At 44.3% G+C, this 144,179-nt stretch overlaps 1 protein-coding gene and 1 long non-coding RNA gene across 4 annotated transcripts; both read right to left on the bottom strand.

The window, feature by feature from the left end:
• Nucleotides 1-19,374: 19,374 nt before the first annotated feature.
• Nucleotides 19,375-74,609, bottom strand: LOC110529912 (forkhead box protein O3). Its single transcript, XM_021612572.2, has 3 exons — nucleotides 72,967-74,609; nucleotides 21,143-22,615; nucleotides 19,375-20,219 (listed from the first exon to the last, which is right to left on the bottom strand). Exons 1-2 carry the CDS (start codon nucleotides 73,492-73,494, stop codon nucleotides 21,176-21,178), a joined length of 1,968 nt encoding a protein of 655 aa, XP_021468247.1. The 5' UTR covers nucleotides 73,495-74,609; the 3' UTR covers nucleotides 19,375-20,219; nucleotides 21,143-21,175.
• Nucleotides 74,610-74,828: 219 nt separating this feature from the next.
• LOC118965517 lies at nucleotides 74,829-95,015 on the bottom strand. 3 transcript variants are annotated; one of them, XR_005052876.1, is made up of 4 exons: nucleotides 94,744-95,015; nucleotides 81,904-82,420; nucleotides 77,839-77,963; nucleotides 74,829-76,158 (listed from the first exon to the last, which is right to left on the bottom strand). It is a non-coding gene; the product is annotated as an uncharacterized LOC118965517 (long non-coding RNA). The 3 variants fall into 3 exon arrangements; XR_005052877.1 differs by having other exon boundaries at nucleotides 74,829-76,163; XR_005052878.1 differs by having other exon boundaries at nucleotides 81,849-82,420.
• Between the last annotated feature and the right edge of the window lie 49,164 nt (nucleotides 95,016-144,179).

Consider the following 144,179-nt stretch of genomic DNA (forward strand, 5'->3'; position numbering starts at 1 on the left):
ATGGCCAGATAGCTACCAACAATGACAACCTGTCATGAGGGGAAACTTAAGTGACTCGTTTCAGCTAGATTCATCTTGTTTGATTGCATGTCAACACTAATATGGCTCAAATTTGCACGCTAACTGTAACGATGTATTTGAGAGACAAGAAGTACTCATTGTGCAAATGTGCATGTGTCTGCTCAAACGGTCAGAAACAGACTCTATGAGGGTGGTATGAGGGCCCGACGTCCACAGGTCGGGGTTGTGCTTTACAGCCCAACACTGTGCAGGACGTTTGGCATGTGCCAGAGAACACCAAGATTGACAAATTCGCCACTGGCGCCTTGTGCTCTTCACACATGAATGCAGGTTCACACTGAACACATGTGACAGACGTGACAGTCTGGAGACGCCGTGGAGAACGTTCTGCTGCCTGCAACATCCTCCAGCATGACCGGTTTGGCGGTGGGTCAGTCATGGTGTGGGGTGGCATTTCTTTGGGGGGCCGCACAGCCCTCCATGTGCTCGCCAGAGGTAGCCAGACTGCCATTAGGTACCGAGATGAGATCCTCAGACCCCTTGTGAGACCATATGCTGGTGCGGTTGGCCCTGGGTTCCTCATAATGCAAGACAATGCTAGAACTCATGTGGCTGAAGTGTGTCAGCAGTTCCTGCAAGAGGAAGGCATTGATGCTATGGACTGGCCCGCCCGTTCCCCAGACCTGAATCCAATTGAGCACATCTGGGACATCATGTCTCGCTCCATCCACCAACGCCACATTGCACCACAGACTGTCCAGGAGTTGGCGGATGCTTTAGTCCAGGTCTGGGAGGAGATCCCTCAGGAGAACATCCGCCACCTCATCAGGAGCATGCCCAGGCGTTGTAGGGAGGTCATACAGGCACGTGGAGGCCACACCCACTACTGAGCCTCATTTTGACTTGTTTTAAGGACATTACATCAAAGTTGGATCAGCCTGTAGTGTGGTTTTCCACTTAAATTTTGTGTGTGACTCCAAATCCAGATCTCCATGGGTTGACAAATTTGATTTCCATTGATCCTTTTTGAGTGATTTTGTTGTCAGCACATTCAACTATGTAAAGAAAAAAGTATTTAATAAGAATATTTCATTCATTCAGATCTAGGATGTGTTATTTTAGTGTTTCCTTTATTTTTTTTGAGCAGTGTATATAAGGGAATTCACTAGGGAGTTACGACAAGCAGTGAACTGTTTTATATGGAAGCTTAAACCCGCCACCCCCAGAAAATTATTCAATGAAATGCCTCATGATTAGTCAAATCGTGCACATTTAATCTGCGCTTCAGTTTTATCTACTGCAGCCTATAACAACCACAGCTGCCTGGTCAGGAGAAACTAAGAGGTAATTTAATGTATTTATAGCCTTAGCTATGTATGTATTTATAGCCTAATATAGGCCCATTTATTTGTGTTCTGAGAAAATGTGAATAAGATCAAATTTGGTTTATATTCAAACTTCAGGTGGCTAACTTGATCTTTTTTATCCAAATAATTATTAACTGGAATTTATCAATCAACACAGTAGTGATGACATACTCTCTGAATATCCGTACTTATGTCCTAAATAGTAGTATATTTGAGTATGTGGGAAAAAAAGAAAGTTTAATAGTATGTGAAATTTTGTAAATCAATTATACTCCAAATGCCCGGATGTCATACGCATTTTGACTTTGTTAACAGCTGATGTCGGGACGTGCTACCGAAATCAACGAATAGCGGGAAACAATGCAATCACGCGTGACACATTCTCAGTATGCAAAAAATCTATATGCTTTAAATGCCAATATGTTATACTAATTTTGGCTTTTCATTCATTAGAATTCGCTGCACACTTTTCGGGAATTTCACAGCCGCAATGCATTGGAAGGGGGGGGACTGCGAATTGTGATAGATCTCTTCAATGAAACAACTTTGAAGATGGCGAATAGCGAAGATTCTGCGGTGGTGTTCAAATGTAAGTCATTTTTCTTCTCCTTAAAATTATCACTACCATTTATTCATAACGTTACAGCTTTGAAAACAGATCTACAGCCTGCTGCCTTTAGCTAGTTATGTGCTTTAGAAGGACTAAAAGTTAGAACTGTTTGAACAGTAATGTTAGATACAAAGTGACTTGCACGCTGTTGAGCGACAACTTCATGTACTGAACAAAAATATAAACGCAACATGTAAAGTGCTGGTGCTGTGTTTCATGAGCTGAAATAAAAGATCCCAGAAATATTCCGTAAGCACAAAAGCTTATTGCTCTCCAATTGTGTGCACACATTTGTGTGCAAGATAATCCATCCACCTGACTGGTGTGGCATATCAAAAAGCTGATTATGCAGCATGATCATTACACAGGTGCACCTTGTGTTGGGGACAATAAAAGGACACACAACACATTGCCACAGATGTCTCAAGTTTTGAGGGAGCCTGCTATTGGCATGCTGACTGCAGGAATATCCACCAGAGCTGTTGCCAGATAATTTTATGTTAATTACTCTACCATAAGCCGTTTTAGAGAATTTGGCAGTACGTCCAACTGGCCTCAAATCCGCAGACCTCGGGTAACCACGCCAGCCCAGGACCTCCACACCTCCACCTATGGGATTGTCTGAGACCAGCCACTCGAACAGCTGATGAAACGGAGGAGTATTTCTGTCTGTAATAAAAAAAAACGTGTTCTGCTTGGCTGAGCCTGGCTCCCCAGTGGGTGGGCTTGAATTCCAAATGGGTGGGCCTGTTCCCTACCCTCTGTGCCCCTGCTCAGTCATGTGAAATCCATAGATTCGGGCATTATTTATTTCAATTGACTGATTTCCTTAAATGAACTGTAACCCAGTAAAATTGTTTAAATTGCTGCAAGTTGCGTTTTATATTTTTGTCAGTATAGTTAATCTTACAGACGTGGTTCCTGCACAGGAACACCTCAGCGGAAATTTCAGAGCGCCACCTATAGTACTATAGTATAGTACTCGATAAATCTCAAACTTTCATTAAAACACACACGCAAGACACTCAATTAAAGCTACACTCGTTGTGAATCTAGCCAACATGTCAGATTTGTAAAATGCTTTTCGGCGAAAGCATGAGAAGCTATTATCTGATAGCATGCACCCCCCCAAAATACCTGAACGAGACCTAAACAAAAGATTTTGCGGTAGCCGGCGCTACACAAAACGCAGAAATAAAATATAAAACATTCATTACCTTTGACGAGCTTCTTTGTTGGCACTCCTATATGTCCCATAAACATCACAATTGGGTCTTTTTCCCGATTAAATCCGTCAAAGTATGCCAAAAATGTCAATTTATGAAGGCCGTCTGATCCAAGGAAAATGCACCTTTACACGACGCAACGTCACTTTTTAAAATTAACAAAGTTGCCTATAAACTTTTACAAATCACTCCAAACTACTTTTGTAAACCAACTTTAGGTATTAATAAACGTTAATAATCGATAAAATTGATCACGGGGCGATCTGTATTCGATAGCAGCAAGTCTTGAAATCATCGTCCATTTTTTTCACTTTCATAATTTCCTGGGTGCACCCCAAGACAGGAAGTGCCTATACGTCATCCCACCAAGGATAAACGTGCAAAGAAATGCCAGTATTGGCGACATCGTGTGGAAGCTGTGGGCGTTGTAAACGGAACCTCATCTATTTTCTATCGCCTTAGACAATTCAAAGACTGGCAGGTGAATTTCTTTTTTGTGTTTTTGGTGAACAGTTTTCCCTGGGATTTTTACTCCTGAACACGTTCTATAGCCACAGACATGATTGAACCAGTTTTAGAAACGTCAGAGTGTTTTCTATACACACATAGTTATTATATGCATATACTATATTCCTGGCATGAGTAGCAGGACGTTGAAATGTTGCGCGATTTGTAAAAAAAAGCTGCGAAAATTCGCAGCATCCTTAAGGTAACATTAGCCTAGTTAGCAAGCTAGCTAGCTACTTGTAAATACTAGAGCTGTCACACCCTGATCTGTTTCACCTGTCCTGTGCTTGTCTCAACCCCCCTTCAGGTGTCACCCATTTTCCCCATTTTCCCCTGTGCATTTATACCTGTGTTGTCTGTTTGTCTGTGGCCAGTTTGTCTTGTCTCGTCAAGCCTACCAACGTGTTTTTCCGTACGCCTGTTCGCTTTAGTCCCTGTTTTCTAGTTATTCTGGTTTTGACCATTCCGCCTGCCCTGACCCTGAGCCTGCCTGCCGTTCTGTACTTTACGGACACTGCCCTGGATTACGGACCTCTGCCTGCCCTTGACCTGTCGTTTGCCTGCCCCATGTTTTCTAAATAAAACTCATGTGATTCGAACTGTCTCCCCAGGCCTCCCCGGCTTCCCGAGAACCCCGCTTACCTCCTCCGGAATGCTTCGCTGGAGAGTCAGGAACCTGTCGAGCATTTCTCTCCTAGTGTTCCCTGATCTTCGAGCTGCAGCCCTTGTCCTTTTCCTCACACCATCTGTAAATAGTCCACCCAACTACCTCATCCCCATATTGTTATTTATGTTTTGCTCTTTTGCACCCCAGTATCTCTACTTGCACATGCATCTTCTGCACATCAATCACTCCAGTGTTTAATTGCTAAATTGTAATTATTTTGCAACTATGGCCTATTTATTGCCTTTACCTCCCTAATGTTACTAGATTTGCACACACAGTATATAGACTTTTCTATTTTCTTATTGACTGTATGTTTGTTTATCCCATGTGTAACTCAGTGTTGTTTGTGTTGCACTGCTTTGCTTTTGTGTTGCACTGCTCGCAGTTGTAATTGAGAACTTGTTCTCAACTGGCCTACCTGGTTAAATATAGGTTAAATAAAAACATTATAAAAAGACCAGGTTCATCAGTAGGTACGAGTACTCTGGTGGGCCATATGGATAATTTTCCTTCTCCCTTTCTCCGCTATCCCGCTCCATGCCATCCTGCGGTGGAACGACCAGTCAAACTCTTTCCGTGTAGTCATTGACTCTGGGGCCGATGAGAGTTTCATGGACACTCTCCTGGTGTCAAAGCCGGGAATCCCCACTCACTCCCTCTCCATTCCCATGGACATTAGAGCGCTGGATGGGCACTCTATAGGCAGAGTCACCCAAGATACAACTCCTATTAACCTTTGAGTGTCAGGGAACCAAAGTGAGACTATGCAGTTCATGCTCATCAAGTCTCCTCAGTTACCCGTGGTATTGGGGTTTTCATGGCTCCATCATCACAATCCCCTCATCGACTGGACTGCTGGTGCTATCATGGACTGGAGCCCGTTCTGCCATGCTCATTGCGTGAAGTCCGCAGCCTGCCCCGGGACGTCTTCCTGTGGGCTCAGAAGAAGCCTTGAACCTCTCCACCATTCCTATGGAGTACCAGGACCTCCGAGAGGTTTTCAGCAAGGCCCGGGCCACTTCGCTTCCTCCACATCGACCCTATGACTGCGTGATCGACCTTCTCCCGGGCACCACACCACCCCGGGGAAGGCTGTATTCACTGTCGCGTCCAGAGACCAAGGCTATGGAAATTAAATGTACATTGAGGACTCCCTGGCTGCAGGGTGTATCCATCCTTCTGCCTCCCCTGCTGGGTTCTTCTTTGTGGAGAAGAGAGACAAAAGCCTCCGCCTGTGCATCGACTACTGGGGCCTCAATGACATCACTGTTAAGAACCGCTACCCGCTACCACTCCTCGCCTTGGCTTTCGAGCCACTCCAGGGGGCCACCATTTTCTTTAAGTTGGACCTCCGGATTGCCTACCCTCTGGTGCGGATACGGGAAGGTGACGAATGGAAGACAGCCCTCAACACGGCTAGCGGACACAACGAATACCTGATGATGCCATTCGGTCTGTTCAACGCTCCTGCTGCGTTCCAGGCTCTGGTTAACTTGTTATGGCTGGGGGCAGTATTGAGTAGTTGGATGAATAAGGTGCCCAGAGTAAACGGTCTGCTACTCAGGTCCAGTTGCTAATATATGGATATTATTAGTAGATTTGGATAGAAAACACTCTGAAGTTTCTAAAACTGTTTGAATGAGTATAACATAACTCATATGGCAGGCAAAAACCTGGGAAAAAATCCAACCAGGAAGTGGGAAATCTAAGGTTGTGGTTTTTCAACTCTTTGCAGTGTCTATGGGGTCAAATTGCACTTCCTAAGGCTTCCACTAGATGTCAACAGTCTTTAGAACCTTGTTTTATGCTTCTACTGTGAAGTGGGGGCGAATGAGAGGGGAATGAGTCAGAGGTCTTCTAGAGAGGCATGAGCTGACCACGCGCGTTCACGTGATAGTTAGCTTGCGTTTCATTGCAATTCCTCAGAAAAAGGAATTCTCCTGTTGGAACATTATTGAAGATTTATGTTAAAAACATCCTAAAGATTGATTCTATACATTGTTTGACATGTTTCTACGGACTGTAACGGATCTTTTTTTACTTTTTGTCTGCACCTAGTGATCGCGCGTCATGAATTTGGATTACTGGGCAAAACGAGTGAACAAAAAGGAGGTATTTGGACATAAATGATGGACTTAACCGAACAAATTAAACATTTATTGTCGAACTGGGATTCCTGGGAGTGCATTCTGATGAAGAACATCAAAGGTAAGTTAATATTTATAATGCTATTTCTGACTTCTGTTGACTACACAACATGGTTGATATCTGTTTGGGTTTTTTTGGTCTCTGAGCGCTGTACTCCAATTATTGCATGGTGTGCAGTTTCGGTAAAGCTTTTTTGAAATCTGACACAGCGGTTGCATTAAGGAGAAGTTTATCTAAAGTACCACGCATAACACTTTATCTTTTATCAATGTTTATTATGAGTATATCTGTAAATTGATGTGGCTCTTTGCAAAATCACCGGATGTTTTGGAACTACTGAACATAATGCGCCAATGTATACTGAGATTTTTTTATATAAATATTAACTTTATCGAACAAAACCTATTGTGTAACATGAATTCCTATGAGTGTCATCTGATGAAGATCATCAAAGGTTAGTGATTCATTTATCTCTTTCTGCTTTTTGTGACTTGGCTGGAAAAATGGCTGTGTTTTTCTGTGACTAGGCACTCACCTAACATAATCGTTTGGTGTGCTTTGGTCGTTAAGCCTTTTTAAAATCGGACACTGTGATGGAATTAACAAGAAGTGTATCTTTAATATGGTGTAAAATACTTGTATGTTTGAGGAATTTTAATTATGAGATTTCTGTTTTGAATTTGGCACCCTGTACTTTCACTGGCTGTTGGTCCCAACACTTCTCTTTTCTTCTAGTACTCCTGATTTGTCAATTTGGTTTATCTGTGTTGTAATGTTCATGCTATGCAATATTAGTTTCTATCTCAACGGTTACAGCCTGACTGGGTCTAGGCTAGCTAGCTACAGTGTACATAAACTGTTGGTGAAAGTAATGGTAAGCTCCACCCGTTACTGTTTCACCTTGGCACTCCAAGGTGAAATAAAGGATGTGGCAGTCTAGCTCTCTAGAGAAAGTTTGCACAACTCTACTTTGCTCATGTTTTGGTGAATGCTCATGTAATGTTGAATTTCTTATGTTTTTTCAGGGTCTACTTGATGGAGTGTGAGCTGGAGGGGCAGCTATCACCTGCATGGGTGGAAAATAAGTGGGAGAACCATAAGCAAAAATAGTATGTTATCTTGACATTTGTTAGCCAAGTATAGCACAGCAATAAAGTTACTCTTTTCTCTGAGAGCAACAATACTTTCCCATCTATTTCCTATGCTTCATTGGCACATTCAAGTGTGAAGATATACATGTTAGAACGGTGCAAGTATTCCAGAGAAATATACTGCAATTGGCATAATACCTTTTACAGGCCTTTACATGTAGCTAGTATGTTTGATGCTGAAAGCTATCCTTTTCCATATTTTTCAGGAGTTGAAAGCTACCCCCACCGGAGTCAGCACGGAGGGAGGGGAGGCCACAGCCACTCCACCACCCCACCGGTCATCTCCTCCCTCCCAGAAGGGTCCAGATGTGGAGGCGGGAGAAGAGGTGATTGCCAGGGAGACACGCCTTATGTCCATTTTAGAGGCCCTGATTAAGAAGTAGTACTATGCATTTTGTATGTAGCTATTGATTTATTTTTATACTGTTTTCAATTAAGTCCTTTTTTTTATTAAGTGGATTTCTGTTTTCTCATTGAAAAGTGTTTGTTTGTAATAAACATTTATTGTTGGTGTGTTTTACTTTCAACATTTCAACATTCAAAAATGTACTCGCAAATCTGAGCTATGTTGTTGCAGGTGCATGGTAACAATGAGATAAGTTGAAAGAAAAAATGAACCTGCACACTGCTCTTGCTAGTATCACTTTTTTATTGAAGCTTAAAGTGCCGGCTTCTTGGCCTTCGTCAGAGCTTTTTGCTCTACTAATATAAATAAACCATCTTTTTATAATAATAATTGATTACATTTCCATAGCGCTTTTGATAACAATCTCAAAGCGCATCAAAAGCAAAAAACAAACAAGCAATACATCATCAGTAGCCTAGTTGACTAGGGCAACCAAGAGAGGCCAGGTCTTTTGAGTGGATGCACTCTCCATAGATGCGTGGCTCCCGAGTGGCACAGCGGTCTAAGGCACTGCATCTCTGAGCAAGAGAAGTCACTACAGACCCCGGTTTGATACCGGGCTGTATCACAACCGGCCGTGATCGGGAGTCCCATAGGGCGGCGCACAATTGTCCCAGCGTTGTCCGGGTTAGGGGAGGGTTTGGCCGGGGTAGGCCGTCATTGTAAATAAGAATTTGATCTTAACTGACTTGCCTAATTAAATGAAGGCAATAAAAAGATGGAGAGGGACAGTTCATGGCTTGATCAGAGGAAGGTGGTTGGGGAAATGGTTGATGAAGATAAAGTCTGGTGACCTTGTAGAGGGAGAGCTACTCTGGGGACCAGCCCGAATCATGTAGCCACTTGACTTTTCAGCTGTGTAGTGGCTGATTCAAATAATCTGAAAAAACATGCTCCAACTCGGAATTACAAGTCAAGAAACTTGGGCATCATCCTAGACCTCCTATTTATTTGACCTGAAGATTACAGACATTAAGATTTTTCCCAATCTGAGCTCATTTTGTTTCCAAATTCCCAGTTTAATGTTAAAAACATTTGTTTCGTATGATCTACTATCAACATTGTACATTTTGGTGGTGGGGATGGGCTTTCATAGTTTTACTTGGCTCAGTGCAGCCGTTAATTTCAGAATGTAACAGGCTGTTACTGCAACTTCAGGTAAAAACTCAATAAAACAAGTCTCAAATATTAGGAAAATGTCTGCACAAAATCTTATCTCTGCTATTACCATACTGTCGGAGAGTTGGGCCTAATGAGACAATTCTGTTCTCACTGCCCTGCTCGGAGGGGGGCAACTGTCGGAAGCGCTACTTCTGGAGGTAGCGGGAGAGCCGTAACAAGTTCGCAAGTTCACATTATTAAAAAAGGTGTAGCTGAGGGTATGCTCTCGAAACTTCTAGAGAATCTGACATAGTGTGAAAAAGGTCATAGTTCCTGACAAATAGGAGTCAGACAGAAAAAAAGTGAGAGAGAGACAGAAAAAAAGACAAACAGTGAAACCTGGAGAGAGGTAGATATAAGTTAAGTCAAACCCCATGACTTCCAGTGAGTATGCAGCAGACTGGTCAAATTGGCTGAATCAGTTGTCTAGGTCACATTTTGTTTTTTGCCCAAGCACTACACAGCTGATTCAAATAATCGAAGCTTGATGATGAGTTGGTTATTTTAATCAGCTGTGTTGTGCTTGGACAAAAAAAAAAAACATGCACCTGGGGAATGCCACACAGAAGAAACATCAGCACGTGCAGAGAAGCATGAGATTGAACTTCACTCAACTTTATTGCTTTTCCCCCATTAGTTAACACTATCAATGTTTCCCTTTACTGTGGGAATTGTGATCGAATCAACACAATATTAGCCACTTTCAAGACAACATACTGAAACAAAATGAACTATGCAAGACTTAGTATTCAAAACAAATTATATAAGAGATTTTGTTGTAGGCAGAACGCATTGGAGTAGGATTCTATTGCATTGACAGGCACGACTCAAGCACCTACTCTACAAAGACCGGTGCACCATAACCAATCAGTGCTACAGTAGGCCTATACGCAAATAGACCATTGTATGGAAATGCCATTCACTTTGAATTGGACTGTTTTTACAGCATCAGCGGTCGTGAGTAGATGCGCTTGTTTTGAGATCAAAGCGAGAGCTACATGTAGTAACATGTGCACATTTGTACATTTGTTCATATCCTTTGCTAGTTAGTGAGTTATTAGCCCAGTTATACACAATTTGTAGTCAGCAATGTGGGAGTGATTGATTCCTACAAGAGAACAAAACGTGTGCATTTCTAGACAGCAAGTCAGGTAAAGAGCTTTTTTTTTTTGTCTTAAAAGGGAAGTGTTGTATTTTGAGACCGGCTTGAATAAGCTTAAGTAGCCAGCATGCAGAGGGTAGTATGCTCTGTCTGATTCTCTGTAATAATGGTATGGGAATTATAATGCATTTTATTTTGTAAAGTATTTATTTTGCATCAAACAACACAACATTTTCAGTCACCTCGTTGTCTGAAGGACAGGTGGATAAACAGGTTAATGTCAAGCCCTGCATGCTTTTGGAATGTAGGCCTACATTGAACATGAAACATTAGCTGCTACTGTAGGCTGAAAAATGGAACAGCTATTTCCATGTTAAAATGTTATTGGATGCATTTTCTCCATTGTTTTTGATGGAAGGCCACTCTGTTAGGCCTACATTACAATAAAATTGCCACAGTAGCCTACTTGACCACTGTTAAAACTAACTTAAAGCAGGTACAGCCTCAGTGTTCACAGTGAACAGTTTGCACTCAGCAGGCCTGAAATTTGCTCAGTGATGAAAACAATTACAGGGAACATAGTTTAGTTCAATATAAATGCCCTGAAGCTAACTCACCTCTGGCCTCATAGCTGAAAATACTGGCCTTTCTTAGTTAGCCAGCTGGAAACTTGACACCATAGAGATAAAAGTTTCTATCCGACCGAAACCTTACCTTGAGGAGGTGGCAGGCATTGTGTGAGGGGTGGTCGGGGGGCTGCGTGATGGAGATTTGGGCTGACAAAGTGTTTATGAGCAACATTACTACACTAAATATGTTCTCTACATCCTCTTCTCCCCGTGATGCAATAATTATGGGAAAGTACCCATCCCAAGTCTCAGATGTCCGAGTGTACTTAAGGTTTTATTAATAGTAACTATTAATAACCAATATATTACCTATTCGTTCTGCTTTTCTAATTTCGAATAACCAAAAAATGGCACATTCATGTATAGTTGTACATTTGAATACATTTTATAATCCTATGTGCATTTTCAGTAAACCCAAAACATGTCATAAAGAAAATGAGCACTTCTGGAAACAGTAGAGTGTGGAGCTTCACCAAGGTTTATTTACATGCGCACCATTTGTTATACAAACTAGATTACAATTCAAAATGGAATACACAGGAAAAATACCCACTAACATCAACATCGTCGAGAATAAGCGAGTGTACTCCAGGGGTCAAAGAGCAGAGATCACAACTTGCAGACTTGTTTTTGATTTGCTGTGCGTTTTGTTGCCAACCTGTTTTGCTACCTGACAAATTTACGGTTTTTACTTTTTAATTACCATTTATATTTTTGTTTTTTCCTCCTCAACTTTTTCACGCCGGACGCTTTATCTGGACACGATTCGTCAGGACCTCCAACAGCCGAAGCTAAGTAGTAACATTAACATGATGCCTTCTAATCTCACTAGGATAAAGACCACCTCCATTCCTGTCATTATTGAAAGAGATCATGATACCTCACATCTCAAAATAGGGCTACTTAATGTTAGATCCCTTACTTCAAAGGCAATTATAGTCAATGAACTAATCACTGATCATAATCTTGATGTGATTGGCCTGACTGAAACATGGCTTAAGCCTGATGAATTTACTGTGCTAAATGAGGCCTCACCTCCTGGCTACACTAGCGACCATATCCCCCGTGCATCCCGCAAAGGCGGAGGTGTTGCTAACATTTACGATAGCAAATTTCAATTTACAAAAAAAAAAATGACTTTTTCGTCTTTTGAGCTTCTAGTCATGAAATCTATGCAGCCTACTCAATCACTTTTTATAGCTACTGTTTACAGGCCTCCTGGGCAATATACAGCGTTCCTCACTGAGTTCCCTGAATTCCTATCGGACCTTGTAGTCATAGCGGATAATATTCTAATCTTTGGTGACTTTAATATTCACATGGAAAAGTCCACAGACCCACTCCAAAAGGCTTTCGGAGCCATCATCGACTCAGTGGGTTTTGTCCAACATGTCTCTGGACCCACTCACTGTCACAGTCATACGCTGGACCTAGTTTTGTCCCATGGAATAAATGTTGTGGATCTTAATGTTTTTCATCATAATCCTGGACTATCGGACCACCATTTTATTACGTTTGCAATTGCAACAAATAATCTGCTCAGACCCCAACCAAGGATCATCAAAAGTCATGCTATAAATTCACAGACAACACAAGGATTCCTTGATGTCCTTCCAGATTCCCTCTGTCTACCCAAGGACGCCAGAGGACAAGAATCAGTTAACCACCTAACTGAGGAACTCAATTTAACCTTGCGCAATACCCTAGATGCAGTTGCACCCCTAAAAACTAAAAACATTTCTCATAAGAAACTAGCTCCCTGGTACACAGAAAAGACCCGAGCTCTGAAGCAAGCTTCCAGAAAATTGGAACGGAAATGGCGCCACACCAAACTGGAAGTCTTCCGACTAGCTTGGAAAGACAGTACTGTGCAGTACCGAAGAGCCCTTACTGCTGCTCGATCATCCTATTTTTCTAACTTAATTGAGGAAAATAAGAACAATCCGAAATTCCTTTTTGATACTGTCGCAAAGCTAACTAAAAAGCAGCATTCCCCAAGAGAGGATGACTTTCACTTTAGCAGTGATAAATTCATGAACTTCTTTGAGGAAAAGATTATGATTATTAGAAAGCAAATTACGGACTCCTCCTTAAATCTGCGTATTCCTTCAAAGCTCAGTTGTCCTGAGTCTGCACAACTCTGCCAAGACCTAGGATCAAGAGAGACGCTCAAGTGTTTTAGTACTATATCTCTTGACACAATGATGAAAATAATCATGGCCTCTAAACCTTCAAGCTGCATACTGGACCCTATTCCAACTAAACTACTGAAAGAGCTGCTTCCTGTGCTTGGCCCTCCTATGTTGAACATAATAAACGGCTCTCTATCCACCGGATGTGTACCAAACTCACTAAAAGTGGCAGTAATAAAGCCTCTCTTGAAAAAGCCAAACCTTGACCCAGAAAATATAAAAAAACTATCGGACAATATCGAATCTTCCATTCCTCTCAACATTTTTTGAAAAGGCTGTTGCGCAACAACTCACTGCCTTCCTGAAGACAAACAATGTATACGAAATGCTTCAGTCTGGTTTTAGACCCCATCATAGCACTGAGACGGCACTTGTGAAGGTGGTAAATTATATTTTAATGGCATCGGACCGAGGCTCTGCACCTGTCCTCGTGCTCCTAGACCTTAGTGCTGCTTTTGATACCATCGATCACCACATTCTTTTGGAGAGATTGGAAACCCAAATTGGTCTACACGGAAAAGTTCTGGCCTGGTTTAGATCTTATCTATCGGAAAGATATCAGTTTGTCTCTGTGAATGGTTTGTCCTCTGACAAATCAACTGTAAATGTTGGTGTTCCTCAAGGTTCCGTTTTAGGACCGTTTTAGGACCACTATTGTTTTCACTATATATTTTACCTCTTGGGGATGTTATTCGAAAACATAATGTTAACTTTCACTGCTATGCGGATGACACACAGCTGTACATTTCAATGAAACATGGTGAAGCCCCAAAATTGCCCTTGCTAGAAGAATGTGTTTCAGACATAAGGAAGTGGATGGCTGCAAACTTTCTACTTTTAAACTCGGACAAAACAGAGATGCTTGTTCTAGGTCCCAAGAAACAAAGAGATCTTCTGTTGAAACTGACAATTAATCTTAATGGTTGTACAGTCGTCTCAAATAAAACTGTGAAGGACCTCGGCGTTACTCTGGACCCTGATCTCTCTTTTGAAGAACATTTCAAGACCATTTCAAGGACAGCTTTTTTCCATCTACGTAACATTGCAAAAATCTGAAACTTTCTGTCCAAAAATGATGCAGAAAAATTAATCCATGCTTTTGTCACTTCTAGGTTAGACTACTGCAATGCTCTACTTTCCGGCTACCCGGATAAAGCACTAAATAAACTTCAGTTAGTGCTAAATACGGCTGCTAGAATCCTGACTAGAACCAAAAAAAATGATCATATTACTCCAGTGCTAGCCTCTCTACACTGGCTTCCTGTCAAAGCAAGGGCTGATTTCAAGGTTTTACTGCTAACCTACAAAGCATTACATGGGCTTGCTCCTACCTATCTCTCTGATTTGGTCCTGCCGTACATACCTACACGTACGGTACGGTCACAAGACGCAGGCCTCCTAATTGTCCCTAGAATTTCTAAGCAAACAGCTGGAGGCAGGGCTTTCTCCTACAGAGCTCCATTTTTATGGAACGGTCTGCCTACCCATGTCAGAGACGCAAACTCGGTCTCAACCTTTAAGTCTCTACTGAAGACTCATCTCTTCAGTGGGTCATATGATTGAGTGTAGTCTGGCCCAGGAGTGGGAGGGTGAACGGAAAGGCTCTGGAGCAACGAACCGCCCTTGCTGTCTCTGCCTGGCCGGTTCCCCTCTTTCCACTGGGATTCTCTGCCTCTAACCCTATTACAGGGGCTGACTCACTGGCTTACTGGGGCTCTCTCATGCCGTCCCTGGAGGGGGTGCGTCACCTGAGTGGGTTGATTCACTGATGTGGTCATCCTGTCTGAGTACTTCTCCTGTCCTATTCGGTGTCCTGTGTGAATCTAAGTGTGCGTTCTCTAATTCTCTCCTTCTCTCTTTCTCTCTCTCGGAGGACCTGAGCCCTAGGACCATGCCCCAGGACTACCTGACATGATGACTCCTTGCTGTGCCCAGTCCACCTGGCCATGCTGCTGCTCCAGTTTAAACTGACCTGAGCCCTAGGACCATGCCCCAGGAATACCTGACATGATGACTCCTTGCTGTCCCCAGTCCACCTGACTGTGCTGCTGCTCCAGTTTCAACTGTTCTGCCTTATTATTATTCGACCATGCTGGTCATTTATGAACATTTGAACATCTTGACCATGTTCTGTTATAATCTCCACCCGCCACAGCCAGAAGAGGACTGGCCACCCCACATAGCCTGGTTCCTCTCTAGGTTTCTTCCTAGGTTTTGGCCTTTCTAGGGAGTTTTTCCTAGCCACCGTGCTTCTACACCTGCATTGCTTTCGTGTTTGGGGTTTTAGGCTGGGTTTCTGTACAGCACTTTGAGATATCAGCTGATGTACGAAGGGCTATATAAATAAAGTTGATTTGATTTGAGATCATAGGTGACAGCATGAAAGGTGAGGGGCGCGGTAAACAATGTTCACAAGGTTCTAGGATCAAGAAGAGCTTTGAAGAACGGGGGGCTCGTGTCAAGACTAAAAGAGTAACTAGTGGCACTTCTGTCTTTTTATTCTGGACATGGGGGTAATTATTATTATTATTATTATTATATTGAACCTTTATTTAACTAGGCAAGTCAGTTAAGAACAAATTCTTATTTACAATGATGGCCTACCCCGGCCAAACGCGGACGACGCGGTGCTAATTGTGCGCCTTTCCATGCGACTCCCAATCACGGCCAGATGTGATACAGCCTGGTAATACTGTGTGTGGATGGCATGCGCCATCATTATGGGGCTAAACGCAGTAGCAAAGAATGCATTTCTTTGCATGCCCTTCTCTGTCTGTCTGTACACTATAATACAGGGGCATTTCTAAAAGGGTTAAGGTGCAGTGAAGAGTCAGAAGTTCTAGGTTTGTTGGAAGTCACAGATTCCAGAAAACAATGGGGTTAGAAGATTTCAAGTTTAGGGGAGTCTACTGGGACTCAAGTCTACTGGGACTCATAGAGATTCTCCCCATACTGAGAGAGCTGAGAGAGCTGAGTGCACCACTGGTGTAGAACTTCAGTGAAGGGGTGCGGGCTGTAAAGAAGCAGTTAGGGGTCATGCACTACATTTCGGGTAGCACTGCTACAGTAGATCACCTACCCAGCCATACACAAACACTCCTCTGCCTCAGCCTCCGGGTGACGGATATACATACACATGTTTGTTTGTACACTATTTTACAGGACAGCCAGGCCAGGACAACCCTCTGAGTAACTACCCCAGACACAGAAGGGGTACCTGCGGCCCAGATGCTGCTACAATGATGGTTTCCTGGTTCTCTATCCGGTTCAACAAAAGCATTGCTAATACTAGCGTAGTGTCTTCCCTCCCACCCGGCAAGTAATGTAAAGTTCTTTCTTCAACTCTACCTTTCCGAGGCATCACAAAAAAACAAGGGTCAAGTACTACATGAGTATATAAGGACATAGACTGAGTATATATATATATGCATTTCACATAATTCATTATGCATAAATACAGTACATACATACAGAGGGGGTGCTGTATGCGCCATGAAGGATAAGGAAGGATAACATATCCTTGTGAGATAAAAATCAATAATTGAGATAAAAGTCCCCAGTCACACACACTTGAACACACACTCGGGAGATACAGGAGAGACCTGTAGGAGCACCAGGTGTGTCTGTGAGGGGTGTGGGTGTGCGCGCATCATGAATTCCACATGAGAAGAAAAAACTACGATGACAAAAAAATGAAACGACAGGACCAAGTGAAGATTTTCCTCTTGAAAGGTCATAGTTCACAGGTTACAGGTTCACGACACAAGTATTACTTTTTTGCCAACAAAGGACATGTTGTTGCGTGTCCTACCATGGAGATGTGACCTAGGGTAATGTTAGGTATGGGCTAGCTCCCTCTTCCCCCTGAGTGATGGTATATGCAGATACTAACATGCCCCTCAAGCCCACAGCGAAACAACAAGCAGAGCTAAAACACATATCCCTGCTCTTATTTTTTATTTTTCAATGTGTGTGTGTTGTGAATTTGGCTGCCAGCATCACCTACATGTACATGTTTCAAGTAATTTGGCAATATACACAGATAGCTTATGGTTTTGCTCAAGAAAAACAAAATGGCTGCCAGAGGGGGTGGAGCCTGACTGTACAACCTCCTGGCCTCTCAGCGCCACCCTGCTGTTGCTACTTCTATGGCTACGGCTCAGCAGGCCGCGTAGGTAAAACGCACGGATCGCTAGAGCCTGGACTCAAACACTGTTTACATCATAGCACCTGTTATGGTGTGTAAATGTACACAACGCAAGAACATAGGTATTCATTTTGGCTACATATGCTGTACTACAAGTCCTGGATGCAACCTTCCAATTAGCTAAGAAATAACGGCTAAACTCCCCCCTCCTCCTCGGCTCTTCCTTTAACTTAAAGCTTCCACTGCAGTGTACTTTACATAGATCCATGACAGATTATTTATTTATTTTTCCTTTTTTTACAGTTACAAAGTCGGAAGTTTACATACACTTAGGTTGGAGTCATTAAAACTTGTTTTTCAACTACTACACAAATGTCTTGTTAACAAACTATAGCTTTGGCAAGTCGGTCAGGACATCTACTTTGTGCATGACACAAGTAATTTTTCTAACAGACAAATTATTCCACTTATAATTCACTGTTTCACAATACCAGTGGGTTAGAAGTTTACATACACTAAGTTGACTGTGCCTTAAACAGCTTGGAAAATTCCAGAAAATTATGTCATGGCTTTAGAAGCTTCTGATAGGCTAATTGACATAATTTACATCAATTGGAGGTGTACCTGTGGATGTATTGGAAGGTCTACCTTCAAACTCAGTGCCTCTTTGCTTGACATCATGGGAAAATCAAAAGAAATTAGCCAAGACCTCAGAAAAAAAATGGTAGACCTCCACATCTCTGGTTCATCCTTGGGAGTAATTTCCAAATGCCTAAAGGTACCACGCTCATCTGTACAAACAATAGTACGCAAGTATAAACACCATGGGACCATGCAGCCGTCATACCGCTCAGGAAGGAGATTATGTTCTGTCTCCTAGAGATGAACGTACTTTGGTGTGGAAAATGCAAATCAATCTCAGAACAACAGCAAACCTTGTGAAGATGCTGGAGGAAACGGGTACAAAAGTATCTATATCCACAGTAAAACAAGTCCTATATCGACTTAACCTGAAAGCCCGCTTAGAAAGGAAGAAGCCACTGCTCCAAAACCACCATAAAAAAGCCAGACTACGGTTTGCAACTGCACATGGGGACAAAGATCATACTTTTTGGAGAGATGTCCTCAGGTCTGATGAAACAAACAGAACTGTTTGGCCATAATGACCATCGTTATGTTTGGAGGAAAAAGGGGTAGGCTTGCAAGCCAAAGAACAACATCCCAACCGTGAACGACGGGGGTGGCAGCATCATGTTGTGGGGGTGCTTTGCTGCAGGAGGGACTGGGGCACTTCACAAAATGGATGGCATCATGAGGAAGTAAAATGATGTGGATATATTGAAGCAAAATCTCAAGACATCAGTCAGGAAGTTAAAGCTTGGTCGCAAATGGGTCTTCCAAATGGACAGTGACCCCAAGCATATTTCCACAGTTGTGGCAAAATGGCTTAAGGACAACAAGTCAAGGTATTGGAGTGGCCATCACAAAGCCCTGACCTCAATCCTATAGAACAGTTAAAAAACATGTATTTTTTAACCTTTATTTAACTAGGTAAGTCAGTTAATAACCTATTCTTATTTTCAATGACGGCCTAGGAACAGTTTGTGGGCAGAACTGAAAAAACGTGTGATAGCAAGGAGGCCTACAAACCTGACTCAGTTACACCAGATCTGTCAGGAGGAATGGGCCAAAATTCACCCAACTTATTGTGAGAAGCTTGTGGAAGGCTGCCTGAAACATTTGACCCAAGTTAAACAATTTAAAGGCAATGCTACCAAATACTAATTGAGTGTATGTAAATTTCTGACCCACTGGGACTGTGATGAAAGAAATAAAAGCTGAAATAAATAATTCTCTCTACTATTATTCTGACATTTCACATTCTTAAAATAAAGTGGTGATCCTAACTGATTAAATGTCAGGAATTGTGAAAAACTGAGTTTAAATGTATTTGCCTAAGGTGTATTTAAACTTCCGACTTCAACTGTAGATACACACAAATAATTACCAATCTCTCTGTATAGTATTTGGCTAAGGATAATTGTACATCATTATTATTTTTATTATAAGTAATTTTAAAAATGGAACTAATCAATCAAACTCATGTAAAACAACAAAACCTGAAGTGCATGGCGTTATGTTTATGTCATCATCGCTCCTAAGGGGCTATGGAGTCTTGTCATTTTGGGAGGTGTGTGGGTGTGTACCATGTGTGTGTTGTCGCTATTTTAAATGCAGATATTGTCTCCTTCCTTCAATTGAATCAATACTTTTTTTATACAAACAGGTGTGGTGCAGATACAGTGATGATGATAAAACAGGAATTTAAAACAAAAATTAAATATTTAAAATCACTGAGTGAAAACAGAAGGAAGATGTTCAAGGTAACTCACCCCAGAAACCACTGTATTAGATTTCACACAACATTACTTTTGTTTTTGTTCAACTTTTTTCATCTTTCAAACAGGAATTACTTCACTGTACATTACAACCTTTGCTTGCCACATTTCCTGTTGTCCCATCCCAAGATCCCTTCAAATAAACAAAAGAGTCTCTCTCTCTCTGAAATCTTTCCAATTAATTTTGTCCCGACTGGTATTTTCTCAAAGGAAGATTGCATAATTCTGAGATGAGCTTTTTGTGAAGATTTCACATAGTTTATTTTTTATTTGTTTGTTTTGCAGAAGGCTCTGAGTAACTGACAGTAGCGTCTTGTGAGTCTGTGTCTCTGAAATCATTCATGGTTGGTCAGAGTGGGAGCAAAGGTAGGTTTCTCTAGAGGAGGTCTTGTGTAAACAGAGGGTTTTTATTCCACGTTGTGCTGATGGCAGGTTTGGCAAAAAGGACATTTTGTGTCTGATCTTCTCATGCTTTACAGTTGGGACCTGGAGAGAGGGAGATATGGGAAATGACATCAGTTCTGAGTGAATGGGATGAATTTATAATCATAATTCAATATCAGATTATTACCCAGCAAAAATGTCCACATTGGCACTATGTGGGCCCAAATATTGTCCCCATGTAAATTTATTGTGGACAGACTATGTAAACATAAATGGTACCGTAGATAAAGGGTGGTGTAAAGAGAGAGAATGGAGCTTTTCGTTCCAGTTCCGATACTTGTTCTATCTCTTCTCTTAACACGTATGGACCCAGAACTTAATTCAGTGTCTGACCAATTACGCAAGACTTCCCAAATTGGGCCAATGCGCCTTTGCTCATGTTGGCCCCCAAAGGCATTTGCCCAGTGTGGCCCAGTGTGTATGGCCCATATCTGGTGAAGGCACCCCTCACTTTACCTGAAGTAAGCCCATCTGTTCCCAGAAAACATGTCTAAATTGGCATAACGTGGGCCCAATACAGGCATAAATATTGGGCTGCTGATGCACTTTTTCTATTTAAAAGGAATTTATTAAATTATAATTTATTTATTACAATTTAATAACTGTGTGGGCTAGCCTGTGTTGGGCTGGTGTAGGCTAGCCCATGTTGGGTTTGGTGAGGGCTGGACCGTGTTGGGCTGGTGTGGGCTAGCCTGTGTTGGGCTGGTGTAGGCTAGTCCGTTTTGGGCTGGTGTGGTCTAGCCTGTTCCCACCACCGAATACCCTGGGCCAATGGGGTGGTTTTTGCTGACTAACTGTAATCCAAGTGACACAGTCCAAAATTACTTTCAAGGAACATGACAAATTGATAAACATGCTTTCACTATTCTCTGCTAGACAGCTAGAAACAGACAGAAAATCTCTCTCTCTCTCTCTGGCACTAATGGCAATCCCAGATGTACACAGACAGTGACATGGACTCTGACCTGCTCCGCCACCTCCAGAGCGAGTCCTCCCTCTCAGCCAGGGACCCAGTTCTGAGGTCCCTGCTTGGTGCTGGTGAAGCTGCCAAGGTTGGCTCCGTTCAGGTTGGCCAGAGACTCAAAGTTAAAGTCCAGGCCATCTGCGTCCATCAGCTCATTTCTGATGATGGACTCCATGTCACACTCCAGGCTCCCGTTAAACATGTCCAAGTCCAGGTCAGTGGGAAAGCGGTCGGGGCCTAGCGAGCAGATTCCACCACTGCCACCAGCGCTCCCGTTCAGGAAGAGAGACGAATCAATCTGCATCATAGAAGATCCGTTGGATCCAAGTCTCAGTGGAGAGTGCAGGAGCTGCTGTTTGGCGTTGGCCTCGTTGTTCAGGCTCAGGCCCCCGTTCAGGGTCCTGAGGGAGCCCTGGTTGTGGTTGTGAGGGTGCAAGAGACCTCCCTGCCCTCCCTGTCCAGCAACCGTGGTCCCAAAGGACATCATGGGGTCGCTGCAGAGCATGAGGCCTCGCCGGGAGTTCTGGGAGATGACGGCGGCGGCGCTGGCCTGTGACATCAGCGGATCGGACTGGGTCATCATGACGTCGCTGTGGCTGTGGCCCTCTGAGTTGAGCAGGTCCTGCAAGGTCTGGCTGCCGAAGCGGGAGATGCAGGAGAAGGACGTCTGCTTATTCTCCTGGATGGTCTGCATGGGGGCGGGCCGCAGGGAGGAACCCGCTGCGAGGGGCCCGAAGATGGAATTATTGTAGCCACCGCTGCTTGCACCATTAGAGGGGGATGCAGCGGAGGGAGAGCTGGCTGAGGAGGTGGAGCCCAGCCCGGCAGGCTTGGAGCCAAAGCTGAACCCGGTGGATCCTCTCTGGGTAGTCGGTCCGGTTGGGTTGGGGGCCAGAGTAATGTTATCCATCAGGTCATCCGCCAGCCCGTCGTTCAGGTTCATGGTTCCTGCCAGGTCTGCCAAGCGAGGCAGCTCTGCGGGTACTGCCTTCCCATTGGGTGTGGGGGCGTTCCCGGGCGACAGCACCCTGCCAGGGCTGGAGTATAGCATGGGCGACAGCGGCGGTTCATCGTCCGGCACCTCGTCCAGCTCTGGGTTGGCCAGGATGGGCGAGAGGCGCCCGCTCAGCGTGCTGGCGTTGGAGTTGGTGCGTGAGCGGAAGTCTGTCCAGGCATCCAGATCCTCACTGCTCCGTGATGTGGGGCTGCCCGGCCACTTGGAAAGCCCTGAGGGGCTGTCTCCGCCCCCCTCGCCTGCCGCCACTGCCTGGAGGGCCGCCTTCTTCTTGGCTGCGCGGCCGCGGGCAGACTTGGTGTACTTGTTGCTGTTGTCCATGGAGACAGCACGGCGCCGGGGGGCCTTCCCACCTTTTCCTCCCTCCGGGTTTATCATCCACCAGGAACTCTTTCCCGTTCCCTCGTTCTGGACACGGATGAAACGACTGTGGAGGGAGAGGTTGTGCCGGATGGAGTTCTGTCAGAGAGATTGAAAAGAAAGAGCGAGACAGAGAGAGAGAGAGAGTTAGAGAGTCCACTACAGTGCTCAAACTCATTGAAAAGTAATTAAGCAAACAATGCATGTAATCAGTATTGAGTATTCATGTTATTTTTCATTTTCCCATCAATGATTGTATGAATCATGTTCATTAAGTCCAGGAACATTGATTTATAAACCACCCATTGAGTTTGTACTCAATGTTCTTTGAGACGAGCGCTGCTAGAAGAATAAAGCTTTGACTGTTCGTTCCCTGCTGAATGGAACGCCACAGCAACACATGAATAACATGCAGCAACAATTAGCGTTGATGTTCCTATTGTTCCCATTGTAGTGTGTGCATGTACACACACACACACACACACACACACACACACACACACACACACGGCACCCCCGCCACGACATTGCGTAACGGGCAGGTTTTGAAGTGTGTGTGTGTACTTGGCACGGGTATTGTGAGTCATCGCTGGTGTGTATTGATCTGAGACAAGCTCCTTCATGTTCAGAACAGAGTTGGGAGACACACAGCAGGTTGTGTTATTCATCATCAAATATTCAAACTGTTTGTTTTTATAGCAGGGATAAGCCTACATCAGGGATGGGCAACTGGCACCCTGTGGACCAATACCATTTTTTTTTAAACTCAGTCTCAACTGTTGAGAGTTAGAATAATATAATACACAAGGTGCAATTCAAATGTTGGTTGTGCATCAGCAGTCACTTAATTAGACCATATCAGCAAACATTTTTTAGATTGGTAAATTAGTCTAGCGGCAAGCTATCTAGACTTAGTAAGCATGGTTCGAATTACTGACCGGGGTGGGGCCCATTGATCATCAAGCTATCATATTAAAAACGGCAAACATTTTCCTCCACCCTATGGCAAAATACGTAGAATTGCAGGAAATTAGCTGTAAAACGGCAACATTTTCTCTCCACCCCATGGCAAAATGAGTAGAATTACATGAAATTAACTTTAAAAATGTAAATGTTCTTTGCTGTCATGAGGGGGGGCCGCTATAAAATGTTTTGCTCACAAGATTATGATTTCATAATGGTACCAGTAAAATTAAAGGCACCATAATACCATACCACTCACAGCATCCACATGTCCATCGCACCACACTCACACACAGAAGATAACACCCATCTATCCATGGCCACGTGGATGCTTCAGCTGACATTTTTTTATATATATTTTTTTTAATCTTTATTTAACTAGGCAAGTCAGTTAAGAACAAATTCTTATTTTCAATGATGGCCTAGGAACAGTGGGTTAACTGCCTGTTCAGGGGCAGAACAACAGATTTGTACCTTGTAAGCTCAGGGATATGAACTTGCAACCTTTCAGTTACTAGTCGAATGCTCTAACCACTAGGCTAGATGCTTTCATATACAGTACCATGGCCCATTTATGATGGAGTAATGAACACACACTCTCTAACCTCACATATCATCACCGGACAAGGGAAGACTGTGTAAGAACAAAGCTCCAGACTCTACTGGTCTATTGGTTACATCCTCTACACACAGGATGAATGGACATAACTACTTAATAATGTGTGTTATGTGTGGCTTACACATAGAGTGATGGCTGTGCATGGTTACTCCACAAACAGTACGTTTTATACCAAACATGTTTCAACACACAAACATCTTGGTAATTTTGCTGATTATAAATAGGGAGGCAACCCAAAAGAACTGACCACATTGAGGTACTGCAATGGATATTCATCCACGCCTCTTTCCAGTTTCTTTCCAAACATATGCTTCTCTATGGGCCCTGAGAGAGACTGGGCTTTTGATATGTGACCCGTTTCAGGAAACTAGGCGTATGTCGCAAGTCACGATTTTACAGGAGAGCCATTTGAACGTTTACATTTGATTTTCAAATCAAAATGCGTTTTTTGGCAGAAATGCCTTCTGGAACATGTGAACTTTCATGTGCCTTAATAACAAACGTGTATGCCATCTGTAAATACGAATACCATTTTTAAATTACGAGTGTAGTTAGTTTAGCCAGAGAAAAAGGAAGCAACCTTCCCGCTAGCCATGATTGGCTGAGATAATGAGTGGGCTGGACAAGTTCGGAGTTCGGATTGGTCTGAGTTCGGATTGGTCTGCCATATAGATGGCTTCTATTTATGTGAGCTCTCAGTCTGTGTTGGTGATCATGTCGAACAAGGCTTTTTAAAACATGTATAGTGTAGTGGAGCTGCATGAGTGTTGCTCTCCACTTTCTGGAGGGTTGAGTTTCGAAATCAGTGGAATTAGAGTTTGATAGCTAAAGAGATGGAGAAAACACCTGTCACCAGATTACATCTTCAAACTAAGGGCAACCGTGACATGGCATCCGTGACAGGGAGACGCGTCCATCACGCATGATGATGTATACGGGTAAGATAGCTAGCTACATTTTTAGATATTACACATTTCTAATTTTGACAGAAAGTGGTTTCATTTCAAGCTAAATTGAACTGTTAGGTAGCTAGCTAACGTTATGTTTATGATGTTATTATTCATATCCCAGAACCGTTTGCTAGTTAGAGCCTAATGTTAGCTAGCTACATGTCTTAACTTCTCTGGCCAAAAGCCAGGGAAAATGCAGAGCGCCAAATTAAAATAAATTACTATAAAAATCGAACTTTCATTAAATCACATATGCACACAACGCTACACTTGTTGTGAATCCAGCCAACATGTCAGATTTCCAAAATGCTTTTCGGTGAAAGCAAACAATGCTATTATCTGAGGATAGCACCTCAACAAAGAGAGAAACCATATTTCAACCCTGCAGGCGTGACACAAAACGCAGAAAAGTCCCATAAACATCACAAATGGTCCTTTTGTTTGATTAATTCCGTCGATATACAGTGGGGCAAAAAAGTATTTAGTCAGCCACCAATTGTGCAAGTTCTCCCACTTAAAAATATGTAATTTTCATCATAGGTACACTTCAACTCTGACAGAATAAATGACAACAAACAAAATCCAGAAAATCACATTGTAGGATTTTTAATACATTTATTTGCAAATTATGGTGGAAAATAAGTATTTGGTCACCTACAAACAAGCAAGATTTCTGGCTCTCATAGACCTGTAACTTCTTCTTTAAGAGGCTCCTCTGTCCTCCACTCGTTACCTGTATTAATGGCACCTGTTTGAACTTGTTATCAGTATAAAAGACACCTGTCCACAACCTCAAACAGTCACACTCCAAACTCCACTATGGCCAAGACCAAAGAGCTGTCAAAGGACACCAGAAACAAAATTGTAGACCTGCACCAGGCTGGGAAGAATCTGAATCTGCAATAGGTAAGCAGCTTGGTTTGAAGAAATCAACTGTGGGAGCAATTATTAGGAAATGGAAGACATACAAGACCACTGATAATCTCCCTCGATCTGGGGCTCCATGCAAGATCTCACCCCGTGGGGTCAAAATGATCACAAGAACGGTGAGCAAAAATCTCAGAACCACACGGGGGGACCTAGTGAATGACCTGCAGAGAGCTAGGACCAAAGTAACAAAGCCTACCATCAGTAACAAACTACGCTGCCAGGGACTCAAATCCTGCAGTGCCAGACGTGTCCCCCTGCTTAAGCCAGTACATGTCCAGGCCCGTCTGAAGTTTGCTAGAGAGCATTTGGATGATCCAAAAGAAGATTGGGAGAATGTCATATGGTCAGATGAAACCAAAATATAACTTTTTGGTAAAAACTCAACTCGTTGTGTTTAGAGGACAAAGAATGCTGAGTTGCATCCAAAGAACACCATACCTACTGTGAGGTATGGGGGTGGAAACATCATGCTTTGGGGCTGTTTTTCTGCAAAGGGACCAGGACGACTGATCCGTGTAAAAGAAAGAATGAATGGGGCCATGTATCGTGAGATTTTGAGTGAAAACCTCCTTCCATCAGCAAGGGCATTGAATATGAAATGTGGCTGGGTCTTTCAGCATGACAATGATGCCAAACACACTGCCCGGGCAACGAATGAGTGGCTTCGTAAGAAGCATTTCAAGGTCCTGGAGTGGCCTAGCCAGTCTCCCGATCTCAACCCCATAGAAAATCTTTGGAGGGAGTTGAAAGTCTGTGTTGCCCAGCAACAGCCCCAAAACATCACTGCTCTAGAGGAGATCTGCATGGAGGAATGGGTACAAATACAAGCAACAGTGTGTGAAAACCTTGTGTAGACTTACAGAAAACATTTAACCTCTGTCATTGCCAACAAAGGGTATATAACAAAGTATTGAGATAAACTTTTGTTATTGACCAAATACTTATTTTCCACCATATTTTGCAAATAAATTCATTAAAAATCCTACAATGTGATTTTCTGGATTTTGTTTCTCATTTTGTCTGTCATAGTTGAAGTGTACCTATGATGAAAATTACAGGCCTCTCTCATCTTTTTTTTTTTGCCCCACTGTATATCCAAAATGTCAATTTATTTGGCGCGTTTGATCCAGAAAAACACCAGTTCAAACTTGCTCAACATGACTACAAAATATCTCAAAAGTTACTTGTAAACTTTGCCAAAACATTTCAAACTACTTTTGTAATAGAACCTTCGGTATTTTTTTACGTAAATAATTGATACAATTGAAGACGGGATGATCTGTGTTCAATACAGGAAGAAAACAAACTGAAGCTAGCTTTCTGGTCACGCGCTTCTATCTAACAGTACACTTCAAGTGATCCTCGTTCAAGATGGCCGTACTTCTTCATTACACAAAGGAATAACCTCAACCAATTTCTAAAGACTGTTGACATTCAGTGGAAGCGATAGGAACTGCAAGAAGGTCCCTTAGAAATCTGGATTACCAATGAAAACCCATTGAAAAGAGAGTGACCTAAAAAAAAAAAAAAAAATCTGAATGATTTGTCCTCGGGGTTTCGCCTGCTAAATAAGTTATGTTATACTCACAGACATGATTCAAACGGTTTTAGAAACTTCAGAGTGTTTTCTATCCAAATCTACTAATAATATGCATATCTTATCTTCTGGGGATGAGTAGCAGGCAGTTGAATTTGGGCATGCATTTCATCCGGACGTGAAAATACTGCCCCGTCACCAAGAAGTTAAGCTAAAGTGTACAACACCCGTTGAATATGGCCGGTGTCAGTAAAAGTCAGCAAAAAAGCGTAATGAAATTGTTGCCAGCAGAGCTTGTTAGGCTGTTTTCATGTTATCCAGAGGTAAACAAATGTATTTTATTTTACCTTTATCTAACTAGGCAAGTCAGTTAAGAACAAATTCTTATTTTCAATGATGGCCTAGGAACAGTGGGTTAACTACCTGTTCAGAGGCAGAACGACAGATTTGTACCTTGTCAGCTCAGGGATTTGAACTTGCAACCTTTCGGTTACTTGTCCAACGCTCTAACCATCAGTCAGAACCATGCTGAATGGTTGTAGACAAAGAAGGGCTCTTCACTAGATACCAAAACATTCAAAGGCCATTTTCTCAAAAGTGAGTTTACAAGTTTATAAATTTCAAAGCAGAATTACTTTTCCATTGTTCCTCAAAAATGCAGTGCAAAATATACAATTTTGTAGCCGTGAGTCTCTACCTTTATCCAATGTAAAAAACACAATTTCAAATTTTGCTACATAAGACCAAATCCAGGTGGTGAGTCATATATCCATATAAACAACCTAAACACCATCCAAAACATCATTTTTTCTTTATATTATATCTTTGCATGTTTTTTCTCTGCCCCAAAACAGAACAGATTATTGGGTTTGAATCAGAGAGAGCCAAAGTAGTTTTTTTTTTGTGGGAATCCAAATATTGTTTTTCCCAACCAATCTCCTCTTTCCCTTCCTCTCTTACAGTACACTGACAACGTAGATTGGATTGTTATTCTGTTCGGAAAAATAGGAGAGTTGAGGGCAATAGCAGTACTGAGTATGCTTTAAATGCCAGGATGTCATATTAATTTAGGCTTTATTGCTCATTGCTTCATCTAGTAGAATACATTGCACACTATTGAGGAAGAGAATTGTCTTTTCACACCCACGTGTTTTTGACAAACGAACGAATAGCAGGGAACAAGCACGATTGCGCATTAGATGACGCCTTCTCAGTATGGATGAGTGGTAGGTTGACATTTGTTTCTTACTGCACACATTTTTACTAAACGGTAAGTTCTCAATAGTATGTACTATTAGTACACAGTATGTTGTTTTACTAAGTAGTAGGCAAGACTTCGGCCACGGTGTGTATATGTGTATGTGCGTGTAGGTCTGTCCTATGAAGTAAGATGAGGAGAGATACCAAGGAAACCAGTGTTTACAGCCAGGCAGCCAGCCAGCCAGCCAGCCAGGCAGCATCTCCAGAGGTTTGACGTTAGGCTGCTTTATTACAGCAGCTAAAAACAAACAGCCCCAGAACATACACACTCCCACACTAAGTGTTTACAGCTGCTATGAGCTAAATGAATGAAGGAAGAACGCTTAAAGAATTATTGAAATAACTAGATACATCAAATTATAAAGAGGGTGGGGGTGTGAGCAGAGAGGGGGATAACATCAATGGAGGGAGCGAGCGAGAGGAAGCAAGTGAGGGAGGAAAAGAGAGGGAACAGAGTGAATGGAATCTCTGAGGTTCTCTCCCCCTGTAAACATATATCTGCCAGCTCCTGACACTTAATACATTCTCACTCCTTCTCTCCCTTCTTCCCTCGCTTTCTCCACTCCTCCCTCTCTCTGCCAACACTGGAACTCTTTAATATTTCCTCTATCACCCACCCCTCTCTTTTCCGTACCACTAAAAAGTAATTGTTAAGAGAGGGTGTAATATGTGTATGTAAGTGCGTGGTTTGTGTGTGTGTCTGTGTGCTTGCGACACTGCAGTGAGAGTACAATATACGTACTACACTTGCTCCTCTGGGTTATTCCCAAAGCCCATTAAGAAAAACGAGACAGTAGCTCTGATTCATATCTCTCTCTCTCTAACTCTTTGTCTCTCTCTTTCTTTCTTATACACACGTACAAACACACACACCTAAACTAACTACACAAATACACCCTTTATCCCTACTACTGACACGACGCATAAATACAATGTATGACTGCACATGTATACACAATGCTAACAAACACTCATGGCCTTGAACACACACACAGCTCTCTACAACATCTCCTCAGTTGTCATCTCGTCCCAGTTGTCATCTCGTCCCCTTCCACACCTGTTCCGTAGCTAATGTTTAACTGACAGATTCTTATGCATGTATGTATGTATGTATCTATGTAGACACCAGCTGCAGCCAGAGCTCTGGAGCACAGAGGACTTTTTGTCCATCAGCAACATGTGGGAACAATTAATCACTGTCAGCAACCACGCTAGGAATCCACACACACACACACACACACGCACACACACACACACACACCATTTTTTAGAGGCTTGTATGAAATAGTAATATTATAGTAATACTGAGCTCTACAGTCTCTACCACCAGGAGTTGTTTAAGTTGGTTTCATCACCCAGCTACGCCTCATATATCACTGTAGACTGACAGGAGAGCCTGGGTCATTCTGGCCTCATATGTGACTTGGAAGAAAAGGATGAGCGGTTTGTCCTGTCCTAAATCTCTCTGCCGGCCTCCAATCTCCCTACACCTCCCCGCCTATCCAGTATTCTAACCCCCCCACCTTCCCTTCTCCTCCCCTGCTTTACTGGTTCAAAGCAAGCCTGAACCATGCCTTCAGCCACAGGGGGAAGTGCTATCTCTTTCCTAAAAGACCTGCCCTACCCTCCGAGGTTATGTAACACATGCACACACAGACTGAGAGCTCTTCACACCCTGTATAACAGGAAGTGTCCAGGTCGTGAGGTGAACATCAGGCTGGGAGGCTGGGCGGGGTCAAAGGTGAGAGTGCACTGAGGTCGTTGGCAACTCCTCTTACACCATTACTTCGCCTCCAGACCTGCTCTGTCAGCACTGATTGCTTGGGTTCAGTGACCTGAGCCTTACACCTCTGGGTGTACTTTACCTCCCTTGCGTCACCGGACGGACGGACGGACGCCGTCCGGGAGGCAGGTAAAGTACACCCAGTACGTCCTTCCGTCCGTCCGTCCTGCCTCAGTTTGTATGATGGTAATTTGCAAATACTCCAGAATGTTATGAAGAGTGATCAGAGGAATTGCAAATTTACTGAATCCCCAGAAAACATTTCCACTGCATTTCAGCCCTGCCAGAAAAAGGACCAGCTGATATCATGTCAGTGATTCTCTCATTTACACAGGTGTGAGTGTTGACGAGGACAAGGCTGGAGATCACTCCGTCATGCTGATTGAGTTTGAATAACATACTGGAAGCTTCAAAAGGAGGGTGGTGCTTAGAATCATTGTTCTTCCTCCGTCAACCAAGGTTACCTGCAAGGAAACATGTGCCGTCATCATTGCTTTGCACAAAAAGGGCTTCACAGGCAAGGATATTGCTGCCAGTAAGATTGCACCTAAATCAACCATTTATCGGATTATCAAGAACTTCAAGGAGAGCGGTTCAATTATTGTGAAGAAGGCTTCAGGGCGCCCAAGAAGGTTCAGCAAGCGCCAGGACTGTCTCCTAAAGTTGATTCAGCTGCGGGATCGGGGCACCACCAGTACAGAGCTTGCTCAGGAATGGCAGCAGGCAGGTGTGAGTGCATCTGCACGCACAGTGAGGCAAAGACTTTTGAAGGGTGGCCTGGTGTCAAGAAGGGCAGCAAAGAAGCCACTTCTCTCCAGGAAAACATCAGGGACAGACTGATATTCCACAAAAAGGTACAGGGACTCAGCATTGGACTGCTGAGGACTGGGGTGAAGTCATTTTCTCTGATGAATCCCCTTTCCGATTGTTTGGGGCATTCGGAAAAAAGCTTTTCATGTGTGGGGTTTCTTATCATCCAAAGGAGTGGGCTCACTCACAATTTTGCCTAAGAACACAGCCATGAATAAAGAATGGTACCAACACATCCTCCGAGAGCAACTTCTCCCAACCATCCAGGAACAGTTTGGTGACGAACAATGCCTTTTCCAGCATGATGGAGCACCTTGCCATTTGGCAAAAGTGATTACTAAGTGGCTTGGGGAACAAAACATCGATATTTTGGGTGCATGGCCAGGAAACTCCCCAGACCTTAATCCCATTGAGAACTTGTGGTCAATCCTCAAGAGGCGGGTGGACAAACAAAAACCCATGAATTCTGACAAACTCCAAGCATTGATTATGCAAGAATGGGCTGCCATCAGTCAGGATGTGGTCCAGAGGTTAATTGACAGCATGCCAGGGCGGATTGCAGAGGTCTTGAAAAGGAAGGGTCAACACTGCAAATATTGACTCTTTGCATCAACTTCATGTAATTGTCAATAAAAGCCTTTGACACGTATGAAATGCTGTAATTATACTTCAGTATTCCATTGTAACATCTGACAAAAATATCTAAAGACACTGAAGCAGCAAATTTTGTGGAAATTAATATCTGTGTCATTCTCAAAACTTTTGGCCACGACTGTATAAGGAGAGAGAGAGAAACAGGACTGGTCCTCTTAGGTCTGCAGGCTAACAACAAAAAGTGTCAACAACATACACACACACACACACACACACACACACACACACACTGATTCCTCACAAAGACCAGTCAAAAAAAAAAGCCCATGATCTGGGGGATTTTCACATGTAATCCATAGAATAGTCCTTTGGAGGAAGGGTTGTTGACATATATTTGACATTTGTATCTAAAAGAGTTGTGCAAAAGAGGGATTAAGGAAAATAATGGTTGTGTGAGAGAGGAGAGATACATGCTTTTTATGAGTGTTTATTGAATTTTCTGGTGTATGTCCTATGTGTAATTTGTGTAATAGTAAGATGCAGGGCTCCCTTGCAAATGAGACCTTGGTCTCAACGGGACTCACTGTTAATATAAAAGTAAATAATAATAACAAAGAAGATTATGCGAGAGAGAAGATGTGAGAGAGGATGCGAGAGAGACAGTAAGAGGGAGAGAGGGCTAACTGTACGTTCTTGAGAAGATGCGAGAGAGACAGAAAGAGGGAGAGAGGGCTAACTGTATGTTCTTGAGAAGATGCGAGAGAGACAGCAAGAGGGAGAGAGGGCTAACTGTACGTTCTTGAGAAGATGCCAGAGACAGAAAGAGGGAGAGAGGACTAACTGTACGTTCTTGATGAGATACGAGAGAGACAGAAAGAGGGAGAGAGGGCTAACTGTACGTTCTTGAGAAGATGCGAGAGAGACAGCAAGAGGGAGAGAGGGCTAACTGTACGTTCTTGAGAAGATGCGAGAGACAGAAAGAGGGAGAGAGGACTAACTGTACGTTCTTGATGAGATACGAGAGAGACAGAAAGAAGGAGAGAGGACTAACTGTATGTTTTTGACACGAGGTGGATTATAAATAAACTACAGGCCAGGCGCTGATACAGAGGACAGGAGAGTTAGTACAAAGTTATTTATATTGTAACCCTCCATGCACACACACACACACACACACACACACTACACACTATACACTACACACACTACTCCCAATTCCAGCTGCCCTGAGTTCTGGAGAGTGAAGAGAACATTCCATTCCATTCAACCAAACGTGCTCTTTCCCAGCCTGGGCTGGGCATCGCTCCACTTATTTGTGTGTGTTTAGGTTGTGTGTGTGTGTGTCTAAACTGTACATGGATCAAGAGATCAGGATTGTGAAAGTGGTCACACTCTATTCTGGCATTCTTCTTATTTTCTCTCTCTCCCTCTCGCTCGTTCTCTGTCTCTGCACATTGCATTTACATTTGACTAATATACTACTGTCATGACGTTGGCCTGGGGGTAGGTTTATGACAGTCATAAATACCTCTTCCCCCTTTTTTCTCTCTCTACCCTGCTGATGTGACATATGAAAATCCCTTGGTTAACAGAGATTCTGGCAACATCAGAAGGTGGGGTGAAATGAACTATATTCTGGTAATCCGACCAATTGAACATATGCGGGGGTACTTAATGAATATGATGTCAGTTCGGTTGTCATCTTAGACATTCTCATAGATGATAGGATGACAAACTCTACAGTAGAAAGTCTACACATCAGAGTTATCGGATTCACATGGAATTGTTGTTCAATTGAAATGTTTGAATATAAAATTATTGGTGAAAAGATTAAATGTAATTTTAGCTTCCAAATGAGAGATTTGGGCTTTCATAAGTTTAGGGCTCTGCTCAATCAGTGGTCCGCCCCTGTGAAGAGACATGGGTTATAAAACTTTTCAGACACACTCTTCTCGCTCTACTATATAAAGCCTTGGACGAAAATGTAACCTCCTGTTCCAAGTACGTGAGGTCTGCAGCCTCTGCGTTAAAAGGACTAACATGTCAACTACAGAACTAAGCCAACCTCAGCGTGAGCTTTGGTTGCGAATGGTATGAACTTTGAACTGTTATTCACAACAGAAGTGATACCTCCTAGACGTTGAGTTAGCAACAGCAGCTGCAAATGCGGGCTAGGAAAGAACAGAGTATCCCGTCTACCACACAACGATGTTACTATAGCATATCCAATTGACCACCAGAGACATTCTTCAAAGGAAAATGGACTTGGTTTGGCAACACGGCCTTCCATTTACCACCAACCTACTGAAGCGCAGCTCAGAGTAAATATTTATTGCATTTTTCTTTTCCAAATGGGCGGTAATTTAGAATGTATAAGATACTGTATTTACGATAGCACAGCTTCTCCCTTTGTCCCTTAGTCTTCCCGCTCTTTCACTCAAACCCAGCCCCCTTTCTTTTGTGTAACCAGCTGTCATATCTGTTCCGCCCGCCAGGGACGTTTTCCTTTATGACGTAATTTGTAATCAAGGTATGATTCATTCTTTGTATATGTAATTCTGTGTGATTAGTTAGGTATTTAGTAAATAAATAATTAAACCCAATTTTGTATTGCTGATTCAATTTGTTAGCCAGGGTCCGTGAAACTTTCAGATGAGACTGAATTAAGGTGACGATTAATATTGACTGCTATTGATGTAAAATATTACTAGGTCTTTAAGAGTTTATTCGGAAGATAACAGCTCTATAAATATTATTTTGTGGTGCCCCGACTCTCTTAATTAATTACATTTACATGATTAGCTCAATCAGGTAATATTCATTATGGAGAAAGGATTTTATAGAATAGCATGTCATATCACTTAATCCGGCATAGCCAAAGACACGACACTACATTCACACAACAATAGTCCAACCCACAAATAAGCCCACACGAAATAATGTACATATGAACAGGAAACTCTCAAATTGTCCACAGGTCTCTGTCACTCCAACAGGGTGGGCCCCTTTCTCTTTTCACAGTCCACAAGAATAAAGAATTAGGAATCATGGATCATTCTCCTGCCACTAAGAAGCCTAATGTGTGGGTCACACACAGTCATACATGCACACGCACACGCACACACCCACTCTTCCGCCATTCATCCCGTCCTGAGCTCAGTTTTGCATAAGGCCACATGCTCAAAGACCGTGTTTACCCTCCGTTTCCTCCAATCAGGAGAGAGGGGGTGTTGGCTGAGAGAGGGGGTGTTGCCCTGAGAGGGGGTGTTGGCTGATCAAGCCCACCTTATCTAACCAATCAGAGCCCTAAAAATCAGGCATGGTCTGTCACATTGTCCTGGTGGCCCTCCTGTAGGTCAGTGTGTTTCATGATCCCAGTCACCTCGTTGCTGAAAACGTGCTTGACTTATGCTGTCGTGAGTTACTGCATACACACACACATGCATAAACAGAAATATCTACAGTGTGTGAATGTGTTCACAACATACACAGCACAGTAAACATACACAGACCGTATGAAACAAAAAGCTCCCTTACTTTAGATCCGTTCTGTATAGATCCCTTCTGTATAGAGTCTCAAATCTACCCAAAGCTGAGAGAATCAGCTCCCCTCAGCAGTAGAGAACATAACGCACGGTATCCTGTGCGTTCATTCGTGTACGGCTCAGTATAGTTCACTATGGGATGTTACAGCTGGCCTTGCTGTGCTTTACCACCAGAGTTCCCGACAGAACGTCCCACAGCCAAGGCCCTACCACGCTTGCCAAGAACACACACAAGCAAGCATGCACGCAAGGATGGACGCACTCACTCACTCACTCACTCACACACACACACAAAGCCTGCAGATCATCTCCACAGATATAGAGAGAGAAAGAGAGAGGGGAGAGAGCGAGAGAGAGCAAAGCGAGAGGGGGGAGAGAAAGACAGACAAAGAGGCAGACCAACAGACACGTGCACCAAAACAAACAGATGGCTTGCTTCAGATGTAGAAAGACTCGAACAAATATATATTTATTCTGTCTCTGGAACAGTATGTCTCCATTATGAGGCTCATCCAACGGTTCTCTTAGCAAGATCTGCTCAGTGGCCATCCACAACTCCCACCGTGTTTAAAGTCAATATCGAGAGCGGTATTTAAAGCCTGTTAACGTCTGATGTGTGTAGGGTGTGCCACCTCCAGATCTAGCACCATGGTGTGAGCTGATGGTGTGAGTATATAGCCTGTCCTGTTTACTAACCATCACACCATCTATTTCAACATTTCACATCTAAAAATAGAGAGCTCGATCAGAGTGCAAGTCAGCCTGGGTAATGTGTCATGTGATGGCCCTGGCCTATGAGTGAACTAAGAACACACACGTACAGACTGAGACAGAGAACATACTGGTCTAGAGACAGAATGATAAACTACGTGAATAAATGCACTAACAAAAACAATAGGGAAGTCCATCAGAGGCACGCGGTCTCGGGAGTGTCGCACTGTAACCACACACACACACACACACACACACACACGTATGTGTAATTGGACTTTTCCACATGGATGGTTGATTAATGAGATCTGTGGAGCGTGTTTGTGTGTGTGTGTGTGCTCTGCAGATTCAGAGAAGCATGATGCCTACATGATTACTGTCCCATATGAGAGAGGGAGATGTAGATAGAGGGGAGAGAAGGAGAACATTTCATATTAGGAAAGAAAGGGGGTGAGGTTTCTGAAAGGAAAGAGGGGGGGAGGGGAAGGGGAGAGAGAGGAGGTCCTACAGCACATCTCAGGGGGAGAGGGAGAGAAAAGAAGAGTAGGAGAGAGTTTGTCTAGTCAGGAGAGAGGGCCTCTACCATTGAGGGAGAAAATTAAGGTTTAGAGGTTTACTACCACTATAAACACTGCTCTGCCCTGGCTGTTTCACATGTCTGTGTGCGCCCCCTCCCTAAATACCCTCCTTTCCCCATACCCCTGCAATGCTTCTGATTTCCTAACCGCTTCCCGAAAACGACAGCATTCCACCCCCCTCTGTGTCCTCTCATTTTTTCAACCATTCCCGGATGTTAGGCCTTGTTAATGCCATCTCCCCCATCCACACACACATACTAAAACTGTCATGTATTGTCATGTTGTGTCTTGTTCCTGTTCTTTCTCTTCACCCTGTCTCCCTCTGCTGGTCGTATTAGGTTACCTTTTCTTACCCTCCTTCCCCCAGCTGTTCCTTGTCTCCTCTAACTACCTCGTTCACCCCTTTTCCCACCTGTTCCCTTTTTCCCTCTGATTAGGTCTCTATATCTCTCTCTGTTCCTGCTTCTGTCTTTGTCGGATTCTCGTTTGTGTTTCTCATGCCTGAACCAGACTATCGTCGTGTTTGCTGCAACCTTGTCCTGTCCTGTCGGAATCTGCCAGTTCATCTAACCTTGTCCTGTCCTGTCGGAATCTGCCTGTCCATCTGAGCCTACATGTGTTTCGTCATTAAAGAAACTCTGTTTTGTTAATTCGCTTTTGGGTCCTCATTCACGCACCTGACAGAAGAATCCGACCAAAAATGGACCCAGCGACTTCGGATCCTCTCCACTCAGCCGTCGAGATCCAGGGAGCGATGCTAGGCAGACACGAGCAGGAATTGTCTGCTGCTCGACATGCCGTTGAGACCCTGGCCGCCCAAGTCTCCAACCTCACAGAACAGGTTCACCATCTCCGCCTCGATCCACCGGCCACTTCCAGGGCTTTCGAATCTCCGGAGCCCAGAATCAATAACCCTCTGGGGAGCCCACTGAATGCCGCTCGTTCCTCACCCAGTGTGATATTGTGTTTTCTCTCCAGCCCAACACTTACTCCAGGAGCACTGCTCGTATCGCCTACGTCATATCTCTCCTTACTGGACGGGCTCGTGAGTGGGGCACGGCAATCTGGGAGGCAAGGGCTGAGTGTACTAACCAGTATCAGGACTTTAAGGAGGAGATGATACGGGTTTTTGATCGATCTGTTTTTGGGGAGGAAGCTTCCAGGGTCCTGTCTTCCCTATGTCAAGGTAATCGATCCATAACAGACTACTCTATTGAGTTTCGCACTCTTGCTGCCTCCAGTGACTGGAACGAGCCGGCTTTGCTCGCTCGTTTTCTGGAGGGTCTCCGCGCGGAGGTAAAGGATGAGATTCTCTCCCGGGAGGTTCCTTCCAGCGTGGATTCCTTGATTGAACTCGCTATTCGCATAGAGCGACGGGTTGATCTTCGTCACCGAGCTCGTGGAAAGGAGCTCGCGTTCTCCGTTGCCCCCCTCTCCGCATCACTACCATCTTCCTCTGCCGGCTCGGGTGCTGAGCCTATGCAGCTGGGAGGTATCCGCATCTCGACTAAAGAGAGGGAACGGAGAATCACCAACCGCCTCTGTCTCTATTGCGGTTCCGCTGGTCATTTTGTCACTTCATGTCCAGTAAAAGCCAGAGCTCATCAGTAAGCGGAGGGCTACTGGTGAGCGCTACTACTCCTGTCTCTCCTTCAAGATCCTGCACTACCTTGTCGGTCCATCTACGCTGGACCGGTTCGTCAGCTTCCTGCAGTGCCTTGATAGACTCTGGGGCGGAGGGCTGTTTTATGGACGAGACCTGGGCTCGGGAACATGACATTCCTCTCAGACGGTTAAGGGAGCCCACGGCCTTGTTCGCTTTGGATGGTAGTCCTCTCCCCAGGATTCAGCGTGAGACGCTACCTTTAACCCTCACTGTCTCTGGTAATCATAGCGAAACCATTTCTTTTTTGATTTTTCGTTCACCTTTTACACCTGTTGTTTTGGGCCATCCCTGGCTAGTTTGTCATAATCCTTCTATTAATTGGTCTAGTAATTCTATCCTCTCCTGGAACGTCTCTTGTCATGTGAAATGTTTAATGTCTGCTATCCCTCCTGTTTCCTCTGTCTCTTCTTCACAGGAGGAGCCTGGTGATTTGACAGGGGTGCCGGAGGAATATCACGATCTGCGCACGGTGTTCAGTCGGTCCAGGGCCACCTCTCTTCCTCCACACCGGTCGTATGATTGTAGTATTGATCTCCTTCCGGGAACCACTCCCCCCCGGGGTAGACTATACTCTCTGTCGGCTCCCGAACGTAAGGCTCTCGAAGATTATTTGTCTGTAGCTCTTGACGCCGGTACCATAGTCCCCTCCTCCTCTCCCGCCGGAGCGGGGTTTTTTTTTGTCAAGAAGAAGGACGGGTCTCTGCGTCCCTGCATAGATTATCGAGGGCTGAATGACATAACAGTGAAGAATCGTTATCCGCTTCCTCTTATGTCTTCAGCCTTCGAGATCCTGCAGGGAGCCAGGTTTTTCACTAAGTTGGACCTTCTTAACGCTTACCATCTCGTGCGCATCAGGGAGGGGGACGAGTGGAAGACGGCATTTAACACTCCGTTAGGGCACTTTGAATACCGGGTTCTTCCTTTCGGCCTCGCTAACGCTCCAGCTGTCTTTCAGGCATTAGTCAATGACGTCCTGAGAGACATGCTGAACATCTTTGTTTTCGTTTACCTTGACGATATCCTGATTTTTTTCACCGTCACTCCAGATTCATGTTCAGCACGTTCGACGTGTCCTCCAGCGCCTTTTAGAGAATTGTCTTTTTGTGAAGGCTGAGAAGTGCACTTTTCATGCCTCCTCCGTCACATTTCTCGGTTCTGTTATTTCCGCTGAGGGCATTAAGATGGATCCCGCTAAGGTCCAAGCTGTCATTGATTGGCCCGTCCCTAAGTCACGCGTCGAGCTGCAGCGCTTTCTCGGCTTCGCGAACTTCTATCGTCGTTTCATCCGTAATTTCGGTCAGGTGGCAGCTCCTCTCACAGCCCTTACTTCTGTCAAGACGTGCTTTAAGTGGTCCGTTTCCGCCCAGGGAGCTTTCGATCTCCTCAAGAATCGTTTTACTTCCGCACCTATCCTTGTTACACCTGACGTCTCTAGACAGTTCGTTGTCGAGGTTGACGCGTCAGAGGTGGGCGTGGGAGCCATTCTTTCTCAGCGCTCCCTCTCTGACGACAAGGTCCACCCTTGCGCGTATTTTTCTCATCGCCTGTCGCCGTCGGAATGTAACTATGATGTGGGAAACCGCGAACTGCTCGCCATCCGCTTAGCCCTAGGCGAATGGCGACAGTGGTTGGAGGGGGCGACCGTTCCTTTTGTCGTTTGGACTGACCATAGGAACCTTGAGTACATCCGTTCTGCCAAACGACTTAATGCGCGTCAGGCTCGTTGGGCGCTGTTTTTCGCTCGTTTCGAGTTCGTGATTTCTTATCGTCCGGGCTCTAAGAACACCAAGCCTGATGCTTTATCTCGTCTCTTCAGTTCTTCAGTAGCCTCCACTGACCCCGAGGGGATTCTCCCTGAGGGGCGTGTTGTCGGGTTGACTGTCTGGGGAATTGAGAGGCAGGTAAAGCAAGCACTCACTCACACTCCGTCGCCGCGCGCTTGTCCTAGGAACCTTCTTTTCGTTCCCGTTCCTACTCGTCTCGCCGTACTTCAGTGGGCTCACTCTGCCAAGTTAGCCGGCCACCCTGGCGTTCGGGGTACGCTTGCTTCCATTCGCCAGCGTTTTTGGTGGCCCACCCGGGAGCATGACACGCGTCGTTTCGTGGCTGCTTGTTCGGTCTGCGCGCAGACTAAGTCCGGTAACTCCCCTCCTGCCGGCCGTCTCAGGCCGCTTCCCATTCCCTCTCGACCGTGGTCTCACATCGCCTTAGATTTTATCACCGGACTGCCTTCGTCAGCGGGGAAGACTGTTATTCTTACGGTTGTCGATAGGTTCTCTAAGGCGGCTCATTTTATTCCCCTTGCTAAGCTTCCTTCTGCTAAAGAGACGGCACAAATCATCATCGAGAATGTTTTCAGAATTCATGGCCTTCCGTCAGACGTCGTTTCGGACAGGGGTCCGCAATTCACGTCTCAATTTTGGAGGGAGTTTTGCCGTTTGATTGGGGCTTCCGTCAGTCTCTCTTCCGGCTTTCACCCCCAGTCTAACGGTCAAGCAGAACGGGCCAATCAGACTATTGGTCGCATCTTACGCAGTCTTTCTTTTCGTAACCCTGCGTCTTGGTCAGAACAGCTCCCCTGGGCAGAATACGCCCACAACTCGCTTCCTTCGTCTGCGACCGGGCTATCTCCTTTTCAGAGTAGCCTCGGGTACCAGCCTCCGCTGTTCTCGTCTCAGTTCGCCGAGTCCAGCGTCCCCTCCGCTCAGGCTTTTGTCCAACGTTGCGAGCGCACCTGGAAGAGGGTCAGGTCTGCACTTTGCCGTTATAGGGGGCAGACTGTGAGAGCCGCTAATAAGCGTAGAACTAAGAGTCCTAGATATTGTCGCGGTCAGAGAGTTTGGCTCTCCACTCAGAACCTTCCCCTTAAGACAGCTTCTCGCAAGCTGACCCCGCGGTTCATTGGTCCGTTCCGTATTTCTCAGATCATTAATCCTGTCGCAGTGCGACTTCTTCTTCCGCGATATCTTCGTCGCGTCCACCCGGTCTTCCATGTCTCCTGTGTTAAGCCCGTTCTTCGCGCTCCCGCTCGTCTTCCCCCCCCCCCCCCCCCCATCCTTGTCGAGGGCGCACCTATCTACAGGGTCCGTAAGATTTTGGACATGCGTCCTCGGGGCCGTGGTCATCAGTACCTAGTGGATTGGGAGGGGTACGGTCCTGAGGAAAGGAGTTGGGTTCCCTCTCGGGACGTGCTGGACCGTTCGCTGATCGATGATTTCCTCCGTTGCCGCCAGGTTTCCTCCTCGAGTGCGCCAGGAGGCGCTCGGTGAGTGGGGGGGTACTGTCATGTATTGTCATGTTGTGTCTTGTTCCTGTTCTTTCTCTTCACCCTGTCTCCCTCTGCTGGTCGTATTAGGTTACCTTTTCTTACCCTCCTTCCCCCAGCTGTTCCTTGTCTCCTCTAACTACCTCGTTCACCCCTTTTCCCACCTGTTCCCTTTTTCCCTCTGATTAGGTCTCTATATCTCTCTCTGTTCCTGCTTCTGTCTTTGTCGGATTCTCGTTTGTGTTTCTCATGCCTGAACCAGACTATCGTCGTGTTTGCTGCAACCTTGTCCTGTCCTGTCGGAATCTGCCAGTTCATCTAACCTTGTCCTGTCCTGTCGGAATCTGCCTGTCCATCTGAGCCTACATGTGTTTCGTCATTAAAGAAACTCTGTTTTGTTAATTCGCTTTTGGGTCCTCATTCACGCACCTGACAAAAACATACACAGCCACACACACAGTTAAAATATACAGCCTCAGTCACACACTCACACACACACACAGTTCCGCAACAGTGCCATTCTCTGACCCCCTCTCTGCGTTTCAGCACGTACTCTCCATTCATCTTCATTATGTCACCCTCCCTGATTATCCCTCCCTGTGTGTGTTTGTGGTCTTGTTCTTCTATCCTTGTGGGGACCTGAAATCCCCAAAAGTCCCAACAGAGATAGTAAAGCAAGGAAAATTCTATCCCGTAGGGCCATTCCCTTCCCCCACAAGGATAGAAAAACAAGTGTGTGTGACATTGAGGTGTACGGACTATTTGATCCTGTGTTTCTGTAACACTCTCCTCTCACCTACATCAAGTGCTTTCTTTGTCCAGGTCAGATGGAAGGGTAGCAACAGCTGAAGTAAGGTATGCTAATGTTGGGTGCAGTTCAGTTCAATGACCTATATAACCTCCAGTTAGCTAGTACTGGAGGCAGAAGGCCAGCACTCCTCAGTTTAGTTGTCTCAGTATTTAAAACATCTCTATGTACACCAGTATGTATTTCACTGGTGGTAAGTGTAGCTCCAGTGTGTAGGAGGATGCAGTCTTTGACATAACATGTAGTGTATGCGTTTGACTGGGAGCGGTGTAGTGTGTGTGTTTAGGGACTTGGGGTGCGTTCCTCTGATGCTTTAGCCATGCTGGAGGCTGGAGGACCAGCTCATCTGGTAGAGATTAGTCTGGGGGCCCCTAGCTAGCTATCCTCCTGGGGCTCCGCTCTACTGTTACTGGGCCTGGTTCAGTCTAAAAACATCCTGGATGTACAGAGTACACGAGCTACAGCAACACACACACAAACTGAGAGACGCGCACAGCTTTTTCAGGAACATGGTAAAGATATTATATGAATGAGAGGTTACCATAACTAAAAAAAAGTGCTGTCCTTGTTATCTGGTAGTTTTCATTCTTGCCCACACCTAATGGCTCATAGAAGAATTCTCTGTTGAATGAGTTTCATCATATCTCTTTGAAAGAGGGTTTATTTGATGCACACTCAGGTTTGACTGGTCTGAGGCTTACTCTGTACATGTGAAATGTCACAGCTGTAATGTTAAAGGGATACTGCTAGCAGATACCCATAGACTTCCAGTCATTTCACTAACGCATTGGCTAGCATTCACTAGCATTGGCTCACGAATCTACCTCTTTCTTCATACTAGACACAGAGACATAAACATGGTATCCACGAGTTCATCCGACTCTGGGGAAGAGTTGAACAAAGATATCGCCAAAGCAAGGGGAAAAAATCCCTTTAAGTGTCAGTAAGGGTCACTGATGGCTGACTGGTTCAGTTGATCTCAAACATGCCTGACCCTGACCTACATTCACCCCCTGCACAAGAACTTTCTGCTCCGTTTCAGTGTGTGTGTGTGTGTGTGTGTGTGTGTGTGTGTGCAAAGGCTCAATGTGTGCTGAGCTCAGCACTTTCAGGCCTGTCAGTTTCATTCCTCCCCCACACACACCAGCTGAGCAGCTGCAGGGGAGAGGGAAAACTTTGCAACAGCGAGCCTTTATCAGCAACACCCACGCACACATAAAGCATTGTACATCCACGGCATTGTACATGCATACACACACATATATCCCGTTACTGTCCCCGCAACAGTGGGCCTTTTCCTTAGTTCCTAGGCTACACCCTTCTGAGAGGGTCACATGATTTCCTGTTCTACTGTGACCGAGTGCAGCGAGGTGAGGTGACTGTGGCTACTCTATTCTTTTCCCAATTCCTCACCCCCTTTATCTCCATCTATCTTCATCCAACCCCCCTATTTTCTCCTCTCTCCCACCTATCTCCCTATCACTCACTTCCTTCACCCTCTGTTCCATTCATTCACTCTCCTGCGTCCTAACTCCTCTCTTCTCCTCCCTCCCTCTCTCCTGTGGCTATGTGACTGAATCAGTAGGAGATGAAGAACAAGCTTCTCTCTAAGAGACCAAGTCTTAGAAGCAAAGCTATTGTTCCACGACTCCATGACCTACTTCAGTACTACATACAGTGTGTATGCGTATGTGTGTAGGCTATAAGGATCCATTTGCGTGTGAGCATATGTCTGTGTGTGTGTGTGTGTGTGTGTGTGTGAGCATATGTCTGTGTGTGTGTGTGTGTGTGTGTGTGTGTGTGTGAGCATATGTCTGTGTGTGTGTGTGTGAGCATATGTCTGTGTGTGTGTGTGTGTGTGTGTGTGTGTGAGCATGTGTGTGTGTGTGTGTATGTGTGTGTGTGTGTGTGTGTGTGTGTGTGTGTGTGTGTGTGTGTGTGTGAGCATGTGTCTGTGTGTGTGTGAGAGAGAGTCTTAGCTAAGCTTATTAATCAATGCCACATGACGGCAGAGAAAGCCATGTATTCCTGTTGTCGCTCCACTCTGCTAAGTCAGCTTATATCTGCACGTCTCTCCCTTCATCTCTCCATCCCGCTCTCCTGTCCTCTCTCTTTTTATAATCACTCCACTTCTACAGCCTACACAGATGCTACTGGACTCCATATTTATTGTTACTGCACAATGTCTATTTATTTTTTCACTATCTATTGCACAATCCCCCGGCACATGTAAATATCCTATTTTTATTCATTGAGCTTTTATTGTTATTTCATTGCACTGTGTACTCCATGTACAGTGCCTTGCGAAAGTATTCGGCCCCCTTGAACTTTGCGACCTTTTGCCACATTTCAGGCTTCAAACATAAAGATATAAAACTATTTTTTTGTGAAGAATCAACAACAAGTGGGACACAATCATGAAGTGGAACGACATTTATTGGATATTTCAAACTTTTTTAACAAATCAAAAACAGAAAGATTGGGCGTGCAAAATTATTCATCCCCTTTACTTTCAGTGCAGCAAACTCTCTCCAGAAGTTGAGTGAGGATCTCTGAATGATCCAATGTTGACCTAAATGACTAATGATGATAAATACAATCCACCTGTGTGTAATCAAGTCTCCGTATAAATGCACCTGCACTGTGATAGTCTCAGAGGTCCGTTAAAAGCGCAGAGAGCATCATGAAGAACAAGGAACACACCGGGCAGGTCCGAGATACTGTTGTGAAGAAGTTTAAAGCCGGATTTGGATACAAAAAGATTTCCCAAGCTTTAAACATCCCAAGAAGCACTGTGCAAGCGATAATATTGAAATGGAAGGAGTATCAGACCACTGCAAATCTACCAAGACCTGGCCGTCCCTCTAAACTTTCAGCTCATACAAGGAGAAGACTGATCAGAGATGCAGCCAAGAGGCCCATGATCACTCTGGATGAACTGCAGAGATCTACAGCTGAGGTGGGAGACTCTGTCCATAGGACAACAATCAGTCGTATATTGCACAAATCTGGCCTTTATGGAAGAGTGGCAAGAAAGCCATTTCTTAAAGATATCCATAAAAAGTGTTGTTTAAAGTTTGCCACAAGCCACCTGGGAGACACACCAAACATGTGGAAGAAGGTGCTCTGGTCAGATGAAACCAAAATTGAACTTTTTGGCAACAATGCAAAACGTTATGTTTGGCGTAAAAGCAACACAGCTGAACACACCATCCCCACTGTCAAACATGGTGGTGGCAGCATCATGGTTTGGGCCTGCTTTTCTTCAGCAGGGACAGGGAAGATGGTTAAAATTGATGGGAAGATGGATGGAGCCAAATACAGGACCATTCTGGAAGAAAACCTGATGGAGTCTGCAAAAGACCTGAGACTGGGACGGAGATTTGTCTTCCAACAAGACAATGATCCAAAACATAAAGCAAAATCTACAATGGAATGGTTCAAAAATAAACATATCCAGGTGTTAGAATGGCCAAGTCAAAGTCCAGACCTGAATCCAATCGAGAATCTGTGGAAAGAACTGAAAACTGCTGTTCACAAATGCTCTCCATCCAACCTCACTGAGCTCGAGCTGTTTTGCAAGGAGGAATGGGAAAAATGTCAGTCTCTCGATGTGCAAAACTGATAGAGACATACCCCAAGCGACTTACAGCTGTAATCGCAGCAAAAGGTGGCGCTACAAAGTATTAACTTAAGGGGGCTGAATAATTTTGCACGCCCAATTTTTCAGTTTTTGATTTGTTAAAAAAGTTTGAAATATCCAATAAATGTCGTTCCACTTCATGATTGTGTCCCACTTGTTGTTGATTCTTCACAAAAAAATACAGTTTTATATCTTTATGTTTGAAGCCTGAAATGTGGCAAAAGGTCACAAAGTTCAAGGGGGCCGAATACTTTCGCAAGGCACTGTATATCATGTGTATATGACAAACAAACTTGAACTTGATGTGTGCGAGTTTGTTTGAGAAAGGGTGCGTGTATGTTAGTGTGTATCCCAAGGGAACTGTATTAGTCCCTCTTCACCCACACACTGAACTTAATAACCCCTGGGTAGAAGGGCTAAATGAGGGGTTATTCTGTCTCTCTATTCCCCAGGATTGAGAAGCTTAGCCGGGGACACGGGAGGCCCTCTCCTCCATCCCTCTCTTAGTCCCTGCTCTCTCAGGCACTCACAGCTTAGTGACACTCTGCGTCATACAAGACAAAACACACATGCAGATGCAGACACACAACACAGACACACACACTACTTACTGTTCATGGTTATTATGAAACCCCGGCACATACATACACACACCACATATGGCTACACATGCGTTCCTGAACACACAGGCCCACACACATAGGCAGGCCCACACACACTGCTGCCCCCTCCCTCCCTCTCTCCCTCCAGTAGAGCTCTTTTCCCCATACACAGCACTTTGTCTTTATATTGGCCCTCTATTAATAGACTGTATGGATCACACTGCCACTAGCAGCATCCCTACTACCCCTCCTTTCCTCTACTCCAATCTGCATCCATCGTCCAAGTTTTATTTTCTGTTAAATCAAAACATTTTTTTTATTAAAAATTGGCCCACACACACACAGAGAGAAAGGCAGAGTGAGTTAAGAGAAGGTAAGGACAGAGATTAAGGACACTAGTCTACAGTGAGAGACAAAGGGATGGATAAAGGAGTAGAGAAATCCAGAATGATTAAGTTTGATCCCTATTATTCTCATTGCCTGTACACACACACACACACACACACACACACACACACACACACACACACACACACACACACAGAGTTGACTCTGAAAAGCTTTGAGTCTCAAAGAGGTGTGTGTGAAGGCCTCGTAAACCGGAGACTGAAATCAAAGAGTGTAAAAAGAGAGAAAGAAAGCACCGACAAGCTTTTTGACTGAGAGAAGGCTTTACAGACAACAGCTTCTGATAGGTAGGAGCATGGGCCAGTAACCAAAAGGTTGCTGGATCGAATCCCCGATCTGACAAGGTAAAAATCTGTCCCTGAGCAGGGCGATGAGCAGGCATCCCCCCGCACCTCTGATTCAGAGGGGTTGGGTTAAATGCAGAAGACGCATTTCAGTTGAATGGATTCAGTTGTACAACTGACTAGGTATCCCCCTTTCCCTTTCAACATAGACTTTGTTGCTGGAATGGTAACCCCTGAGTAAAATGGTAACCCCTGAGTAAACTTTTGGTTGTCCAGACTGGGTTCTCTCTTTTGCTTTGTATTCCTACAGTCAGATAGATAGAGCCTCAGAGTAAAAGGTTGCCGTCTGGCCCGGTTGTATTTGACAGTAAACTGGGTCACTCTCTGGCTGACTAATAAACTGAGTGTGTAAAGTCAGGATAAAGTTACCCGGCGCTAAGTGTGTGTGTGCCTGCCAGCCTACTGAAAAATACAATGCCAGCCACACTGGGGGAGGGGTCTGTCTCTGTGTGTGTGTGTGTGTGTGTGTGTGTGTGTGTGTGTGTTAGTGCGAACGACTCAGACAGGCAGGAATGTACTGTACCACATTGGGAAGGGGGGGGGGGCATTTCATATGAAGTGAGTGTAATGTACGAGGCTAAATGAGGGTCTTTTTTTTTTAGACTACCATGGGTACTGCCTAGGGACCGGAGCTGAGTAGGGCAAGTGTGTGTGTGTGTGTGTGTGTGTGTGTGTGTGTGTCTGTGGTAGAAGGAGTAGAGGTAGCAAGGAGAATTTGGGTTAGTGTGAATAATTCAGCTCCCAAAGCTTAGCAGTACAGCAGGCAGCAGCCATGAACAGTCAGTCGACCAACTCCTTCTCAGGCACTTCACAAGAGGAGGGGACTGTGCCATAAGGGGGGCAGGGAGTAAAAACGCCATGAAGGCCATCTGGATGTTGCTGATTGGAGGAGGCAAAAGAGATCCCTGTGTACAGAATGTGGGAGAATGGATGTTTTTAAATGTTTTATTTAAACTTTATTTAACTAGGCAAGTCAGTTAAGAATTTTTTTTAATTTACAATGACAGCCTACCAAAAGGTAAAAGGCCTCCTGCGGGGCAGGCTGGGATTACAAAATAAAAAAAATATAAATATAGGACAAAACACACATCACGACAAGAGAGACAACACAACACTACATAAAGGCAGCAACACATGACAACAGCATGGTAGCAACACAACAAAACAACAACATGGCAGCAACACAAAACATGGTAGAAAGATTATTGGGCACAGACAACAGCACAAAGGGCAAGAAGGTAGAGACAACAATACATCACACAAAGCAGTCACACAACTGTCAGTAAGAGTGTACATGATTAAGTTTTGTATGAAAAGATTTGAGATAAAACTGTCCAGTTTGAGTGTTTGTTGCAGTTCGTTCCAGTCGCAAGCTGCAGCGAACTGAAAAAGGAGTGACCCAGGGATGTGTGTATTTTGGGATCTTTAACAGAATGTGACTGGCAGAACGGGTGTTGTATGTGGAGGATGAGGGCTGCAGTAGATATCTCAGATAGGGGGGAAGTGAGGCCTAAGAGGGTTTTATAAATAAGCATCAACCAGTGCATCTTGCAACGGGTATACAGAGATGACCAGTTTACAGAGGAGTATAGAGTGCAGTGATGTGTCCTATAAGGAGCATTGGTGGTAAATCTGATGGCCGAATGGTAGAGAACATCTAGCCGCTCGAGAGCACCCTTACCTGCTGATCTATAAATTATGTCTCCATAATCTAGCATGGGTAGGATGGTCATCTGAATCAGGGTTAGATTGGCAGCTAAGGTGAAAGAGGTACTTGTATGGTACAAGTACTTGTATGAGGTGACTACCTCAAGCTCTAAACCCTCGGAGGTAGTAATCACACCTGTTGGGAGGCGGCATTCTTCTTACCAAACCACATGACCTTTGTTGTGGAGGTGTTCAGTACAAGGTTATGGGTAGGGAAAGCTTGTTGGACACTAAGAACGCTTTGTTGTAGAGCATTTAACACAAAATTCAGCCAGCTGAGAATAAGACTGTATCATCTGCATATAAATGGATGAGAGAGCTTCCTACTGCCTGAGCTATGTAATTTGACAAGAGCGTGGGGCCTAGGATCGAGCCTTAGGGTACGCCCTTGGTGACAAGCAGTGGCTGAGACAGCAGATTTTTGGACTTTATACACTGCACTCTTCGACAGAGGTAGTTAGCAAACCAGGCCAAAGACCCCTCAGAGACACCGATACTCCTTAGCTGGCTCACAATAATGGGATGGTCTACAGTATCAAAAGCTTTGGCCAAGTCAATAAAAATAGCAGCACAACATTGCTTAGAATCAAGGGCAATGGTGACATCATTGAGGACCTTTAAGGTTGCAGTGACACATCCATAACCTGAGCGGAAACCAGATTGCATACGAGAGAGAATACTATAGAGATCACGAAACCAGTCAGTTGATTTTTCCAACACTTGATAAACAGGGCAAAATAGAAATAGGCCTATAACAGTTGGATCAGCTTGATCTTAAATAAAGGACGAACCGTGGCTGACTTCCAAGAAATGGGAACCTCCCCAGAAAGGAGAGAGAGGTTAAAAAGGTCAGAGATAGGCTTGGCGATGATAGGGGCAGCAACCATAAAGAAGAAAGGGTCTAAACCATCTGACCCAGTTTATGGAGCTCCTTTAGCACCTCGGACTCAGTGACTGCCTGCAGGGAGAAACTTTGTAGCAGGGCAGGGGAAAGAGAGGGAGAAGCATCGGGGATAGTCGCATTAGAAGGGGTGGGAGATGAGGAAATGTTGGAAGGGCAAGGAGGCATGGCTGAGTCAAATAGGAATCCTGACTTAAGGAAGTGGTGATTAAAGAGCTCAGCCAGGTGCTTCTTGTCAGTTACAACCACATCATCAACATTAAGGGACATGGGTAGCTGTGAGGAGGAGGGTTTATTCTCCAGGTCTTTAACCGTTTCCAGAAGTTCTTGGGATTAGACCCACAGAGAGAGAACTGATCCTTAAAGTAACTAACTTTGGCCTTCCGGATAGCCGGAGTGCACTTATTTCTCAATTGCCTGAACGAGGGCCAGTCAGCCTGAGTGTGTGTGCTGAGCCTTTTGACAAATGCAATTCTTGAGGTGGAGTAACTCTGCAAGATCACGGTCAAACCAGGGGCTAAACCTGTTTTTAATTCTAATTTTCTTGATGGGGGCGTGTTTAACAATAACACTGAAAATAGCAAAAAAGAATGTCCAAGCATCTTCGACAGAGCTGATTCTATACCAATTTACAGAGGCCAGGTCATGAAGGAAGACTTGCTCATTAATGTTTTTTAGCAAGCGTCTATGACAAATCAGGACAGGTCGTTTCACTGAGCAGCCATTACAATGGACCCAAAATATCAATGTTTTGTTCCCCAAGCCACTTAGTTATCACTTTTGCCAAATGGCAAGTTGCTCCATCATGCTGGAAAAGGCATTGTTCATCACCAAACTGTTCCTGGATGGTTGGGAGAAGTTTCTCTCGGAGGATGTGTTGGTACCATTCATTATTCATGGCTGTGTTCTTAGTCAAAATTGTGAGTGAGCCCACTCCCATGGATGAGAAGTAACCCCACACATGAATGGTCTCAGGATGCTTTACTGTTGGCATTGACACAGGACTGATGGTAGCGCTCACCTCGTCTTCCCCGGGCAAGCTTTTTTCCGGATGCCCCAAGATTTTCGGAAAGGGGATTCATCAGAGAAAATAAGTGTACCCCCGTCCTCAGCAGTCCAATGCTGAGTCCCTGTACCTTTTCAGAATATCAGTCTGTCCCTGATGTTTTTCCTGGAGAGACATGGCTTCTTTGCTGCCCTTCTTGACACCAGGCCATCCTTCAAAAGTCTTCACCTCACTGTGTGTGCAGATGCACTCACACTTGCCTGCTGCCATTCCTGAGCAAGCTCTGTACTGGTGGTGCCCCAATCTCGCATCTGAATAAACTTTAGGAGACGATCCTGGCGCTTGCTGAACCTTCTTGGGCGCCCTGAAGCCTTCTTCACAACAATTGAACCGCTCTCCTTGAAGTTCTTGATGATCCGATTAATGGTTGATTTAGGTGCAATCTTATTGGCAGCAATATCCTTGCCAGTCAAGCCCTTTTTGTGCAAAGCAATGATGACAGCACGTGTTTCCTTGCAGGTAACCATGATTGACAGAGGAAGAACAATGATTCCAAGCACCACCCTCCATTTGAAGCTTCCAGTCTGTTATTCGAACTCAATCAGCATGACAGAGTGATCTCCAGCCTTGTCCTCGTCAACACTCACACCTGTGTTTATGAGAGAATCACTGACATGATGTCAAATGGTCCTTTTTGTGGTAGGGCTGAAATGCAGTGAAAATGTTTTTGGGGGATTCAGTTCATTTGCATGGCAAAGAGGAACATTGCAATTAATTGCAATTCAACTGATCACTCTTCATAACATTCTGGAGTATATGCAAATTGCCATCATACAAACTGAGGCAGCAGACTTTGTGAAAATTAATATTGGTGTCATTCTCAAAACTTTTGGCCACGGCTGTACATCACATGGCAACAAGATCATATTGTACAGCAATTTCATCAGGTAAGATGAATACAAAGCCGGGGAGAGGTGGTTAGGATAGGAGGCCAAAAGTCTGTAGGATGTAGAGTTTTCAAGGAAAAATAACAAGCTGCTCTCCCTCTCTCTCTTCTTCTGCTCTCTCCATTCTCAAAGGTATCTCATTCTATGCCCCTCTGCTTTCCTCTTTCAAGGGCTGCCCTTCTCCTCTACCTCTCTCCCACTCTGACAGACAGAGAACGTCCACTGCAGTTCCTATAGTGTTAAACAGTCTATAGTTTTCTCCAGTGATGTTCAGATTGCTGTGTGTGTGACAGACTGACTGACACACTGTACTATTGCACCCAGCAGTGCAGCAGGGCACAGCACATTGTGTCATTCCCCTCCCCCTCCTTCCCTTTACTTCACTCTCCTCCTCCTTCCTCTCTTCACCCCCTTCTTCTTTCCCCTTTTCCTCCTTTTGCTCTCTTACCTCAGTTTAAAAAACGACGAAGCTGGAACGCAGCCAATTAACACAACAGGCCATTTCACAGAGCCGTGCAGAGGAATGAAGGAAGGGGAGAGAGAGGGGGAACGAGAGAGAAGCAGAGCTTACATAGCTACACACTGACCTACATACGTTTCCACCCAGCTGATTGAGTCTTACGCTGAAGCCTCCGGCCAATCATGGGCGGGGAGAGAGTGCCAGCCAGCCAATTGCGTGGGCCGTTCTCCACGGAGCTCTCACTGTCTCCAGAGTCTGTATAGTTTTCAGTAATCACACACGGAGAAAGAGTAAGAGAGTGCGAAGGAGAGCTCTACAGATGAAAGAGGCAGTAAAAAGAAAGAGAGTGAGGGGAGGGAGAGAGAGCAGTTGACAGAGAGGGGAAAAAAGAGACCTGGGAAGCTCAATGTGGCCCAGACAGACAAATATAAACGGACATTCCTCTCTCTTTCCCTCTCTCTCCTACGACACTAGTGAGACTGGCTGCAGACAGACAGATGAGGGCTAATTCGAGCTAATGCTAAAGAGTGGATTACCACCCTATATCTGTCCCTGTTCCTTTACCTGCCCACAGACTAAGCTAAGTCTAGCCTTTTCTGGCCTAGCACAGTCTGTGTCCTGACCTCCCTGGGTCTTAGAGCTTTAACATGGGCCTTGAAGATCTTTAAGACACACCAAAAATATCAACTATTAAAAGAATGAGCCAAGAATAGTTTGGGCTCTCATTAAAAACAGTTAGTTAACATGGGTTCATGTACAGTATGATGACAAAGTGGTTTGGTAGGTTCCAATCCGAACACCTACCATACATTGGTTTCTCCGCATCTATTCCTAGACCTTACTGAGTGTGCGTATGAGTGTTTGTGTATATCTGTGGACAGTCCATGGGTACAGTAAACAGGTTATGGCGTGTGCGTGCAGACTGTATTCATCCAGCTTTTTACATGACAAGGCTGTCTGTGTTTGGTGTTCAAAGTAAGCTGAGACTGACAACATAAACTTCTGACTCATCTCACTGTGCATACAGAGAGACAGAGACAGAGACAGATACACACAGACAGACAGACAGGCAGACACAGACAGACACAGACAGACAGACACAGACAGACAAACACAGACAGACAAACACAGACAGACAGACAGACAGAGAGAGAGAGAGAGAATTGCAGACAGACACTGTACACAGATCAGTCAGCATAGAGCACACATCAAACAGCATGCTGGCTTGTCTCTGGATGGCATGGCACACACTCTACACAGTACCCACACAAACTCCTGAATGTTGTGAAACCACCACAAGACAGACGGGTACGGATGGTACTCAAAAGTCATACTGGGGCCCATCAGAGGTGGCACTATCACCTAATAACATCACTTCATTCAGTTTGTCTCTCTTTGTCTAGGCTATTTCCCTCTTTCCTTTGCCATGCCATCCCTCTTTCTGCCATTGTACAAATGTTTCTCTCTTACATGCTCTCCATCTCTTTCCCAAACAAAATGTTTCATTGTTATTTACTAAAACCACGAATAACACTAAAACCAACCTCCCTTTAAGCAGAAGCATCCTGTAATAACACTAAAACCACCCTCTCTTTAAGCAGAGGCATCCTGTAATAACACTAAAACCAACCTCCCTTTAAGCAGAGGCATCCTGTAATAACACTAAAACCAACCTCTCTTTAAGCAGAAGAATCCTGTAATAACACTAAAACCAACCTCCCTTTAAGCAGAAGCATCCTGTAATAACACTAAAACCAACCTCCCTTTAAGCAGAGGCATCCTGTAATAACACTAAAACCAACCTCCCTTTAAGCAGAGGCATCCTGTAATACCACTAAAACCAACCTCCCTTTAAGCAGAGGCATCCTGTAATACCACTAAAACCAACCTCCCTTTAAGCAGAGGCATCCTGTAATAACACTAAAACCAACCTCCCTTTAAGCAGAGGCATCCTGTAATAACACTAAAACCAACCTCCCTTTAAGCAGAGGCATCCTGTAATAACACTAAAACCAACCTCCCTTTAAGCAGAGGCATCCTGTAATAACACTAAAACCAACCTCCCTTTAAGCAGAGGCATCATGTAATAACACTAAAACCAACCTCCCTTTACGCAGAGGCATCCTGTAATACCACTAAAACCAACCTCCCTTTAAGCAAAGGCATCCTGTAATTGAAGCTGAATGAGATTGCAGATAAATAAAGAGAACCATCACAATAATAGAGAGTGACGGACAGGACCAACAGTTTGTTGATGAAGCTAGTGTGCTGCTAGTTGAATAGGAGAGGTTTCATCTGACTAGGCAGGGCAGGGGCTCCTCTGGCACGATATCTTGTTCTGTTCCTCTTTCCATTTACAAAGAAAAAAACAGGCCTCTTTCTGCCGCGGCTACAAAAAAGGCACAGACGTCGTATAAGAAAAGGGTGAGAAAAACAAACAGAAGGAAGGGGAGAAAGTGAGGGAGGGAGGGAGAGAGCAAAAGGCCCACTAACCCATACTTAAAAAGAGACTACACTAACTGTTGCAGTAAGAGCTCTCCATCAGGACTAACAGCAATACACTATGCCACTGTGTATTGCCACTACCGTAGAAGTGCCACTTTGCAAGTGCCAGCTTCTGTATCATGGTAAAAAAAAAAAAACACATCACGGCCGACCGACCGACAGAGCTGGTCCCATCTGAGTCCATTAGAGAAGCCTTGGTATTACCGGGACAGTGGACAAGCTGGCCTAACAGGCTCCGTGTCTGGGTAGAACAACGTCCAATGTGATTTGGGGCTCTGGAGCAATTTCATGCCCCCATAAGCAATGCACACACACACACCCCTCTGTGTGTGTGTGTGCGCACTACTGCTCCATTGGTAGCACTGGTGCTCTCAACTTCAAAAAGTTAAGAGCACCACATGAAATTTAGGAGAGCCAGAAATAATTGTTTTAATTGATTGAGAAACAGCCTATATTGGGCCTATATGAATTCTATCTACTTTTGAAGCACATGTTGTGCCCTAGAAACTGTTTCTTTAAAAACATCAGGTTTGTGAGGAGGACATGCAAGATACCTGTCATTCATTCACTTCTATGATCATTGATTTCCTGAAGAAGCTATCCCTTTTTCCTTTATTTCTGTGCCCCCAAATGTTTAAAAATACTGGTAAAGTTATCAGGTTGTTAGCTAGTTAGCCAATGAGGTAACATGACTGAACAAAGTTGTCACGCCCTGGTCTTAGTATTTTGTGTTTTCTTTATTATTTTGGTCAGGCCAGGGTGTGACATGGGTTAATTATGTGGTGTGTTTTGTCTTGGGGTTTTGTAGGTATTGGGATTGTGGTATAGTGGTATAGTGGGGTTGTCTAGAAAAGTCTATGGTTGCCTGAAGTGGTTCTCAATCAGAGGCAGGTGTTTATCGTTGTCTCTGATTGGGAACCATATTTAGGCAGCCATATTCTTTGAGTGTTTCGTGGGTGATTGTTCCTGTCTCTGTGTTTGTTTGCACCAGATAACCTAAACAGCATTTCACGTTACGTTTATTGTTTGTATTGTTCGTGTTTATATTTTTATTAAACATGAATCGAAATAACCCTGCTGCATTTTGGTCCTCCTCTCTTTCGACGGAAGAAAACCGTAACAGAATCAACCACCACAACAGGACCAAGCGGCGTGGTGACAGGCAGCGGCAGCAGGAGCTGAGAAATCCAGATTTCTGGACATGGGAGGAGATATTGGATGGTAAAGGACCCTGGGCTCAGCCTGGAGAATATCGCCGCCCCAAAGAAGAACTGGAGGTGGCGAAAGCGGAGAGGCGCTGGTATGAGGAGGCAGCACGGTGACGCGGATGGAAGCCCGAGAGTCAGCCCCAAAAATGTATTGGGGGGAGGCACACAGGGAGTATGGCTAAGCCAGGTAAGAGACCTGCGCCAACTTCCTGTGCTTACCGGGGGGCTAGAGAGACCGGGCAGGCACCGTGTTATGCTGTGGTGTGCATAGCCCGGTGCGGTACATACCAGCTCCGCGTATCGGCCGGGCTACAGTAAGCATTGAGCCAAGTGTCATGAAGCCGGCTCTACAAATCTGGTCTCCAGTGCGTCTCCTTGGGCCGGCTTACATGGAACCAGCCTTGCGCTCGGTGTCCCCGGTTTGCCTGCATAGCCCAGTGCGGGCTATTCCACCTCGCCACACTGGCAGGGCGACCGGGAGCATTCAACCAGTTAAGGTTGGGCAGGCTCGGTGCTCAAGAGCTCCAGTGCGCCTGCACGGTCCGGTCTATCCAGTACCACCTCCACGCACCAGCCCTCCGGTGGCAGCTCCCCGCACCAGGCTTCCTGTGCGTGTTCTCGGCCCAGTACCACCAAGGCCAGCACCACGCACCAGGCCTTCAGTGCGCTTCGCCTGTCCAGCGCTGCCAGAGCCTTCCTCCTCTACAGCGCTGCCGGAGTCTCCCGCCTGTCTAGCACTGCCAGAGCCTTCCTCCTCTACAGCGCTGCCGGAGTCTCCCGCCTGTCTAGCACTGCCAGAGCCTTCCTCCTCTACAGCGCTGCCGGAGTCTCCCGCCTGTCCAGCACAGCCAGAGCTGCCAGTCTGCAAGGAGCTGCCAGTATGCAAGGAGCTGCCAGTCTGCAAGGAGCTGCCAGTATGCAAGGAGCCGCCAGAGCTGCCAGTATGCAAGGAGCCGTCAGAGCCGCCAGTCAGCATGGAGCAGCCAGAGCCGCCAGTCATCATGGAGCAGCCAGAGCCGCCAGTCAGCATGTATCAGCCAGAGCCTCCAGTCAGCATGGAGCAGCCAGAGCCGCCAGTCAGCATGGAGCAGCCAGAGCCGCCAGTCAGCATGGAGCAGCCAGAGCCGCCAGTCAGCATGGAGCAGCCAGAGCCGCCAGTCAGCATGGATCTGCCAGAACCACCAGCCAGCCAGGATCTGCCAGAGCCATCTACCTGTCTGAGCTTCCTCTCAGTCCCGAGCTACCCCTCAGTCCCGAGCTACCCCTCAGTTCCGAACTGTCCCTCAGTCCGGAGCTGCCCCTCAGTCCAGTGGGGCCCTTGGTTAGGGTTACTAAGCCAAGGTCGGTGGCGAGGGTTGCCAATCTAAGGACGAGATGCATGCGGACTAAGACTTTGTTGGAGTGGGGTCCACGTCCCGCGCCGGAGCCGCCACCGTGGACTGACGCCCACCCGGACCCTCCCCTATGGGTTTAGGTGTGCGGCCGGGAGTCCACACCTTGGGGGGAGGGGGTGCTCTGTCACGCCCTGGTCTTAGTATTTTGTGTTTTCTTTATTATTTTGGTCAGGCCAGGGTGTGACATGGGTTAATTATGTGGTGTGTTTTGTCTTGGGGTTTAGGTTTTCACGTTACGTTTATTGTTTGTATTGTTCGTGTTTATCTTTTTATTAAACATGAATCGAAATAACCCCGCTGCATTTTGGTCCTCCTCTCCTTCGATAGAAGAAAACCGTAACAAGTTTAAACAAATGGTTAATGACGTCGACGTGCGAGTGTTTTAGACCTGCCCACAGCATGGTTTATGCAGTAGTGGTGCGTGGGTCAAATCATTGGGGAAGCTAGGGAAAAAAAGCCAAATTATAACCTGTGTGTTGTAATAATTGCTTTGTAACCTGTTAGTTCATATGCCTTGCCACCGTGATATATATGCCTATGGCCGAGACAATAAGAAGACACAATGGCAGAAAAAATTCAAACACACCTTTGTTTCATCACAGAGCAACATCTGTCCAGTGGAGTCCATAAAGTATTGAACAACCAATTACATGGCCTCCCGGTCGCGAACCCAGAGTCTCTGGTGGCACAGCTAGCCCTGCAATGCAGTGCACTAGACCACTGCGGCACAATTGGCCAAGCTTCGTCCGGGTTAGGGAGAGTTTGTCCGGTAGGGTTATCCTTGTCTCATCGTGCACCAGCGACTCCTGTGGCAGGCCGGGCGCAGTGCACGCTAACCAGGTCGCCAGGTGCACAGTGTTTCCTCCGAGACATTGGTGCGGCTGGCTTCCGGGTTGGATGCACGCTATGTTAAAGAAGCAGTGCGGCTTGGTTTGGGTTGTGTTTTGGAGGACGCATGGCTTTCGACCTTCGTCTCTCCCGAGCCCGTATGGGAGTTGTAGCGATGAGACAAGATTGTAACTACTAACAATGCCCTCATCAGACCACACACAGCATTGTAACCCAATGCTGCTGTCAGAGAGAGAGAGAGGAGGGTGGAAGTGAGACAAAGCAATTATTTTCTGTGATTAGGATGGCAGCAAAGCCATGTCTCCTGTCATTAAAGTATATATTTCCCTCACACTCTCTCTCTCTCTCTCTCTCACACACACACTCTCCCTTCCCTTTCTCTCCCTTGGCTGGGTAATGGCAGCTAGGTGGAGTGGTGTACATCGTAGAGACAGGCTCGGAAGAAAACAAATAAACATTTTAAAACCCAGACTCATAGTGGCAAGACAAATTCTAAAATGGTAACTTAAATTGACTCAAGGACTAGGGATTGCTGGAACGTCGGCGTGTGAGTATGTGTCTGTGTGTGTGTACCAGGGGGCTATTTGGGGCCCACGCAGTAAGTGCCACTATTGGGTTAAACTCCAGATATTAAGCCCACCCTATACTAGTGTTAAGTTCGCCAACAAAAAAAGTTACGAAAATATTAATCAAACAACTATTTTTATTTGGCAATTCATGAGATGATAACTGACTAAATAGACCCAGGAAGAAAAAAAACATTTGGTTGATGGAAATGAGACCAGACAAAATGATCTCTGTGACTAGTAAGTGGACTGGACAAGATTTTTTGAGAGATTTTCAGTGTCATTCGTTTGGTCCAATCAAAAGCATACATGACATTAGCAGAATTGTAAGGCTTTCTCATTGCAATGTTGGTATTGGTGGAAAATAAATTCCATGCCCAGGTCATTCACAACTCACGAGTCACCTCTCTTCCCGGCAACCATTCTCCAATCTGGCGCCAACAAATCATTGATGCAAATAAGGCATACCACGGCTACACCACGGTACAGCTCCAGGTAAAAAAAAAAGGGCCTACGTGACGTTTGGAGCCACTTTACCTAAAGTGTCAATTCAAACAAGACTGAATGCAACGTTTCCACGGGAGATGACAGTGTTTGTACCCACAAGATGACGGGGAAAAATATTACCTACCTCAAGAGACATCTGAAAGCACATCATCCCAAAATACAGTGCATTCAGAAAGTATTCAGACTCCTTGACTCTTTCGAAATTTTGTTACGTTACAGCCTTATTCATCAATCTACACACAATACCCAATAATGAAAAAGCAAAAACAGGTTAAGACATTGTTGCAAATCTCTCTCAAAAAAAAAAAATTAAATATCATATTTACATAATTATTCAGACCCTTTACTTGGTTCAAAATCAAATAACATTTTACTGGTCACATACACATGGTTAGCAGATGTTAATGAGAGTGTAGCGAAATGCTTGTGCTTCTAGTTCCGACCATGCAGTAATATCTAACAAGTAATCTAACAAATTCACAACAACTACCTTATACTCACAAATGTAAAGGGACGAATAAGAATATAGAAATATATGAATGAGCGATGGTCGTGCGGTAGATGGTATAGCATACAGTATATACATGTGAGATGAGTAATGTAGGATATGTAAACATTATTAAAGTGCAATTTTTTAAAGTGACTAGTGATACCTTTATTAAATACATTTTTTAAAGTGGCCAGAGATTTGAGTCTGTATGTTGGCAGCAGCCACTCTGTGTTGGTGATTGGCTGTTGAACAGTCTGATGGCCTTTTGAGATAGAAGCTGTTTTTCAGTCTCTTGGGTCCCAGCTTTGATGCACCTGTACTGACCTTGCCTTCTGGATGATAGTGGGGTGAACAGGCAGTGGCTCGGGTGGTTGTTGTCCTTGATTATCTTTTTGGCCTTCCTGATGTAACGGGCCTAACGAGTGACTGCATCACAGTGTTGTGGCGTCACTACAGCCTGGGGTCCGACCGTAAGGCACTACAGAGGGCAGTGCGTACGGCCCAGTACATCACTGGGGCCAAGCTTCCTACCATCAAGGACCTATATACTAGGCAGTGTCAGAGGAAGGCCCAAAAAATTGTCAGGACTCCAGACACCCAAGTCATAGACGGTTCTCTCTGCTACCGCACGGCAAGCGGTACCGGAGAGCCAAGTCTAAGACCAAAAGTCTCCTTAACAACAGCCATAAGACTGATGAACAATGAATCAAATGGCCACCCGGACTATTTACATTGACACCCCCCCCCCCCCCCACTTTAGTTTATTTGGTCAATATTTTTTTAACTCTTTCTTGAACTGGATTGTTGGTTAAGGACTTGTAAGTAAGCATTTCATGGTAAGGTCTACAACCTGTTGTATTCGGCGCATGTGACAAATAAAGTTTGATTTGAATTGATCCCAGACTGTGTCAAAACTGTCTGTGACCAGGAGTCCCATAGGCTGGCACACAATTGGCCCAGCGTCGTCCGGGTTTGGCCCGGGGGCTTTACTTGGCTCATCGTGCCAGCAGGCTGACTTCGGTCGTCAGTAGAACGTTTTTTCATCCGACAAATTGGTGCAGCTGGCTTCCGGGTTAAGCGAGTGGGTGTTAAGAAGCGCGGCTTCACGGGTCATGTTTTGGAGCCTCTCGTGAGCCTGTTGGGGAGTTGCAAAGATGAGACAAAATCGTTATCACAAAATTTGGGGAGAAAAAGGGCGTAAAAATGACAACAACAAAAACAAAAAATGGTGAAGTGACTAAAATGTAAGGGCATTTAGTTGACTAAAATGGCTGACAGTTTTTGTCATTTTGACAATAATTAGACTAAATCCTAATACAAATGAAGACTTAATGATGTTTTAGTCAAAATGACTAAGACTAAATCTAAAAAGAGTTCAATAATTAACACTGCCCTATACCCATGCCAAACCATTCATTCTACCCCCCATATTTCCCCTCCTCCAAACCCCTTTTAAACACCAGCACCCACCAGTCTGTGTGTAATTAATCAAATATGAGAATATGCCTGTCTAAGTGAAGCACTGGGGTGAGGACCACAGGAGTGGACTAGGAAAGTAGAGGAGCGGAGCAGAGTCGACCTCAGCATTGCGTGACTTGTGCACATCACACTGCAGAGAGTTACTCCAGACCAGGGATTTAAAATGACACATTATTCAGACCATCACCATGGCGCCACAGACTCACATTACACAGACGCTACTTAGAGAACTGGGAGGGGGGGGGGGGTGGCGAAAGAGGGAGAGCGAGAGAGAGAGATCATGGCCAGAGCTTGCGTGAAAACACAAACACAGTGACAGGTTCAGAGGGGAAGGTAGTAATTTGAGGGTCATTAAAGGAGCCTGTGCTTCTCCTCACGGTAGGCCATGGTCTCTATCCTGCTCTTGCCCAGTAACACTTCCTGTTAAGCACTGCTTATTTCCGGTTTCATATAAACAAACCAGCTAGGGGTGGACTGTATAGTCTCCAAGACATATGTAAACGGGGTGAATTGGGTCTCACTTGGGTCTCACTTGTTGCAACTGTTTGAGATGCACCATTTTTACAATAGGGCCCTGTGCTGCCGTAACCAAAATTAAGATGCATTCCCAAAATACATCTGTGTGTGTGTGTGTGTCTCCAGTGATGTAAACCTGGCACACACACACACACACACACACAGTGTAAGATTTTCCACCTGCGCGTGCCAGTCTAACCACATCCCTGTCTTTAGTGTAATCAGTGTGTAAGGCATGATGGGAGTGATTGTTAGTGAGATCCTATCTGAAGCTTGGCTCCTCCACAGAGCACAGAGGGAACACACACACACACACTATTGCCATCCATTTTGGGAATGCATCTTAATTTTGGTCGAGAGCAACAAGATGGAATCGAGTCATGGAGATTAACAATGGGAGAGTAGTGCAAATACAGAGAGCTGTAGGAGATTTTTCTTCATTTATAGAGGCTACAGCAGACTTCAAGGGCTCTGCTTGTAGTGAGGAGAAGTGCTATGGGGGACAACTTGTTTTTGCTCACTTCACTGTTTTACATCCAGCCAAATGAGGGGGCTAGCAGTGTGTGAGAGAGAGAGAGAGAGAGAATGAGTGAGCAAATGAGAAAAGGGGAGAGACAGAGACAGAGAGCGAGAGCGGGTAAGCTTTCCCTTCAGCCAAGAACATGCTCTTAAAAATGTATACAGTGATCTGAATTAATCCAGAGAACATTAAATGATTGAGACGCAGCTTTGAACAGAGCAGATCAGAAGTGTGTGACATGGGTTAGAGTAGAGAGGATAGGGAACATTGGCCTGACGACTCACACAAATTTATTCATCTGTTCTGTCATTTGCTACATACTTTAGTCTGAGACTACCATCATTGAAATCATTTGTGGTGACGAGGGGTACGAGGGGCGTTGTACAAAACAAAACATTGCATTTCAATGCCTTTCAATAGAATAGACATTCATTGTTATTGCCTGTCTCTATGACTCCAGAATGAAATCCATCAGCCTGTCTTTTGTACACAAACACTGACAGCAAAGGGGTGATGTCAGCACCATAACAACCTCCAAAGCATACTCCCGTCCCATCTTCACAGAAAGACATCTGATAAAGGCCTAATGGCTTTTGTTCATCCCCTTCTTCCATTTTTCTCCCTCCCTCTATCCCTCCCTCCCCAAGTGGCATCCTCCCCCCTATCTTGATAGGAGCACTAATCATTTTGGTGCTGGAGAATCCACACATACACCATGGAGAGGGAAGGGAAGTCCACTAAAATGATAATCACCATCTATCTCTGCTGGTTTATTGGGGTACGTTTTCATATACTGTATGCCCCCTGACCAAATGGAGGTTGGAGGTGAGGTGGGATGCAGTCTATGACAGACATTACTGCAATAACACAGTAATAAATGACTGTGACAAATGAATGGATGAGTTATTGTTTAATTGTACTTCAAGAATGATGTTCCCTCCAGCTTAATACAGCACACACACACAAACTAATCCTAGAAAGTGGAAACTAGGTGAGTGTGTGCGTGGGGTGTTTTCAAGATAATTAACATGTGTCTGGAATGTACTACACAGTGCATATGTAAGAACTGGAACATTGGGGGGGATTTCCTTCAAATACATTTGTGTGTATATGTGAGTTTTTATGCATGTGTTTATTTAGCAACAGTGTATGTACAGTGGCTTGCTAAAGTATTCACCCCCTTTGCATTTTTCCTATTTTGTTGTCTTACAACCTGGAATTAGAAATAGATTTTTGGGGGGGTTGTAATCATTTGGATTTACACAACATGCTTACCACTTTGAAGACGCAAAATATGTTTACAGCTGCAAGTCTCTTGGGGTATGTTTCTATAAGCTTGGCACATGTAGCCACTGGGATTTTTGCCCATTCTTCAAGGCAAAACTGCTCCATTTCCTTCAAGTTTGATGTGTTTTGCTGGTGTACAGCAGTCTTTAAGTCATACCACAGATTCTCAATTGGATTGGGTGTGGACATTGACTAGGCCATTCCAAGACATTTAAATATTTCCCCTTAAACCACTCAAGTGTTGTTTCAGCAGTATGCTTATGGTCATTTTCCTGCTGGAAGGTGAACCTCCGTCCCAGTCTCAAATCTCTGGAAGACTGAAACAGGTTTCCCTCAAGAATTTCCCTGTATTTAGCATCATTCCTTCAATTCTGACCAGTTTCCCAGTCCCTGCCGATGAAAAATATCCCCAAAACATGATGTTGCCACCACCATGCTTCACTGTGGGGATGTTATGCTCGGGGTGATGAGAGGTGTTGGGTTTGTGCTAGACATAGCATTTTCCTTGATGGCCAAAAAGCAAAATGTTCTTCCATATGGTTGGGGAGTCTCCCACATGCCTTTTGGCGAACACCAAACATGTTTGAACTCCAATCTCCGCTGTGGAGCTTTGCAGCTCCTTCTGGGTTATCTTTGGTCTCTTTGTTGCCTCTTTGATTAATGCCCCCCTTGCCTGGTCCGTGAATTTTGGTGGGCGACCCTCTCTTGGCAGGTTTGTTGTGGTGCCATATTCTTTAAATGTTTTAATAATGGATTTAAAAATGGTGCTCCGTGGGATGTTCAAAGATTTGTGATATTTTTTTAGAACCCAATCCTGATCTGCACTTCTCCACAACTTTGTCCCTGACGTGTTTGGCAAGCTCCTTGGTCTTCATGGTGCCGCCTGCTTGGTGGTGCCCCTTGCTTAACCTCTCTAGGGTATGTGGGACGCTAGCGTTCCATCTAGCCAACATCCAGCGACACGTTAGGGTCCACTCATTCAGACTGGCCTTACTCCCTCATTTATAAGAATACAAGCCTGAAACAATTTCTAAAGACGGTTGACATCTAGTGGAAGGCATAGGAACTGCAAATGGAGTCCTAAGTCAATGGATACTGTAATGGCATTGAATAGAAAACTACAAAACCAACAACAAAAAAACTACTTCCTGAATGGATTTTTCTCAGGTTTTCGCCTGCTAAAGCAGTTGTTATACTCAGACACTTTTTTAACAGTTTTGGAAACTTTAGAGTGTTTTCTATCCAAATCTACCAGTTATATGCATATCATATCTTCTAGGCCCGAGTAGCAGGCCGTTTAAATTGGGCATGCTTTTCATCCAAAATTCTGAATGCTGCCCCCTACCCTACAAAGGTTAAAGGTATTGCAGACTAATAAAAATCCATTTAAATTACAGGTTGTAATGCAACAAAATAGGAAAAAAGCCAAGGGGGATGAAAACTTTTGCAAGGCACTGCATGCATGCATGCATGCGTGTGTATGTATGTATGTATATGTGTATCTCCCTGCTCCGCATCAGTGACATAACTGAGCCTGAGAATGGGCCTCTGCTCTGCAGCTGTTGAGGGGGTCTAGACTCTGAGCTGCCTGGCTGCTTGTTGCATCAGGCTTAAGTAACACAGGGGCCCAAAGTTCACTGGAGCAGCGCTAGGAACACAGACACACACACACACTTTAACCACACTCAGTCACATGTTCACACACACACAGAGAAAAAAGCACACACACACACTTACCTGTGCTTCAGGCATGTTTACAGGCCCTATTTTGGTCTCTCTCGCTCTCCCTTTGTTCTGCCATACCATAGCTACACTTAGCACACATTTCAACAGCAGCAAACTTTGTGAAGTACCTCAACTCCTCCATGGAGTTGAAAGGAGACTAGAGGTTTTGAAATTAAACTCCAACGTGCTATGCATGATACATCAAACATGGAAATTCTTAAACCTTTACTGTCCTCTATTGTTGCATGCCTTTCTTTGTTTGCTGAAATCCATACTTTATCAAATACAACCACCAACTGTTTCCTTGTTGAGATTCAATTGGCACATGCACATTCGTGCTGAGTTGACATCTTAGAGCAACAACAATGAAGAAACAGTCGGTGGTTGTATTTGATTTTTTTTAAATTAATTAAGTATGGATTTCAGCACAGCGACTTCAAGGAGTCAGAGGTTCATTTAAAAAAAACTATATTCTGTAATCAACTCCATGGAGGAGTTGAGGTATTTGGCAACTCCAAACTAGACCTCTCCCTCCAGACAGGAGTCAAGCTGTTATATTCCCTGTGGAGCAACCATAGTCTACCCTGGAATTGTTAGCAAGAAAGACTGACTTCAGTGGTGATTTTAGCAAGTAAATCTTGGTGGGGCAAACTTACCAAAAATATACGTGGGTAACAAGCCAGCAAAGCCACTACACAACACAAAACAATACATGAATTGCACCATAACGGTGACAAACAATGCCCACAAGTTGCTAGATCCTACATAAAACAGTCCCAACAGCAGAGCTTTCTTTTCAGCACCATGGAATGAATGCTTACCACCACTACACCTGGTTATCAGCAGAGCCTTACCTGGGAGCAAAACAGTTCATTCAGCCTCATTTACCACCATAGCTGATATGGCTGACTTGCTACCTCTTAAGGCTAGGCAGAATACTGCCCCCTTTGGAGGAATTGCGTGCCCATAGTAAACTGAAAAAAAATCTGTCAAAAATTGCTAATATATGCATATAATAGATATATTATTATATTATATATTATTATTGGATAGAACACACTCTAAAGCTTCTAAAACCGTTGGAATTATGTCTGTAAGTATAGCAGAACTCACAGGGCAGGCATTCTTCCAAACTAGTTTTGTGGTCATGAAAGTTGGGGCAACTTTGACGTGATCGCCCCCACCCTTCCCAACCAGCTATGGATCTGGGGATACTTTCTATGTCTTCCACTAGATGTCCTCATTCAGTAGAGCGTTTAATCGTTCAAATCCCGCGAGGGAGGGGTCGTTCCCAAAAGGGAACCCTAACCCGTCATCAGGTTAAAACTTATTCAGGGTTGGTGGGTCCCCTGCGGGACAGTTGCGCTAACATAGGCTAATGCGATTAGCATGAGTTTGTAAGTAACAAGAACATTTCCCAGGACATATGTGATATTGGCAGAAAGCTTAAATTCTTGTAAATCTAACCGCACTGTCCAATTTACATTAGCTATTACGGTGAATAACATGCTAATGTTTGAGGAGAGTGCACAGTTTTGAACATGAAAAGTTAAAAATAAACAAATTAGGCACGTTTGGGTAGTCTTGATACAACATTTTGAACAGAAATACAATGGTTCATTGGATCAGTCTAAAACTTTGCGCGTACACTACTGCCATCTACTGGATAAAATCAAAATTGCACCTGGCATGGAAAAATACATTATGGCCTTTCTCTCAAATTTCAAAGATGGTACAGTTTTTTTTCTCTGAATTATCTTATACCAGATCTAATGTGTACAAATGTGGTTTCTACTGACAATTGAGATGTACAAACTATGACATAAGGGAATGAGAGGATAAGAGGCAATCCTTAATTTTGATTAAGAGCAAGCTAAGGCTGACGTAGTCAATATAACTATTTGTTCAGCACTTTTGAAATGTACAGCAACAGAAATCAGAACAAGGGTCGTTCTTACAGTATTCTTCCTGTACACCAAGTCAGTACCGAAGGATAAGTAAAGGGAGCATATAAGCAGACAATGAAAGCTCTTACTATATTCAATGATGACATTTCTCTAAAACAGGCAATAGACTACATGTGCACCACCAAGTCAGAACAGTAGGCTGAATTATGAGGGGGAAAGGGACCAAATGGGCTACTAACAGCTTACTACTACATGACATACACTTAGTATTACTTTCTTAGCTACAGTATACACATCTCCCTGGCATATTACATAATTAATGCAGCAGTATACAATACATTTTTGGTGAGACAAAACCGCGACTCGTCGGTGAAAGTACTTTTTGCCAGTCCTGTCTGGTCCAGCAACTGTGGGTTTGTGCCCATGGGCGAAGTTGTTGCCGGTGATGTCTGGTGAGGACCTGCCTTACAACAGGCCTACAAGCCCTCCGTCCAGCCTCTCTCGGCATATTGCGGACAGTCTGAGCACTGGTGGAAGGATTGTATGTTCTTGGTGTAACTCTGGCAGTTGTTGTTGCCATCATGTACCTGTCCCGTAGGGGTGATGTTCGGATGTACCGATCCTGTGCAGATGTTGTTACACGTGGTCTGCCACAGCGAGTACGATCAGCTGTCCTTCCAGTAGCGCTGTCTTAGGCGTCTCACAGTATGGATATTGCAATTTATTGCCCTGGCCACATCTGCAGTCCTCATGCCTACTTGCAGCATGCCGAAGGCACATTCATGCAGATGAGCAGGGACCCTGGGGATCTTTCTTTTGGTGTTTTTCAGAGTCAGTAGAAAGGCCTCTTTAGAGTCCTAAGTGTACATAACTGTGACCTAATTGCCAACCGTCTGTAAGCTGTTAGAGTCTTAACGACCGTTTCACAGGTGCATGTTCATTAATTGTTTATGGTTCATTGAACAAGCATGGGAAGCAGTGTTTAAACTCTATACAATGAAGATCTGTGAAGTTATTTTGATTTTTACAAATTATCTTTGAAAGGCACGGTCCTGAAAAAGGGACGTTTCTTTTTTTGCAGAGTTTATATATTTTTTCTATTGTTTGCAAACTGATTTGTGACACGCATTGATTCTAAAATAACATGAAAAACAGGCAACAGGTGGGGCTCAAAACATGACCGACGGGTAATCACTGCTGAATTTTTACATTTCCCAACCTACTCATAACTGTGTTCAATGAAAGATGGATGATCTACATGACTGCACTAAATGTGATTGATTATCTACATCAGGGGTCTCCAACAGGTCAACCACGAGCTACCACCTATGAGTAGCTTGCTAAACAATTCCAAAAGTACATGCAATTTGTCATGTGTTCCATACCAAACTGTCATAAACAAATCTCACAAGTAAGCTCTCCACAATGAATTTCAATAGAAAACTTTTAAAAATAGACAAGATCCTGCAGAGGAAATACCTGTCTATTTATGGAAAAATTGCCCTGATTAACTCCTTAGTCATATATCAGTTTACTCACTTACTTATGGCACTGCCTACTCCTGATTATTCATTTTTCAAATCATATGAGCAAAACAATATTTTGCTTTATCTGGAACTCTAAACCAGGAAAAATCAAATGAGCCTATCTATATAATGAATATGAATTGGGTGGGTTGAGATTATTAATTATAAAAGCACTAAACCTCTCTGTAAAAGCTTCACTTAATCAAAAGTTTTACTTGAACCCTAAATGGTTCTCAGTAGATTACTAAGAAAAGATCATCCAGATTGCCATGTCTCATTTTCGATTAATTGAAAATTATACTTTTTTCAAAGTATCTGTATTTTTCAAACAAGCATTGCAGAGCTAGCTACAATTTCAATTTCATCCACCTGAAAGGATAGAACAAATATTACAACAAATATTATGGCTGAACTCAAATGTGCTGGTTGATAAAATACCTGTATTTATGGGAAAGATGTTTGAAAAGGGTATTTTGTTCATAAATTATATTGTAAATTAGAATGGTAGTTATCAGAATTGTAGGGGAAGGTCTGCTCAATCCAAGAGTAAACCCAGTTGATTAAAGCATTACCCCAAAAATGGAGGAGGCAGGTGGCAGCGGGAGGGGATGTAGGGAACTGGTCTGTCTGCCCAATATAAAGGATCTGGCGGAGGAATAAAAACAGCATAAATAGGAAAGTATTCCAGTTTCATTTGAGGACCAGGATGTTGACAATTGTGCCATAGAGATTGCAAAATAGTTGGGAAGAGATTTTTGATGTACCAATTCCATGGTACAGGGTGTATGAGTTGATATATAACACAACGCAAGATTCAAGACTTTGTGCTTGAAAAAATTATTATATTGAATTCGTGCCACCAACAAATGTTGAATATTTGGGGCATAAAATCATCGAAACTCTGCAGATTTTGTTATGAGGATACAGAATCAATAGACCATTTATTTTGGTATTGCCCTCAGGTAGCCTGTTTCTGGTCTCAGGTTCAAGAATGGCTGAAAATGCATAGCATTGATCTAAAATTGACCCTAGAAATTGTACTGCTAGGAGATCTGGAGAGACCGGGTCAGTCAATTACTAATACTCTTAGTAAAAATATTTATCTTCAACTCGCAATCTGTGGATTCTATTCGAATAGGATAGAAATTATACGTTAAACATCACAGCATAGTTGAAAGATATATGGTGCAGAGAAATCGAAGAGGGGGGCCAGCAGAGATAGGTGGGATGGGCAGAGGGAAGCTGAGGGTTGGGATGTGGAATTAGAGACAAGTGGGAGCGGAGTTGCTGTGCGGGAGATAGAATGATGGTCAAAGATATTAAAAAAATAAAGTCAAAATAAAACATAATAAAAAGTATGTTTGAATGACACTGAGGGGCAGTGTTTTTACAACTAATGCCGGTTTATTTCTATATATATATTTTCATGCATTGTTGTTTGCTGTTTTCTCCTGTCTTTTTCTTTTTTCTCTTTAGTTCATTTTCTTGGTTGTTGCTGCATTGGGGGTTCTTGGGGATGGGGAATGGAACTAATTGTATCTTATTTTTATTTTTCTTCTTGGGGGTGGGGGGGGCTGTGGGAGGGGTCTCGAATGGTTGAGGGACAGCTATTGGGGAACTGTGGGGGGGATCTTGGAGGGTTCATGTTCATGTTTTTTGGCCTGGTGGGAGATCTGTCAACGTGCCCTTGAGCAGGGCATTGACCCTGGATGCTTCTGTGTGTAGCTCTGAATGGGAGTCTATTGGATGACTGGTGTGATGTAGTTGTTGAGCGGCTTCACTGCAAGTATATCCAACACCGCATGCTTACAAACAACTGACATTATACCACCCCTGCTTAGCCACTATTGGCTTAAAAAAGCAAAACCTAACACAATATTTGCCAATAAATTTCCAGCAATATCACCCGTCTGTATGTGTGGTGTGCGCATTTGTCTATCACTCCGTGTTAACTGCAAAGTAGGTTTACCTGGCAGAGGTACTGTATTCATGAGTAAGTATATAATTTGTATCTATTATTTGCTATTAGCAAACTTTGTGACATGAGTAGCAGCAGTACAGAACCATCGCTAGACCAGCACATTCTTCACTCCCTAGACCCACAATTAAATGGCCAGATGCCTAATTAAAGGGGAATTACATTGAAAAATAAATGTTTGTTTTCTGTCAGACCAGCACATTCCTCAATAGATACAACCTAAAACAAAATATATTCTGATCTGATTTAACCATCGACATGGAATTTCATTTTTCCTCTATGAACAATTGTAATTTTGAGAGCGAAAAAAAATACAAACAAACAATCTAAAACCAGGAAAAATTAAACTGAGAAAACAGAATTTTGGAAAATATAAAACCAAAAAAAAAATCACAGATTTTAAATTGGCCCCCTTAGAGTTGTTTATTAACCATTATTTTTTACCGGGTATATTAACAGAAAACATAGTGCACTACTTTCTTTTGTACACAAAGAATCCAGGGAAGAGTTACAAGGGAGAGGAAGAGAAGAATGTGCCTACTTGAAAGCTAGAAAAAAAAAGTGACATACATTTTTTTTTTTTAAGTAGTGTGTGTAATGAGTGACGTCATTCAGTGAGAGGAGAGAAACCAACAGGGATTATTAGGATCTGCTGAGCAAATCTACTCAACAAAGCCAGCTCTCCCATCTGACCTGTATGAAACCTAAGACGACAAACTAACCACTCTGTCCTGGACCCCAACTGACAGTGAAATCACAAACTGAACGCGGGTGAAAACACCATGGTTGCCTTGTTGAACACCTGCCACTAAAGCTGGTCTTTAGTTTCATTGGATGTTTTCCTAATGCCAGTAGCCATTACATGTTGATACCTTAAAGCTGGTGTCGTTGGTTGTCTTATATTGAACTACATTGTCCTGGCCGGCAGATTGATCTGTGTGATTGAAAAGCGAAATTATGTAGTAACGACATCTGTCCATGCATCCTGCCTCTTCCAGTTTTTTTAATGTCCACTGAAACATGAGTACCCTAGCCGCCAGGCCCTCCAAGACCAATATTCCATGAGCGGCACGGCACATAGGCCTACTCCAGCTGCCCCCTTTGCCGCCTGAGCACAGATAACTCATCCCCTCGTGAGAATATATGGCCTTTTCGGTCAACGAGGCAAGTTCCACGGGCTCCCGACACAGTGAGTTTTGATCCATGACATCATGTGTCCCATCCCTCGGCACTTTGCGACCATAGCGTCCCCATTGAAGGTAGTCTTACCCCAGGCTGTTCACCCGAGCCCGCAGCATTCCAAGTCGTTATGTAATTCCCCAACGGCGTTTTAACAACATTGGCTGTAGTCCTACAGTAGCCTACCTGACCCAGAGGATCGCAGGCATTAGCCTAAGATGTACAAAACAAATATATAAATATCATTTTGAACTGACTGTCTGGCTGGAGCTGGTGCCATTGACGTTGATGGCCATGGAAGTGGCATGTTGTTCCTCTTCGTCGTCCTCTTCCTCTGGTATAATGTCAGTGTCATTGCTCTCTGGTTTCCCAGCATTGGACTCGGGTCAATGGTCAGGTGCACAATCATGTTTTGTTCTTTACTCTTAAATGTTGATTAATTGTAGGACTGTACAGTCTAATGATTTATGTAGCCTAATTGTATCAATCTCTGTGCGTCGTAAACTCATTTGATTAAAGTCTCTCTAAATAAGCTACAGACAGTCCGGACTCACTTGCTGATACAAAGTTTTGTGTTGTTTTTTGTGTTTCTCAATTCCAAATGCGGGAAATAGAGAGAGAGAGAATGACAGAGTGTGTGTATGTTTATAAACAAAGCCAGGGAACATCCAAAAGCACAAACTCTCTAGACATGTGTTTCTTGTTATTGTTTTTGTTTTGATGACAGGGGAAGGGAGGAAGGGGGAATGAATGAGGAGATGAGGAAAACGTGCTTACCTTCCACCCAGCTGAGCTGTTACTGTCACCTTTGTCTTTGAAGTACGGCACACATCTCACCATCCACTCATAAATCTGAGACAGAGTCAATCTCTTGTCTGGCGTGCTGCTTATGGCTTTGGTTATCAGGTCAGCATATGAGAGATTCCCCCACGCGTTTCTGCGCGACGAGGACTTCCGTGCAGTCTGCGCCCCCGGGCTGCTGGTGCTGACTGTGCCAGAAGTGGCCGTGGGGGACTGGGAGGGGAGCGGGGAGCCTCCATTTTCCTGTCTGGACAGCAGTCCTTCGGCCATAGGGCTGTTGCTGTTCTGGTCGTCTGCTCCCAGGCTGGAAGTGGCATGTTGTTCCTCTTCATCATCGTCTTCCTCAGGTATAATGTCAGTGTCGTTGCTCTCTGGTTTGCCAGAATTGGACTCGGGTCGGGGCAACGGCCATGTGCACGATCGTGGCCGTTTTTGTGGCTCGAAGTCTGGGTCTATGGCCACGTCCAACTCAGTGTGAATGCTGGGGGCTGGAACCTCGGCCATCTCTCCTTCAGTCACTTGCACGTCCCTGCTGCCCGCTGATAAGGTCAGTAGATAAGTAGTGGAGAGTTGTCAAATTCGCATTCCATGAATGCGCGCCCCCGCCTTTGTTGCTATTCCAGACCAGCAGTCCCCAAGGGTCACTATCAACTCCGCGTGAATTGAGAAAATCCTCTAGTAGCAAAAAAAAGCACCGCTATGCTGATCAGGATATATTTTAATCGTATTACTCGTGGACCATTATAAATGTCTTCGCACCATAACTATTAAACGATGACTATTCTCCCTGGCTCCATATGCAAGCCACAGCGACTTTACATTTGACAATCGCAACAGTTCAAAACGGGTTGCTGCATATTCGTCGTATTTCTCCTCGCCTGCATATTCGTCGTATTTCTCCTCGCCTGGAGCAATGTTGATAACAACAGTACAATGACTACAGTTCGTTCACGACTAATCTACTGTGTAGCGCGAGTTCGTTCATCAATGAGCGGATTGCACATTCCTACCTTGCGCGTTCAAGATCAAATCCCGCATTGATGCAAGGCAAGTGAATACACCAATTTGAACCTCCTCGTCAATAGCCACGGAGAACCTGGTAAAACGTCATCACACTGAAGCTGTCCGCCACGGATAAAAGCGTACAGTCACTGCGCGCTATGGTGATGGAAGCGATTAATTCCTGCATAGTCCTATCCCTCCTGTCATTGCTGCCATCTTGCCAAATTCCCTTTCACTCTCAAGTCCCTTTTAAAATGAGACTGGATACAATACTGCGTATTGTTGAAAAAACAATACGCAGCGAAAAGGAACGGGATTTCGAATGCTATCTCCGTTTCTCAAAAAGCCGCCTTTACTGACGAACGCAGCTCAGTTGGTATGGAAAACGAAACGCCACATCATACTCGCGGTTACAGTAGGCCCGATCTCTTCTGCTGCACACATATCTATCTACTTAGCACATTCCGTCATGTGACAGCCCTCAACAAGCTCAAAGTTATACAGCAACAGCAGCAATAGTGGTGGCTAGATAAGACTAACGTTACCACTGTAAAGGCCACCCCTTCCGCCTTTTAAAGAGACACCCTCCAAGATACAGTAGCCTATGTGCGCGCTGGCATATCCAGGCAAGCAGTTTGTGGAAGGGACACATGTCCTGGCATGTTGAGGGATCCAGAAATAGACAAACAGATCATACAAATATTATTGTACAATAATAAGAACACAAAGAAATTCAACGGTGGATAGAGGACATTTACTTTGAATTCCAAATAATTATATTGCTCCTTTTAGAAATATAATTCATAGACTAATGACAAAGGCTACATTATGGCAATTATTGTTAAAGGTATGGTTGACATATGTAGCATTATTTCCACTTCCGCTGTGGTGCACTGTTAGAATGTAACAACTGACATAGGCCTACACATATGTAACAATTTAGGTATATGCAAGTAGGTGTTTGTTTTCCTTGTGTTGGATATTAGCCTATACTTTATTCATAACTTAAATGACATGCATTCTACCAAATATTATAATGAAATAGTGAAGTCTTTAAGTCAAGTTAAGTCATTTTTCTTTTAATGACAGTATCTTTAAACCTTTAATCCGTGAGCATGGGTGTCAATCAATGTGGACAGCACGCGCAGAACACGCCCCCTTCAAACCAGATCGACCTCTTCAAACACATGACGTCATTCATAATGAAGAGATAAGGGAATAAATGCTATGGTTATCTGTCCTGTATGTGATACTTCGGAGTGGTTGCCCCTCCCCTCCCCTCCCACCTCCAAGACCGTACCAAAACCGTACCAAAACACCAGCATCAGTCAGCCTCCATACGTCTTTGTTCCAGAGAAGATGTTGTGTAAAGTGCGCGTCCACCTTGCAGGGGGGACACGCTCTCTCGATTTATGTACAGGAATGCGCGAATTCCACCTGTGCGCGGTATTCATCAATTCATTCTTGGAACGGATGGCATTGATTAGGAATGGATAACAATCCTATATACTAAATCAGACAAAACACACACATTCTGCAAGGCATTGGTTGTGTTATGGCTTTGAATTTTACATGGAAAACATCAACACTATTTCATTTATAATTATAACAAACGAAGTACATACACATGCATGTATACTGACTATTTCAAATGACTGACTTCCTTCTATGAACTCAATAAAATCTTTCAAATTGTTGCATGTTGCGTTTATATTTTTGTTCTGTATACAAAATTAACACAAGAACGAATGCACGCACGCTCACATGTAAACATGCTCCTCTTTGTTCCTCCTGTCCCAGCTATGTATATAAAGAGGAATGGCTGATACAGCAGTTTGGTGCCTGCAGTTAGCTACTGCAGTGGAGGGTTAAAGACACACTCCAGCTATATTTGAACCTTTCCTGTTGAAAAACAATATCCCAAGTATAAATACAGTAATGTACATCCACTTAAGGGTAAGAAAAATACATTTTAAGCAAAATAGTGTTTTTTAGACAACTGCAAACTTCAAGGAGTATGCCATTCAAGGAGTTAGTCTGATGCTCTTATGTCATCGGCCTCCCCCTTGCTTGCGAGAAGGGCTCTGACCCAACTTGGTACAATGTCTTTGGGCATCAGAGAGAGGAAAGGGACACAGGGGGTGGATGAATGAATGCTTCTGTAGGCTGTTCTAAGAGAAGAGAGAGAGAAAGAGAAAGAAAACAGGTGGAGAGATAGGTCAACACAGGTGGAGAGATAGGTCAACACAGGTGGAGAGATAGGTCAACACAGGTGGAGAGATAGGTCAACACAGGTGGAGAGATAGGTCAGCGACAGAGTTGCCCACCCGTGGTGTATTCAAAATGAACACATCACAGCAATGTCAGATGTGTTGCCTATTAATGTGAGGCTGTGTCATTCATTTCAGGCCAAGTACATGTATACTGTAGCTGTTTTAAGTACGTAGTTCCATTCTCTCCTGTCACTTCTATCCCCCTTCACCTGAGATGCATACAACAAGACTCGCGGCTCGCTGCGAAGGCTCACGGCTAAATGTTTCAACAGAGTTTGTTTAACGTTTTTAACTGACATTACTCAGCACATCACAAAGACCTCCATTCAGTGCCCCTAAGAGTACGAACACACCAACAGGATTGTTGGTCTACAGAGTGGGGGGCCGTTTTTTTAAGTGCTCTCTGCGCTGTGTGTTATAGGGTTAACATACTGTCGGTCTACAGCAGGGATGGGCAACTTTGATGAGGGTGGGGGCCACAAAAAAACGGAACTCATCATGAGGGTGCCGCAGTGTCTCGTGGGTCCCCCACCTTGCGAGCAAAACATTTTAGTGGTCCCCCTCATGATTTCCTGCAATTCTACACATTTTACCATAGGGTGGAGGCAAATATTAGCAGTTTTTAATATGATAAGCCCCACCGCGGTCTAATCTTACTGTAAGATTAGATAGCTGGCCACTAGACTAACTTACCAATTAGCTGATATGGGCTAATTAAGTGACTGCTGATGCACAACCACATTTAGAAATTGCACCTTGTGTATTATATTATTCTAACTCTCAATAGTAAATTGAGACCCCTACTGACTTCTCAAAAAAAAACTATTTTTATAACATTTGTCCGCAGGCCAACAAAAGAGGGGCCGCGGGCCGCAAGTTGCCCACCCCTGGTCTACAGGGTACTGTAGGTGTACAGCAGGGGCCTACGCACTTAAAACAGCTATATTAGTGACTCTTTCTCCACCCCTGTGTGACATCCACCCTTTTATATTGTCCCCTGGCTAGTGTAATGTTGCATACACAAAAGAGGGCTACCATTTATGTTTCTGCCTGATGTTTTCCCAAACATTGTAATGCTCTGATTGGATTAGAGCCCTCGGAATAGACCGTGATTGATTTTCCCTTAATTGAGAGTTATGGTGGAATAGACAGCTAACAAACTGACAGTAACACACCAAGACACAAACACATGCACACAGAAGGGGCATGCACACACACATACACACAATTCCAGTGGCCTCTAGATATGTACCAGGGAGCTGGCACAAATACGATGATCATATGATCATAACGTTCCCAAACACTACACAATACACACACTTTAAAACTCAATGTACTACACTGCATTAATACTGTGACATTAATTGCACACAATTTTATGCCAGGTGGCTCAGACTACAGGAGTCTTGAGGGCAGGAAGCCAAAATTGCGTGTGGTTCTGTAGGTGTACTGGGCACTTCACAGATACTGCTTCACTAAGACAAGGTAGGTTGGCCCATGCTGGACAGGCTATTGTGCGCTAACAGGATGACATCATTAGAAGCAATAATAACTAATCTTTGTCATCACTTACCCATCATTTGCTGCCATCTTCTGGTAGAAATGTATAAAGTCAGCCCAGCATTTCAGTCAGTTTCTCTCTTCAGCTCGTTCAAGCCATGCCTGCCATTTGAATGAACCCGGAGGCATCCAACACATCTAACATAAGATACAAAGTAAAAGTATGTCATTGTTTCATAATACATTTGCATTTGACATTTTAGTCATTTAGCAGATGCTCTTATCCAGAGTGACTTACAGTTAGTGCAACCACATATCCCGGGCATAGAAAGTACATTTCTTCTCAGTAAAGTAGCTATCATTAGAGTCAGAGCTAGAAGGGGGGGGGGATCAAGATGAGGAAGAGGATTATTTAAGATAATGTTTGTCACTCTCCTTCACCGGAAGAAAACCTTAACAATGTTAGATGAGGTAGTAATAAAAAATGTGTATTTAATTTATTTTCTTTGCTCAATCTGATTGGGTGGGCCTGGCAGGGCATTCCTATGCACCTGAGTTAAGTAATACCATGTTTTGCCTTTGCAGTTTCATCCCTAAAAAGGCACAAGACCCATTTCTTTTCACCTTTAGTTTATTAAACAGTAGGCGCAAATAAATTACCTTTGGCATTTTTACACAGCAGATGGCTGGTTACATAAAGTATCAGCACACACAGTAAGTACATTGTTTATTTTCCAGTGGCACAATTCAATTCCAACCACAAGGGGGTGGTAGTTATCCACTAAGAAGGACACTTTTCCATCCCTTCAGCTCTCACCGATGTGGGTTGTCCCTTATTCTGCTCAGTTTAGCTAACTATACATCCCTCTGTTTTAGGAAGATTAATAGTGGGCTTGAATGAGTTTCTCTTGTTTCCCTGTCAGTTCCTTTTTAGGTACGTGAGGAGGATGTCAGTAATAAAAGCCGATTTATGGTCATTCTGGAGTCTGCTTTGCCGTACTACATTTACTGTGATGTGGCCTCTGCATCATACTTCTTGTGCTTCACGGAGCAGGGCTGTTGTGAAGGAAATTGTCAAGGAAGTGAGTTTCTGTTTATACCGAACACACCGCCCACTCCTACAGTTAACCAATCCTGTGGAGCCCTCCACATCATTACAACATTTGGGAGGCGCACGACAATGCAGTACGGACCTTGATTTGGCAGCGAAAGCCTCTGGAGGCGCTGCAATTGTGTCACACGCGGACCGCATTTTCATGTCTAGCATAAATCATATTTTAAAACCTGTTAAACTGACCACCTCTGGTGGAATTTTCTAAATGATGCATAATATTTTATACTACCCTCAAAGTAAATTTAGATTTCTCATAATGGAGTGTCCGTCGACTGAAAATTCCCCTAATGCCCACTTGAAATGTTGGAACCCTTGCTGTACACTGGATAAAGCCTATGAAGTAGTAGACATTGATTGCTATATTGCATTTCGTCTTAGTATAAACTCCAATAGTGCCTTTTATGACACCCAATATTTCTTACTCTTGGAGAGGTAAAAACTGTGGGATTCAGATAAAGGTGTCAAAAACAATTTGACTACTATAGAGCCTAGATACAGCCGACCAAAACCCCCAGATATTTAAAAAAAATATATATGTTTTTCACAATAAATGTTTTTGTTTTTTTAATCAAGGGGTGTGGGTCTCCACATTTGTCCCCACGTTGGGGAATTGTAACAAAGACGCAGGGAGTCAGGAAGCAGGTGCAGATGGTGTGTTTAAACATGGAACATTACAAAACAAGAGAAGCCTCATGTGGGCAGCGTTCCACACCTCTGTGAGCCGGGAACTACTCGTCAACTGCAGGGGCCTTGGTCTGGCTTGGAGTCCACGGAGCCAGGGCCGGCTGATGTCCCAGGTTACCCCGGAAGGGAGTCAGCCCGGGGGATGAGTGAAGGATTTCTTGCCGTATTCCGCCCAGGGAAGAAACCGGGCCCACTCCCCCTGCCTTTCCTGGCAGTGACTCCTTAGGAACCTCCCCAGCTCCTGATTGGTCCTTTCCACCTGCCCATTAGACTGAGTCCAGCACCCAAATGTGAGGCTGACCATGGCCCCCAGCTTCTCCATCCCAGACAAACTGAACAACTTCTTTGCTCACTTTGAGGACAATACAATGCCACTGACACGGCCCGCTGCCAAAATCTGCGGGCTCTCCTTCACCGCAGCCAACGTGAGTAAAATATTACGTGTTAACCCTCGCAAGGCTGCCGGCCCAGACGGCATCCCTAGCCGCGTCCTCAGCGCACGCGCAGACCAGCTGGCTGGTGTGTTTACGGACATATTCAATCAATCCGTATCCCAGTCTGCTGTTCCCACATGCTTCAAGAGGGCCACCATTGTTCCTGTTCTCAAGAAAGCTAAGGTAACTGAGCTAAACGACTCACTTCCGTCATCATGAAGTGCTTTGAGAGACTAGTCAAGGATCATATCACCTCTACCCTACCTGACACCCTAGACCCACTCCAATTTGCTTACTGTCCCAATAGGTCCACAGACGATGCAATCACAATCACACTGCACACTGTCCTAACCCATCTGGACAAAAGGAATACCTATCTAAGAATGCTGTTCATCGCTTACGTCTTAGCATTTAACACCATAGTACCCTCCAAACTCGTCATTAAACTCGAGACCCCGGGTCTCGACCCCGCCCTGTGCAACTGGGTCCTGAACTTTCTGATGGGCTGCCCCCGGGTGGTGAGGGTAGGAAACAACATCTCCACCCCGGTGATGCTTGTGCCAGTGGAAGCCACTCAGCTGACGAGGAGAAAATAGGATTCTGTTCTATTTTTTAAGCGGTGCCGTCGTTGTTGACCAATCACAGTACAAAATGTAGCTTGCATGGTGATATATCAGCACCACAGGAGGCTGCTGAGGGGAGGATGACTCATAATGGTTAGTTTGGAGCGAATGGAATGGCATCAAAAACATGGACACCATGTGTTTGCTGTATTTGATACCATTCCACTAGCTAGCTGGCTAACAGTGTAAACTGATAGTCACGTTTAACAATAAAAATCATTATTTTCTAATACTTTTTTTGGTCAATTATTTCTGTTGCGTGTAAATATGTTTTTATGCATTCTTATGGTGTTATAGCGATTCTTTTTTAGCACGTTGATAATGTTTACTTATTTCATTGCTATGGTTACCGGCAACTGTCGCATTCGGCGCGTTCAAGGGGATCACTTTTGTCAAGTTGGTGACCATTGTTGGTCACCACCTTTTAAAGTGTTGCATCATAGTCATAAAAATTCTCTGACTTGAGACTACATGTCGACTGCTAGAACTATAACAAAAATTATGTCATGCAGTTTTTAATGACGTCTCCTTCAACTTGTTGCAATTGGAGCCATCACCTGCATTGTTGGAAGCACTTTTTGTCGTTTGGGTGTTTTTGTTTGACCCATGTGAATGTGGCCAAACACTTGAATGAAACAGGAACCAACTTTGCTGCGATATTAAAGCTACAGGTGATACAAATGAAAGTGACCAATGAGTTGTACACACTTTATGTTTTCAGTTTGTGAGTGTGTAATATGCAGATATAGAAAAGTTGAAATAGATATTGCACAGAAAAACTTTTAGAAACAATAATAGCTTTGTTGACACTGCTATGTTGATCTGAGCCTTGCTGTTGGAAAACCACTACAGTGTCCGACTTTCAGCTGTCACAGATGCACCTTCCACAACTTCACTGGTCGACTTTCGTCTACAGCCGGTTTCGTTAGGCTTACTGCTCGAACACACCCGTAGACTGAGGGCTTGTGTGTGAAGGCCACTTTGACAAGAGGGACAAGTTGTGTATTCGGCAGGGCACTAGGCGATACTCCTTTGGCTGTCTGAAAAGCACTTTAGTTCTTACCTCCCTGACTGAATGTCTGTTGTGAGGAGTTTTGGCTCATCACGTTATACTCCAGTCTAAAGGACTAGATTTGATTAATCACTCCTGTACCAATTGTCTGTGTTTTGTGAGGTATTTGGACTTGTTTTATTGTACTTCAGCCTGAAAGTAGTTGTAGTTGGTTACCTGTCCCCTCTATGTGTTTTCAGGTCTTTAGAAGTACTTTACTGCGGATCCTCACTTTGTGTGTGCTGTGTGAAATCGGTCCCTTTGGGTCCAGTACATCTCCGTCTGCATCTCGGTCAGTCTGGACTGAGATGGTCCTCTGAAACGTAAAGATCTCCTCCTCTGCTGTGAACAGAGACAGGCAGTCCCCCACATCCTACAAACAGGACCACAGAACAGAGTCATTAACAGAACCACAACCTCAAACAGTGGGGTTAACCATTACCAAAACCTCAAACAGTGGGCTAAACCATTACCAAAAACAAATCGGGTTGACACAAACATTACCAAAAACAATCGGGTTGACACAAACATGACCACCAAGAGGGTTTAACACAAACAGCCACAAACAGAGGGGTTAACAACACAATAACAGAGATGTTTATATCAAGGAATGTGTTTGTGGTCATGTTGTGATCTTGCTGTGGTTGGGCCGTGGTCCACCCCGCTCAGAACCAGGATGTCGAGTAGCTGGCGTTTGCGGTCGTCCTTCCTCCCTCCAGAGAAGCCTCAGCCAACAGCACCACCCTCACCTGGGACAGAGGGACAATGGAATCATAACAACACTAAGAATTGCAGTGAATCAGTGACACCTGCTGTGGGAGAGTGTGGATTTAGAAAATGACGGGGAATGCTGTTACACGTACGGTACTTTCACAACAATACAGTACACCACAGTACAAATGTTGCTGTTTTAGAGCTCAGAAATTCTTAAAAGACGGGACAATCTCAATTTTTTTCGACAAATATTTGTCTTCATATTAACTAAATTTGTTGGACCAAAATATCAGCTATCATACCATGTAAAGGAACAACATAATTTTTCAATTTATAAAATGAAACTAACTGGACACCATCAGTGTCATGAGATACTAGGAGTGGTGGGTGGAATCAGGCGCAGTAAGCAGGGTTCAGTAGAGTGTCAATTTATTCTCCGGCGCACAAACGGTCACGCCAACACACAGGGCGCATACAATTAACCAGGACCAAAATAGTCCGGAGAATACATGCACGAAAAACCACCGTACAACAGAGTAACAAAAACAATCCCGCACAAAACAAGGGCGGGACAACCTACTATATATAAGGACGCTAATTAAACTAAAATACACACAGGTGAAACTAATAAGACAAAACCAACAGACAAACGAAAAAGGGATCGGTAGTGGCTAGTAGGACGGTGATGACGACCGCCGAGCACCGCCCGAACAGGCAGGGGAGCCAACTTCGGCGGAAGTCGTGACAATCAGACACCATAAAATTATTGTGCAACAAGTGTTTATTGGCCTTGATTGTTTAATACTAACATTATATGTAATACAAATCTCCAAACCTATTTTGTTTTGTTTTATAGCACTATCAAATGCTCCAGGGCCAATTTCGTTAGCATTTCTACATATTTTTATAGATTTAGAACATAAAACAACATTAATAAAGCAAACATTATCCATTAGGTCTAGCACAGCAAATACTTAAATTATTTAAGCATATGTTGCAGAACAGTGATTAAAATATTGTTCCGAATATGGACCAAAAACGATTGACTCCTTCAGTGACGGAGTTGACAAGCCACTGATGGAGGTGACAACAGATACTCAAAACAGACATTTTTTGTCTCTAAAAATACAACTTCAAATACAAACATTTGGAAAATATGGAAAATGATTCATTAGAAAATTCCCAATAAAAACATTTACCATTCTATCAGATCTTTCAGCACTCTGACGCCGTTGACGTTAGACAAAAATCTGACGGAGTTGATGTTTTTGTCACACCCTGATCTGTTTCACCTGTCTTTGTGCTTGTTTCCACCCCCCACCAGGTGTCTCCCATCTCCCCCCATTATCCCCTGTGTATTTCTACCTGCATTTTCTGTTTGTCTGTTGCCAGTTTGTCTTATCCAGGCAAGTCCTACATTACCAGCGTGTTTCGTTGTTTCCTGTGCTCCAGTTTTTGTTTTCCTAGTCTTCCCAGTTCTGACCTTCCTGCCTGTCCTGACCCTGTTCCTGCCTGCCGTCCTGTACCTGCCTGACTCTGATTTGGATTACGACTCTTTGCCTGCCCCTTGTCCTTTAACCTGTTAGAGCTCTAGGGGCGCTATTTCATTTTTGGATAAAAAACGTTCCCGTTTTAAGCGCGATATTTTGTCACGAAAAGATGCTCGACTATGCATATTCTTGACAGTTTTGGAAAGAAACACTCTGAAGTTTCAGAATCTGCAAAGATTTTGTCTGTAAGTGCCCCAGAACTCATTCTACAGGCGAAACCAAGATGATGCATCACCCAGGAATTAGCAGAATTTCTGAAGCTCTGTTTTCCATTCTCTCCTTATATGGCTGTGATTGCGCAACGAATGAGCCTACACTTTCTGTCGTTCGCCCAAGGTTTTAGCAGCATTGTGACGTATTTGTAGGCATATCATTGGAAGATTGACCATAAGAGACTACATTTTCCAAGTGTCCGCCTGGTGTCCTGCGTCGAATTCGGTGCGCAATTGCCAGCTGCTTCTACTTTACCATTTGATTCAGGGGAGAAAGCATGTGTCCAAGAACGATGTATCAATGAAGAGATATGTGAAAAACACCTTGATGATTGATTCTAAACAACGTTTGCCATGTTTTCAGTCGATATTATGGAGTTAATTTGGAAAAAAGTTTGCGTTTTGAGGACTGAATTTTTTCGGGTTTTTTTTGGTAGCCAAATGTGATGTATAAAACGGAGCTATTTCTAATACACAAGGAATCTTTTTGGAAAAACTGAGCATCTGCTATCTAACTGAGAGTATCCTCATTGAAAACATCAGAAGTTCTTCAAAGGTAAATGATTTTATTTGAAGGCTTTTATGTTTTTGTTAATGTTGCGTGCTGGATGCTAACGCTAATGCTAACGGTAAATGCTAACGCGAAATGCTAACGCTAGCTAGCTACTTTTACACAAATGATTGTTTTCCTATGGTTGAGAAGCATATTTTGAAAATCTGAGATGACAGTGTTGTTTACAAAAGGCTAAGCTTGAGAGATGGCATATTTATTTCATTTCATTTGCGATTTTCATAAATAGTTAACGTTGTGTTATGCTAATGAGCTTGCTGATAGATTTACACAATCCTGGATACAGGGGTTTTTTCATAGCTAAACGTGACGCAGAAAACGGAGCGATTTGTCCTAAACAAATAATCTTTCAGGAAAAACTGAACATTTGCTATCTGAGAGTCTCCTCATTGAAAACATCTGAAGTTCTTCAAAGGTAAATTATTTTATTTGAATGCTTTTCTGTTTTTTTTGTGTAAATGTTGCCAGCTGAATGCTAATGCTAAATGCTACGTTAGCCATCAATACTGTTACACAAATGCTTGTTTTGCAATGGTTGAGAAGCATATTTTGAAAATCTGAGATGACAGTGTTGTTAACAAAAGGCTAAGCTTGAGAGCTAGCATATTTATTTCATTTCATTTGCGATTTTCATGAATAGTTAACGTTGCGTTATGGTAATGAGCTTGAGTCTGTATTCACGATCCCGGATCCGGGATGGGGAGATCAGAAAGGTTAATAAACTCGGAGACTCGTACTATCCGCCTGCTGTGTCTGCATCTGGGTCTTAGCCTGAGCCTTGATAGTTTTACAGAGTTGACAAAAATTGAATTTTTATTCTTCATTCAAGTGGTATAAACAGTAGCAATTGAGTTTTTCTCAGATGCTTTATGACTCTAAAACCTTGCGGGCGCTGCTTCAGGGTGAGCATGGGGATGTGACGGATAAACACTCAAACGCCTAGGCCATCTTGAGGTAGTGACTGGCATCCACTGGCTGGAACATACAGAGACAGGGATAATAAGCATAAACACATACGGATGCGTGCATGAGTTTACTATCAACACACTCACACACGTATAGTACAATATGTATGTTACCTTTGTGAAGGTTGTATTTTGCCAGTATTGGGATTTAACCCTGACCACGGTGTGCAACCCCCCAGTACATTTTCTCTGAGTGGAGTAGAACGGGGAACAAGAGATGAAGGCTTGGCCCTGTAACGGTCCTTCACAAATACATTGTACTACCCAGTGTGTGTCATGCTATGGGAGGGTTGTATCTGTCACACACGTGCACACACAATTCTAATTATTTTTGTTTCTGTGTACACTCATACACTAGACTGTGGTATGACTTGGTGAAAGAGCAGCTATTGATGTTAATAACGGTCCCACTCACGCATGCATAAGAGTATATAGAAACACTTAAAGGCCAATGCTATTCTCTGCTCAACAACAACTGTCAACAATAGCCTGTAGTCATTGACATTGAAAAGAGCACAGAGGAATTATAATAGAAATGGAGTGGTTAGGAGGCGGGAGCATGGTCGAGAGAAGGGGGAACAAGAATGAGGAAGAGAAAAAAAGAGGTAGGCACAAACGGAAGGACACAGAATGAGGCAGAAAAAGAGAGAAAAAGTACATGGAGTGGATGAGTTGAGGAGAGAGAGAGAAGGGGGAAGTGAGGGCAAAAAGAGAGAAAGAATAAGAAAAAATAAAGAGATATGGTTAGAAACAACAACAAACAGGAGAGAGAATGGAGTTGGGAGAAAGAGAGAACGAAAGGCTGCCGAGTGGCACGGTGGTCTAAGGCACGGCATCTCAGTGCTAGAGGTGTCACTACAGACATCCTGGTTCTATTCCAGGCTGTATCACAACCGGCCCTGCTTGGGAGTCCCATAGGGTGGCGCACATTTTTTAAATGTTTTTTATTTCACCTTTATTTAACCAGGTAGGCCAGCTGAGAACAAGTTCTCATTTACAACTGCGACCTGGCCAAGATAAAGATCAAGCCCAGCGTCGTCCGGGTTCAGTGTAGGCCGTCATTGTAAATAAGAATATGTTCTTAACTGACTTGCCTAGTTACAGTTTTTTTCGATTGCTAAATGACAGTGGACACAACTGGAGTCACATGTGCAAAACTCTAACTACAACCTGCACAGCAGCAGTTCATGTGGACCAAACTCTAGTTCGTTTTTCATTGCTTGAACACAGTTTTCAAAACTCTACACACTTATCCCATGACTTTAACCACAACCTGCACAACACTGTGGATTTACAGCACTTTGTTCAAATGCTAACACACTGTTGTCAAAACTGTGAACCACACATTCAAAACGGAATAGATTTCAGCCTTATGCCTTTCAAACACTGCTGATTGCAATTTCAGCTGAAAGGCTAAGCAGGTGTCTTGTTTTAGACTTGTTAGTGAACACACACACATATTACAGTATATATAGGTAGAGCTCAGAAAGTAATGCGAATTTTCCATCATGCAAACAGGTGAGAGTTACAGTACATCCTTACAGTAAATGAAAACATTACAGGAATCTATTTTGTATTGCAATTATAGAATATTTACACAGATATATATTACAGTAAGTTTGACTGTAAAATATATTTTTACAACAGGACCCAAAGGCTGCCCCCAACAGGGGGAAGAGGTAAAATATTTTCAGATGCGCAGGAAAATGCTATTGTTGACATGGTTGTTGTCAACAATGCAATAAAACTGCGGGAGATTCAAGATAGAGTGCTGGCTGATAATGATATATTTGAAAATGTTAATTCTGTCAGCACAACAACTATTGCTCGAGTCCTAAAGAAACACCAAGTTACAATGAAACAGTTATACACTGTACCGTTCGAGAGAAACAATGAACGGGTAAAAGAGCAAAGATACCAATATGTCCAGGTAAGATGTCTGAGGTTACGTACACAGCTATACAAAATATTTACATAAAAAAAAAACACTAGCATTTCTACAGTAAAACTGTGCAGTTACTGTTTTTCAGAGAGTAATGGAGGTGGAAGCACTGGAAAGACCACATTCATTTGTATTTATCGATGAAGCTGGATTTAACCTTGCCAAAACACGGCGCAGAGGTAGGAATGTTATAGGTCAAAGGGCCACTGTGGAGGTTCCAGGCCAAAGGGGGTATCACCATGTGTGCTGCAATGGCCAATGATGGTTTGCTTCTCAACACACCACTCATTGGCCCATACAACACAGAAAGGCTTATAGCTTTCCTAGAACTGCTCTATGCTCAGCTAGTGCCAGCAGAACAGGGGGAGCCAGTAAGAAACCCCCAAGTTTTTGTCATAGTTTGCGATAACGTTGCTTTTCACCACTCTGCAGCTGTCACAGATCGGTTTGCAGCACATCACAGATTTATGGTTTTGTATCATCCTGCATATTCACCCTTCCTCAACCCAATAGAGGAGTTTTTCTCTGCCTGGAGGTGGAAAGTGTTTGGTCACCACCCACATGACCAAATGTCTCTTTTGGAAGCCATGCGTGCCGGATGTGAGGACACGAGTCCAGAGGACTGCCAGGGATGGATAAGGCACTCCAGAAGGTTCTTCCCCAGGTGCATGGCAAGAGAAAACATTAGATGTGATGTTGAAGAAAACCTGTGGCCTGATGCTAGAGAGAGGCAGGATTAGCCCCTCAATTATTTGTTCGAATTACAGTATGTACTTCTAGTTTCTACCTTTTTTTTCTCATTACTGTAATTCCGTAAATTACTACATACTATTGAAGCAAACTGCTAATTTTCATTTACCTTAAAGAATTGTTATGTTCTAAAAAAAATTATAAATCATGTGAACGAATGTCACTCTTTTCTTTGAAGAAAATATTACTTTGTATGAAGTCACTGAAATTGTTCAAACTGTAAAGATGAAAAGTTTGTATTTTCTGTATTGGTGTTTGATGCTAGTGTTTTTACTCTCAGTGTGTTCTGAGTGACCGTGTGTGTTATCTCAGTGAGGGTTGTGCATAGTGTTTGGCTGCACTGAGCGTGTTTTGAGCCATGTGTTAAGAGTTGTGTTGCTTGGAATGAGTTTTGCAGGTGATGTGAACTGTTTAGCTCAGGTGACTGTTGGTAGTGCAGACTGTAGTTAGAGTTTTGCACATGTGACTCCAGTTGTGCCCACTGTCGTTTAGCAATCGAAAAAAACTGTAAACACATACCTTAGCCTGTCAATGCAAGGTGGAATGAGTCTATCTGTGTGTTCTAACTCTTGTTCAGGTTAAGAGGGTTGCGATGTGTTTTATTTGCATACACTGAAAGCCGAAGGCACTTCAAATCTCCTGATCACCAATGAGCAACGTTATTCATACTCTCTCTCTCTGTGTGTGTGTGTACAGGCAATGAGAATAATAGGGCTCAAACTTAATCATTCTCGATTTCTCTACTCCTTTATCCATCCCTTTGTCTCTCACTGTAGACTAGTGTCCTTCTCTTAACTCACTCTGCCTTTCTCTGTCTCTCCTCTTCTCTATCTTCTGTTGCCTCTCTCATATTGCATGCAAAGTTGCAGAACAGTTGTGTGTGTGTGTTTTGTTAGGTTGATGTAAAAGTATCCTAGCTGCCATCACTCTGTGTACTTTGTACTCAGGGATTGTGCAAATGGGAGGTGTGTGTGTGACTCCATGGATAGACAGCTCATGAGAACCTCTCGTGTTCAAAGTGAGGTGCATCCACTCAGCACTGATCCTTCCAGTTGCGAGGGGGGAGAGGTTAGGGACACGTGAAAACAGAAAACTCCCACAATCACCATCATAGAGGGGCACCGGGGCTTAGAGTGAATGAGTGTGTGTGTGACCTCCATACTGTCCAACACAAGGCAATGGATGTACAGAGTGAAGGGAAAAGAAAGCACACACATCCAAGCATACATACGTACGCACACACATGTAGTAAACACACTCATGTACGCACGCAGGCCCAATCACAGACGCTCTTACATATAGTATAGGTTTCCTGCTGTCTTCTCTAGTCAACCCCAGAGTCTAAGCTCATGGCCTGGCAATATTCTAACACACATAAAAACAAAACACATTGATTTGCCAATGTGGACAAAACAACCTCGGCACCAAAATCAATGTGCGTTTGTTTGTAAGGGGGTTAAGAAGAGAGAGGGTTGTGTGTAAGGGGGTGAAGAAGAGAGAGGGGTGTGTGTAAGGGGGTTAAGAATAGAGAGGGTTGTGTGTAAGGGGGTTAAGAAGAGAGAGGGATGTGTGTAATGGGGTTAAGAAGAGAGAAGGTAGTGTGTAAGGGGCTGAGAGGGTTGTGTGTAAGCTAGAGCGATAGAGTGAGTGAGTGAGAGGTGGACAGCAGCATTGCCACAGAAGGGTGACACAGGAAACTGCGGCTGAAACAAATATGTCAGGTAAGCACAAATGTCTGAACTAACTTGTTTTGCAGAAGGAATTTTGTCATGTTTCATTTGTCTTATTTATCTAGCTGATCTGCCATCCTTTATTTATTCAAGTGGTACAGCAGAGTTTAAACTTCTTCTGCAGAGTTCAAGCTTTCCCAGCCAGTATAAAGCGTCAACAGGATACATGTCAGCGAGTGTGACAATCTATAATCATCATTTCGTCCATTCTCAGAAAAAAAACAAGAAAAGAAAAACGTATATCATCAAACGATCCAAGCGATCGCCGTGCTAGGCAAATCAGTATTCAATGACAGCACGGAGCAAATTATGAAATCAGTGAATTTGTGCCACGGGTCTTGAGCTGTGGGATAATTAGCAATCACCACAAAGCAAGGGGACGGAAATACTCCATTCTTCTCTCTCCGCTGTCAACTTCTTAACTACGCGCCCGCTCACACGAACAGGGTTCCCACTCCGAGCCAATTGGTTGAATCAGGCTTAATAACAACCTGACAAACTTACCATTCCCCACGCACAAAAGGGACATGTAATTTCATCAACCTAGCCGCGACCTCGCCACGCAGTGCCGCAGCCGACAGGTAAATAATTCCTCCACCATAACACCATGACGATGCACCAACCGCCACGTAACATCACAAACTAATGCTAATCTTTTCTTCTCTCTCGCTCTCTCCTTTTTACGTATCTTTGATTTATCTGTACTATAGACGCCTGAGCTCCAATGTGGCCCGCCACACACACACACGAACCCAGGCAGACAGTAACACACACACGGTAAAACATGCACACAAACAGACAGACGTATAACTAATACTCAGAGCAGCTCTTGAAGGAAAAGAGAAAGAAAATAAGAGTGAGAAAGACAGAGAGGGGGGAAGAGAGACGTGAAGGGAACACAGTCAGTTATTTATAATCAAATGAGGAGGAGGCCTTGTGGGTTATTAGATGATTACCGTCTTGAGGGGTTTGATAAGTTCTCACTCCTTCCTCGCAGATTTCATCCACCCATGTACTCTACCCTTTTCTACACCCCGCACCCCCCCCCCCCCCCCCACATGGTAGGATGTTCCTCTCCACACTACTTCTCCACACAACCTTATCCCCAATTACACACTATCATATCCCATACTGTCCTCTAACTGAAAATCCTACACCACATTCTGAACATCCCTTTCCAATAAACAGGTAGTAATCCAGTCACTGTCAAGATAGCTGGCTACCGGTCAAAGAGCACTATTGCTTGCTTGTTTTCTCACAGAGTCATGACAGACATGAGATTCAGAGTCTCTTTAGAGACACATGCGGCACATTTAACACATGTAGGTCCAATCATGTCATTGTCCAAGCTGTCCACCGCTCTCTCTCTGGACAGCTGTTTAGCATAAAAACAGAGTTTTTTTCCTTCTGTCGCTCGCTCCTCAAAAAGTTGCTTTTGAGTTTTTCAAAGAGCGCGGTGCCATTGAGAGGCAACAAAAGCCAAGGATAGCTGACTACTGCGGCTTGATGAAGTCCACTCCCTCATTACCAATCGCAGGAAACAGTTGATGCTTTTTTTGTTTGGCCCAGAGAATTGACCAGGTCTCAAAGAACATGGGGTGGGAAGGCTGAAAAAGAGATGGGGGGGGGGGTGTAAAGGTTGTTGTCCATTCATCCATTTGTGTCTTGCAGCTTGTGTAGAGGGAGAGAAGAAAAGGGAGGGATAGATGATTTGGGAAAAAGAAAGAGAGTAAAGAGAAAGCTTAAAACAGTGCTTTTATGCTGGCCCGTCCTGGACGACTCTTCTGACATCAAAGTATTTTCACTAACTGGGGAGTGGGGCGGGTGTCTGTGTGTGTAAGTGTGTGTGTGTGTGTGTGTGTGTGGGGGGGGGGGGGTATTCAGTCCAAGTGAGGCTACATGGAGGGAAATAACAATGTGAGCACCCTAATTACACCTAATGATCTAGTCCCTTAAAGTGTGCCTGCCTTGGGTCCTGGGTGGTTTGTTCCCCAGGGTCGTTCTCACAACCTCCCCCTGCCTCGGCTGGTCCTCTTGGGAAAACATTTTTGAGCGCAGGGTGACCCAGGACACCACTGGACCCCCCAGCTCCCCTTCTCCAGACCCCCAACCCCCAGCTGGAGCCTCCCTTTCGTACATGCAACTGCATGGGTAGGGGGTGTCCCAACTGCACCTGGCCACTCGGGGCTCCACTAAACCTCCAGAGAGGAGCAGACACTCATAGCAGTAGTCCTATAAGATGGAGCAAGGGAGGAAGGGAGGGAGAGAGAGACTGGAATGAAAAAACTGTGTGAAATGGAAGGAGAGAGAAATTAAATTAGGTGAAAATGGGAAAAGAGGAAAAAAGAGATGTGATGACGAGAGATGCGAAGAGTGTAAAACCCCAGGGCTGTACAACTAATATTGTAGGGACAAAAAACAAAGACAGAATGTCAGTCAGAAAAGAAAAGGCAAAAAAAAAAAAAAAAAAGACCATTACATTTCACCAATAGAATGTCAATGAAAGCAACAAATGCAAGGCTATTTCTATCCCATTGCATTGCATTAGAAAACACATGATTTGTACTCTCATTGTTGTGAAAATAAAACCTGAGGCACAAGGATCATTATTGTTAGGTAACTAAATGCCGGAGGGACAATAGCAGTCATCAAACATCAATTTTCTTTTACTGGGAACTCGTGGGCTAGCGACTCTTCAAACTCTCTACGTAGGTCCTCAACAGACTAAAGGCCTTCACTAGATATGAACACAACCATTTCAGTCCTTCATTTTCCCTTGGAGCAGAGCACTCTGCAACTGTGGACTTTTATTTATTACATTTTCCCTTTTTATTTACAAAACAGTACTGGCTACCATAGCAATCAGCCACCACAAAGGACAGAAGACAGAGGTTTTATAAAGGTTATCATATATTTCTGGCACCAACAGAAGGAGGGAAATAAATCCTGACCTTCAGCCTGCAGAGAGGGGCAACAGAGGGAGAGAAAGTGAGATGGGGGAGAAGGAGGATAAAGAGGGGTTGAGGGAAAGAGAAGGAGGAGGGATAAAGGAAAAGGGACTGGGGGAGGGACAGAGGGAGAGGATGAGAGAGGACGGGGATCCCGAGAAAGAAAGAAGAAGGAAGAAGAGAACGTTGGAGGGAGTGTAGCGTATCTGTAGCCCTTTGAGTGCTAAGAGCAGAAGGAGGCTAGCGACCTGGAGGGGGTCTACGCAAGAGGGGAGCAGCGGCCTCGATAGGGTAGCTAGCCGGAGGCAGATGCAGGGTGGTTTGGGTGGCTTGGCAGGGTGGTTCAAGGGTCCCTGGGGCCTATTTTCATAACCTGACTAATTCACAACTCTCACTCGTCCTCCCCTCTTCACCTTGACCACACACACACACACTGACTCTACATCCAAAGTGTCAGACGGATGGAATCATTTAAGGGTTATCCAGTGGAGGCAAGGAACCACCCCCATCACACCCCACCACCCCTGGCTAACTTGGCAGGATGTCCACTGTGTGGAGGGGAGCCCCCACCATGTTAATAGGCCATCGTTGAAAATGAGAATTTGTTCTTAACTGGCTTGCCTAGTTAAATAAATGTAAAATAAAATAAATAAATAAATTGTGTATGTGTGTTCTAGCACCCAAGTAACCCTCAGATTCAGAAGAGGGATCCATGCCCTAATGTTTAACTACTATTTACAACCTTCGGAAAAAGGGTTCCAAAAGGGTTATTTGGCCACACCCATTGGAGCTCTGTAAAAAGGATTCTACATGGACATTAAAAAAGGCTAGTCCTGGAACCAGAAAGGGTTCTTCTGTCACACCCTGACCATAGTTTGCTTTGTATGTTCTATGTTTTGTTTGGTCAGGGTGTGATCTGAATGGGCATTCTATGTTGGATGTCTTGTTTGTCTGTTTCTGTGTTTGGGCCTGATATGGTTCTCAGTCAGAGGCAGGTGTTAGTCATTGTCTCTGATTGGGAGCCATATTTAGGTAGCCTGTTTTGTGTTCGGTTTTGTGGGTGATTGTTCCTGTCTCAGTGTTTGTTTGCACCAGATAAGGCTGTTTAGGTTTTTCGTTACGTTTCTTGTTTTGTGGTCGTGTTTATCTTTTATTAAACATGTATCGAAATAACCACGCTGCATTTTGGTCCGCCTCTCCTTCACCAGAGGTAAACCATGACATCTTCAAACGGTTATGCTATGGGGACAGCCGAAAAGCCCTTTTAGGTTCTAGATAGCACCTTTTTTCTAAGAGTGTAGGTGAATGCCTATGAAAAGTGGAAGAATGTTTTCCTGCTCTCCTCTCCTGCAAAATGCAAAATTATTTTGCAATTATTTATTATCATAGACACTACAAACACCTCGCAATTATCTCTGGTGTTGCCAGGATAATGGTTCTACCTGCTTACAATAATGCTATTAAATTGCAAAGTAGTTTTGGAGCATCGCTAGCTTCCATCCATGGTACTGTTCCCCACCCCACCCGCCGCCTCACCCCCTCCCTCACCCTTTTCTCTCCTCACTTTGAAATGCAAGCAGGCTGGTTCATTCCCTCCGCTCGCTCTCTCGCTTGCCCATTTTCCATTCACACAACCAGCGTTCGCCCTCTTCCTAGCTCTCGGTTTCTCTCTCTTACCCACCCCACTCACCCTCGCTCTCTCTGTGTCCGTTTGAGTCTTTCACCATCACCAGGTATGACCGAAGACAGCTTTGTGACACCGTGTGTGACACTGTGTGCTTCTCAGGTAGAAAACCCATTTTTAAAAAAGACACAGAGGAGCGAAGAAGGGATGACTTAGTCTTCACCTTCAACGCGTCGATGAAAGGTAGGAAGGTGTCCCTCTGAAGTCCGTTTTTGTACAGATCTGAAAGGAGAGGGAGGAGCTGTGTTAGCGCTGCTGTTTAGCCCCTAATAATGTCACTCTTCCGCCAAAGATAGGCACATAAAGTGGCTATTGATGAAGTAAAGGATGGGTGGGGATGCAGGACAAAAGGGCAGAGGAAAAATTGATTTCTCTACCGGCAGCAGCAGCTAGCAGCAGCAACATAAAATGTATTACATTCTCAAACAATGGTGGCGGGAGAAAGGACTCTCGCTTTTTCAGCTCGGACAGTGTCCGCACACTCCCGTGAATAGATTTTCCAATTAGCTCGGCTGGAACAAATTACATCTGAAGTAGCATCCCCGAGAGACAGAAAAAACACAGAAATACACACACACACACAAGCGTTGGTTTCACTATCCAAGTGGGGACCATAAAATGTATTCCCATTCAAAATCCAATTTTCCTTAACCCTAACCCTAAAATAGCATTTTTTCTTTTGGGGATGGCGAAATGTCCCAACTTGTCAGAATTTTCCTTGTTTTAACTATCCTTTGGATAGTAAAGTTAGATAGTAAAGACCACACACACACACACACACACACACACACACATGCAAACAAGCAGGTGTTGTTGTTGTTGATGTTTGGTTAAATCTCACAGAAGTAGAAGCTGACAATGTCGTAAGACTTTACACATTGTTAAAATAACTTCTTATTGGAGAGAACAGCGGTTAGATCTATACTACGCTTAACAATGTGTGTTGTGAGGAGGCTCTTCAAGTGACACTCCTATCAACGTGGTAACTGTTTCCCAATGGAAAAAGTCAAGCAACACATTAAAGTGAGGTACTTTCTTTATATTCTTGTGGATGGAAATCATACAGCCCATATCTATCAATCCAGGTTGTATGTGAGATGTAACATTCGATCACATTGAAATGTATGGTGGTCTTGCCGACAACGGGCCTGAGAGGCAAAGCAGCCTCTAACCTAGAGTCACCACGGTCACCACAATCTCTAGTGTGTCAACCCTGAAATTAAGCATTCAGCCTGTCCTTTTCTACCTAAACATCCATTAACACTAGAGCATCAAAAAGGACAGGCTCTAGCTTCGCAACAGCAAACAAAAACAAGAGCGTGCTGGGGAGCGTAGCACATCATTTCTAAACAAGCTCCCCTTCAATCATATAAACCACTTCAGCTGCGTTTGATGGCCTAGCCGCCATCTATCAACCACATAGCCCACTTCAGCTGTGTTTGATAGCTTAGCGACATCTATCAACCACATAACCCACTTTAGTTGCTTTTGATAGCCTAGCTAGCGCCATCTCATGTGGAGATCAATAAAGGAGGAATCCTTTCCTTTCATGTCAGGTTGTCTCTGAGGGCTTAGTGTTCCATTAGCCGTCTAATTAAAAAACAAACAAGCGTCTCTTTCGAGTTCGCGTGGTCCGATGCTTTGTTCTTAATGACTGGTAAATGTCAGACAAGCTTAGCTTTGTATTTGAGATAGAGAGAACGATCTCGGTTGCCATCAACTCAAAACCCACTCGAGCAACGAGACATTGACGACGTTAGCCCTGAGATGAGGAGAGAGCCAACATCATGTCTTTATGTCTCCCTCCACTCTTATTTCCTCCCTCGCTCCTTCTCTTTCTGCACCTTGCTCACTTAGTATTAAATGTAACGTCACTACCCTGACAAAACGACAGCGGTAGAATCAACAAAGGCATAATGAGACTAAGAGAAAGAGAGGATGGATGGAGCAAGAGGGAGAGAGAGAGATTAAAGAGTTTACATGGCTCATGCATCAGATCATTTTATCCTGGGAGGGAGCAGTTCAACATCAGTTCAACAAACAGAAAGAGGACTCGTTCACTCCAGATTTCCACTAGATATCACAGCCATAAAGTAAGACTTCACAGTCACAAAGCCAAAATTGGCTAAAATAATATGCTTAATTTAAGGTTAGGGTTACGCATAAGATAGCAGTGTGGTTAAGGTTAGTGTTAAGGTTAGGTTTAACATTTTACGAGGATAAATTGTAGAAATTGCAGGGTTTTGCCCTAATTATGACCTTGTGGCTGTGTTAACTAGTGACTACCCTCTCTCCCTCAGTGTCATCATTAGGTTTGTGTTCAGTAGAGAGAACATTTTGGAACAGAATGAAACGGGGAGTAACTTTTTCCATAAGAACACAGCATTTCATTTTCTGTTGCCAAACGTTTTGCTACAGTGCACTGCTGAACACGACCCGATCTATTGACAGTCTCACTGACCTCCTCTGGCTGCCATTCAGACAGGACTTACATCTCTTCAATATCAGCTTATTACTGTAACTGAATCCAAAGGATCAAATATGCATCCACATGATAGGGCACTATAACAGATGTGATATCCTCCAGAAACAGTGAAAGTGAGAGAAACAGTTGTGAGTATAATTGAAAAACACAATTGAGTGTAGGAGGAAGGTGAGCTTGACACGATGTGAAGTGAACAGGTTGTACTGGATGTGAATTGGAGAGGGAGGTACTGTAGCATGTGTGACTTTGTTCAACAGCATAATAGGAGGAACGAGAGAGCTACATTCAAATCAAATCAAATTTATTTATATAGCCCTTCATACATCAGCTGATATCTCAAAGTGCTGTACAGAAACCCAGCCTAAAACCCCGAACAGCAAGCAATGCAGGTGTAGAAGCACGGTGGCTAGGAAAAACTCCCTAGAAAGGCCAAAACCTAGGAAGAAACCTAGAGAGGAACCAGGCTATGTGGGGTGGCCAGTCCTCTTCTGGCTGTGCCGGGTGGAGATTATAACAGAACATGGCCAAGATGTTCAAATGTTCATAAATGACCAGCATGGTCAAATAATAATAAGGCAGAACAGTTGAAACTGGAGCAGCAGCACGGTAAGGTGGACTGGGGACAGCAAGGAGTCATCATGTCAGGTAGTCCTGGGGCATGGTCCTAGGGCTCAGGTCAGTTGAAACTGGAGCAGCAGCACGGCCAGGTGGACTGGGGACAGCAAGGAGTCATCATGTCAGGTAGTCCTGGGGCATGGTCCTAGGGCTCAGGTCCTCCGAGAGAGAAAAAGAAAGAGAGAAGGAGAGAATTAGAGAACGCACACTTAGATTCACACAGGACACCGAATAGGACAGGAGAAGTACTCCAGATATAACAAACTGACCCTAGCCCCCCCGACACATAAACTACTGCAGCATAAATACTGGAGGCTGAGACAGGAGGGGTCAGGAGACACTGTGGCCCCATCCGAGGACACCCCCGGACAGGGCTAAACAGGAAGGATATAACCCCACCCACTTTGCCAAACCACAGCCCCCACACCACTAGAGGGATATCTTCAACCACCAACTTACCATCCTGAGACAAGGCTGAGTATAGCCCACAAAGACCTCTGCCACGGGGGGGGGGGGGGGGGAGCCAACCCAGACAGGATGACCACATCAGTGAATCAACCCACTCAGGTGACGCACCCCCTCCAGGGACGGCATGAGAGAGCCCAAGTAAGCCAGTGACTCAGCCCCTGTAATAGGGTTAGAGGCAGAGAATCCCAGTGGAAAGAGGGGAACCGGCCAGGCAGAGACAGCAAGGGCGGTTCGTTGCTCCAGAGCCTTTCCGTTCACCCTCCCACTCCTGGGCCAGACTACACTCAATCATATGACCCACTGAAGAGATGAGTCTTCAGTAAAGACTTAAAGGTTGAGACAGAGTTTGCGTCTCTGACTTGGGTACGGTCTGTTCCATAAAAATGGAGCTCTATAGGAGAAAGCCCTGCCTCCAGCTGTTTGCTTAGAAATTCTAGGGACAATTAGGAGGCCTGCGTCTTGTGACCATAGCGTACGTGGAGGTATGTACGGGAGGACCAAATCAGAGAGATACAGTGCCTTGCGAAAGTATTCGGCCCCCATGAACTTTGCGACCTTTTGCCACATTTCAGGCTTCAAACATAAAGATATAAAACTGTATTTTTTTGTGAAGAATCAACAACAAGTGGGACACAATCATGAAGTGGAACGACATTTATTGGATAATTCAAACTTTTTTAACAAATCAAAAACTGAAAAATTGGGCGTGCAAAATTATTCAGCCCCCCTTAAGTTAATACTTTGTAGCGCCACCTTTTGCTGCGATTACAGCTGTAAGTCGCTTGGGGTATGTCTCTATCAGTTTTGCACATTGAGAGACTGAAATTTTTTCCCATTCCTCCTTGCAAAACAGCTCGAGCTCAGTGAGGTTGGATGGAGAGCATTTGTGAACAGCAGTTTTCAGTTCTTTCCACAGATTCTCGATTGGATTCAGGTCTGGACTTTGACTTGGCCATTCTAACACCTGGATATGTTTATTTTTGAACCATTCCATTGTAGATCTTGCTTTATGTTTTGGATCATTGTCTTGTTGGAAGACAAATCTCCGTCCCAGTCTCAGGTCTTTTGCAGACTCCATCAGGTTTTCTCCCAGAATGGTCCTGTATTTGGCTCCATCCATCTTCCCATCAATTTTAACCATCTTCCCTGTCCCTGCTGAAGAAAAGCAGGCCCAAACCATGATGCTGCCAGTGGGGATGGTGTGTTCAGGGTGATGGGCTGTGTTGCTTTTACGCCAAACATAACGTTTTGCATTGTTGTCAAAAAGTTCAATTTTGGCTTCATCTGACCAGAGCACCTTCTTCCACATGTTTGGTGTGTCTCCCAGGTGGCTTGTGGCAAACTTTAAATGACACTTTTTATGGATATCTTTAAGAAAATGGCTTTCTTCTTGCCACTCTTCCATAAAGGCCAGATTTGTGCAATATACGACTGATTGTTGTCCTATGGACAGAGTCTCCCACCTCAGCTGTAGATCTCTGCAGTTCATCCAGAGTGATCATGGGCCTCTTGGCTGCATCTCTGATCAGTCTTCTCCTTGTATGAGCTGAAAGTTTAGAGGGACGGCCAGGTCTTGGTAGATTTGCAGTGGTCTGATACTCCTTCCATTTAAATATTATCGCTTGCACAGTGCTCCTTGGGATGTTTAAAGCTTGGGAAATCTTTTTGTATCCAAATCCGGCTTTAAACTTCTTCACAACAGTATCTCGGACCTGCCTGGTGTGTTCCTTGTTCTTCATGATGCTCTCTGTGTCATGTACTGTCATGTTGTCTTGTCTCTGTCCTTTCCCTTCACCCTGTCTCCCTCTGCTGGTCGTTGTTAGGTTACCTTTCCACCCCCTCTTTCCCCCAGCTGTGCCTTGTCTCCTCCTAACCACCTCGTCACCCCTTTTCCCACCTGTTCCCTTTTTCCCTCTGATTAGTCCCCTATATCTCTCTCTGTTTCTGCTCCTGTCCTTGTCGGATTCTTGTTTGTTTGTGTCATTCATGCCTGAACCAGACTGTCGTCATGTTTGCTGTAACCTTGTCCTGTCCTGTCGGAATCTGCCGGTCCATCTGAGCCTACCTATGTTTGGTAATTAAAGAAGCTCTGTTTAAGTTGATTCGCTTTTGGGTCCTCATTCACGCACCGTAACAGAAGAATCCGACCAAGAATGGACCCAGCGACTTCGGATCCTCTCCACTCAGCCGTCGAGATCCAGGGAGCGATGCTAGGCAGACACAAGCAGGAATTGTCTGCTGCTCGACATGCCGTTGAGACCCTGGCCACCCAAGTCTCCAACCTCACAGAACAGGTTCACCATCTCCGCCTCGATCCACCGGCCACTTCCAGGGCTTTCGAATCTCCGGAGCCCAGAATCAATAACCCGCCGTGTTACTCTGGGGAGCCCACTGAATGCCGCTCGTTCCTCACCCAGTGTGATATTGTGTTTTCTCTCCAGCCCAACACTTACTCCAGGAGCACTGCTCGTGTCGCCTACGTCATATCTCTCCTTATTGGACGGGCTCGTGAGTGGGGCACGGCAATCTGGGAGGCAAGGGCTGAGTGTACTAACCAGTATCAAGACTTTAAGGAGGAGATGATACGGGTTTTTGATCGATCTGTTTTTGGGGAGGAGGCTTCCAGGGCCCTGTCTTCCCTATGTCAAGGCAATCGATCCATAACAGACTACTCTATTGAGTTTCGCACTCTTGCTGTCTCCAGTGGCTGGAACGAGCCGGCCTTGCTCGCTCGTCTTCTGGAGGGTTTCCGCGCAGAGGTAAAGGATGAGATTCTCTCCCGGGAGGTTCCTTCCAGCGTGGATTCCTTGATTGAACTTGCTATTCGCATTGAGCGACGGGTTGATCTTCGTCACCGAGCTCGTGGAAAGGAGCTCGCGCTCTCCGTCGCCTCCCTCTCCGCATCACTACCATCTTCCTCTGCCGGCTCGGGTGCTGAGCCCATGCAGCTGGGAGGTATCCGCATCTCGACTGAGGAGAGGGAACGGAGAATCACCAACCGCCTCTGTCTCTATTGCGGTTCCGCTGGTCATTTTGTCACTTCATGTCCAGTAAAAGGCCAGAGCTCGTCAGTAAGCGGAGGGCTACTGGTGAGCGCTACTACTCCTGTCTCTCCTTCAAGATCCTGCACTACCTTGTCGGTCCATCTACGCTGGACCGGTTCGTCAGCTTCCTGCAGTGCCTTAATAGACTCTGGGGCGGAGGGCTGTTTTATGGACGAGACCTGGGCTCGGGAACATGACATTCCTCTCAGACAGTTAAAGGAGCCCACGGCCTTGTTCGCCCTGGATGGTAGTCCTCTCCCCAGGATTCAGCGTGAGACGCTACCTTTAACCCTCACTGTTTCTGGTAATCATAGTGAAACCATTTCTTTTTTAATTTTTCGTTCACCTTTTACACCTGTTGTTTTGGGCCACCCTGGCGTTCGGGGTACGCTTGCTTCCATTCGCCAGCGTTTCTGGTGGCCCACCCGGGAGCATGACAGGCGTCGTTTCGTGGCTGCTTGTTCGGTCTGCGCGCAGACTAAGTCCGGTAACTCTCCTCCTGCCGGCCGTCTCAGGCCGCTTCCTATTCCCTCTCGACCGTGGTCTCACATCGCCTTAGATTTTGTCACCGGACTGCCTTCGTCAGCGGGGAAGACTGTTATTCTTACGGTTGTCGATAGGTTCTCTAAGGCGGCTCATTTCATTCCCCTTGCTAAGCTTCCTTCTGCTAAAGAGACGGCACAAATCATCATCGAGAATGTTTTCAGAATTCATGGCCTTCCGTCAGACGTCGTTTCGGACAGAGGTCCGCAATTCACGTCTCAATTTTGGAGGGAGTTTTGCCGTTTGATTGGGGCTTCCGTCAGTCTCTCTTCCGGCTTTCACCCCCAGTCTAACGGTCAAGCAGAACGGGCCAATCAGACTATTGGTCGCATCTTACGCAGTCTTTCTTTTCGCAACCCTGCGTCTTGGTCAGAACAGCTCCCCTGGGCAGAATACGCCCACAACTCGCTTCCTTCGTCTGCGACCGGGCTATCTCCTTTTCAGAGTAGCCTCGGGTACCAGCCTCCGTTGTTCTCATCTCAGTTCGCCGAGTCCAGCGTCCCCTCCGCTCAGGCTTTTGTCCAACGTTGCGAGCGCACCTGGAAGAGGGTCAGGTCTGCACTTTGCCGTTATAGGGCGCAGACTGTGAGAGCTGCTAATAAGCGTAGAACTAAGAGCCCTAGATATTGTCGCGGTCAGAGAGTTTGGCTCTCCACTCAGAACCTTCCCCTTAAGACGGCTTCTCGCAAGTTGACCCCGCGGTTCATTGGTCCATTCCGTATCTCTCAGGTCATTAATCCTGTCGCAGTGCGACTTCTTCTTCCGCGATATCTTCGTCGCGTCCACCCGGTCTTCCATGTCTCCTGTGTTAAGCCCGTTCTTCGCGCCCCCGCTCGTCTTCCCCCCCCCCCCCCCCATCCTTGTCGAGGGCGCACCTATCTACAGGGTCCGTAAAATCTTGGACATGCGTCCTCGGGGCCGTGGTCATCAGTACCTAGTTGACTGGGAGGGGTACGGTCCTGAGGAGAGGAGTTGGGTTCCCTCTCGGGACGTGCTGGACCGTGCGCTGATTGATGATTTCCTCCGTTGCCGCCAGGTTTCCTCCTCGAGTGCGCCAGGAGGCGCTCGGTGAGTGGGGGGGTACTGTCATGTACTGTCATGTTGTCTTGTCTCTGTCCTTTCCCTTCACCCTGTCTCCCTCTGCTGGTCGTTGTTAGGTTACCTTTCCACCCCCTCTTTCCCCCAGCTGTGCCTTGTCTCCTCCTAACCACCTCGTCACCCCTTTTCCCACCTGTTCCCTTTTTCCCTCTGATTAGTCCCCTATATCTCTCTCTGTTTCTGCTCCTGTCCTTGTCGGATTCTTGTTTGTTTGTGTCATTCATGCCTGAACCAGACTGTCGTCATGTTTGCTGTAACCTTGTCCTGTCCTGTCGGAATCTGCCGGTCCATCTGAGCCTACCTATGTTTGGTAATTAAAGAAGCTCTGTTTAAGTTGATTCGCTTTTGGGTCCTCATTCACGCACCGTAACACTCTGCGCTTTTAACGGACCTCTGAGACTATCACAGTGCAGGTGCATTTATACGGAGACTTGATTACACACAGGTGGATTGTATTTATCATCATTAGTCATTTAGGTCAACATTGGATCATTCAGAGATCCTCACTGAACTTCTGGAGAGAGTTTGCTGCACTGAAAGTAAAGGGGCTGAATAATTTTGCACGCCCAATTTTTCAGTTTTTGATTTGTTAAAAAAGTTTGAAATATCCAATAAATGTCATTCCACTTCATGATTGTGTCCCACTTGTTGTTGATTCTTCACAAAAAAATACAGTTTTATATCTTTATGTTTGAAGCCTGAAATGTGGCAAAAGGTTGCAAAGTTCAAGGGGGCCGAATACTTTCGCAGGGCACTGTAGGTAGGAGCAAGCCCATGTAATGCTTTGTAGGTTAGCAGTAAAACCTTGAAATCAGCCCTTGCTTTGACAGGAAGCCAGTGTAGAGAGGTTAGCACTGGAGTAATATGATCAAATTGTTTGGTTCTAGTCAGGATTCTAGCAGCCGTATTTAGCACTAACTGAAGTTTATTTAGTGCTTTATCCGGGTAGCCGGAAAGTAGAGCATTGCAGTAGTCTAACCTAGAAGTGACAAAAGCATGGATTCATTTTTCTGCATCATTTTTGGACAGAAGGTTTCTGATTTTTGCAATGTTACGTAGATGGAAAAAAGCTGTCCTTGAAATGGTCTTGATATGTTCTTCAAAAGAGAGATCAGGGTCCAGAGTAACGCCAAGGTCCTTCACAGTTTTATTTGAGACGACTGTACAACCATTAAGATTAATTGTCAGATTCAACAGAAGATCTCTTTGTTTCTTGGGACCTAGAACAAGCATCTCTGTTTTGTCCGAGTTTAAAATTGCTATATAAAACTGTAAATAGTGTAAGATTGTGATTGTGTGTGTGTGTATACGTGTGCTAAACCAAAAAAGAGTCTGCTAAATGACAGAAATCTAAATGTGCCCTGGTCCTGAACTAGGTCTCAAACAGCTGCTTCAGAATCATTGCATCAGATTAGTCAGTCACCTGAGGAGAGAGTAGAGAGAGAATTTAAAGGCAACCAGACTACTATGTGCCTTCTCTTATGGCAGACGAGCATATGGTTGTGTGTGTGTGTACAACACCTTTGTGTGTAGAGATGTAGTACTATTTATTTAGGTGAGGGAGTGCACATTTTCTTTATGATGTCATAATCTTCTCAAATTTGGTACCGACAAGTTGAAGCATGAGACAAAGAATATTCAACTAACCATCCTAAAATGTAATTAGATGTGTTTTCGGTGTAACAATAATGTCATAGGCCTAATATACTATGGTATTATATTAGGTTATGTTATCTAAAATGAAAATGTATCATTATGTGATCTTGCAAGACATTGATTCAACGTTGATCTGACTGAAAGGACAGCACAAGGATCACGCAATGATGTTAAAGAAGTTGAACCAACTTGTGGTGATGAAGGACAGCTAAAGGACCACTCTGCGCATTTGGCCAGCTCAGGAACAAACAACAATCATTTGCAGTAGGCCTAATAGGTCAACGACTATGTGGTACAGCTATTTGTAGGCTATAGCCTAATGTAAATACATATAGCTTAATATCATTGCTCTGTTTGCGAGGAAGGCTTTATTGCAATTTCATTGTATTGTGTAGCATACAGTGGCAAAAAAAGTACAGTATGTTGTAGCGGTATTTATTAGAGAGGGGTAAAGAAAGCTTTTGTTCGGGCGCCAGGCAGGTATTAACCATGCCGAAAGGAAAAGAGTAGAATAGAGAGAACCACTACCAGACCCACACACATCAGCAGAAGAGACTGCCTAGAGCACATATGTCAGAGTCAAGGCCCGCGGGCCACATCCGGCCCGCAAGAAGGTTTTTTACGGCCCCTGGGATGATCTTGATTTATTATTAGAACCGGCCCGCAGCAAGCCGGCAGCCCGCAGATCTTTTACACGCACCAATACTACATTTCCCACAATGCAAAGGTGACGCACCGAGCAGTAGGCTGCTTCATTTCAATATTTATTGGCACAGCAGTCGTCAGCATCACAGTAAAATTAACTTTCAGATACCCATCAAAAATGGCAAAACGGAAGGTGGATACTGAGAACCGGGGGTTTCAAACAAGGTGGGAGTCGGAGTATATGTTCACGAAGGTAGCTGGAAAACCTGTGTGTCTTCTGTGTGGAGAAAGTGTGGCGGTACTGAAAGAGTATAATCTGAGACGACATTATGAAACGAAACACGCGGACACACACGCGGACGCAACTGTCAAGGCCAGTTTTATTTTGGCAGAAGAGATCGCTAAATCAGCCCGGCCATTTACGGAGGGGGATTTCATCAAAAACTGCATGATTAAAGTTTGTGACGAAGTTTGCCCAGAAAAAAGGCAACTCTTTTTAAATGTGAGTCTGAGCAGAAACACCATTGCCGAGAGAGTAGACCAGTTGTCCATCAATCTAAAAGAGCAGCTTGTGAAAAAGGGAAAAGATTTTATTGCATATTCCTTGGCTGTGGATGAGAGCACCGACATTTCTGACATTGCCCAGTTGTCAATTTTCATCCGCGGAGTGGACTCCAACCTAAGCGTGACAGAGGAGTTTTTGGCTTTACGTCCTATGCATGGCACAACTACGGGGCATGATTTGTATGAAGAGGTGTCAAGATGTGTAAATGAGATGGAGCTGCCTTGGGAAAAACTCGTGGGTTTGACAACCGACGGAGCACCTGCGATGTGTGGACACAGGAGCGGACTGGTGGCGAAGATACGGGAAAAGATGCAAGAGGAAAACGCGACAGGTGAGCTGACAGCTTATCATTGTATCATACACCAGGAAGCGTTGTGCGGTAAAGCCTTGAAAATGGAGCATGTAATGAGCATCATCACGCGCACAGTTAACTTTATCAGAGCCAAAGGTTTGAATCACCGCCAGTTCAAGGCATTTCTGACGGAGTTAGAAACGGAGCATGGTGATTTGCCTTATCACACAGAGGTGCGATGGCTAAGCCAGGGAAAGGTGCTTCAAAGATGTTTCGAGCTTCGTGAGGAGATTTGTCTGTTCTTGGACAGCAAAGGGAAAGACACAACACAACTCCGAGACGAAATGTTTCTGTGTGAAATGGCTTTTCTGTGTGACATTACGAGTCATCTGAATGCAATAAACTTGCAGCTGCAGGGTCGGGATCGTGTCATCTCTGATATGTACAGTACAGTGAAGGCATTTAAAACCAAACTGACTCTGTGGGAGACGCAGATGCGGAAAGAAAATTTGAGCCACTTTCCCAGCTGCCAGACCATGAAAGAGAAGCTCTCTACCAGTGCGTTCCCGAGCACACAGTTGGCTGATAAAATAGGTATGCTTGCCGCTGACTTTCGACGCCGATTTGCTGACTTTGAAGCACAAAAAAGCAGGTTGGAACTGCTCGGTAACCCATTTGCTGTTGACGTGGAAAGCTCACCACCAAACCTCCAAATGGAGTTGATTGACCTCCAATGCAATGATGCACTGAGGGCAAAATATGCGGCAGTGGGTGCTGCGGAGTTCGCCCGTTTCCTCCCCGGCACAATGCCCCAGCTGCGCATCCAGGCTGCTCAAACGTTGTCTATGTTTGGCAGCACATACCTGTGTGAACAACTGTTTTCTTTGATGAACCTGAACAAAACATCACACAGAAGTCGACTTACTGCTGAACACCTCCACTCAATTCTGAGGATTTCTTCAGCTCAGAGCCTTACCCCGAACATTGATGAACTTGTGGAAAAGATGGGACACCACCAAGTATCACCCTCAACCTCAAACAAGTGAACATTACTGTGCAATCACATATTTAGAGTTTTTACTCAGTTCAAGTTTAAAAGTTAAAATTTAATATTTGTTTTCACTGCATGTTACTTCTCCTTAAACAAAGTGTTGTTTTTGATTAATAGATTTTTGCACTTTATTTTTTTGTATTTCAATCCAATTATATTTTAAAAATATTTCAGTTGAGTGGATGATAGAAAATTGCTATTATTGTTTTTTCTTTGAAGTAAATTTAGCCCACTTTTGCTAAAATAGAAAATATAGTCTACTGATGGTGCCTTGAATACCGGTTTCTTTCATTTAATGTTCATGTTATGGGGATATTTATATAAAGGAAATTTGTCTTTTGTGTCTGTTGAAAATTAAAGATTACTGACAGAGCCATAAGAAAATATTGCTTTATTTATCTGATCATATTGTAATATATTTGTTAGGTTTTCAGTAGGTTCAATTAGGTTCACTAGACTATATGCGTCATTTAAAAATTTTTCAATGAACATTCGAACAGTCCGGCCCTCGTCTTGTAGCTGATTTTTTTATTTGGCCCTCCGTCCATTTGACTTTGACACCCCTGGCCTAGAGTGTAGCCTGTTTACCAGATAGCCAGTGGAGAGAAAAAAGAATACACACCATATAAAACCCACATCACAGCACAGGGGTAACCCCAACAAGAATACCTCATACAATAATACTAATACTAATAATGGCAGAGCAATTCAACAGCAACTGCATACAAGAATAAACCCAGTCATCAACATAGGATTTGCAATAATCTGTATTATTTTCTAGTGGATGAGTGCAGAGGGTATGAATGTGGGGGGTGTTCATCGACACAACAAAGGCCTTAAAAATGTCCAGTCTTCTCGGCCACATGTCATTAGTACATCTCAATACAGTTCACATAACAATACCCAACTTGCAAGCAACCTCCCTTTTAACAAAATGTCCAAATACTTCTGGCAGGGCAATAATAGTCCAGCTCTAATGAACTTCAATGGGAAGTGCATTGGAAAAATAGAGAGTCTGTTGCAGGGTAAAGCACTGGAACGATAGAGGGAAGAGAAAAAGAGAGATCTTAGCTGTGGTCTTCAGGCGTGCAGGTGTACTGTCTGACTGTCCGATGGTTTGTTGGTTTGTATGTTAAAGCTTCGCAACAATGTTGCTACTAATCCATGCGATCCATAACGGGCGTGGTCCCAAACGAAAACAACCACGACCTAGAGCGATTACACCGATGATTGAGTTAAATACTCTATAAACTACACACGCTGAAAACAAACAAAACTTCTGCAGCACAGCACACACAATCAAACTGTCGCGCCACCAAAGGGCCCCTCCCCAAAGAGCTGAACGAGCTCTCTTTATTTTCTCCTTCCTTACTGCTCATGCGCTCTTAAAGTGGCAGTGCACGGTGAAGGCTCCGTGCAGATTTCGCCACACTCCTCCCCCCATGAAAAAACAATGCCTGTAGAAACAGAGAGGATGCAGGCTTTGACAGGTTCATGTTCCTGCTACACAAAACCAGGGAAGTCCTCCTCATCAGAGTCCTCCACGAAGAGGTCCTGCAGGTGTTGCTTTTGCCTGTGATCCAGCTCTTCTGCCGTAGGGTAGCAGGGCTTTAGGTCAACAACATGCACTGTCCTGACATCTTCCCCAGTGTCCTCCAAACAGACCAAGTAGTTCACTGGTCCCAACTGCTGCACTACACGGTATGGACCTTTCCATCGCGAAGCTAGCTTGGCAGTGAACTTCTTAGATGCCTTTGACAGATGATGTGAACGTACCCAGACACGAGACTGGGGTGGAAAACACACATCTCGTCTATGTTTGTCATAGTTTCTCAGCTGTCGTTGTTTGGCTTTGGTTTTGCTGGCCTCCACTCTGGCTAGCAAGGTGTGGTGGTGTTGTACGGCATCAAACGCTGGGCAGTCAGGTGAAACATTCGAACTTTGCAAGACCCTGTCCATCGGACCTTTTAGTGGTCTTCCCAGGTGGAGTTCGGTGGGAGTGACCCCAGAAGTCTCCTGCACGGCAGAGTTCAGTGCAAAGCGAAATTCTGGAAGATGCTGATCCCACCTTGTGTGCTGATCCCCCACGAATGAAGCAATCATCCCCTTCAGGGTTCGATTTACCCTCTCGGTCAGGTTGGTCTGAGGATGGTAGTCTGTGGTCAGCTTGGCAATTACACCCCAGTAGGTACAGAGCTCTTTGTATATTCCTGATATGAACTGCGGACCTCGGTCAGAGAGGATTTGGTCCGGAATTCCGAATCTGGTAAAAACCTCCCTTCGCAGAATTAGAGCAATGGCTGATGCAGTGGCTTTGCGGAGGGGAAACAACTCCACCCAGTGTGTGTAGTAGTCCACTACCACCAATAAAAATTAATTCCGTGTCCCCCGGCTGGGAGGAAAAGGTCCCATGAGGTCAATTCCCAACATTTCATTTGGATGGTTCACCACGGTCTGCTGCATTTTCCCAGCAGGTCTGCCAATGTCTGGTTTGTATTTCTGGCAGACTTCACACTGCTGTACAAACTTCCGGGTATCAACCCACATGCCTGGCCAGTAAACCACCTCTTGTAGTCTTCGATAAGTTTTAAAAACTCCAAGATGGCCACTCATGGGATTGGCATGATAAGCTTGGATTATCTGGTCACACAATGTAGAGGGAATGAAGACGCGATAATGGGTGCTGTGTATTCCATCTCCTCTTGGAGTTTTTCGATACACTTTATCCTGAATTATGCTATACTTATGCTATACTATCATTGAAGCGACTCTTGGAGTCTTCTTCAGACAGACTCTTGTGGATCGCCATGATGGCAGCATCCTTCTGCTGTGCTCTCCATACACTCTCATCATCCAGAGGAAAGGAATCATCCAGACATTTAGCGGTAGTATAGGTACTGCACAAGGGAGGACAAACATTGGCAGTCTCTGTAATCCAAGAAAGGGCATCTGGTACAACGTTCAGTTTTCCTTTGCGATACTCAATGATGAAGTCAAACTTCTGCAGTCTGATAGACCAGCGAATAAGACGGCTGTTGGTCTTGCCTGATGCCAGAACCCACTGCAGAGCAGCATGGTCTGTGACAACGGTGAAGATCTAGTAGTAGTAGCTCCATTTCTCCAAAGCCCAGACCACAGCGAGGCATTCCCTTTCAGTCGTTGAATAATTCCTCTCGGCTGAATTAAGGGTGCGACTTGCATAGGCAAGAACTTCTTCTGTTCCAAGTCCTGTTTGTTGAGCCAAGACTGCTCCAAGTCCTGTTTGACTTGCATCCGTGTACACAATGAAATGAGCATTCAGGTTAGGATGTCCAAGCACTGGAGGAGTAATTAGACTGTTTTTGAGTGCTTCAAATGCACCTTGGCATGCAGGGGTTCATTGGAATTTCACACCTTTCTTCTTAAGGTGATTGAGGGGTTCGGCTACCTTTGAAAAGTCAGGCACAAACCTGTGGTACCATCCAGCCATACCCAGAAACCGCTGAACAGCCTTGAGGGATGTGGGAATTGGGAATTCCTGCACGGCTGCAACTTTGTCTGGATCTGCATGGATACCTTCAGCATTAACCACATGACCAAGGAACTTGAGTTCTGGCAGACAGAAACGACACTTCTTCAAGTTCAAGGTCAAACCTGCAGCCTTTAGTCTGTCGAAGACGGACTGAACGTCTTGCAGATGATCCGCGACAGAGGAGGAGTAGATTATGATGTCATCCAGATACACAAGACAGTTTCTACCCCTCAGATCTCCCAGGACAGTCTCCATCAACCTTTGGAAGGTTGCTGGAGCATTCTTCAAACCAAAAGGCATGACTTTGAAGGAGTACAAACCAGCAGGGGTGACAAAGGCAGTCTTGTCCTGACTAGCGGGATCCATTGACACCTGCCAATAGCCACTGTTCAGATCCAGATTACTAAAGATGGATGCTCCTGCCAGAGATTCCAGTATGTCATTTATGTTTGGTAGAGGGTAGGCATCGCTTTCTGTTATGGCATTCGGCTTCCTGTAGTCCACACAGAATCGATATCCACCATCTTTCTTAGGAATCAGGACAACCGGAGAAGCCCATCCGGAAAAAGAAGGTTCCACAATTCCATTCTCCAACATGCTTTTGAGCTGTTCATTGAGAATTGCCAGTTTGGCGGGGGACAGCCTGTAGGGACGCTGCTTAATGGGGACCTCATGCCGGGTATAGATTTTGTGTTTGAAGACGGTTGTACGGCCGAGTGTAAGAGTACAGACCTCACTGTTCACGTCCAACATCTGGGATAGCTGCCACCTTTCATCATCCGACACACATGCCTGTTCCACCGCTTGTTTGATGTAGAAATCAGCATCAGGTTTGCTTTTGCTCTCGGATAGAAGGGGGGGTACGGCGGTAATCAGGGTGATAGTTGGGTTCTCAGACTTCACTGGTGGAACATGTTTTTGTCTTTGTCTCTTTATATTTTCTCGGTCTCTGACTTGACCTTGTCCGGACTCTGCATAATGTAGCAGGCTCCAACCTGAAATCAGTGCATTACCAGGTTGAAATGGATGAGGCTGAGAATAGTCAGAGTGCAGCCGATAGGAGGGTTCGGACATCGAGATGGTCAGTCCACTGAAGAACAGGAAGTCTAGGCCAAGGACTACAGCAAATGCAAGGCTTGAATCTGCAAGAATAGCCACAGGAAGGTTAATAGTCTCACCATGCAGTTTTATTATTATACTAATCCAGCCCAAGGGAGTGGTAGGTACTCCAAGTACAATGGTCCCTCCTCCCAGGTTCGTAGCTCCTCATGAGGTAATGCCATGTTCTGCCACAGGGCCTCTTGCATCAGGGTGTAAGATGCCCCTGTGTCGATTATGGCCTTCCCTCTCCAGTTCCTAACAGTCAGAGGAACCAATAGTTGTTGCAGAATAGGAATAAGACTGCTAGCTGTGCTGTCTAAAGGCTTCATGGTGGGCATTAAGGCTGACCCAATTGTATGCAAGCCACCACGCCTGTCTAGACTTTCAGTCTTCGGTCCTTTCTGACCTTTTCCTGAATCCTGACGCTGGACATAGAGCGGGCAAGAATCTGGAGGATGTTGAACTTTACACCTCCAACACATAACTGGACTTTTGTCCCGGATCTTGGGTACAAATATCTGAGACGGTTTAGCCCCAGGAGAGTTATTGGTATACTGGGATGAGGGAACCGGGTTTTTAGTTTGGAGGTGGCGCTTCCAGTCCTTCTCAAACTGAGTCCCAAGACGCACCAGATCATCCACATTTTGCACACGTTCTCGAAGTTGACTAGCAAGGCGGGGAACCATGTTCTTAAGAAGGAGTTTGACCATCTCCTGCTCAGTAATGTCAGCCTTCCATCTCCTACATAGAACTCGATAGGAGAAGGCAAAGTCCCGTATGGGCTCTGCTTCACCCTGGACTCTGTTACGAACACGTTCCGCCAGTTCATCCCCATAGTCCTCTGAGAGGAAGGCTAAGAGGAATATTTTTTGAAACTCCTCCCAGGTTGACACATGTTCACGGGCTATCTCCCACCAGTCTCTTGCTGTACCATGGAGAACACTGCGGAGGGTGGCAAGAACCTCCAAGTCAGTAAGGGGCCGGATAGAAAGAAAATCATTACACTTAGATAAGAAAAACAGTGGATCCACATCATCTTCTGGGCTGCCAAAAGTGGGGAAAAGTAGTTTGATAGGGAGAGAGCGCTCTAGAGGAGGCATGACAGTGGCAGCGGGAGTTCTGTTGTTTAACAGTATCTTCAGAGGGGTTTTTGTAGTACTACCTGTTCCTATTACCTTACTGGCCAAGCCAGTGGCAGAGGTAAAACCTGAGGGAGGTGCAGAAGATTTGTCCAGAAGGGAAAAGCACTGCATTACCTCCTGGTGCAGCCCTTCCAGTTGAAGGTCTGTGGCCTTCTGTGCTTTTTCCATCTCATTAACGGTGTTCTTTTGAGTCTGTTCAATCAAAAATCGTAGTTCCCCTGTGAGAGAGTTCTTCATGTCCTCCATAACTTCCTTCAGATAAGAACACACTCCCTTCACAACAGAGGCTGACTCCTCTGCTCTCTGTTTTTGTTCGTCCTCAAGAAAGAGTATGACTTGATGATGGTTAGTATCCATTTGTGTTTTGAACCGGTGCAGTTTTCCTTGAATATCCTGCTTCAGAGAATCTTGTAAATATTTCTGTCTCTGAACAATTTGTTGTTGGTTTTCCTCCATTTGACAGGGAAGGTAATCCAACCTCCTCTGCATATCTGTCTGATGAGCCTCCACACATTCACTGAGTTTGCAAATGGCATTCTCCTGCATTGTCAAACTATGATTGGTGTGTGTCCATTGATGTTCCAGTTGTCCAGGGATCACAGAGACACCTCTCCCAGTCTCTCTGGACAGGGTAACCGGAAGGGTTTGGGTTTGAGGAGAGGGTAAGGGTGGAGATGTTATAGGTGAGCCAGAAGCCTGGGGATTAGGGGCAGTGCTATCCAACTCCATTAGTTCATCGAGTCCTTCCTGAATGAAAGATTCCCGAACATGATTACCATCAGGTGTGTCCACATTGACACAGTATGGGGTTCCAACAAAAGACATGATTCAACCTTGTGTGGATGGTGTCATGGGTGTTTCTCTTCAAATCCCTGTTTGGGTGCCAATTCTGTAGCGGTATTTATTAGAGAGGGGTAAAGAAAGCTTTTGTTCGGGCGCCAGGCAGGTATTAACCATGCCGAAAGGAAAAGAGTAGAATAGAGAGAACCACTACCAGACCCACACACATCAGCAGAAGAGACTGCCTAGAGTGTAGCCTGTTTACCAGATAGCCAGTGGAGTGAAAAAAGAATACACACCATATAAAACCCACATCACAGCACAGGGGTAACCCCAACAAGAATACCTCATACAATAATACTAATACTAATAATGGCAGAGCAATTCAACAGCAACTGCATACAAGAATAAACCCAGTCATCAACATAGGATTTGCAATAATCTGTATTATTTTCTAGTGGATGAGTGCAGAGGGTATGAATGTGGGGGGTGTTCATCGACACAACAAAGGCCTTAAAAATGTCCAGTCTTCTCGGCCACATGTCATTAGTACATCTCAATACAGTTCACATAACAATACCCAACTTGCAAGCAACCTCCCTTTTAACAAAATGTCCAAAATAACTTCTGGCAGGGCAATAATAGTCCAGCTCTAATGAACTTCGCAACAATGTTGCTACTAATCCATGCGATCCATAACGGGCGTGGTCCCAAACGAAAACAACCACGACCTAGAGCGATTACACCGATGATTGAGTTAAATACTCTATAAACTACACACGCTGAAAACAAACAAAACTTCTGCAGCACAGCACAGACAATCAAACTGTCGCGCCACCAAAGAGCCCCTCCCCAAAGAGCTGAACGAGCTCTCTTTATTTTCTCCTTCCTTACTGCTCATGCGCTCTTAAAGTGGCAGTGCACGGTGAAGGCTCCGTGCAGATTTCGCCACACTGTGAACCCTTTGGAAATACCTGTATTTCTGCATGAATTGGTCATAAAATGTGATCTGATCTTCACCTAGGTCACAACAATAGACAAGCAGAGTCTGCTTAAACTAATAACTCACAAACAATTATACGTTCTAATGTCTATATTGAACATACCGTGTAAACATTCACAGTGCAGGGTGGGAAAAGTATGTGAACCCTTGGATTTAATAAATAGTCTCCATGGGGGTGCCACAGGGTTCAATTCTTGGACCGACTATCTTCTCTGTATACATCAATGATGTCGCTCTTGCTGCTGGTGAGTCTGTGATCCACCGCTACGCAGACGACACCATTCTGTATACTTCTGGCCCTTCTTTGGACGCTGTGTTAACAACCCTCCAGGCAAGCTTCAATGCCATACAACTCTCCTTCCGTGGCCTCCAATTGCTCCTAAATACAAGTAAAACTAAATGCATGCTCTTCAACCGATCGCTGCCTGCACCTGCCCGCCTGTCCAACATCACTACTCTGGACGGCTCTGGCTAAGAATACGTGGACAACTACAAATACCTAGGTGTCTGGTTAGACTGTAAACTCTCCTTCCAGACCCACATCAAACATCTCCAATCCAAAGTTAAATCTAGAATTGGCTTCCTATTTCGCGACAAAGCATCCTTCACTCATGCTGCCAAACATGCCCTTGTAAAACTGACCATCCTACCAATCCTCGACTTCGGCGATGTCATTTACAAAATAGCCTCCAATACCCTACTCAACAAATTGGATACAGTTTATCACAGTGCCATCCGTTTTGTCACCAAAGCCCCATATACTACCCACCATTGCGACTTGTACGCTCTTGTTGGCTGGCCCTCGCTTCATACTCGTCGCCAAACCCACTGGCTCCATGTCATCTACAAGACCCTGCTAGGTAAAGACCCACCTTATCTCAGCTCGCTGGTCACCATAGCATCACCCACCTGTAGCACGCGCTCCAGCAGGTATATCTCTCTGGTCACCCCCAAAACCAATTATTTCTTTGGCCGCCTCTCCTTCCAGTTCTCTGCTGCCAATGACTGGAACGAACTACAAAAATCTCTGAAACTGGAAACACTTATCTCCCTCCCTAGCCTTAAGCACCAGCTGTCAGAGCAGCTCACAGATTACTGCACCTGTACATAGCCCACCTATAATTTAGCCCAAACAACTTCCTCTTTCCCTACTGTATTTATTTTATTTATTTATTTTCCTCCTTTGCACCCCATTATTTTTATTTCTACTTTGCACATTCTTCTACTGCAAATCCACCATTCCAGTGTTTTACTTGCTATATTGTATTTACTTTGCCGTTTTTTGCCTTTACCTCCCTTATCTCACCTCATTTGCTCACATCTTATATAGACTTGTATAACTCTGTGTCGTTGTATGTGTCAAACTGCTTTGCTTTATCTTAGCCAGGTCCCAACTGTGAATGAGAACTTGTTCTCAACTTGCCTACCTGGTTAAATAAAGGTGAAATAAAAAATAAATACAAATAAAAATAACTGGTTGACCCTCCTTTGGCAGCAATAACCTCAACCAAACATTTTCTGTAGTTGCGGATCAAACCTGCACAGCGGTCAGGAGGAATTTTGGACCATTCCTCTTTACAAAACTGTTTCAGTACAGCAATATTCTAGTGTGAACTGCTCTCTTGAGGTCATGCCATAGCATCTCAATTGGGTTGAGGTCAAGAGTCTGACTGACACTCCAGAAAGCACATTTTCTTCTGTTGAAGCCATTCTGTTGTTAATTTACTTCTGTGTTTTGGGTCGTTCTCCTGTTGCATCACCCAACTTTTGTTGAGCTTCAACTGGCGGACAGATTGCCTAACATTCTCCTGCAAAATGTCTTGATAAACTTGGTAATTCATTTTTCTGTCGATGACAGCAAGCTGTCCAGGCCCTGAGGCAGTAAAGCAGCCCCAAACCATGATGCTGCCTCCAGCATACTTTACAATTGGGATGAGGTTTTGATGTTGGTGTGCTGTGCCTTTTTCTCTCCGCACATAGTGTTGTGTGCTCCTTCCAACCATTTCAACTGTAGTTTCAACTGTCCACAGAATATTTTGCCAGTAGCGCTGTAAACTCCAGACGTGCAGCAATGTTTTTTTTGGACAGCAGAGGCATCTTCCGTGGTGTCCTCCCATGAACACCATTCGTGTTTAGTGTTTTACGTATCGTAGACCCGTCAACAGAGATGTTAGCATGTTCCAGAGATTTCTGTAAGTCTTTAGCTGATACTCTAGGATTCTTCTTAACCTCCTTGAGCATTCGGCTCTGTGCTCTTGCAGAAACCTTTGCAGGACGGCCAATCCTAGGGAGAGTAGCAACAGTGCTGAACTTTCTCCATTTACAGACAATTTTTCTTACTGTGGACTGATGAACATCAAGGCTTTTAGAGATACTTTTGTAACCTTTTTCAGCTATATGCAAGTCAACAATTCTTAACCTTAGGGCTTCTGAGGTCTGTTTTGTTTGAGGCATGGTTCACATCAGGCAATGAAAAGCAATGAAAAGCAAACAAAAAATATGTGTGTTTTTGATAGGGCAATGCAGCTCTAACCAACATCTCCAATCTCGTCTCATTGATTGGACTCCAGGTTAGCTGACTACTGACTCCAATTATCTTTTGGAGAAGACATTAGCATAGGGGTTCACATACTTTTCCAACCTACACTGGGATTGTTTAAATGATGTACTCAATATAGACAAGATATTAGTTGAAGCACACTATGTTTGTCTATTGTTGTCACAACAATAGACAAACATAGTGTGCTTAAACTAATAACACACAAATTATTGCTTTTTTCTTGTCTATGTTGAGTACATCATGAACAACTATATTTGATGACCAATTTATGCAGAAATCCAGGTAATTCCAAAGGGTTCACATACTTTTTCTTGTCACTGTATCACGCTGTATCATTTAAAAAATATATATATTTCACCTTTATTTAACCAGTGTCACATCTGCTCCTGCCACACCACTTAAGTGGACATCCGGTGTCTTCTTGACCTTCAGCCATTCCCCCAGTACACACTCTCTCCCTCTCTCTTTCTGTGTGTGTGATTGTGTGGTTGGAGACAGGTGTGCTGGAGTCAGAGCAGATCCCCACCAGCGGCAACCCGTTCCAAAATCAAGACCTCTACAAATACTCCTGCCACTTCTACTCTGCCAGATCGTAATCTCCGTTCAGTCAGTCATGCTTCTAGCTATTTGTTATTATTTAAGATCCTGTATCCTGCTGTGCCTGTTTCCCTGCCTGATGCTGTTTATACTCTCACTGCAGTTTTGCCACTCTGACTGTCTCCTGTTCCACATCTTACCACCCTGCTACCCTATTCTGAACTCACCACACCACCACTCCCTTGGATTCCCCTCCCCTCCGGATCTGTTTACCCTGTCCCAACCCAGCTCACTCGAACCTCAGCCTCCACATCTGGTTTCCTACAAATCATCCGAGCTTCCCCAGATCTGCACTCCATCTCTCCCTGTGTTGCAATAAATATCTTGGTTCATTCATCCCTGTTTCCAGGTCTGAGTCTGTTCTTGGGCTCCCCTGTGCTGCTCCGCCTAACAACCAGGTAGGCCAGTTGAGAACAAGCTCTCATTTACAACTGTGACCTGGCCAAGATAAAGCAAAGCAGTGCGACACAAACAACACAGTTACACATGGAATAAACAAACGCACAATCAATAACACAATAGAAAAAATCTATATACAGTGTGTGCAAATGAGGTAAGATTAGGGAGGTAAGGTAATAAATAGGCCGTACTGGCGACGTAATTAAGAATTAGCAAGTAAACAATGGAGTGAAAGATGTGCAGAAGATGAATGCGCAAGTAGAGATACAGGTGTGCAAAGGAGCAAAAATAATAATATGGGGATGAGGTAGTTGGATGGGCTATTTACAGATGGGCTATGTACAGGTGCAATGATCTGTGAGTTAGTGAGGGCGATATGAGTCTCTAGCTTCAATGATTTTTGCAATTCATTCCAGTCATTAGCAGCAGAGAACTGGAAGGAAAGGTATACAAAGGAGGAATTGGCTTTGGGGTTGACCAGTGAAATATACAGTGCCTTGCGAAAGTATTCGCCCCCCTTGAACTTTGCGACCTTTTGCCACATTTCAGGCTTCAAACATAAAGATATAAAACTGTATTTTTTTGTGAAGAATCAACAACAAGTGGGACACAATCATGAAGTGGAACGACATTTATTGGATATTTCAAACTTTTTTAACAAATCAAAAACTGAAAAATTGGGCGTGCAAAATTATTCAGCCCCTTTACTTTCAGTGCAGCAAACTCTCTCCAGAAGTTCAATGAGGATCTCTGAATGATCCAATGTTGACCTAAATGACTAATGATGATAAATACAATCCACCTGTGTGTAATCAAGTCTCTGTATAAATGCACCTGCACTGTGATAGTCTCAGAGGTCCATTAAAAGCGCAGAGAGCATCATGAAGAACAAGGAACACACCAGGCAGGTCCGAGATACTGTTGTGAAGAAGTTTAAAGCCGGATTTGGATACAAAAAGGATTTCCCAAGCTTTAAACATCCCAAGGAGCACTGTGCAAGCGATAATATTGAAATGGAAGGAGTATCAGACCACTGCAAATCTACCAAGACCTGGCCGTCCCTCTAAACTTTCAGCTCATACAAGGAGAAGACTGATCAGAGATGCAGCCAAGAGGCCCATGATCACTCTGGATGAACTGCAGAGATCTACAGCTGAGGTGGGAGACTCTGTCCATAGGACAACAATCAGTCGTATATTGCACAAATCTGGCCTTTATGGAAGAGTGGCAAGAAGAAAGCCATTTCTTAAAGATATCCATAAAAAGTGTTGTTTAAAGTTTGCCACAAGCCACCTGGGGGACACACCAAACATGTGGAAGAAGGTGCTCTGGTCAGATGAAACCAAAATTGAACTTTTTGGCAACAATGCAAAACGTTATGTTTGGCGTAAAAGCAACACAGCTGAACACACCATCCCCACTGTCAAACATGGTGGTGGCAGCATCATGGTTTGGGCCTGCTTTTCTTCAGCAGGGACAGGGAAGATGGTTAAAATTGATGGGAAGATGGATGGAGCCAAATACAGGACCATTCTGGAAGAAAACCTGATGGAGTCTGCAAAAGACCTGAGACTGGGACGGAGATTTGTCTTCCAACAAGACAATGATCCAAAACATAAAACAAAATCTACAATGGAATGGTTCAAAAATAAACATATCCAGGTGTTAGAATGGCCAAGTCAAAGTCCAGACCTGAATCCAATCGAGAATCTGTGGAAAGAACTGAAAACTGCTGTTCACAAATGCTCTCCATCCAACCTCACTGAGCTCGAGCTGTTTTGCAAGGAGGAATGGGAAACAATTTCAGTCTCTCGATGTGCAAAACTGATAGAGACATACTCCAAGGGACTTACAGCTGTAATCGCAGCAAAAGGTGGCGCTACAAAGTATTAACTTAAGGGGGCTGAATAATTTTGCACGCCCAATTTTTCAGTTTTTGATATGTTAAAAAAGTTTGAAATATCCAATAAATGTCATTCCACTTCATGATTATGTCCCACTTGTTGTTGATTCTTCACAAAAAAATACAGTTTTATATCTTTATGTTTGAGGCCTGAAATGTGGCAAAAGGTCGCAAAGTTCAAGATGAAACCAAAATTGAACTTTTTGGCAACAATGCAAAACGTTATGTTTGGCGTAAAAGCAACACAGCTCATCACCATCCCCACTGTCAAACATGGTGGTGGCAGCATCATGGTTTGGGCCTGCTTTTCTTCAGCAGGGACAGGGAAGATGGTTAAAATTGATGGGAAGATGGATGTAGCCAAACACAGGACCATTCTGGAAGAAAACGTGATGGAGTCTGCAAAAGACCTGAGACTGGGACGGAGATTTGTCTTCCAACAAGACAATGATCCAAAACATAAAGCAAAATCTACAATGGAAAAATTAAAAAATCCTATTTGATGCTAAAGCAGTACACCACAGGATGTTTTTGTGCTGGTCAAGGGCAGTCTAGTCTGGAGAGAACCAAGGGCTATATCTGTTCTTAGTTCTAGATTTGTTGAATGGGGCGTGCTTATTTAAGATGGTGAGGAAAGCACCTTTAAAGAATAACCAGGCATCCTCTACTGGCGGAATGAGGTCAATATCCTTCTAGGGTACCAGGGCCAGGTCCATTAGAAAGGCCAGCTCGCTGAAGTGTTTTAAGGAGCGTTTGGCAGTGACGAGGGGTGGTCGTTTGACTGCGGACCCATTACGGACGCAGGCAGTGATCGCTGAGATCCTGGTTGAAGACAGCAGAGGAGTATTTAGAGGGCAGGTTGGTCAGGATGATATCTATGAGAGTGCCCGTGTTTATGGATTTAGTGTTGTACCTGGTAGGTTCCTTGATAATTTGTGTGAGATTGAGGCCATCTAGCTTAGATTGTAGGTTGTTAATTGTCGGGGTGTTAAGCATATCCCAGTTTAGGTCACCTAACAGTACACACTCTGAAGATAAATGGGGGGCAAGTAATTCACATATGGTGTCCAGGCCACATCTGGGGGCTGAGGGGGGTCTATAACAAACAGTTATTTCTGGAAAGGTGGATTTTTAAAAGTAGAAGCTCAACTGTTTGGGCATAGACCTGGATTGCATGACAGAACTCTAAAGGGTATCTCTGCAGTAGATTGCAACTCCACCCCCTTTGGCAGTTCTATCTTGGCAGAATATGTTGTATTTGGGGATGGACATTTCTGCATTTTTGCTGGCCTTCCTAAGCCAGGATTCATACATGGCTAGGACATCAGGGTTGGCGGAGTGTGCTAAAGCATTGAATTAAACAAATTTATGGAGGCTTCTGATGTTAACATGCATGACACCAAGGCTTTTACGGCTACAGATGTCAACAAATGAGAGCGCCTGGGGAATAGCAGTGGAACTGGAGGCTACAGGACCTGGGTTAACCTCCTCATCACTAGAGGAACAGAGGAGGAGTAGGATAAGGGTACGGCTAAAGGCTAATACGAACTGGTCATCTAGTGCGTTGAGGACAGAGAATAAAAGGAGCAGACAATGGTATGGTAGGATGTGAATAAAGTGGAGGTACACCTAGGCATTGAGTGATGATGAGAGAGGTTTCGCATCTGGAGAAACCAGTTAAGCCAGGTAAGGTCTCCGCATTTGTGTGGGGTGGGACAAAAGAGCTATCAAATGCATTTTGAGCAGGACTGAGGGTTCTACAGTGAAGTGAAACAATAAGAACTAGCAAAGACATCGGTAGACAAGGCATATTGACATTAGGGAGGTATAAAGCAATCACAGGTGTTTATCGGGAGAACAAAGACAGGTTAATCTGTCTAGGACACAGGTTCCGCTAACGGAACCCCCCCCCAACATACCGCTGAAAAGGCAGCGCGGGAAATTCAAAAATATTTTTTTGAAATATTTAACCATCACACATTAAGTCCAATACAGCAAATGAAAGATAAACATCTTGTTAACCTACCCATCGTGTCCAATTTTTAAAATGTTTTACAGTGAAAACACAACATATATTTATGTTAGATCACCAACAAATCCAAAAAAACACACAGCCATTTTTGCCAGCCAAAGATAGAGTCAAAAAAGCAGAATTAGAGATAACATGAATCACTAACCTTTGATAATCTTCATAAGATGACACTCATATGACATCATGTTACACAATACATTTATGTTTTTTTCGATAATATGCATATTGATATCCACAAATCTCGCTTTACATTGGCGCCATGTTCAGAAATGCCTCCAAAATATCCAGAGTAATTACAGAGAGCTACGTCAGATAACAGAAATACTCATCATAAACTTTGACGAAAGATACATGTTTTGCATATAATTAAAGATCCACTGGTTCTTAATGCAACCGTTGTGTCAGATTTTTTTGTAAATGTTACGAAAAAAGCATACCATGCAATAATCTGAGACTGTGCTCAGACGTAAATATATTTCTCTGCCATGTTGGAGTCAACAGAAGTACGAAATTACATCATAAATATTCCCTTACTTTTGATGATCTTTCATCAGAATGCAGTGCAAGGAATCCTAGTTCCACAATAAATCGCTGTTTTGTTCCATAATCTCCATTAGTAGTGTCCAATTAGCTACTTTTGCTAGCACGTTTAGTTCACATGTCCAAAAGCTGGCCGTGGTCCAGGCGAACTCGGACGAAAACTTCAAAAAGTTATATTCCAGGTGGAATAAACTGGTCAAACTCAATCTTCAGGATGTTATTATCATATATATCCAATAACGTTCCAACCGGAGCATTTGTTTTTGTTCATCCTTGGGAGCAATTTCCAAACACCTGAAGGTACCACGTTCATATGTACAAACAATAGTACGCAAGTATAAACAACATGGGACCACGCAGCCATCATACCGATCAGGAAGGAGACACGTTCTGTCTCCTAGAGATGAACGTTTAAAAAAAAAAAAAATATTTAACCAGGTAGGCTAGTTGAGAACAAGTTCTCATTTGCAACTGCGACCTGGCCAAGATAAAGCATAGCAGTGTGAACAGAGAGTTACACATGGAGTAAACAATAAATAATAAACAAGTCAAACAAGAAAAAAAAGAATATATATATATATATATATTGTGTGCAAAAGGCATAAGGAGGTAGGCAATAAATAGGCCATAGGAGTGAATAATTACAATTTAGCAGATTAACACTGGAGTGATAAATGATCAGATGAACATGTGCAGGTAGAGATACTGGTGTGCAAAAGAGCAGAAAAGTAAATAAAATAAAAACAGTATGGGGATGAGGTAGGTAAATTGGGTGGGCTATATACCGATGGACTATGTACAGCTGCAGCGATCGGTTAGCTGCTCAGATAGCAGATGTTTAAAGTTGGTGAGGGAGATAAAAGTCTCCAACTTCAGAGATTTTTGCAATTCGTTCCAGTCGCAGGCAGCAGAGAACTGGAAGGAAAGGCGGCAAAATGAGGTTTTGGCTTTAGGGATGATCAGTGAGATACACCTGCTGGAGCGCGCACTATGGATAAGTGTTGCCATCGTGACCAGTGAACTGAGATAAGGTGGAGCTTTACCTAGCATAGACTTGGAGTCTGGGTAGCCACTTGCAGACTTGTTTTCGAGTTGCTGTGCGTTTTGTTGCCAACCTCTTTTGCTACCTGACAACTTTACGGTTTTTACTTTTTAATTACCGTTTATATTTTTGTTTTTTTTCCTCAACTTTTTCACTCCGGACGCTTTATCTGGACACGATTCGTCAGGATCTCCAACAGCCGAAGCTAAGTAGTAACATTAACATGATGCCTTCTAATTGCAGTCGCTGTACTCGCCTTACGGCGAGGATAGCTGTGCTACAAGCCCAGCTTCAGACGCAATCGTTAGGCAAGGGTAATTTCAGTGTAGGAAAGGATGAAACAGTGTCTGTGCCACCAGTAAGTACAGATAGTAGTATAAATCCCCTGGCACAGTCCCCACAGCCGGACAACTTTCTCACGGTTTCTGGAAGGAAATGCTGTAGGAACGCTCAACCGGTGTCGCTCATTCAGCTGACAGAAACTTTCAACCGTTTTTCCCCATTAAGCAGAGAGTCGGAGTCAGAGGCCGAGTCTTCTCTGGTCTCTACTCCTCCCGTTACGGGGTCTGAGACGCCGAAGCTTCCCACCATTAGCTCTGACAAATTGAAAACTCTAGTCATTGGCGACTCCATTACCCGCAGTATTATACTTAAAACGAATCATCCAGCGATCATACACCGTTTACCAGGGGGCAGGGCTACCGACGTTAAGGCTAATCTGAAGATGGTGCTGGCTAAAGCTAAAACTGGCGAGTGTAGAGAGTATAGAGATATTGTTATCCACGTCAGCACCAACGATGTTAGAATGAAACAGCCAGAGATCACATAGCTTCTGCGTGTAAATCAGCTAGAAAGATGTGTCGGCATCGAGTAATTGTCTCTGGCCCCCTCCCCGTTAGGGGGAGTGATGAGCTCTACAGCAGAGTCTCACAACTCAATCGCTGGTTGAAAACTGTTTTCTGCCCCTCCCAAAAGATAGAATTTGTAGATAATTGACCTTCTTTCTGGGACTCACCCACAAACAGGACCAAGCCTGGCCTGCTGAGGAGTGACGGACTCCATCCTAGCTGGAGGGGTGCTCTCATCTTATCTACCAACATAGACAGACTCCTCTAGCTCCACAATGAAATAGGGTGCAGGCCAGGCAGCAGGCTGTTAGCCAGCCTGCCAGCATAGTGGAGTCTGCCACTAGCACAGTCAGTGTAGTCAGCTCAGCTATCCCCATTGAGACCATGTCTGTGCCTCGACCTAGGTTGGGCAAAACTAAACATGGCGGTGTTCACCTTAGCAATCTCACTAGGATAAAGACCACCTCCATTCCTGTCATTATTGAAAGAGATCATGATACCTCACATCTCAAAATAGGGCTACTTAATGTTAGATCCCTTACTTCAAAGGCAATTATAGTCAATGAACTAATCACTGATCATAATCTTGATGTGATTGGCCTGACTGAAACATGGCTTAAGCCTGATGAATTTACTGTGTTAACTGAGGCCTCACCTCCTGGCTACACTAGTGACCATATCCCCCGTGCATCCCGCAAAGGCGGAGGTGTTGCTAACATTTACGATAGCAAATTTCAATTTACAAAAAAAAATTACGTATTCGTCTTTTGAGCTTCTAGTCATGAAATCTATGCAGCCTACTCAATCACTTTTTATAGCTACTGTTTACAGGCCTCCTGGGCCATATACAGCGTTCCTCACTGAGTTCCCTGAATTCCTATCGGACCTTGTAGTCATAGCAGATAATATTCTAATCTTTGGTGACTTTAATATTCACATGGAAAAGTCCACAGACCCACTCCAAAAGGCTTTCGGAGCCATCATCGACTCACTGGGTTTTGTCCAAGATGTCTCTGGACCCACTCACTGTCACAGTCATACGCTGGACCTAGTTTTGTCCCATGGAATAAATGTTGTGGATCTTAATGTTTTTCCTCATAATCCTGGACTATCGGACCACCATTTTATTACGTTTGCAATTGCAACAAATAATCTGCTCAGACCCCAACCAAGGAACATCAAAAGTCGTGGTATAAATTCACAGACAACAAAAAGATTCCTTGATGTCCTTCCAGATTCCCTCTGTCTACCCAAGGACGCCAGATGACAAAAATCAGTTAACCACCTAACTGAGGAACTCAATTTAACCTTGCGCAATACCCTAGATGCAGTTGCACCCCTAAAAACTAAAAACATTTCTCATAAGAAACTAGCTCCCTGGTACACAGAAAATACCCGAGCTCTGAAGCAAGTTTCCAGAAAATTGGAACGGAAATGGCGCCACACCAAGCTGGAAGTCTTCCGACTAGCTTGGAAAGACAGTACCGTGCAGTACCGACGAGCCCTTACTGCTGCTCGATCATCCTATTTTTCTAACTTAATTGAGGAAAATAAGAACTATCCGAAATTCCTTTTTGATACTGTCGCAAAGCTAACTAAAAAGCAGCATTCCCCAAGAGAGGATGGCTTTCACTTCAGGAGTAATAAATTCATGAACTTCTTTGAGGAAAAGATCATGATTATTAGAAAGCAAATTCCTGTGCTTCCTGTGCTTGGCTTCCTGTGCTTCCTGTGCTTGGCCCTCCTATGTTGAACATAATAAATGGCTCTCTATCCACCGGATGTGTACCAAACTCACTAAAAGTGGCAGTAATAAAGCCTCTCTTGAAAAAGCCAAACCTTGACCCAGAAAATATAAAAAACTATCGGCCTATATCGAATCTTCCATTTCTCTCAAAAAATTTAGAAAAGGCTGTTGCGCAGCAACTCACTGCCTTCCTGAAGACAAACAATGTATATGAAATGCTTCAGTCTGGTTTTAGACCCCATCATAGCACTGAGACGGCACTTGTGAAGGTGGTAAATTACATTTTAATGGCAATGGACCGAGGCTCTGCATCTGTCCTCATGCTCCTAGACCTTAGTGCTGCTTTTGATACCATCGATCACCACATTCTTTTGGAGAGATTGGAAACCCAAATTGGTCTACACGGACAAGTTCTGGCCTGGTTTAGATCTTATCTGTCGGAAAGATATCAGTTTGTCTCTGTGAATGGTTTGTCCTCTGACAAATCAACTGTAAATTTCGGTGTTCCTCAAGGTTCCGTTTTAGGACCACTATTGTTTTCACTATATATTTTACCTCTTGGGGATGTTATTCGAAAACATAATGTTAACTTTCACTGCTATGCGGATGACACACAGCTGTACATTTCAATGAAACATGGTGAAGCCCCAAAATTGCCCTTGCTAGAAGCATGTGTTTCAGACATAAGGAAATGGATGGCTGCAAACGTTCTACTTTTAAACTCGGACAAAACAGAGATGCTTATTCTAGGTCCCAAGAAACAAAGAGATCTTCTGTTGAAACTGACAATTAATCTTAATGGTTGTACAGTCGTCTCAAATAAAACTGTGAAGGACCTCGGCGTTACTCTGGACCCTGATCTCTCTTTTGAAGAACATATCAAGACCATTTCAAGGACAGCTTTTTTCCATCTATTGTGGCAAAGAAGGGGGTTGAGTGATAAATGGCAGATATGTGAGAGCAGAACTAATAAATGGGCTCTGCCCGATCACTAAAATGGCCACCCCTGTCAGAACTACAGATCACAAAATGGCCGACCGCCAAAACTACAAGTCCCAGAAGCAAGGGGAACCCTCAGAAGGTGGAGCCGACAAACAGATAAAGGGTCAAGAAAAACCAGGAAGAGAGAGAGAGAGTGCTGGAAGGATCTATGAACAATAGAGAAAGAGACAATAGAGATTGGCTGGATTTACCGTATATGAGCTGGATTGTTTTGGACTTACCTGTTGGCGTTTGGACCTGGACCTACCGAGAACCCGATTCGTGTACAGAACCCTGCTATCCTTGACCTCGCCTACGGCCTGGGTGGACCAGGACGGAGAAACAAACATACAGGTACTGTCCTGTTCGAAAGAATTTGGTGACAGTTTACCACTTAATTTGTGACAAACGCTCCTAACCTTGAAGAGGTTTGCCACACTATGTAACATTGCAACAATCAGAAACTTTCTGTCCAAAAATGATGCAGAAAAATTAATCCATGCTTTTGTCACTTCTAGGTTAGACTACTGCAATGCTCTACTTTCCGGCTACCCGGATAAAGCACTAAATAAACTTCAGTTAGTGCTAAATACGGCTGCTAGAATCCTGACTAGAACCAAACAATTTAATCATATTACTCCAGTGCTAGCCTCTCTACACTCGCTTCCTGTCAAAGCAAGGGCTGATTTCAAGGTTTTACTGCTAACCTACAATGCATTACATGGGCTTGCTCCTACCTATCTCTCTGATTTGGTCCTGCCGTACATACCTACACGTACGCTATGGTCACAAGACGCACGCCTCCTAATTGTCCCTAGAATTTCTAAGCAAACAGCTGGAGGCAGGGCTTTCTCCTATAGAGCTCAATTTTTATGGAACGGTCTGCCTACCCATGTCAGAGACGCAAACTCGGTCTCAACCTTTAAGTCTTTACTGAAGACTCATCTCTTCAGTGGGTCATATGATTGAGTGTAGTACACTCATATGATTGAGTGTCCCAGGAGTGGGAAGGTGAACGGAAAGGCTCTGGAGCAACGAACCGCCCTTGCTGTCTCTGCCTGGCCGGTTCCCCTCTTTCCAATGGGATTCTCTGCCTCTAACCCTATTACAGGGGCTGAGTCACTGGCTTACTGGGGCTCTCTCATGCCGTCCCTGGAGGGGGTGCGTCACCTGAGTGGGTTGATTCACTGATGTGGTCATCCTGTCTGGGTTGGCGCCCCTCCTTGGGTTGTGCCATGGCGGAGATCTTTGTGGGCTATACTCAGCCTTGTCTCAGGATGGTAAGTTGGTGGTTGAAGATATCCCTCTAGTGGTGTGGGGGCTGTGGTTTGGCAAAGTGGGTGGGGTTATATCCTTCCTGTTTGGCCCTGTCCGGGGGTGTCCTCAGATGGGGCCACAGTGTCTCCCTCTTGTTTCAGCCTCCAGTATTTATGCTGCAGTAGTTTATGTGTCGGGGGGCTGGGGTCAGTTTGTTATATCTGGAGTACTTCTCCTGTCATATTCGGTGTCCTGTGTGTGAATCTAAGTGTGCGTTCTCTAATTCTCTCTTTCTCTATTTCTTTCTCTCTCTCAGAGGACCTGAGCCCTAGGACCATGCCCCAGGACTACCTGACATGATGACTCCTTGCTGTCCCCAGTCCACCTGACCGTGCTGCTGCTCCAGTTTCACCTGTTCTGCCCTATTATTATTTGACCATGCTGGTCATTTATGAACATTTGAACATCTTGGACATCATCTTGGACATCATCTGTTATAATCTCCACCCGGCACAGCCGGAAGAGGACTTGCCACCCCACATAGCCTGGTTTCTCTCTAGGTTTCTTCCTAGGTTTTGGCCTTTCTAGGGAGTTTTTCCTAGCCACTGTGCTACTACACCTGCATTGCTTGCTGTTTGGGGTTTTAGGCTGGGTTTCTGTACAGCACTTTGAGATATCAGCTGATGTACGAAGGGCTATATAAATACATTTGATTTGATTTGACTTGTAGATGACCTGGAGCCAGTGGGTCTGGCGATGAACATGTCGCAAGGGCCAGCCGACTAGAGCATACAGGTCGCAGTGGTGGGTGGTATAAGGTGCTTTAGTAAGAAAACGGATGGCACTGTGATAAACTGCAACCAGTTTGCTGAGTAGAGTATTGGAAGCTATTTTGTAGATGACATCGCCGAAGTCGAGGATCGGTAGGATAGTCAGTTTTACTAGGTTAAGTTTTGCGGCAAGAGTGAAGGAGGCTTTGTTGCAAAATAGATTTGATTTTGAATTGGAGATGTTTGATATGAGTCTGGAAGGACAGTTTGCAGTCTAGCTAGACACCTAGGTACTTATAGATGTCCACATATTCTAGGTTGGAACCATCCAGAGTGGTGATGCTAGTTGGGCGTGCGGGTGCAGACAGCGAACATGCATTTGTTTTTACTAGCGTTTAAGAGCAGTTGGAGGCCACGGAAGGAGTGTTGTATGGCAATGAAGTTTGTTTGGAGGTTCGATAGCACAGTGTCCAAGGAATGGCCAGAAGTATACAGAATGGTGTCGTCTGCGTAGAGGTGGATCAGGGAATCGCCCACAGCAAGAGCAACATCATTGATATATACAGAGAAAAGAGTCGGCCCGAGAATTGAACCCTGTGGTACCCCCATAGCGACTGCCAGAGGACCGGACAACATGCCCTCCGATTTGACACACTGAACTCTGTATGCAAAGTAGTTTTTGAACCAGGCAAGGCAGTAGAAAAGCTGAGGCTACTGAGTCTGCCGATAAGAATATGGTGATTGACAGAGTCGAAAGCCTTGGCCAGGTCGATGAAGACGGCTGCAGAGTACTGTCTTTTATCGATGGCGGATATGATATCGTTTAGTACCTTGAGCGTGGCTTAGGTGCACCCGTGACCGGCTCGGAAACCGGATTGGGTCCAGGGTGTCTCCCCCTTTGAAGAGGGGGATGACCGCGGCAGCTTTCCAATCCTTGGGGATCTCAGATGATATGAAGGAGAGGTTGAACAGGCTGGTAATAGGGGTTGCGACAATGGCGGTGGACAGTTTCAGTAATAGAGGGTCCAGATTGTCAAGCCCAGCTGATTTGTATGGGTCCAGGTTTTGCAGCTCTTTCAGAACATCTGCTATCTGGATTTGGGTAAAGGAGAAGCTGGGGAGACGTGGGCGAGTAGCTGCGGGGGGGGAGCTGTTGGCCGATGTTGGAGTAGCCAGGAGGAAGGCATGGCCAGCCGTTGAGAAATGCTTGTTGAAGTTTTCGATTGTCACGGATTTATCGGTGGTGACCGTGTTACCTAGCCTCAGTGCAGTGGGCAGCTGGGAGAAGGTGCTCTTGTTCACCATGGACTTTACAGTGTCCCAGAATGTTTTGGAGTTAGAACTACAGGATGCAAATTTCTGCTTGAAAAAGCTGGCCTTTGCTTTCCTGACTGACTGAGTGTATTGGTTCCTGAATTCCCTGAACAGTTGCATATCGCGGGGACTATTCGATGCTATTGCAGTCCGCCACAGGATGTTTTTGTGCTGGTCGAGGGCAGTCAGTTCTGGAGTGAACCAAGGGCTATATCTGTTCTTAGTTCTGCATTTTTTGAACGGAGCATGCTTGTCTAAGATGGTGAGGAAGTTACTTTTAAAGAATGACCAGGCATCCTCAACTGACGGGATGAGGTCAATATCCTTCCAGGATACCCGGGCTAGGTCGATTAGAAAGGTCTGCTCGCAGAAGTGTTTTAGGGAGCGTTTGACGGTGACCGCAGACCCGTATCGGATACAGGCAATGAGGCAGTGATCGCTGAGATTCTGATTGAAGACAGCAGAGGTGTATTTGGAGGGCAAGTTAGTCAGGATAATATCAATTAGGGTGGCCATGTTTACGGATTTAGGGTTGTACCTGGTGGGTTCCTTGATGATTTGTGTGAGATTGAGGGCATCTAGCTTAGATTGTAGGACTGCTGGGTTGTTAAGCATATCCCAGTTTAGGTCACCTAACAGAACAAACTCTGAAGCTAGATGGGGGGCGATCAATTCACAGATGGTGTCCAGGGCACAGCTGGGAGCTGAAGGGGGTCGGTAGCAGACGGCAACGTTGAGAGACTTATTTCTGGAGAGATTAATTTTTACAATTAGAAGTTCGAACTGTTTGGGCATAGACCTGGAAAGTATGACAGAACTTTGCAGGCCATCTCTGCAGCAGATCGCAACTCCTCCCCCTTTGGCAGTTCTATCTTGACGGAAAGTGTTATAGTTGGGTATGGAAATCTCCAAATTTTTGGTGGCCTTCCTAAGCCAGGATTCAGACACGGCAAGGACATCAGGGTTGGCAGAGTGTGCTAAAGCAGTGAGTAAAACAAACTTAGGGAGGAGGCTTCTGATGTTGACATGCATGAAACCAAGGCTTTTTCAATCACAGAAGTCAACAAATGAGGGTGTCTGGGGACATGCAGGGCCTGGGTTTGCCTCCACATCACCCGAGGAACAGAGGAGGAGTAGGATGAGGGTGCGGCTAAAGGCTATCAAAACTGGTCACCTAGAGCGTTGGGGACAAGGAATAAAAGGAGCAGATTTATGGGTGTTGGAGATTGTATTCAGGGCATAATGTGCAGACAGCTGTATGGTGGGGTGTGGGTACAGCGGAGGTAAGCCCGGGCACTGGGTGATGATAAGAGAGGTTGTATCTCTGGACATGCTGGTTATAATGGGTGAGGTCTCAGAGGTGTGAGGAGTGGAACTAGGGGCTCCATCGTAAACTAAAACAATGATAACCAACCTGAACAACAGTAGACAAGGCATATTGATATTTGAGAGAGACATACAGCAAGGTATAAAGTAATCGCAGGTCTTGATTGGGAGAGCTTGCTAAAACAACAGGTGAGACAACAACAGCTAGTCAGCTAACACAACAACAGCAGGTAAAATGGCGATGACTAGGCAGAGAGGGTCGGATTAACTACACACAGAGCCTGAGTTCGCGGCTGGGGCCGACAGGTAAAACATAAATAAACAGAATGGAGTACCGTGATTAATGGTCCAGCAGGCATCAGATATGTAGCCAAGTGATGATAGTGTCCAGGGGGCAGCAGTAGATGGAACAGGGAAGCTGCCACTACGCTAGCACGCGGGCGACATGGCGTTTAAAGTTAGTAGCAGTTGTAGTAGTTGTGAAGATCCAGATGAAAATGTTCAGTTTGCTGTGGGAATCCGGGGATAAAAATAATAAGTCCGTTATGCTCTGGTTAGAGTCACGTTGTTCAAACTGGCGAGAGCTATTCGAGCTGAAGGTTAGCTGATGACCGCTGGCAATGGTTTGCTGACTGATAGCTGGCTAGCTTCAGTTGTGGGATTCCAGATCCAAAGTAAATACAGATACTTTAGGGAAAAAAAGCAGATCCACGCTACATTGGATGAGGCGGGTTGCAGGAGAGTATTTAGATGTTGAGGTTTAGCAAAATATTTTAAAAGATATGTGACGAAAAATATGTAAAAAACAATATATACAAGGGACACGACAGGACAAAGACATCTGACTGCTACGCCACCTTGGATTAAGTCTTTGGTACTTTGGTGCGAAAAGTGAAAATCAGTCCCAGAACAACAGCAAAGGACCATGTGAAGATGCTGGAGGAAACAGGTACAAATGATCTTTATCCACAGTAAAAAGAGTCCTATAATTGACATAACCTGAAAGGCCACTCAGCAAGGAAGAAGCCACTGCTCCAAAACTGCCATAAAAAAGCCAGACTGGTTGCAACTGCACATGGGGACAAAGATCATAATTTTTGGAGAAATATCCTCTGGTCTGGTGAAACAAACATAGAACTGTTTGACCATAATGACCATCGTTATGTTTGGAGGAAAAAGGGGGAGGCTTGCAAGCCGAAGAATACCATCCCAACCGTGAAGCACGGGGGTTGCAGGATCATGTTGTGGCGGTGCTTTGCTGCAGGAGGGACTGGTGAACTTCACAAAATAGATGGCATCATGAGGTAGTAAAATTATGTGGATATATTGAAGCAACATCTCAAGACATCAGTTAGGAAGTTAAAGCTTGGTCGCAAATGGGTCTTCCAAATTGACAATGACCCCAAGCATACTTCCAAATTCGTGGCAAAATGGCTTAAGGACAACAAAGTCAAGGTATTGGTATTGGCCATCACAAAGCCCTAACCTCAACCCTTTAGAAAATGTGTGGGCAGAATTGAAAAATTGTGTGCGAGCAAGGAGGCCTACAAACCTGACTCAGTTACCCCAGCTCTGTTAGGAGGAATGGGCCAACATTCACCCAACTTATTGTGGGAAGCTTGTGGAAGGCTGCTCGAAACGTTTGACCCAAGTTAAACAATGTAAAGGCAATGCTAACAAATACTAAATGAGTGTATGTAATCTTCTGACCCACTGGGAATGTGATGAAATAAATAAAAGCTGAAATACATCATTACCTATACTATTATTCTGACATTTCACGTTCTTAAAATAAAGTGTTGATCCTAACTGACCTAAAACAGGGAATATTTACTAGGATTAAATGTCAGGAATTGTGAAAAACTGAGTTTAAATGTATTTGGCTAAGGTGTATGTAAACTTCCGACTTCAACTGTATGTGGACCTAGCTCAAGGCTAGTTGGTGCTTGCTTCGGGACAGAGGAGTTAGCTAACAGTAGCCACTCATTTGCAGCTAGGTAGCTGCGATGATCCGGTGTAATGATCCAGAGCGTGAAAGTGAAATTAAGATATATACGAAAAAGACCGGCTATTGACATGGGATAAGACACGGGACGGGATAAGACAACGACAAACACACACGTCCTACTGCTACTCCATCTTGGATCATAAATCAACTTTTAGTTGATTAGCTTGAACACATGGTTACAATATACTCTATTCCATTCTAAAAGATAACAGAGAGGTGAACTCTCAATTCATATAATGCACTTGCATATATTAAGCATCCTATCAAGTCAATTGACCAAGTAGTGAACATAAATCATCACTACGTAGAATTGCAGGATTTTCTTTGGTGTGGTGTATTCATGAATCTCAATAAACTATAACCTAAATGCATTATTACCTCCAACTTGTCCCAATTCACATGTTCAATTGCCCACCCTGACATACCAAGCTAGAACAGGCCCTGCATCTCAACTAATAGCCAATTTAGGCGAAATATCCCAAGCAGGGCTACAGCAACTTCCAGAGAGGGTCAGTCTCCTCGGACTTTGCGGTGGCCGCTCTGGTTCGGCAGAACGGTGTCGCCATAACCAAGTGGTCTCACTTCGTTCTGGGTTCCACTGTGCAAGAGTAGAGAGGGGGTCAGTAGAGTTTTATGAACATCAAGGCAGACACACAGTGAATTTAGATTGTTTTTCCGTGTTCTGATTGGCCAAAATGGTCAAGCCTTCGACAGGCCTCCGCAGTGCCCACACATAGCCTATATAGTTCTTCATCATTCTCGCCACTGCCGAAGAGAAGACAATTAAGAAACCACCATTTACCTACCTCTAGGCTGCTATACATATTTATTTGGTTTGTCATTGTAGACAGTTGCTATGGCGCCCTAGCAGCAGCCTAAGCAGAGAGCTCCTGTATATTTTGTAAATATTGTTTTGTGGCATTTTTTTTTCCTAAAATATTTTTTTTTTAAGAATGAACAATTAATATAGCTAATATAATTAGAATCCACCACAATGTTAAGACTGAAGCTGGCAAGTAATTTGTTTGTTTGGCTAGCTAGCTAATGTTAGCTGGCTATCTGTTTTGATTCGAATGCCAGCCAGTGTCAGGAGGTTGAGGATGAATGGAGAGAAGTCAAAAGCAAGATGGCAGAGGTGTGCAGCGATGAAGATCAAAGGGAAGTAACAAGGCTGCTCTTTAATTATTATTGAATTGTGGTGTGCTTTCTGGTGCCATGTGACTGTCATAGCATCACCCAAGGGCTCCCGAGTTGCGCAGTGGTCTAAGGCACTGTATCTTAGTGCTAGAGGCGTCATTACAGACCCTGGTTTGAGTCCAGGCTGTATCACAACCAGCCATGATTGGGAGTCCCATAGGGCGGCGCACAATTGGCCCAGCGTCGTCCGGGTTAGGGTTTGGCCAGGGTAGGTTGTCATTGTAAATAATAATTTGTTCTTAACTGACTTGCCTAGTTAGATAAAGGTTAAATAAATAAAGCAATTTAAAGTGGGTGCTTCATTTTGGTAGTAGTGAAGGAGTAGCTAGCTAGTTACCTACTACGGAGTCCATGGACAGCGAGAAACCTTGATGAGACCGCACTTCCTGCCTGCCTACAGACTTTCTCTCCCTGCTGGACCACCTCCATCAAATGACCACTCAAGCCATGAACTTTCTAACGACTGTCCATCTCATGATGTTGTTTTTCTAAATTACTTTTTTCGTGTGCTTTGAAGAGCTGAGATTCTTTGAAAAGCGCTTTATAAGTTGAATAATAATAAGAATAATAATGTATTATACTATATTGTGTTTCATGGAATTTTAGTGGTAATTACATATATATATAATTTATCCAAATAATTTTACCAGCTCCGTGTTTTCTCAAATTGAAAAAAGTAAGGGAGAGCCGCTCCTGTTTGTGTGTGTGTTTTTTTGTGTGTGCTTATAGGTCAACACATGACAGCTGATTAGCGTCTTGAGTCATTTCTATTGTCTCACCCTGGTCATGGTCATGGTCACACACACACACACACACACACACACACAACCATCATCAACAATCCCTCGAGGTTGAGGATGATCACTTCTTCACAGGTTTTTTGGGTGGCGTGCTTGTTGTGGATCCTGCTGTGGTTCAGCAGGCCGATAGTGGAGCCACAGTAGTTGCCAGGTGGATCTGTTTATGGAGTGGAGTTCCCAGTTTGTGTTTATGTTGCATTTTTTTTAGGTTGGATTTCAAAGTGTCTTTTTATCTTGTCCTCCTTGTGTCCCCTCTGCCAGTTGGTTGCAGATCAGTTGTTTGGGCAACCTTGAGTTGCGCTCGCACACACCACTACACCTGACTGCAAATGGTCACAAAGCGGATTTCTGTCGAGGATAAGTAGCTAAGCCAACGTGGTGAAGCTGAGCTAGTCAATTAAACAGACTGAGTGAAGATAGCCAATGAAAGCGAGAGACCGAGAGAACGAGAGAATGAGACAGAAAGAAATGAAAAACAAAAAATGTAAGCAAAATAAATTCGAACAGGGGCCACAATGGCAAACAAAGCAACTCCACAGATGGCCGCACACAGGTGTGTGAAGTGTGTGTGATTGTGTGTGATGGATGTCACTTTGTGAAGAGGGCCCTGACAGCATTATTGTCCATGAGCTGCTGCTGGCCCACGCAAGTACTCTACAGTCATTATCTATTAGCACTATGGAACAGCTTCCTTTTCACGCTCCAACACCGAAAACTGCATGGCAGTACAGTGAATCAATCAACGCATCATGTCAAGAGGACATTGACAAACATATGAGCAACTGATTGAATGACTATCTTGCCAAAGAGTAAAACTGTACTGTATTTCCATTCCCCCCAATATCTCTATGATCATTATAATCCATCTCCTTGGTCAAATCCACTCTAATGTATTTAGTTAGGAATGAAGAAGTCCATGTAGAGAATTACAGTAGGGTTGATGAACTTGTTGTGGATAAAAGGAAGGGTAATTTCTTTCATCTTATGGTCCCCCCCTCCTTTACCGTCCCTCTCTTTTCCTCTCTTTTACTTCTCCGGTTGCATACAAACACTTATGACTGCCATACCCACAGCAGAAGCTGCCTTTCTTAGCCTGGAGTGTCTTCCGCTTTCGCATGCTAACCCCTCTGCCCTCTGCCAATAGTACATTAGCATCTCAGCTAAAGCCTTGATTTTGCTACAGGGCAGCAAGAGGCACTCTCCTTACAGCAAATTAAGGTGTGTCTGTGTGTGTGTTACATCCACATAAAGCGAAGGTGCTGGGCCCTATATACTCACTGAATAGGCCTAATTTCCTCCAGCCGCTGTTTTTTATTTTCATTTCAAAAGAATCATCTAATTATAACCTTTTATCAAACCTGTATTTGTTTATTCATGGGCCCTAAACACACCGCACACTCCAAGGGCTGATTTTGATTGCTGAATATGAAGAGAGAGAGAGAGAGAAAGGTTTCCAAGAGAAAAAGGGGGGGCTAACATACAGCACTTGTGCAACAGAAATTTGGTGCGACCGCCTGCCGTAACCGCTGTCGATATTTAAATGAGCATCCAATTACTCTAGCAGGGAGTCAGTTTACTGCAACATCGCACTTGGGTGCCAAATTAAGCTTCTTTTGATCTTACACCCCTTTACGTACACAACAACACAACCTATAAGTAAATTTCACAAATAGGCCTCACTGACTGGGGGTCTGAGACAATGAAAGCCTGAAGCGCTTTCTTCCCACTCTCTCACTCTTCTGTCTCTCTTCTCGGTCTCTTTCGCTCCATCTCTCCATCCCTCTCTCCATCTCAGGCCTCCTTCTCAATGGACAGTATTCATTAGGGAGACTTGGAGGGGGGCAAAAGTGGGGAAGGCTACAAATTACTGATAATGGCGCGGTGCTAATGAAGAGAATGCAGAAATGTCATTAGCATTTAAGAGGATAAGATCCATATGACCTGCTGCCGCTGCCAGGCGCTTTCCAGTGCCACTCACTTAAGGAAGCAGGAGAGTGAGACTGATACCCAGATAGCCTCATTTGCATGGCTGAGTGGAGGAGGATGCTGATTGGTATGGACCCTCAACCACACCACCTTGTTCCCCACTCCTTCCCTCCCTCTCGCCATCCTCTTGTTTATGCATCACATACAATGTCACACGTGTGCGTTGTCCATATTCGCTGGTAGCAACTGTCGACAAGCAAAGAAAGCAAAGCATGATGCAAGAGAAGAGAGAGAGAGGAGCTGCATGTGCGGCAGTTTAAAATGTGAAAAGGCAGAACGAAAGGAGATGCTCTTGATCCACACAGATGCACCCTGAGAGAGAGATTAGAGATTAGAGAGACAGTGCCTATGGTGACCTTTGAAACCCCCCCCCCCCCATAAGGATGAATGAAAGTAATAGTCTTATTGTCACTCACTGAGAAGCAAGGCTATATGTTTCTCAATGTAGATGGAACCTAGCTAGCATGTCAATGAGCTAAAGAGCAGAGTTGTGATCTTATTTGTCCCAGTGAATAAATCATTACTGTTATAATTGTTGGGAAGTCAACAGCAGTTATTTGAATGCTTTTAAGAGGTACATATGATCCACAGTGAATATGTGCGGTTGCAGCTTCCTTTATATAATGAATAGCCATGTTAAAGGAGCAGTGCAGTCAAATATGCAATTGTTCTGTGTTTTTCCCCCACACTGTGTCCCTGTTTTTTTCCCCCCCACACTGTGACATTATGATAATGCACTTTAGGTGTAAGAGCTGTTTGAAAATACTGCCTAAAGTTTCAGCTTTTTTGGCTGGCTGGGATTTTTGGACCACCTGTTGATGTTAATATACCAATAACAAAGTTTGTCCTCTTTTCTGCCAATAACAGCTAGTTTTCAGGTTACACATCCCACCCATTAGGCTCCTCCAATTAGCCCCCTCGCTCAGACCACTCCCAGACAGCCCTGGCAAAATGTTTGCTAAGAAGCTTTTTCTGGTTATTTTTTTACCCTTTTAATTGAAAACAATCACAGTAAGGTACTTAATTGTTACTCAGAAATGATGTGATATTGAGATAAAAACAGCTGCATTGGACCTTTAAACATCTCTGTTTCAGTGCCTGGTTGTGCCTGAGTATGTTCTCACACGAACCGCTAGGTGGCTACAGACCTGTTTATGTGAGTCTGAGGAGAATCATTACTCAGCCCTCAGATGGCTCTGTAAGCAACAGGAGAACATGAAAACATGCTTCAGAGCCATTAGCCTGCGTATGATAACCTCCTGTTCATTAGTATAAATGAGATGTTAATGTTTTGAAGGATCTGACAATTCTGTCTACGTCATCCCCAATAAATGGCACATAAAACTCCACAGATGAATTTGCCAATCTATCTTATTAGTTTGTGCAGTTCATAGTTGTTCTGTTTGTTACCTACTGCATAGCTTGTGTCCAAAAACACCTGCTTGAGTTACCTCAAGTCCTCCTTCACACACACATGTGAGCTCACCTGAAACTGTTCAAAACACGAGAGGCAGGTTTCATTGCTGATCTCCATGGTAACCGGCTAAATGGGGTCATAGGTGAACATTTTCCCTAGCCCGAGTGCTTCGGTGGATCCCTTTAACAAAGCTGCATAAGCGTCAGACAAACATCTTAAAGCACACCTGCTGCTGAAACGTATCTGCGGTAATTTAATTTATATGCATAATCAGAGTTAGCTAGGTTACTTTCTAAATGTAATACATTACAGTTACTAGTTACCGGTCCAAAAGTGTAATCCGTAATGTAACTTTTGGATTACATTCAGTTACTTTTAGATGACATTCCCCTTAAGAGGCATTGGAAAAAGACAACAAATTATGTTACCAATTGAACAACATCTGTTGCAGGATAAATCAATGCTAAAGTTTACAAAGCTGGCCATATGTGGGATGTAAAATTTTACTTTATGGGTTGGTTATGTAGGCTTCTTCTAACCCATCGCTTTCTACTACATGTAATAATATGATTCAATTATATCTTTACATTAATAACCAAAGTCTATCAGAATTCCAGTGTTTCCAATAAATGTTATACTCCTTGATCTTCAAGAATACGACTTGGAAATATGGAAGTATAGATTAGCCAAATTGTTTTACCTGACCATGACCCCAAAACTAAGGACTTATTAGCCAGCTCTACTCTGTTGTTTATGATTTTATTGTCATGGAGGACTGACTGGGCTCAATGATTCGAGTTCAAAAATAAATGCTGCTCTCATGGAATGGCATACTTTGAGCACTACTGAAAAAGTGCTATTTACATGTGAAAAATGAAAGTAATTTGATTTAGGACTATTGTTTACCTGTTTGTTGGTGACACTTTGATATCTTGACAATATACAGCTATTTAAAAATAATACAAAAATGTTCGCCCCACCTCTGTTTTGGTAAAAAGCTGAGGAATGGGTCTGGAGAAATATAACCACTCTCAGATTAATAGACAGAGCAATGGATGCAAGGACTGACCATCCATGATATCAAAATTATAGTTTTAACCATGTTTTGTTTGTTTGCATTTACTTTGTTTACAAACATTGGAGTAAAAAAAAGTTTATATTTTGGGTTCTCGTGGAGAACTAAGCTCCTGAGGATTTTATAAGTTATTTTCGTCAAGAATCAATGGATATATATATATATATATATATATATATATATACAGTACCAGTCAAAAGTTTGGACACACCTACTCATTCAAGGGTTTTTCTTTATTTTTATTATTTTCTACTTTGTAGAATAATAGTGAAAACATCAACACGTTTGACCGCGGACCCATTACGGCAATGAGGCAGTGATCACTGAGATCCTGGTTGAAGACAGCAGAGGTGTATTTAGAGGGCAGGTTGGTCAGAATGATATCTATGACGGTTTACGGATTTTGGGTTGTACCTGGTAGGCTCATTGATAATTTGTGTGAGATTGATGGCATCTAGCTTAGATTGTTGGATGGCCAGGGTGTTAAGCATGTCCCAGTTTAGGTAACCTAACAGTACGAGCTCTGAAGATAGATGGGGGCAATCAATTCACATATGGTGTCCAGGGCACAGCTGGGGGCTGAAGGTGGTCTATAACAAGGTTGAATCCCGCTCAAATTGATTGAGCACAGACCTGGATAGCATGACAGAACTCTTCAGGCTATCTCTGCAGCAGATTGCAACTCCGCCCCCTTTGGCAGTATTATCTTGTCAGAAAATGTTATAGTTAGGGTTGGATATTTCAGGATTTTTGGTGGCCTTCCTAAGCCAGGATTCAGACACAGCTAGAACATCCGGGTGGGCAGAGTGTGCTAAAGCAGTGAATAAAACAAACTTAAGGAGGAGGCTTCTAATGTTAACATGCATGAAACCAAGGCTTTTACGGTTACAGAAGTCAACAAATGAGAGTGCCTGGGTAATATGAGTGGAGCTAGGCACTGCAGGACATGGACTAACCTCTATATCACCAGAAGAACAGAGGAGGAGTAGGATAAGGGTACGGCTAAAGGCTGTAAGAACTGGTCGTCTAGTGCGTTCGGAACAGAGAGTAAAAGGAGCAGGTTTCTGGTGCGCGGAAGAATATATTCAATGCATAATACACAGACAAGGGTATGGTAAGATGTGAATACAGTTTAGGTAAACCTAGGCATTGAGTGACGATGAGAGAGGCTTTGTCTCCGGAAACACCATTTAAACCGGTTGAGGCATATTGAGCAGGGCTAAAGGCTCTACGGTGAAATAAGACAATAATCACAAACTAAAACAGCAATGGACAAGGCATATTGACATTAGGGAGAGGCATGCGTAGCCGTGTGATCATAAGGACCAGTGAGTAGCTAGGCGAGCTGGAGACACAGCGATTCAGAGAGATAACCGGCTGGGGCTAGCAGAAGGGCCTTAGGGGGACGTCACAACGGAAGAGTCTGTTGTAGCCCCCTCGGACGATTACGTCGGCAGACCAGTCGTGATGGATTGGCAGGGCTCCATGTAAGCAGTAAAAGGGTCCAGGCCAATTGGCAAAATAGGTATTGTAGTCCAAGAAATTGGCTGATGGACCTCTTCAACTAACAGTCCGATATGCCATAGACAGCTAGTAGGCCGCAGCTAGCAGGCTAGCAGATGGGACTTCAGGGGACGTCGCGATGGAGGAGCCTGTTGAAACCCCCTCGGGCGGATTACATCAGTAGACCAGTTGTGATGGATCGGCGGGGCTTTGTGTTGGCAGTAAAAGGGGTCCGGGCCAATTGGCAAAATACAGTGCCTTGCGAAATTATTCGGCCCCCTTGAACTTTGCGACCTTTTCCCACATTTCAGGCTTCAAACATAAAGATATAAAACTGTATTTTTTGGTGAAGAATCAACAACAAGTGGGACACAATCATGAAGTAGAACGACATTTATTGGATATTTCAAACTTTTTTAACAAATCAAAAACTGAAAAATTGGGCGTGCAAAATTATTCAGCCCCCTTAAGTTAATACTTTGTAGCGCCACCTTTTGCTGCAATTACAGCTGTAAGTCGCTTGGGGTATGTCTCTATCAGTTTTGCACATCGAGAGACTGAATTTTTTTCCCATTCCTCCTTGCAAAACAGCTCGAGCTCAGTGAGGTTGGATGGAGAGCATTTGTGAACAGCAGTTTTCAGTTCTTTCCACAGATTCTCGATTGGATTCAGGTCTGGACTTTGACTTGGCCATTCTAACACCTGGATATGTTTATTTTTGAACCATTCCATTGTAGATTTTGCTTTATGTTTTGGATCATTGTCTTGTTGGAAGACAAATCTCCGTCCCAGTTTCAGGTCTTTTGCAGACTCCATCAGGTTTTCTTCCAGAATGGTCCTGTATTTGGCTCCATCCATCTTCCCATCAATTTTAACCATCTTCCCTGTCCCTGCTGAAGAAAAGCAGGCCCAAACCATGATGCTGCCACCACCATGTTTGACTGTGGGGATGGTGTGTTGCTTTTACGCCAAACATAACGTTTTGCATTGTTGCCAAAAAGTTCAATTTTGGTTTCATCTGACCAGAGCACCTTCTTCCACATGTTTGGTGTGTCTCCCAGGTGGCTTGTGGCAAACTTTAAACAACACTTTTTATGGATATCTTTAAGAAATGGCTTTCTTCTTGCCACTCTTCCATAAAGGCCAGATTTGTGCAATATACGACTGATTGTTGTCCTATGGACAGAGTCTCCCACCTCAGCTGTAGATCTCTGCAGTTCATCCAGAGTGATCATGGGCCTCTTGGCTGCATCTCTGATCAGTCTTCTCCTTGTATGAGCTGAAAGTTTAGAGGGACGGCCAGGTCTTGGTAGATTTGCAGTGGTCTGATACTCCTTCCATTTCAATATTATCGCTTGCACAGTGCTCATTGGGATGTTTAAAGCTTGGGAAATCTTTTTGTATCCAAATCCGGCTTTAAACTTCTTCACAACAGTATCTCGGACCTGCCTGGTGTGTTCCTTGTTCTTCATGATGCTCTCTGCGCTTTTAACGGACCTCTGAGACTATCACAGTGCAGGTGCATTTATACGGAGACTTGATTACACACAGGTGTATTGTATTTATCATCATTAGTCATTTAGGTCAACATTGGATCATTCAGAGATCCTCACTGAACTTCTGGAGAGAGTTTGCTGCACTGAAAGTAAAGGGGCTGAATAATTTTGCACGCCCAATTTTTCAGTTTTTGATTTGTTAAAAAAGTTTGAAATATCCAAAAAAATGTCGTTCCACTTCATGATTGTGTCCCACTTGTTGTTGATTCTTCACAGAAAAATACAGTTGTATATCTTTATGTTTGAAGCCTGAAATGTGGCAAAAGGTCGCAAAGTTCAAGGGGGACGAATACTTTCGCAAGGCACTGTATGTATATTTTGTAGCCCAAGGAGTGGCTGATGGATCTCTTCAGCTAGCCGAGAGATGGGCCTAGCACGAGGCTAGTTCCAGGCTAACTGGTGCTTGCTTCGGGACAGAGACATTAGCCAGGTTCAAAGCATGCGGAAGGAATCCAGAAATGTGTAGATTTGATGGAGAAAAAGCAGTCTGGTATGCTCTTGTTTGAATCCCGCTGTGCAGACTGGCATCAGTTGACCGGGCTAAGGTTAGCTGATGACCGCTAGCAGTGGCTAACTGACTACTAG

The sequence above is a fragment of the Oncorhynchus mykiss genome, chromosome 8, assembly GCF_013265735.2.
Source record: "Oncorhynchus mykiss isolate Arlee chromosome 8, USDA_OmykA_1.1, whole genome shotgun sequence".
Lineage (NCBI taxonomy): Eukaryota > Metazoa > Chordata > Actinopteri > Salmoniformes > Salmonidae > Oncorhynchus > Oncorhynchus mykiss.

What these genes read in the sequence shown, in the direction of transcription:
- LOC110529912 (XM_021612572.2), bottom strand. Translation starts at nt 73,494, where the DNA reads ATGGCCGAGGTTCCAGCCCCCAGCATTCACACTGAGTTGGACGTGGCC. An exon ending in ACAGCTCAGCTGGGTGGAAG is followed by an intron (nt 22,616 to 72,966) that starts GTAAGCACGTTT and finishes TCTCTCTGACAG; the next exon opens with AACTCCATCCGGCACAACCT.